The sequence below is a fragment of the Stegodyphus dumicola genome, chromosome 4, assembly GCF_044657685.1.
Source record: "Stegodyphus dumicola isolate Sdum_Otavi_A_Nest chromosome 4, ASM4465768v1".
Taxonomy (NCBI): Eukaryota; Metazoa; Arthropoda; class Arachnida; order Araneae; family Eresidae; genus Stegodyphus; species Stegodyphus dumicola.
The window spans coordinates 177556926-177678993 of NC_140771.1; the positions used below are offsets into that span (position 1 = coordinate 177556926).

The 122068-nt window shown below is 33.7% G+C and overlaps 1 protein-coding gene across 2 annotated transcripts; it reads right to left on the minus strand.

The window, feature by feature from the left end:
- Positions 1-1701: 1701 nt before the first annotated feature.
- LOC118195655 (neprilysin-2-like) lies at positions 1702-106628 on the minus strand. Of its 2 annotated transcripts, XM_035366982.2 has the most exons (21): positions 106529-106626; positions 104107-104181; positions 100647-100808; positions 93884-94045; positions 80695-80778; positions 76040-76263; positions 70602-70805; positions 65623-65709; positions 58739-58863; positions 53555-53777; positions 50115-50213; positions 42823-42900; positions 42620-42720; positions 32193-32257; positions 30923-30974; positions 30694-30761; positions 23523-23671; positions 18125-18190; positions 10926-11021; positions 6456-6532; positions 1702-1966 (listed from the first exon to the last, which is right to left on the minus strand). In XM_035366982.2, exons 1-21 carry the CDS (start codon positions 106572-106574, stop codon positions 1867-1869), a joined length of 2343 nt encoding a protein of 780 aa, XP_035222873.2. In that variant the 5' UTR covers positions 106575-106626; the 3' UTR covers positions 1702-1866. The 2 variants fall into 2 exon arrangements, with proteins under 2 accessions (XP_035222873.2, XP_085670411.1); XM_085814285.1 differs by lacking the exon at positions 100647-100808 and having other exon boundaries at positions 106529-106628.
- Positions 106629-122068: the final 15440 nt, after the last annotated feature.

The following is a 122068-nucleotide window of genomic DNA, read 5'->3' on the forward strand; positions in this document are numbered from 1 at the left end:
TTAATTCTTAACTAAATAAAAACTTTTCAGAAATTAATATTGGAAAAAGAATAAAATTTAACAAATTTAACTTTACAATAATTTCTGTTTGACATTTATCTGAAATCAGGTTGTATCTGAAAAGTATGTTGAGATGAGATTTATCTGCACATGTGATTGAAACTGCAAAATACAAAGTAGCTATATTTTTTGGTATGGTTCTCATTAATTCCTTTTGTTTTTAGGATAAGCAACATAATAAATATTCGAATGCCTCAGATTGCGATCAATTTCTTCTAATGAGTAGTGCATTAATTCATGCTTATATAGGTAGGTCTAAAATGCAATAAATACTTCTTTTAAACTTTTCTGTAAACTGTGAAAAATAAGAGAGCGATGCTAGTGTAGTTCACTTTAAAAGTGTCAAATTTTTAAATGATATTATTTCATGACTTTAAACATTTCTTAGAATTTGCAATTAAATTATACCGACAGATAATTAAAATTATTTAAATTATCTTGCAGTAGGTTCGACCAAGATGATTGGCAATGCATATGCTTTCTTAAATTTCGTCAAAGCCTGTGGTTACTATTCGTAGGATGATTTTAGCCAAACTAGCGTTAACTTTAGAGCAGTGCTCCGCAACCTTTCCTCACCTGCGACGCATAAAAAATCTTTCTGGAATTTCGTGGTACACCAAAGAGTTTCGAGTTATCAAGGAAGTGCCGAAAAAATTCAAATGCTGACACACAATCACACACACAACCATACAACAGTGAAATATATAAAAACATTTAAAATAGACATTATTAAAGAAAAAAATTGTCATTTTGTATTAAATACATGATAAAAAATTGCGAAATGTCAAATACATGTATTTGATTGCGGCACACCTATATCCTACTCATGGCACACCAGTGTGCCGCGGCACACCGGTTGCGGAGCACTGCTTTTTTAAGCACATTCTACGATATTTTACGAGTGACAAAATGCTTCAAATAAATTAGATCCAAAACACGAATGAAACTGAAGAGTTTGGCTAGAATTGAAGCTTGGAGGAAACTTAAGATAATTCAGTAATAATAAAGATTCGAATTTCTTCTGTATTTTTGCTGTAGATGTAGTGAGATCTAGAAGAGCGAGGAATTACATACCTTCTACGCAATTTAGTTCAGCTCAGAATTGACCAGTTTCTGTGACGGCTTATTCGTAGTTCATTTTTGTTTGCAATACTGTGTTCTTCTTCGTAAACATAATTCTCGATTCATAAGCAATAATATTCTTTTCTTAACAATGAAAGCTTTTAGAGTTATTGTTACTATTATTAACAGTATTTTCTTAAAATATGAAAGTTAGCAGACTTTTCGTTAGATGTGTTACCATTGGAAGTATTGAATTAAAATTTGTCTTTGTTGATCTAATTCAAAAATTCAGAGGAGTTCTCTGCGTTTCGTGTACTAAAGCTCTAATACCATAATAAAATATATTCATTTGTAAAGAATGTAAAAATTTTAGAAAATAACGCTGAAATAAAGAGATTTAAAGTAAAATTAGCCTGCAATGAAAGTTTAAAAATAATAATCAAATAAATTCAAAATTACGAAGCTTCGTAAATATAATATTAAACGAAAACAAAAAAATCAAATTTCATATATTGATAGTTTTCTCCTTGCTGCATAAAAATTATTAAAGCTAATAATTTATAGTTAAAAAAATGAATATTCTCAAGAGTAGATAAATATATTTTATTTCAGATGTAAGATTGCTCAGGCTGTAAATCAGCTGAGAAGTTCATATTATTTAATTCAAACCATCACCAGTAATAATGGTAAGATAACGTAATTAATATTACAATAAAATTTTATTTGAATTGTTTCTTTCGCTTTCTACCAAATTTTACATTTATTTTTCCGATTCATTGCCCTGTCTGATGAGCAGTTAAAATCTTGAACAAACTCTGGAAAGTTAGACATTGATCCTATCACTCTGAAACAGAAAGGAAAATATTTTAAATGTGTTAGTCATAGCATGATACTATTTCACAGAAATTCTTATTTTCATTCAAAAAATTTTAAAAAAATGCAATCTATTATTTTCACTAAAGATTAAATAATCAATGCAAAAAGGTATTTGAAACTATCTCTCCTCTACGTATAATAAAAGAAAGAGTCTGTCTGTGTGTCTTTCGTTCGTGCTGCGCGTAAGCTAATAGACCCCGACTATGTACCAAACGAAATTTGGTACACAGGTGCATCTAGACAAGAGCCAGTGCACCTCGAAGCGATTTTTTCGAAATTCGAATTAAAATTTTTTTTATTTTTTAATTTTATGTTTTGTGACGAAATCGCGTCATTTTGAGACATAATGGGCTATAGAAAAGCGAGATTTTACTCTACACACTCCATTTTCACATCGTCATGAAACGTAGCCACTTAGCTATTTTACGAACTTAAAATAAATTTCGTGTTTCAATAAATCGATTCAATACGAATTTATTTAAGGGAGCTTAACACCTTTTGAACAGGATATTTTCTAAAAAAGTTTATTTTTAAAAATGTACAGTTTATTTTTCTTTGATTTTTGGACACGTTAAACTTTCATCCTTGCGACTGCTTTTACAAAAAGAATTTTGGAAAAATGATAATATTTTGTATTTTTAAAAATTTTTTTAAATGAAGCTTCCGAATATACTTCTCACATCTGACATCTTTAAAAATGTGATTTTGGCAACAATTTTCCTGTCTTATTGTTGTTGATAGATTTTTCATGAAATCGCATCATTTTGAATGGTTTCATTCTTTTAGAAATATGGGTTTGGCAACAATTTTTCATCGTATTTCTTATGTCACTGTTTTTAAGAGATTGGCATATTTGATTTTCACTTATATATATATATAATATATTTTTATTGATTTTTTTAATAAAGTTGTTCTGCAAAGTAAAATTCTGCGCGGAATTTTATGTTTTTTGAGTTGCTTTCATGTTATTTCTTGCTTATTTCACTGTTTGTAAGATATTGAAAAGTTTTGCATGATTCTTTTTCTTCAACGGAAAGTTGGTTAATTTTTTTATTAGGATAATTAATATTTGTATTAAGGGATATAGCTTATTTCATTGTAATTTTTTCCTCTTGAAAATATAAGATAAAATATCATTATTTATACTTTGCTTTTCAGAATGTTTTGTTTTTTGCATTCTTTTATATTATTTATTGCTCATTTCACTGTTTTTAAGATATTGAAAAGTTTTGAGTGATTTTTTTAGGAAACAAAATTCTTAACCTCCTTTATACCATTTGAGTTCTTAAGATTTTGCAAAGGCAAGTTGGTTAATTTATTTATTAGGATCATTAATATTTGTATTAAGGGATACTGCTTATTTTATTGTAATTTTGTTGTACGTAATAACTTTTTTTTATGAAGTTGTTCTGCAGAGTAAAATTCTACATAGTTTTTAAATTTAACGTTTGGTGTTCCCTTCAGCCATTTTTCCGGTACATTTAAAAGCCAGACGAAGACTGGCAGCGAAGCTGCTAATATCAAATAAAATTTAACCTGTTTATATCAGAACCACAACAATTACGGCTCAAAATAATGCGAGACAACATGTCTACAGAAGTCATTCTTTCGATTTTATTTTCACATCCGTTAATCGCAAACATATACTTCCAGTTTTAAAAAATATTTTAAATGACGTAAATATTTTAGCATTCATATCTGCAAACATGTTACACCCGTAAGACAAAAGTTGACTAACATACGTAATTTTAAAATTTGCTTCTCTTGACATAATTTTAAGATTGCATTGAAGTGTTGGTTCACAAATAAATTAAAATGAATAGAGGTTACCTTTTACCTCTTAAATGTCAATGATATTCTTTCGTGATTTACTTGTACCTTTAAAATGTAATTTTGTTAGGCTCGGTAGGTCGAACGAATTTTCACGTAAGTAATTTATAAATTTTTTAGTTTGTACATTTACATATTATATTTATTTCAGATTATTATACATTTATTTCGCAGATCTATATCATATTTATTGCATAATTTATACACTTATATATTAATTTATAGACTGTTATTAATGAATTTTCAAGTAAGTCATTTATATATTTTAATATATATGTATTATTGTATATTTAGCATGTATGTAATCTAAAGATGTGTTATTAATATTCTCAGAAAGTTCCTTTACTTATAATACAGAAATTGTACAAAAATTATTAAGCTACAAATATTTTAAATTTTTAATTAATACAAATAATATTTGAGTTTTTAATGTGCAAAAACTAAAGCCTGCCAATGTTTCCCAGAAAAAGACTTAAAAAATTCTGTGAATAAGATCGCCATTTTGAAAAAAATTACACTGATCAATGTTTTTCACAATTTGCATTATAATATTTAGCATTTATTCTCTTAATATCAGAAAAAAATTTTTAAAACTGATAATTTGTTTAATAATAACATACAAATGAAAACACTTCATTGACGAATTTTTGCAGTGTCTCTGAAATATGATCTTCAATTTCAATGCCAAGTACCTTAACTAACTTTTGTCAGACGAGAGTTAAACTTTTTGTGTTCTTTTGTAACGAGAACAAATTTTTCCCAATAGATATATACACTCATGTCCATAAATTAAGGATAATTCTGAGTCACGCGGAAATCGAACTCTAAAATAAATATATCAGCTGTAAAATCACTACACACATCTTCAAGAATCATATGCAAATTTCAGAAAGTAACCAGATGACACCGATGGTACGTCACAATGACGAGAGTGTAAGAGAGTGATATATAAGGAATACAGGCAAAGAAGTAAAATTGTTCGCAGGCGCTTTATAAGCATTTCAGTGCAATAACCGAATAGTTATGACACAAAGGACGCATTTGAATGATTTTTTACGTGGTAGAATTATCGGCCGTCTGGAATGTGGGCGTACCCAACTGGAAGTATCAGACGAATTTTGAATTGCCCAGAGTGTCATCTCCAGGCTTTGGCAACGATTCCAAGATTATGGTAATGTGAGTAGACGTTACAGCACAGGTCGCCCCAGAGTTACAACGCCGAATGAGGGCCGGTATTTGGCAGTTACTGCCAAAAGAAACAGGCGGAGCACAGTCTCAGACCTGTCTCGTCAGCTTTCTTCAGCCACTGGTACGATAATCTCAAGGCAGACCGTGTACAAAGGCTTAGGGCAGATTGCTCTATATGCTCGTAAACCTGTCAGATGCGTTCCACTTACTGCAACTCACTGTCGTACGCGGTTAGCGTGGAGTAGAGAGCACGCATTGTGGACACCGCAGCAGTGGGCTTGTGTGATGTTTTCCGACGAATCCAGATTTAGCTTGTAGTCTAATTCTCGTTGGACGTTCATATGGAGAGCTCCAGATACCCGTTACCACGAAGAAAACATCATTGAACGACACCTTTACGGTGGTGCAGGAGTGCTCGTTTGGGGTGGAATTATTCTGGGTTCCAGAACTGACCTGCATGTTCAAATTGGAACCATGACAAGCCAAATCTATCGGGACATCATTCTGGAACAACATGTACGTTTGTTTCGGGGCGCCATGGGCGCACAATTCGTGTTTATGGATGACAACGTCCGTCCTCACCGTGCAAACATCGTAAGCGAATGCCTTCACTCGGAGGATATCACTCGTATGGACTGGCCAGCATTCTCACCGGACTTGAATCCAGTAGAGCACGTGTGGATCATGCTTGGCCGACGAGTTGCAGCCCGTCAACCTTCTCCTACATGTCTACCGGAACTTCGGAGAGCATCGCGTTTTGAGTGGTGTAATATCCCCCAAGATTAAATCGATAATTTGATACTCAGCATGCCTAGGCGTTGTTCGGACTGTATTGCATCGTCTGGGAGACATACAATGTATTAACAATCATAACAACCATGTAATATTGGTTTTTTGTAAATAGGTTTTTTTTTGTAATTTGCTCCAGGGAGAAAAATGTCTAATAAATGAGCTTTACAAATAAGCAAATTTGTTTTGCTTCTAACTCTTCCTTTGCCTGTTTTTGCATTATCCTTAATTTATGGACATGAGTGTATATATTTAATGGCCGGGCGTTTTATTTAATAGCCATTAACCTTGCGCCACTACAAGGGCCGGAAGTGGTGGTCATCTCAATACAGAAGCACCTAATAAGGCCACCGTTGCCTCCTATCAAGGGACAGGGACAACCATACCTTCTCCGGGATTCTAACCCGAGCCCGTCGCTACGAGGTCACTAGGTTCACTAACTAGTACACTGACTGAGCTGCATTTAATGTTTAGAGATATCAAAACATAAATATTTGTGTCATTTACAAAATTTCTGTACTTTGAATATCTATGACAATGGTTGCGAAAATAAAGGCCGGATAAGAACTTTGGTAGACATGTTGTTTTAATATAACTCAAATAAAGAAAGTTCCAGTTATTTAAGATTAATTATATTATATCTTACTTACCTAAATTGCTGCGGGATGTGTGAATTACAAGTATACCTGGTAGCATAGAATAGTCCATCTGCATTCTCGCATCTTGCCTGAAACAAGTTACTTATATAAATAGTTGTATTTGTAAAAATATGTGTAGAAAAACTAAATATATTTTGAATGGTTTCTTGCAAATAAACGGTTCCATTACAATAAAGGATTGAAATAATTTAGGCCTTAACGCCACAAAAGTCTACGCTATTTAATTGAAATTTATGAAATTCATACTCATATATAAGCTGCTTAAAATAAATTAGCAAGTAACTGATTAAAATAATTAGTACTTTGAAAGGTAAATTAGAACATTACTTTTTCTCCTGATTAGATTTATTCAAGCTACCATTATATCAAATATGTATTATATATATTGTATATTATATATTGTCTTTGGCTATCGCATACAAATGAAGCCAAAGAGAGTTCGGAATTCTTATGTTTCTAATGCAGATTTCTATAAGGTACGTTTCTAGATATGAAAAGTTTTAATTTAAGACACCTGTTACATATTAACATTTTAGCTAAGTCAAATTTCCAATATTTTTAATTTAAAAAATTCAAATATCTACGAACTTTAAATGGACTTTTTTCTGAGGTTAAAGATTGTTGTTTAATGATATAATTTCATAACGCATATTTTTAGTTTTGATTCTGCATGTAACTGATTTTCACAAAGTATATTCTGTTCAGTAAATTAAAGGACGACATGCTGATTTTAATTTTCTTTCAAGAGATTCCATATCAAATCTTAAACCCCATATGTATGTTCACTAAATTTTGCGTATGTATAATATTATTATGTTCAAAATACTTACAGCACTAATTCATTTGTTTAACGGCAGGTAAGACTTCACAAGGTACAATGACAACCAAAATATTTATTCACCATTAAACACATTACCAATCAGGAAGATGACTATAGGTGACCAAAGCTGGAAGCAAATTAAAACTTAAAAAATAGTTAAACGATTATTTTTGGTAGAAGTTTATTTATACAATGACTACCAATAAGTATTTGGACACCTGTGATAGAAAAGAAAAACTAACTTTATTCAAAATCAATAGTTGGTAGAGCCTCCACGAGAGGTAATTACATCGTGGACCCTCCGGGGCATACTTTCCACAAGTCTTTGTATGACAACTAGTGGTATTTTCTTCCACTCGGCTTGGAGAAGACATAGAAGTTCCTTCACCGATTTTGCACAGGTAGTGCACCCCTGAATTCGGGGATGCAACTCGTCCCAGAGGTTCTCGATAGTGTTCATGTCTGGACTCTGGGCAGGCAAGTCCATTCGATGAACTCCATTGGCACCATACCAAGCCTTGTTTAATGTCGAAGCATGACAACTGGCATTGTCGTCCTGAAAGTAACGGGTCCAACCCGTAAAACTGCCGCAACGTAGGAAGCGCATTGTCATCCAAAATAGTGCAGTAGGCATCGGAGTTGAGCTTACCATGAATGGGGACCAAGGGTCCCAGCCCATACCAGGAGAAACACCCCCAGACCATAATTCCACCTCCGCCGAACTTGACTGTTGGCACAATGCATTCTGGAAGGAGACGTTCTCCAGGTAGACACCAGACCCAGACCCTGCCATCCGAACGATAAAGGGTGAACCTTGATTCGCCACTCCAAAGAACCCCTTTCCACTGATCTACGGTCCAATTTCGATGTGCTTTGCACCACATTAACCGAGCAGCGTGGTTGGACTTTGTGATCAAAGGCTTATGGGCAGCAGCACAACCATGAAAACCAAGCAGATGTGCTTCCTTACGAATGGTATTTATTGAAACAATACTCCCGGATGCTTGTTGAAACTCCTTGCGGATGAGGGCCATCGGTTGGGTGCGGTTCTTCCGAGTTTCTTTGGACAGCACTCGTCGGTCTCTATCTCTCAGTTTCTTTGGTCTGCCGACTCGGGACACATTCCGACAATCACCGCTCACTTTGCACTTCTTAATTACATAGGCCACTGTCGAGTTTGGGTACTTCAGATCGTTAGATATGTGCCTTAAGGATCGGCCACATTTGTGGTACCCGATAATTATACCTTTCTCGAAATCAAAGAGCTCCGAACTGCGAGGCATCTTGCATGCGACTAAAGCCGATGCTGTTTCCTACACGATATATACCGGCGGAGTCCGTGACGTACCTTAGGATCGCAGATATTGTCATTTGCATAGGTGTCCAAATACTTATTGGTAGTCGGTGTATTCATAATGAAACGTGAAGTATTACTGCAAAATTGATTTTAAAAGCTTCAAATTAATATCTATTCTGCTTTAGTTTATTTGAAAACAGTAATAAAACTAAAAAATCTTAATTTATTTAAGTTGTTTAATTATAGATTTTACGTAAATCACAGGCAGCCTTAACGTACACGTTACGGCAAATTTTAATCATTGTCATCCATAAAAATTCCATTATTATTTGTGTACATGAAGTCCATGAATGGCTGCAAGTGGTCTCTACGTAGCTAAACATAACCATTTCCCGTCAATGATCGGTTTAGTTGGACCAGAGGACATAGGCCATGCCATGAAAAAATAGTAGCCCAGACCATTATGGAGCCATCGACAGCTTGCAGGTGCCCTGGGGACAACTTGGGTCCATGGCTTCGTTTGGTCTGCGCCACACTCGAATCCTACCATTAGCTCTTAGCAACTAAAATCGTGACTCACTGACCAAGCCATAGTTTTCCAGTTGTCGAGGATCCAGTCGTCTAGAGTGAAGCAGAACGAAACGTACATATATATTGTAATATCTGATAACTATTAAAATATCTGCCATTTTCAGAAAGAAGCCTGAAGGCACAAAATTTATGGTTCAGAAACTATGCTTATATATTGGTATATGACACGCACGAAGTAAAGAAAAGGACAGATGGGCCTAAAATAAAGTATAGCATTTGCTCAACGATATTGATCAGAGAGAATAATTAGTTCAGATAGATGGAAAGAATAATTTCGCCATGAAATTTCGACTTAATGATTGTTACATTGAATCCAATTAATGCATTTACTATTAGAAGTGGTGAAAACTTTCATAAGATTATGTAATATCAAGCATGTTAATTTCAATAATTTCCCAAAAAATCATTTCAATTTGTGTAACTTGCAGTTTTTGATAAGAAGGAAGATATCAGATGCCTATAAAAGCATTCTGTTACTATTAATTTTAGAGAGCAGAAATATCAAGTTCCAGCTCATTTGCCGGAACACGACATTCCACGAGACGAGACTTGTTCTTAATCCTTTGCACTCAAGACGATTTTTGCTTTGGCGAACCACCAAATCGAGACGATTTCCCGCATTTGGTGAATTTCTTACAGCTAACTTAAAATGATTTTAAAGAAATCTAGTGGTTATTTTATGCCTGAAGATACTTGCTGTCCTGCGGCTCTTTCTCCGGATACATAGGCTGTTCTTGGCGTATTTCATCGGATTCTGTGGACGTTATCCAATCTGAATTTTCTATCTCTTTGGCGGAATCACTGTCGTTCACATTTACTATCTATCAACCTGATTTTTCGCCTTCTCTTAAATTATCTCTATCTTCATCACTGCTTTCTCTGTCGTCAAGTAGTCGATGCATAGACCTAATTTCGTTCTTTGTCAGCAAGAAATCTAACTCATTTTCACTTAAACTGATTTTTTTCCTTGTATTGCATGCATAATGGGCTTCGTAACTTTGATAATAATATTCCTGTTGCCACGACTGTTGATTTCGAACTAACGTCAAAGACGCATATATAAAAAGGAATCTAAAAAAAAATGCTTTTAAGATTAAAGACTAGCAATTTTATTATATACGTATGTACTGTTGAACACACTCATGAAGCGATATTGCCCAAGCCAAACCCATATAAACCTCGTTACTGTTCGAATTTTCCAATCAAATCGAATGATGATCCAGAGTCTTCTCTCGAATTACCTCATCTAATCAAAATTGATCTAGAGTCAACTTTCGAGTGCAAAGGTTTAACACATTTTATAGCGTCTAACTTGAATTTTAGCTTGACTGTTGTTGATGTTGTAGGAACAGTTCCATTTCCCGGCTTTCTTTCTTTTCTGAGAATGGTTCCTCAGTAGTCTTGCGGGATATGAATCAGACTTCCACTCCAGTTTCGTAATTATCTATCTCTCTTCAATAAACGCTTATAAAACAACAATTATCATGTTAAAGGGGGTAAATATATATGACGGAGTGTCAGTCCTTCGCTTCTATTTCTCTTCATTTTCGGAGAGTTAGTTTTAGCATAACACATATATTCAAGGATAATGTGAAAATTAGTAGCGTAGTGGCTCTTGAACATAATTTACATCTGTTTTTGCTTTAAGAGAAAAAATAATTTTTATGAAAATTTAAGCATACTTTACAATACTTTCGGTTCAAATATCTTTACTGAAGTAACTTTAGAAATGTCTGGCATAAAACAAACTTACGTTAGCTGCACTTATCCAGAACAGTTGTTTTGGGGTGTATATCAGATCTGCTAGCTTCGGCTCATTTGTATTATTTTCCACCCGTGATTGATAGGCCTATAGTAAAATAAAGAATAAAAGATAAAAAAGTTTAAATGTATCTCATAATCAAAGTAGCAAAGATAATTTATATTATAATAGCAGCTAACTATCCGAATGCACTAAAAAACAAGGTATTTCAGTAAAATTGATGACAATTTTTCTATGTAAATGAAATTTATACAGTTTTTGAAAGAATAATTAGTTAAGTATACATTTTTAGTTATTTATGGTTGTTATTAGGAATAATAAATAAGACTAATACTGCAAAAATTTTCTCTGAAAGAATACGAGATGCTCCTAATGAAAGCGAATTTAAAATTAAATAAAATTCAGCAATATGTTGGCTTTGATTATAATTAATTATGCGCACTTATTTACTTATTCATTTGATTCCACATTCGAGACTCGTTGATATTGAAAATTGAAATACCACTTTTTTTTTCTATTTTTCCCTTTGTATTCATTCCTTTTTTATGCACATCTAGGATCAGCTACAGACTCACAAATTGTATTGCAAGTAATTACTTGCAATTTACGCCATAGGCAGCATGATTAATAGGTAGAATATGCACTGTGACATAAATCACCAACCATCTCCACACATGTATGTTTCTCTGATTTAAATCAGAAATGGCCAACAAGTTGATGGCGAAATGAATTTTGGTCGATCACACCCGACGGGGGGGGGGAGATTTCATGACGTGAATACAATTTAATTGAGTTTCATAGAAACCAGCGTGCCTGGTTCATTTAGTATCATATTTGACTTTGACAACTCAACCTTCCGAGCCAGCTGTTGAGATAGTGGATGTTGGAACTGCGAAGCTGTTGTTCTAGAGATCGGCTACATCGGGCAGTTCTTACCGTAACATAAGACAGTCCCTTTATTGGCATGAAGGGAATATCAATTCCTTGGTTCAAATCTCAAGGAATATTGCATGTAAGAAGGGAAATAGAGGCTCACTATCCTCTATAGATAGCAAAACATCTGATCCTCCTTGGAAAGTAAACAGTCTGTTGATCAGCAAAGCAGGAAAACTGCAGTGCAGAAGACAGGAAGGGAGTTGGTATTATCACCAGACGAGCAGCATTGGATCCGAAACTGGTAGCTCACAAAATGCGGCCTCATTAAAAAGGTAGAATGGAACTTATAAGGAATTAATAAAAAAATACCTTATAAGACATGCATTTCCCGTAAGCTATTCTAATGAAAATGTCCGTTAAAGGAAGAGAAGGCACACGATGTTGAAATTCAGGAGTTTTACAAATTTTTGGATTATGTGCCTGGGAGAAATACGACTGATTCATGCAGCATGGAAGTAAGGAAGATTAATTGGAAGAGCTTCGTTTTGCTTCGAAGTCAATAATTTTAATTGCTAACATGAATTTTTCAAAATTTTTATTAGCTTTTCTGTATTTATCAATAATTAGCAACAGATCCTTGTAGAAAGAGTGAGTGCTAGTATTCATAAGTTGCTTAAGAACATCATCCGTACAAGAAAGATTTTCCTTGGGACTTTTTCTGTATCTTAAATCTCTTTGGGTTCAGTCATAAAACTCGGGAAGTCCTCATGTCTTCATATATTCTCCTGGCACCTTAAATGTAAATTTTTTGTACTTTAAATTTCCTCTCTAATTTCTTGCTTTTAATAGATATTTCTCACATCCAGAGAAGTTCGCTGAATGGGAAAAAGAGCACTTCAAGCAGATGGGCATAACATCTTTTTTAAGTGCACAAATGTAATTTAAGTGTTTTTCTGAGAACTTTTAAGGGCCTTTGGCCTATTATAACATCCTAATTATCCGTTTACGAAACACTTTCCTCGGAAATACTGGAAGAGGAAGCATCTGGGCTGTTAACTTCGAATTCAATTGCAAGTAAGTTTCACGTAGGTTTTACAGCCTTCGTTTCGTGGCTTCGTTTCGTGGTTCGTTTCGCGTAATCCATTTTGCCTGGAGTCCACCAATGGCCAAGTAATGAAGTCGTTGAACACTGGTAGTTCTGTCCGAGGTTCAAATCCCGCTAACGGCCTGGCTGCATGAGCGTTTTCGTGGTTTTTCCCATATATAAACGTATATGAGCCAGTTTCTTTTAGAAAGTCCTCCATGAAGGTCTTTCTCCCCAGCAGTTCCGATTTTGCACATCCAACAGCTTGGTAAAGAAGAATGATTATTCAAACACTCGAAAATTTATTTCTCGAAGTTCCAGGTCCTCTACACAAGCTAACACGGTTATACAGGGTGCGGTAGGGAAACTACCTTGTTTTAAAAATGAATAACACAAATAGTATAAGGGATATCAGTTTAATTTTTTTGAGTTATAGAGAGACGCTTAAAGTTGTTTATATTATGGTTTAAAACTAATATCATTAAGGTGGCTTCCGTTCTGATCAATGGCACTGAAAGAGTCGAGTTTTAAAGTTTCTTTCCACTTTTACCAGCATATCAACTATATGCTGAAGGCTATGTAGATAGCAGCTTGAATATTGTTCTTCATTTCAGCCAGGGTCTTTAAATATCAGAGATTTCAGATAGTCCCACAAAAAGGAAACACACGGAGCTAAATCAGGCTAGCCCTCTGGCCATTGAAGATCGCTTCGTAAGGAGATAAGGTGTCCATGGAAATGTTCTCCAAAAAACCACGGTCCAATGATGCCTATTCTGGACAATGCACACCAAACAGTCACACGTTCTGTATGGAGGGGCTTCTCATAAAGTTCACGGAGATTCGTGCCACTCCAGTAGCGCATGTTTTTCGCTTATTTACGCAAACGGAAAGATGAAAATGAGCCCCATCGCTAAAGAACACAAGAGCATTATGAGGCATATGGTCAAGAATGGTATCGCATGCATTTTTTCGTGAAAGAAAATCGTGTGGATTAAGTTTTTGCACTACTGCCAATTTATATGTATAAAAATTCAGTACGTTGAAAAGTACGACTCCATGGCGAAGAGCGCGCTTCTCTCTCTCTCTCTTACGTCCACTACATGACATAAAACTTTAGACACCGCTCTTTTCATTGAGCGTCACCCCACTCTTCTCGGAATAAATGTCGCTAGATGGCGCGCGTTTCAAATAACGAAATTTCCCTGCCGCACTCTGTACATTAATAAGTGAAATGAAATTTTTATACCATCTACGAATACAGCACAATGCATTCCCTCAACAGCTGAGAGAAAGACGGGACTTCTAGATTGGTTACTTCTTGAACGCTTGTCGAAAGTATTCATTTCCCATAATAAACTCCTAATACATAATTTTATTTAATTCTCAGAATAATCCAATCCCGGAATCGTTCATTGTACTGATAAGAGATTTGATCTTTGGCAGACTAGGCACCGGGGGTATAAAAACTCAAATCTGGCGGTTTTAGTCACTTGTAGGAGAAGATTAAGAGACGGTACTTAAGATACAGTAGTTGGATTGTCGCACAGGTAGGATGGCGTAAAGTCCCGCGTAATAATGGCGGGAGCAATCTGAGGACCAATCAGATCTCCAGTTTCATCGGTCCACCTTACCGTGGTCTCTGTGCTCTGAAAGTGGTGACCCCGTCTCACCAGTTTAGGGTGTCGCATTAGACAGAATTTAAAAGTCCATTGTATCGGGAAAAGTGAGACCGAGGGCGCGGCAAGTTGAAAATTCCTTTACCTCTGAATGACGGTTTTTTGACTGGTCCCATCTCCCGCCTGATAGAAATGTTCTCAATTTGGTCCAGCCCGTGTAGTCCCTTATTAATGGCGGAGTATGTACAGAGATATTTATTTATTTCTCAGAATAAATTCCTAAATGTCGTCATCATTATGTACTATTTTCCGATCAAGTACTTTCTTCTCTCTTTCTTCATTTTTCTTTAAAGCTTCCACCCTCTTTTTCGCCTCATCTCGAGTTACCGGTATGCCATACTACGACACTAACTAGTCCATTATATAACCCCAAGAGATATACAAAGTATCGCTGAAAACCTTTTACTATAATATAAATATATGCTTGAAATCGCTGATTCCTCTTTACTTTCTAATAATGAACTACAGCGAATTTGACCCAAGTCCAGACAATTTCTGCTATTGTGGGAGCGCTCAGTTCCATCGAAGTTTCCTCAGTTGCATGCCTCATGTGTTTGCCATAAGAAAAACTTGTAAAGTCTTATGATTCATTTCACTGATTTTCTGAGATGAACTGATTTCTGAGAGATCTATTATTCTGAGATGAACATAATATTTTTTTTTCAGAGAAATCCCGTAACACTTAAAAAGTATTTCTCCTTATTGAGGATAAGCATTTTATAACTATTGCTTTAAAGTTTTCAGAAATTTCATTCATCAAAACTTTTATACAAATAACAAACTACGATCTTTCATTTCTGGTACTGACAATGGATATGAATCCGTATTCAATTTATGAATCATGGTATTATTTTTCCTTGGCACTCATAGTATACGTGGGCTCATAAAGATACCATGAATCTCATCACTCACCTTTCAAGAGAGACAAAATGGCTGAAGAAGAGTCACCGGAGCATTTATATTCAGTTATAGGTGAAAGCCATCGCAATAAAAAAACGAAGAGTCGTAAAAACTTCGTAATTTAAAAATAGTGTCTACTAAAATATCGCGGTAAAAATAGAGTACCTGCAAATTCTTGCATGAAGATAACATCGTAGATGTGCGTTTTCTGCCAAAAATGTTAGTAGGATTTTCGCTTACTGAATTGAGAGTTCAAGAGAAAATAAGTAATAGATTTACCTCTGTATTCCCTATTTTTGTATTAACTAATAAATTTTTTGCTGAAAAGTCAATTAGGAAATCAATATAATTTAGTTTTCTTTTTCTTATTTTTTTATCATGTTGTTTCATGAAAATCTGTTAAAAACGTCTTTATAAAAGTGGTTAATTAAGTAATCACTTTTATAAGCTAGTAGTATAAGTTTAAAATTCTATGAAGAGCCATACGTAGCATTATTTTTACCGATTTCCAGGTTTTGAATGCCTGCATTATTTATTGTTTTTTCAGTAAAATTTATTAATTACTTACTAACACGCATATGAAATGTTATTTATTATTAAAACATATATGAAATATAAAGGCAATAATGTTACTTTCTTTTTGTACTCACAAATCATTACGCGAAATTCACTAAAACTTTTTACAGTTGGTTATTGTGAGACATTTTCATCAGCGATATTTTGCTTCGATATTTCCGGTGAACAACCATATATCCTTATTAAAAGAGCGTGAAAAAAATTACGCAACTAGAAGGGAATGTGTTGTATGAATTGGACTTATTTATATTGTTACGAAATGTACAGACGCGGTGAGATAACTTCCCCGCAGAGCAGGTTTAGGGTTGCCATAAAACCCTAAAGCAAAGGAAGGCCGGATTACCACATTTGGCGAGAAATCGCCCGTTTGGCGACAAAATATGCCATGGACGGATGGAGTATTCTCTGGAACGAATTCTTACCGGTTTAGCCCAACATGTTCTCGAACACCAGTCAAAAGCTATATAAACCCTGCTGGTACGCGGAGAGTCAGTATCGAATTAGTGCCTCGTCTAGCGAGCTGATAGTCAATCATTGAGCGAGTGTCTCGAAGTCTAGCGCCGAGTTGGACGTCGAGTGCATTCAGAGAGTCTTTAGTGTATCGCGAGTTAGTGCATCTTCGAGTTTCGTCTTAGAATGTGCTGAGCTCTGGGAACGACGGAACCGAGTCGACAGCTGTACTCTTGTGTATCGTCGAGTGCACCGCGAGTTGGAGCGTGGAGAGTCTCGAGAGTACGTAGAGTTCCGAGAACGATCGAAGAGAGTCGGGAGCTGTACTCTATCTAGGGCTTTGCCTTGAAGCTGTCTTCACCGTGATAGCCTGAAGGCTGTGTCGCTGATTGTTCCAGCGTGTTCATAGTAGATCTTCGAAGACTGTAAAAAGGGATTTTGGAGCTGTCCTGATTAATATTGGCTAAATAAAGTGTGTTTTGGTACCTCATCAAGTGTTGTCGTTATTCACTCCAAATCTACGAACCCCATACGAACGTGAAGGAAGAAAATAACGTAACAATATTCTTACAGCAAAGTTTCGATTATCCGACCAAACTGGGCCGTGGCGTGGCGGGATGATTAAGAAGGTCGAATCACACGGAAAGTAACAAATATGACTTTTAAAGCTGACAAAATACATTCATTATTTCAAAAATTATATGCTAGTAACTTGAGCAAATTACAAATTTATACTGTACGTACCATACAGAATAATCTGCAAAGAACGATCAAATATGATGAAAAAAAGTGATAATTGGCTTTTGCTTGCCAGCTATTTGACGTTTCTACCAGCTAGATACCGCACTCTTCTGTAAAAATAAAACTTTAATTGATGAAGTTTCCTCTAGCTGCTCCGTGTACTTCAACTGTACTTCAATGGCTTTCTTCTGACATTTCACAGTCCTCATTTTCATTTTGAGAAAACCATTCATTGAAGTCCGCCACTTAATAGAATCTAGGTCAACAATGAAGCATGAACGCTGCTTATCTTTGTTTATGATGACTCCATTTCATGAAAGATGTGTTTCGGCATTTATATTTATTACCTGGGCAATGAAACCAATTTCTATGATTTGTTGCCTCTTACTCCGCTTCAGCTAATCGCTTGTTACATATTTCAGAATGTACAAAGAATTAAACGAAACCTTCTTGTAGCTGCTATGGGTTAAAAATCCGATTGCATTAATGAGCGGAAACCATCACTTCATATTAATGTATGCAGACGAAATTAGTAATTAAATCATACGTACAAGTCTTCTTTACTTTGAATGCATGTCTATTAAGTGATAATTTATATGTCTAATTACTCTTGTACACTGGATATACTGACATAAATTGAACCAATTTTACATTTTAATCTGACTGATTTAAATAAATATTCTGTGTTGATTAACCATATAGAAATTTAAAAAAGAACCCTTTTGACCGACAGTTAAAATCTGAATCGTTTCAGACTTTTATTTATTTTTTTTTTTAATTTTTCAGTTTGAAACCAATATTAAAATTACTCTACGCGGGTTTATTTACTTAAAAAATTCATTAATTCCTGAGTTCTTAAAAAAAGAAAGAGAGAAATAAATGCTTACCAAATATGCTGCTCTCAGACCTCCAGCATCAGCTATATTCTCATCAAGTGTCTCTGCGCCATTTATCTGCAAACGAGCATTATTTCATAATATAAATTGAAAAACACTGTACTCTTACAAGCAGTGGCTTAACGACAATTAGTATCAAGGAAGAATTTCTTTTTTTTCAAATTTTGTGTGTTGTGCCATTATATTAAGTTCTTAATCCTCTGCAAAAATTTTAGAAATCTCTTTAAGTGCCCTCACCCAATATTTTTTGTCTATGTCTCTGCTTATGCTGAATCGAAGAAGTTCCATAAAAAAAATAATAAATAAAAAAATAAATAAATAAATAAATAAAAAATAAAAATAAAAAAAAAATAAAAAAAATCTGAAATGTTTCAGATTTTAAATTACGTTCAAAGGGGCGTTTTTTAACATTTTGTGTGTTACCTTTCTTTATTAAATATCATGTTCCTCGCACTTAAACCATAAGATCCAGTGCAACAGCAATATCGCAAAATAGTTTTAAAACGAGCATATCTTTAGAATTTCCGATACAGAGACTCACGCGCTGGAGATAAAAATGTTTTTTCTGCACAACGTTGCCATTGCTCGCTTTGAAATCCTTGAGTTTGTTAATCAAAAATTCGTCAAAGTTTTAAAAAATAGGAAATCGATCATAAAACAAATTTCAAATTTCAAATTTGGTCTTCCACATGCTCATATTCGTTGGAGGATTACGTTATTCAAAATTCGATGACTCTATGTGCCCTTGTTTTATGACAATACGAGAAATATACATACATTTACGCAGATTTTCATTATTTAATTTCTTCAAATATAATGCAGGACTCTAACATTTTATGGCAACAGTTTGAAAAGTGAACCGACATTTATCCGTCCGACGCAAAATGCCAAAACGAAACTAATAGTCCTTCGGGATTCAAATCCCTTTGGACTAAAAAAAAAAGAAAGAAAGAAAAAAAGATATAATTAGAGAAATATATCAAACTCTAATTTAAGAGAATTATTTTTATGCTTCTGTTTGTATTTCATATCTCTGCTTTTCTTTGGGACTTCACAGAAATTCCAAACATTTCGTATTCTGATGGAAAAAATTTAATTAAGTAAGAAAAGTGTCTGTAATAAAAGACTGTTCTGTAATTTGAAAGCTGCAAAAGACTGAACGCTTCTGTATTATTTTACCTCATAGAGTATTTATTTATTTTATAAACCAGTTATTTTATGTTGATGACCTTTACTGTCTTTCTCACTTTCCGTTTTCCTGCCAGAATGCTAAATTTTGGCTCACGCTTATTCAAATGAGGTAGAAAAAGAGAGTATTTAAAGGAAGGCTTTTAAATGGTAGAATCAGAGTGTGCTGCTAATGAAGATCACGCTACTAATTGATTCTCTTGACAGCAGTTTATCTGCGGCGTTGCGAAATTCTCGCCATTAGGCTTGTCACGCCAGTATTAGGTTGAAACCAGCCTTGCGCGCATTTTGTCTGTATAGCCTTTGAGCTAACTTACAGTTTACTTTGTTCGTTTAAATTCGTCACTTTTGATTTACCCCATAAATGCTAGGTGTTTCTGTAAGCACAAGCTGTGCCTTCTATTAATTTATCTGAGTCAATAAAAGGGCCTTTTACATCCTATCCAAGTCTCTGTTGTAATTTTCAAGACACATCAGCCAGAAGTCGCTTAAGTCATTCATTTTATGTTGCCAAAGAGGCTGAGACTCTAGAATACTGAAGTTTAAAAATATTTAGTTTCACGTGTTTTTTTTTTTTTTTTAATTTTATTTTATTTTCATGAAAAGGCCTCATTGAACCGCTGGTGTTGCGTTGCCGCAACGGTCAAAATAAATGCGTATATAAATATAACTACCTAAGATATTTTATACCAGCAGATGATTTTGTGTAGGGAATATTATTAAGATTATCTTTGTAAAAAATATTTGCCTTCAACAATCATTTTGTTTGTAATAATTAATCTCATACTTTAAGCAAAATTTTCGACCGGGTATATTTGCTGAAAATATTTAACGAAAGAATCGCCGTCTTTATGAGTCATCATTAAGGGAAAACAGGTGTTGCGCTGACGCAACGTCGGCAGAAAACGGGTAATTAATCTCCTTTTTCACTCATCCCTTTCGATGTTCTGGTTGTTTAAAAATGCCTAGAACGAGGTATCTTACATTAGAAGAAGCCCTTCAAAGATTTTTTGATGAAGAAACAGATGATGATAATGTTAATAATGACCAGAATGAAACTGATATTGTTGTTGTTCCCCCAGAAATTGCAGAGGCTAGTGACGAAGAAGAAAGGAATAGCAATGGTTTAAATAATGACATGATATTTAACCTGACGATACTGCTGGGGAAGTTGAAATTCACGTAAGAAGTAAGTTTCAGCCTTCTAAAAGCATTTATAGTCATAATAAAAAGTTTAAAAAGTAGAAGCTTGAAATGGATAAAAAAGAACTGTTAGTTATGTCTCAGGAAGAACATGAAGAAAAAGATAAAGAGAAATTATAAAAGACAAAATACAAGGTAACACTAGTGCACAGATTTTCGATTTTCTTGTTGGTTTAAACATTTACTCTCTTCTCGTTGAACAGACAAATATATACGCTCAGTGAAAAAAAAAAAGAATGCCCAGAATTTATTGCACCTGAAGCCTATATCAGAAGATTTATTGAAATATTATTGCTTACAGGATATCATTCTTTACCTCAACAAAAAATATATTGGTCTTTTGATAAGGACATTTCTGTTTCTGTTGTACGAGAATCGATATCACGTTTGCAATACAGGAATATGAAGCAGAATTTGCATTTGACAATAGTCAAATTGACAAAACTGATAAATTATATGAGGTGAGACCATATCTAAAATTACTAAATATCACCACTTTTTTTCTGGAAATATAAAGTCTCTTTTAGATTTCAGACGCGAGAATGCATTATTCCTTTTGCAAACTCCTATTGAGAGTGTAGAATTAACCAGAAATAGATCAGCAACAGGAAGACCTAGTAAATTCAGCATTCAAAAACCATTGCATGAGATGGTAAACATTTTATCGTAAAGTCCGTTGATAACAAAAGATTTTGTTGTAAAGAGTACCACAGCCAGACTGTTTATAGATGCAAAGCATGTAATGTAGCTTTACATCATGATTGTAATCAAGCTTTTCATGCTTGAATCTTTCAATTGAAATAATCTGTATTTGTAAAAGAAATAAAATGTATATTTTAATATTAAATTAATTACAAGTAAAGTGATTTGTAGATTTATAAAACGTTATACAGCTAAAAAGTAATCCTGCGCTCCACTCAAAAAAAAAAAACATCACACGAGTGCAATCCTACTCACTAAACATCCGTAGTCTTATTCCGCTGACGTTGCGCGAACGCAACACTCGCTTTTTCCACAGGTAAGAGCATTTTTTTTTTAATTTTCAATGTAAATGTATGTTATAAATGCTTAATTTAATATTTGTTATTATTTTCATGAGAAAAGAAACATTCCTTGTAGTTTTGGCGGTTTAATAGGTTAAGCCTTTCAGACTTCTCATTCAATTTATGTTGCCAAAGACTCTGAGACTCTAGAACCTCATACTTAAATACTGGAGTTTAAATTATTTAGTTTCACGTGTTTTTTTTTTTTTCTTCTTTTTTTTTCATGAAAAGGCCTCATTGAAGAAATGCATTTTATTCGTACAGATCTTGTTGCATGTTTTTAGAAATTATGGCTTTAATTAAAAACATATCTTTACATCTCTCATAATACTTTCTTTCTAAGAGCTAAGAGATTCTTAGGTTATTCATTTAAGAGCTAAGATTAAAAAAAAATAAAAGTGGAATATTCTGTACAAAAAATGCATTATTTACTTTTATATTTTATTCTTAACTATTACAACTTTTGTATTTCATTCTTAAGTGTTATATTTCATTCCTTCGTCTTTCAGAGTTTTCTTACTAGTAAAAGCAGTAACAAACTTTGCTAAGTCATTTGCTTCTATACAGAGTTTCTTGCCATCCTATTTTGAATCCTTTCTTTACAGAGTATGTGTATTAGTTGTTCATGTAACAAATAAGTAAAGGAGATTGAATACAGAACACTGGCAGCTCATATGGAGTTTATGGCTTCTGATAACAGAACAATTTCGTAAGTTCTTGGCTTCTTGTTTTTTAGTGGCGTAAATGAAAATATTTAAAAATTCTTCCAGAGCACTTGGAAGATTTCTAAAGGTAAATATTTGAGAATTAACTATAAGGTATTTCTCCCGCTTACCTAGCGTGCCCTCGTGGTGTAGTGGTGGTCAGCCCACTGAGATGGTATTTCAGAGGTCCGTGGTTCGATTCCCCGGCGAAGGCCATTGCTAATTTTTCATCTCTCTGGCCTCAAAATAACCTAATGTCTCTATACACCTTTAAAATAATTCTCCAGGAGAATATCATTAATAACTACAGACTTTTAAAATCAATAATATCTACAGACTTTTAAAAGGTCGAAGCAACAAAAATTCCTTACTTTCTCCCCCATTTAAAGGATGACTAGAAAGCGTTATGAGATCCAATTCTCCAAATCAGTTACAGATGTGGTGCTCGCAGAAAACATCGTGAAGAAAACATCGTAAGAGAGAAGAAAGCAAGGAGAAAACATCGTAGTTCTAAAACATCGTGGTATAAAACGTCGTCGTCGAATATTAAGCGGTTCAAAAACTTCGCAGCTTTGAAACAGCGTCGTAGAAGATATCGTAGTAAAAAGTAAAGCATCTGTAAATCATTCCACAACGATAACTTCGCAGACATATGTTTCTAAAGTTTTAAATATGTAAATCCATATTTGCATAATGCAGATTTACTGAATGTGGCATTCCTTGACTTAATTATTTTATATTTTGATATACAGAAAACATTTTAAACAACTAATTTACACATTTCAAGTGTTAAAAATGCGTTAATGATTTTTACTTATAGATTTATTATTTTAGAATCATAATCTACTAATCATGCAAAAATTTCTTTGAACTGGAATTTTTCTACGTAAGTCATATTACTAATAAGCTGAGTGCCAGTACCGAAGAATGCCATTGTTTTCTGGGACACAAATTCTAAAAGATCCTGTGAATAAAGTGTACCTTTTGTAAAAGAATTTTCATTAATCAAACTTTTTTACGATAGGTTATTTATCAATGCTCTTCCTTTAATTTGAAAACAAAAAAAATTTTATTTTCAACTGTCACTCCAGTTTTTGTTCCAAGTAAATTTAAATGCTTCGCTCTCCATATCGCCCTATATCTGTTTACAAGTAATACACCTATATCTGTTTAGGAGTAAATGTTTACGAAAGAAAGGACACATTAAGATATTTGTGGGTACAATACAAAAATGTACATAATGTTCCTCACCAACATATAAGAATTATCTCCACCGCTTGTGTAATTCATTCGATACTTTGAATACTGTTGTATGAAACAGTCAGATTTCTGTTCGAAGTTTCTCTCCGTATAATCACTCCACCAATTGACACTGTTACCGTTTCCATCGAACTGTCGACCTATAAAATTACGACAAGTATTTAAAGCAATATTGGAAACGAAGTAAAAAAAATTATGATTCACTTAGAGCAGGCATTTCTGTCAAAAACTATTATTATATGCAGACATGTTCCTGGCGGATATACAACGAATGCCTCGCACGTAACTGCATAATTTAGGGCCGCCAAATTCGGTCGTTATCATGTAAAATGTAAGTCACCTGCGCAAGCGTAAATACATTATCCAATGATTTTTTTTCTGTCAAAAGGCGGTAAAGAAACAGTTTTGCCCAAAGGCCAAAATAAATTATGAAATTATATATTTAAATTTAGACTTAAAAAAATGGAAAGTAAGACTATAAATACGACTACTTCTTTTACTCCCATTCCTTCACCTCTTCATGTTTACTTATAATTATTTTAAAATTTTTCTTTAAAATTCGTTTTTAATTTCAGTTTATACATTTTAGAATTGGTACTTACATTGTTTACTTAATTGGAATTGGTGTTGACTTGAATTGAAATTGAATTGACTTGAGTGGAAATTGAGTTGAATTGAAATTCTTAGTTTTAGCTAAATGAGCACAAGAGTATTTTCCTTTCATTAATTTAAATTTAGACAGGAGTACAGGTGACAGGTGACGGAGAACGGGGGCACCTGTTGTCTACCAGAGGTAAGCAGGTGCTTACCGCTTCACCTCCATTATCCAGAGCTTATTGATGAATTTAAGGATTTAGGCGAGAAACATGGCCTTACAGGGGCTGTACGATAGATACAGCTTTAGGAACAGAGGGTGCAAGAACCATATTGTAATGCCAGCATATAAAACAGAGAACATAAAACATAAATGTAATACAATAACTAAGTAGTGCAATATTAAAGTATATAAGCAGTAAGTAAACATGGGTACACACACAGAAAAAAAAAATACTGTACGCAGGTGCTCGACCCCCAGGAACGAATCTGATTACAGTTTAAAATACATACGTTTAACCGTATAATTGTCTTTCGATTGTACCCAGTGAAAAAAACAACTTGGATAGCTTATAAACAAAATGAGAAAAATAAGTTTGACACATATATGCAAATTCCACAGAGCTTATGACTAATTTCACTCAAAACATATTTCTTAATTTTTTTTTTTTTTTTTACGAAATGAAATTAAAACTGCCAAGGGGTCCAGGTTCGAGTCCCAGCGAGGATATTGCCCATTTTCACATCTCCTGCTTCAAACTAACCTAATAAATCTACAGTACGTGGTGCCCGAATTAAAAGGTGGTAGACGTTAATTCATAATCGCCAGGATTTGGAGATTTGGTCTCCTAATCTCCAGTCACTTTTAAAAAAGGGGAGTATTTAAGGTATTTTCTCCCTTCTTTCAGCACGCCTTCGTGGTATAACGTTAGCACACTCGGCGTGTAGTCCAGTGGTCCAGATTCGAGTCCCGGCGAGGGTTATTGCACATTTCTCACGTCTCCTTCTTCGAAAGGACCTATTGACTCTACAATGGCACTCGAACTGAAAGGTGGTGGGCAATAATTCGTCACCACCAGGTTTTGGCGTATTGAGTACCCTAATCTGCAGTCACCCTTTAAAAAAGGAAAGCATATAAGGCATTTTCTCCCTCCATCCACCATGCTTTCGTGGTGTAATGACACTCGACAGGTATTCATGGCACTCAGCGCGTATTCCAGACATCCACGTTCGAGTCCCGACGAGAGCATTAAACATTTTTCACTTCTCCCTGTTTCAAAATAACGTAATGACTCTGCAGTACATAGATGGAAAGCCCACACACGTATGCATAAATGCAACAGATGCATATACCACACATAGGCAGAATAGAAGGTTACGTTTTATTCCATACAGAAGACATATATTAAAAGGTTACGTTCGCAAGTCTTTTTATAATGCTGTTCATTCGCATCCAAAAAGAGTAGATGCTCATCGTTTTGCTGATACCTGGTCGAACCTAGTTAGGAAACAGAATGTACTTCCGTAATTATTTCTACTGATAATTGAGAGAGTTGTTGACAAAGCTTTGAAAATTATGCTGAAACTCATACAAATTACCTGATTATTCAGACTATTATTATGTGCTAATTTAGGAAGCATCATTTAAGCTTATCTGAGGAAAATTTTGTAAATACAGGCAGCTTTGTAAAGTTATGCAATAACCTGAAAAAGAACGACAAAATGGCTAAAAATAATTAAAAGTCTTGAAATTTGAATGCAGAACGAATAAAAGCAAACTGCATTGTGTGGCATTATGCAAACGAGTAGCGCTGCCACCGCTTTACATAAATCGATACAGCTTAAAACCATCTGTTTAGGAGGGAGCTGCTGTTCAATGAATGAAGGCATGTTAAACAACTTGGAGATCGCCAAACTGTAAAAATGAGTTCGAATTACCAGCAAAATTACGTTTTAGAGCCGCAGGCCGACTAGGAGCAGGTCAACGACAGTCATGCGTTGCAAGATGGCTAAATGTCAGCCGTTTTGCGGTAAGCTAGCTGTGAAACCAATTTCTAATCACTGGTTTAGCCTCTCGAATACCTAACGAAAATAGTCCAAAAGTTATTACTTTTGCAGGTGACCGATATTTGCGACTTATGGTATATTGAAACAGGAATGCACTGTATCTCAGTGTAGATCCAAGCTTATTTATGCTACAAGAAGGACATTATCAGCCATGACAGTAAGCAGAAGGTTACATGAAAGAGAGGTATGTATGCTACTCCACCGAAATCATGTGTTCCGTTTGCATCCCGCCACCGGATAGAGCATTTGAGTTAGGCACGGAATCATCTAAACTGGACTGAAAAATAGGGAAGAATTATACTATTCACTGATGAGTCTCTCTTTGTTTTACAAAGTGATTTTCGATGAGTTTATATACGGAGAGCAGCTAACACTCGATATCTTTCGTCTAACGTACGGTAAAGAAATACCTGTGCAGGAGGTGAGGTTATTGTATGAAAAGGAGTAACTTTAGTTGAGTGCACAGACCTATATGTGGTGCCACATGGAACTCTGAGTGACCAGAGATACAGAGATGACATACTGGATCCTGCCGTTCATCTGTGTGCTGCCGCAAATGGTGACACATTCATTTTGCAAGCAGATAATACTCTCCACACACAGTTCGCTTTGTACTCCACTTTCTTGAAGAAGAAACTATAGTCTAAATTAAGTGGTCAGCATGCTCAGTGAGCATTGCTATCCATGCAGCTCATTGACATCATAAACAGCATGAGACATCGCTGTCAGACTTATGTTTCTGTTAGAGGTTACCAGACTCACTATTCAGAAAGCTTTTCGCATTTAATTTTCATGACCGAATTTAGGAGAAGGTATGCTCCTGATGATATCATAAACTATAAAATATTCTGTATAATATTTTCCTGTATTTACAGGCGGTGCAATAAATATATTCCCAAGTTTCATTTAATATGCTTGTAGAAACATTAGGTATTTTTGAAGCAGGAGTTCATGAAAAACGATCAGTACCCTCGCTGAGACTCAATCCTGGACCTCTCGAATACGTGCCGAGGCTGCTAACCATTAGACTACAAAGGCATGCCGGAAGGAAGGAGAAATGTGCCCTGTTATGACCATAATACCAACTTGTTTGGATTAGGGAACCCAATCGCCAAATCCTGGTGGTAAAAAATCAGCATCCACCACATTTTTAGTTCAGGCACTACTGTAGAGTCATTACGATATTTTGATGCTGGATACGTGGAAAGTGTGCAGTGCCCTCGCCGGGACTCGAATCTTGGACATATCGAATACGCGTCGAGTATGCTAACCGTTATACCACGAAGGCATTCCGGAAGGAGGGAAAAATAGCTTATGAGCTTGCATACTTTTTGAGCTATTGTCAGTTTTCTGCTTGTTGCTTAAATTTTGAAAATCAGTGTATTTGAGCACATTGACTAAGACCATTAAATGCAGATATCTGTTTGCAATCCACAGCTATACTTTGCTGAATCATAACATTATATATGTATGATTGTATATGTGTATATTTGTATATCTACCTTTAAAGATATAAAATTGGCTAAGTTTTTTAAGGAACTACTGAAAAAACGAAGCCAATAACATCAGCGGGCTCGTTTGTTTGTTCCTGATTATACCACGCTGAAGTTGCAATAGCCTTAATTTCTTTTGAATAGAATATTATTTTTAATCTAACAAGTAAGTGGGTTTTAATAGAACTATATGCACAATTTTCCGAAAGATCGCATCATAAACTTTTCTAACAGCAGTTGAAAGAATTGTTTCCCCTTTATTTGCGAAATTATTATTTACTAAGTGTAGCAGTTACATGTTTCTTTGTCTCCGATTGTCCTTTTACGATATGAAATACTAGTTGTTTACAGTAACATCTGTAGAAAGGTTTCACTAATTTGCATTATGATCTTTGAAGTTCTTTACTCAATCGATCTCATGCTAATTTGCCTGTCATCTACTTGATAGTCATTTTTTCAATGAGTTTTAAGAGATTCCAAAACTGTAGTGAGTTACTAAATAATGAGCAAATATTAATGATACAGTTGTTCTAATATACGAAAATCTGCTTGATTTTTACGAGGATTAGCGTTTCATTTAGAGAGCTCTGTGATATTTTAGTTATCGAAAGTCTCAGTGGTTGGTTTGGATGAAATTTTACGCTGTTAATGTAACAGTCTGTAACAAAACAAATCCATGAACAATATCTATCTACACTCACTGGCGGATCAAGCATTATACAACATTAAATAATATGAGAGGATTTGCGAAGGTTGCAAATGAGGAGAGAAAAGGTGAATAATTCCACATCAGTGATATTTACCTGGGAAGATTGTTTTGTTGTTTCTGAAAATTGAATAGCAATCGCGAAATCGTAATACCTTTACATCAGTAATAGATTTTGATGAAGTAATAGGAAAGAATTTATTTTTTATCTTCCCAATTATGTCTTTACACCTTTCAGCAATTTTACAGCAAACTGCGACAAGCAAATAACGGGATTGCGCATGCAATAGGCTTAATGAATCGTAATAAGAATGGAATGTAGTTGACTTTAATACCTCCAGTACAAGTGGAGCCATAATTGCAGGTCTTGCATAGTTTTTGTTAATCCTTGTTGAAACGGACGTTGTTTTATCGGAGTGCCGCGATCATGATAAGTTTAAAAATTTAGCAGCGCATTTATCTCCATTTCCTCGTGAAATTAAAAAAAAAAAAACTTCCGATTGAATGTTTCAATTTTTGACTAAGTGCTTGGCGATAACTGAGAAAATTAAGGATATTTCTGCGTTTGAGTATTTTGATGATGATAGGCAAGACGAACATTGACACAGAGACAATAAAAAAAAATGTTGCATAAGGATTTGCAAATGACGAAAGTTGGTGCAAAAATAGCGCATAAAAACCTCATACGTTAGCAAAAAGAGAATAGAAAAAACGTCTGCTCTGACATCACGGAACAATTTACAGCAGAGTCTGAACTCATAGAAAAAGTCTTGAGATGTGACGAAACATAGATTTTTTAATACAAATCTGAAGAAAAGTGTCAATCCATGCCCTGGAGGACCTCCTTCTTTGCCAAAGAGCAAAAAGCTCGAATAAGCAAGTAGAAAATGAATGTCATGTTCATCATTATATTTTCCCCCGGTATTAAGGATGTCATCGTGCTTGAGTGGGGACCTCAGGGCCAAACGGCAAACCAGATTAATTAATATCATGACCAAGCTGAGGGAAAGGAAAAGACAAATTTGTGGAAAAACTCATGGATGCGAACTCAGGACAACGCCGGCGCACATCTGTGAAACAATTCCTAGCGGGCAAGAGAATTACTGTGCTCGAATAACCGCTATATTCACAAGACCTAGCCTAATGTGAATTCTTTCTGTTTCGAAAAGAGAAAAGTGTATTAAAGGGAAAATATTTTCAGTCTGTAGGAGAGGTCATTGCAAAAACGGCAGATTTGCTGAAGTAACTGACACTCAAAAAACCTGCAGCATTACTTCGAACAATAGAAAAGACGTTAAGAGGTGTACAGGCAGGTAAAGGAAGTATGTTGAAGGGAATTAACAGCTATTTGTAATAAGTTTTCTATAAGGCATATTTTTTAGTCTAATCCCGTTATTTAATTGTCACGCTACGTATTTCAGTCACAGTCCAATAATAACGCAATGAAGTGCGCTGGGTCTACAAGACCTAAGAAATTAGATTTTTCATAAAAAAATTCTAGAAATTTTTAAATTTCTACTGTTGTGCAGAAAGCCCTTATTAATGAGATGCACCAGTTTCGTTGGAAGAGGAATTTTTTACAATTTACATTTAATTACAGACCTACTGCGGTAATACCGAAGACGAGATTCACGATTAAGATAAAAGTACGTTTAGAGCTAGGAAAGTTATAAAATATAGAAGAGAGTAATGATTAATATTTTAATAAACAGAAAAGTGTTATTCATAATTTGAGTTCAAACTCTAGTAAAAAAAGTTGATTCGAACATTTTTGTTTTTTATTTTATAATTTTTATGTATTATGGTTTACAGTCAAAATTGCTTACTGTTGTAGATAAAAGGAACTCTCAGAAACTGTGACATCATCTGCTGTAACGGCTGTTACAAGACGATGTTTTTCTTAACTTTTCGTATTTTTGCAGAGAAGAATTTTATTTTGCGCCCAATGTTTGCGAAAGTAATTTCTCTAAAGCTCTACGGTAAACAGATTTAGATTTTTTTTCACATGCCCGTTTAATTTGCAATCCAGTTAATACAACCGCGGTTAATCGAGAGATGACTGTACTTTTATATCCTTCAGACTCATTAGATCCAGTGTAGGTTTATGGAGTATCTTAAGACTTTATTATATAGTGTGCAAATATAAGGCAATGTTTTCCTAACTTATTACTTGTAAAATTGCCGTATTTTTAAAATGGTAGAAATTTTAGCTCTTTCTCCAACTTTCAAGGAGCTGTATATACGCAATATATTTAATACATATATATTCGCTGATGTTTCAGCTTAAGAAAAACTGCTTTACCTGTGCCAAGAAATGCATGTGTTAACTCATGACCAATCAAGGAGCCGAGAGCTCCAAAATTCAGGTAACTGAAATAAATATGTGAATAAAACATTTAAATTAAAGTATAAATGAAAGAAGTAAGATAATTTCAGCTAAAACTAAATTAAAAATATATTAACTAGTCTACTGATTAATAAACTTGTATATATATATATATCTAATAATAAATACTGTAATAAATTCTTACTTTGGTAGAGTTTTGTCGAAAAAAGGTTGGTGAAATAATCCTGCTCGTAAAACTGCAAAAAATAGATCTTTTGATGAATATTAAGAGGAAATAAATAAATAAAAAAATAAATCTCATTAATTTCCTTATTTTGAAATTAAATTCAAAACTATTCAGCGCCACGTTTATAAAAATATCTACCTTTTAATATATCAGAGATTTAACTGCAAATTGTATTACGAAACGATTTTTTTAGTTTTTATAGACAAATTAAGAATCGAAAAATTTAAATTATGAAAGAACACAAAAACAAAACAATTTCTATTTTTAACATCATAACAAGAGACTTGTATATGGCTAAATCTTATAAAATTTTCGTTTTATAAAATATTGCTGAAAATGGATAAATCGTTATGCAAAAGAGAAATAATCTGACAAAAACTCAAGACAAAAATTTTAATAAATACAGAAAAATTAAATATGTAAAAACATTTACAATATATTCGAAGAGAAATTTTGTCGTTTCAAAAAAAATTCTTCAGTTGTGTATTAGTGAAGCATATTGTATTCTAGGAAAAGATTCCTGAATCTAGAAATATATCGTTATTTGTAGGAAATCCTGATTTGTTTTTAATATTCATGTTAAGTCAGAGTATTATTCATTTCCCTCCTTGACTGAATGTTATGAAAACGATATTGAAAACAATAGTCTCTTAAGTATGGCTAATGGCCCTAATATCGTTTTATGGTTTGGTAGCTGAAAATAAATAGTCTTTATTTAATTACTTATTAATTTCTTGATACTTGAATCTAAAACAAATTATTATATTCATGTGATTTAAAATAAAATAAAATTTTAGTAAAAATTATGAAAATTGTTTTTTGTGAATATATCCAAAAGCAATCGCATAGTTAAAAGTAATAATGTTTACAATTATGAGCAGCTGTCACATAGAATGCTAATATATTATTCGTAAATTAAATAATTAATCTCTTTCTTTTTTTGAAAGAGAAATCACTATTTTCAAAAAGATATTTAGAGAATCTTAAGTAGCTTAACTCATATCAGTTTGAGGGGAAGAAAAGATAAAAGCATTTGTGCACTGAACAATGTTTTGAAAAAAATTAAATCTTTCTTTAAGAAACATATATTTTGACAAAAGTAACTAACATTTGACAGTCATTCCAGTTGTTGTTATTTTACTAAATGAAGTTACTAACGTTCGAAAATTATTATTATCGAGGTTAACAAGATTTAAAGTATGAATTAAGAACGAGAAAAAGAACTCACCAATGCTATTATCTTTATGATTATAAGTGGGATTCACAAGAATTTCCTTCGCATGCCTTTCCAGCCTGAAAATAATTACATAGCGAACAAATATAAAATTTATTTTTCTTCGCATCTATTTTCTCTTATAATAAACTTTCCTATCAGTTCATTGATGGATATAAAGTTTTTCAAATGAAAACCAAAAACACAGCAGAAAACAACGCTATTCACGTGCATTTTTATTTAAATTTTAAATGCAGAGAATTATGCGTTAAACCTTTAAATACATACAAACTTTTAAATACAAAAAATTATGTGTACCTTGACATAAAACACATGTATATACGCCGTTTCTACTAGAAGTGGCGCAACCTCTGCATTACTAACAAAATAAATTATACAAAATCGTAACAAAAAAAAAAAAGTATTTTTCAGGAAAGCTATTGAGTGTATCTCTGTCTTCGTTGAAACGGTATATTCATGAAGCAAGGTGTTTATATTAATCTTCTTTACGTTTTGGGAGAAAATAAGAAGCAATTTTTAGGGATGAAAAGAACTGAGATTACGATTCATATTTTAAAGTCCAGTGTAATTATGCAAAAACTGATTTTTGTTAAAAAATACAATCTTCATATTTTGAGATCGATTGTTGCAGAAACTGATTGAAAACTTAAACATTAAGAGTTTATTTTCAGTTTCATCAAGATAGAGGAAAGTTTGGGGGATATAACCGGCTAACAAACCAACTAATCTACTATTAATCTACAACTACTACTGTAGAGTCATTAGGTTAATCGGAAGCAGAAAAGTTAAAAATATGCAACCGCCTTCGCCGGGAATCGAACCACGAAACTCTGGAATACCGGCCCAGCGTGCTACCGTTACACCACGAAAGCACGCTAGGGGAGAAATATCTTATACTACAACAATCTACAACTGCTGTTAATCTATAACTACTACAACTAATCTACATTTCCAGACCTTTCAAAGAATAAGATTGTTGTTGCTGTACTTAACTGCACTTATCTTGGATCAGTTTCAAATCCTATCCATAAATTATATTAGTGGAAAGAATATCGTCTGTTGTTCGCCAAGGCCTTGTGTACTTTGAAATGACAATACGATTTTCTCTAATTTCATTCCAGGTTTAGTGAAGAACACTCCATTTTCCACTCTCTTCAAAGAACTCTCTTTCCCCACCACAACTTCTCAATGGAAGTTTTGGCCCAAAGGCTTTAAACACTCTCCATGACGTAAATATACTATACGCTTAAAAAGATCTCTGCCATCTTTGGGAATCGAGCCTGGGTCTAAAGCTATGGAAGACCTCACCATTAGCCCCTAAACGTATCAGGAAGACATTCAGAAATGAAAAGTTTTCTGCTTCTGAAAGAGAGGAACCTGTATCTGACTGTCGTTAAAATTTAAACATATCAGTTGCACACGTAAGACGGTGAACATCGCTCACTCTCATGCGACGTTGAATAAAGTTTCGCTTAATTTTGTGCTGGACGGCTTCTTTTAAATTAGACATGCCCCTCGAATTTTTTATATGTACTTGGATTTTAAATTAAACCAGACATGTACACGTGTGTAGTCGGAACGCTACAATCCAGCAAAAACTAAAATTTGATGGAGGTATTTATGTAACATATATTTCCATATATGGAACAGCACCATCTTGCATCAACATGAAGGATGGCGTCATCAAATATAGCCCATCACTGTTGTAACTATGGAATGAAGTCAACATTTTACAATAGCATCCATCTGTGACATTATACAGCTCTAAACTTCATAGATTCCCATAGAAGAAGTATGGCCAAAGATCTAAGGCGTCAGCTGTGATGCGGTATTGCACAAATACTCCCTCTTTCCCTATCGGCAGAGGCACCATCAAGGGAAAGTATACTATGACACATAATTCTTCAAATTCCCATTCCTAAATGTGCTTCATGAGCCAGCAGTATGCTCTATGGCCAACTATTATAACAGATATAGCACTTAAGGAATACGTTCGTTAAGACTTAATATGTGAAAAGCTGATTTTCCTCAGCCCCAAAGTGTGAATATTGTGAAACATAATGTGTAACTTCCGGACAGCATTTTAGAAAACATAGAGTTTGGAACACCGACAGCTTGAGAAGCTATCCATGTAGCTAGATTTCAATCTTCATTCATCCCGTTATTCACTAATGGAACGAGTTTGGGTTGGTCATTAAAATCATTATCGGTTACAAGTGGTGCTCGTAGCTTCTTCAGTTTTGTGCTCTGTTTTCACTTAAACAGAATACCAATCTCAAATAGAATTCGAATAAACTATTATTTGCATTCGAAAGATGCAATCTTCAGCGGCATTTGTATTGTCCTTGATTGTCTCACCATGATGTTTCGATAAAACTTTCACATTCCTCCGCATATAGTTACATGTGGCCTCCGTACAAGTAGCCGAGCAGTTAAGTTCTGCTGAATATTGGTTGTTCGGCCAGACTTCGAGGTCGAGGCAAACGAGCTGGCTACATAAATGGTTTACATGCTAGTCTTATTTCTTTATTAGTTTGCTCACGCTGATGTAGTCTAGAGTTCCAAGTGGCATTTCAAGTGTGTTTGTGGTTCCTTTCATTGCGCAGGTCACTGTGGTGCGAAATCGTAAATGCTGCTATTCGACATTTTTCGAAATCTTTTTACCGTAACTGTAGCTGGGCGCATTCTTAGCATTTGAGCCTATACTTTGCAGTCTGTTTACCTCGAATTTTATTTCAATTCTCTGAGCCGTCCGGTCGCTAGGGGCTCATATTATAAGGGTAGTTACATTACGATCACTCTTTATTGCTTCACTTCGCATCTGTGTTAATTGAAGTTTTAGCGTCAGATGATTAAATTTTATTTGCCATGAAGGCTAGTTGTTTTCTTTTAGATTTCTTTTAGATCTTTAAAATTATACGTTAAACAAATCCCCTTTATTCCCTTTAAAAATGCTGCAGTAAAAAATGTCTTCTTTAAAATCTCAAGCTTGATCCATTTTTAAATTCTTATTAATTTTTTTATAAAACATTATTTTATTTAGGTTCGAGGACACAAAAGAATCAAGTACCATGTTAAGAATAGCTCGGAGAATGCTTAGGAAAACATGTAAAATCATTATTAAATAAATTATTTTAAATAATAAATTGCGTATACTGACCATATTTAAGCTCTTCACAGTAATACAAAGTACTTTGTATTACTGTGAAGAGCATTATATCAGCTCTTCACAGTAATACAAACTGCAATAAGCAGTTACAGATCTACTAAGAACGTTAAACTCAATTCAACTCTTTTGAAGATTTCTTGGCAAATTTGACGATAGTAAGTAGTCGCTAAACCCATTATCAGCTTGGAGATATCTCGCCGAATTAGCGAGACAGCCATTTACGCGGTGCCTGCTGATAACATCGAGGCAAAAACATCACGAACGAAAACGTCGCGGAGAAAACAACGCAAGGCGAAAACGTCGTGCTACAAAACATCGTGGGAGAAAACATTGCAAAGAGAAAACATCGCAGTTCTAAAACATCGTGGTACAAAACATCGTCGTCGAAAATATCGTGGTAAAAAATAAAGTATCTACAAATCATCGCATGACGATAACATCGCAGACATGCTTTTTTCAGGTTTTAATAATCGTAAATGGATATTCCCATTATGATTTGTGAGTGCAAGATGTAAAGAAGGATAATTTTTACTTTCACATTTTTTTATTAACTAATAAATTTTTACTGAAAAAGTAAGAAGGAAACTTAAGCATAGAAAATTAAATGCAACTTATAGATTATACTTTTCATGAAAAATTACCAGTAAAACTTTATAAACTTTATAAAAATTATTTATTAATGGCCTTTGTTAGTTAACTATGTCGGTTTAAAATTCTATTAAGTGCTATAAGTTGCACTAATTTTCTATGCTTAAGTTTCCTTCTTATTTTCTCAGCAAAAATTTATTAGTTAGTAAAAAATATGGAAGTAAAAATTATCCTTCTTTCCATCTTGCGCTCACAAATCATTATGGGAATACCCATTTACAGTTATCAAAGCATGTCTGCGGAAAGCATGTCTGCGATGTTATCGTCATGTGATGATTTGGTAGATACTTTATTTTTTACCCCGATCTTTTCGATGACGATGTTTTTAAACTGCGAAGTTTTTGAACCGCTTTATTTTCGACGACGATGTTTTGTACCACGATGTTTTAGGACTGCGATGTTTTCTCTTTGCGATATTTTCTCCCACGATGTTTTGTAGCACGAAGTTTTCGCCTTGCGTTGTTTTCTCTGCGACGTTTCCGTCGGCGATGTTTTCGGCTGTAACCATTTACGCAGTGTTTCATACTTTTCCGACAAGCTTCGCTTCTTTACATTTTCATGCTAAATTATACAAAAAATGCAAACATTTAGCTTATAATTTCATTAAAATTGTTTATATATGTACAAAATTCATTACAATATTCGTTAGTTAAAATACTACCTTGTGTAAATGACTAACTTTTGGAATCTGGTTAAGCTATTTAGTGGCAGAATTTCTGCATATAGTAGTGAATCTCCGTGAAAAATAGTCCCACCACTGGCCGAACGGTTAAAGAGTGTTGACTACTGGTAGCTTGCGTTTGCTCTGAACCCAGATTGGCAGGCTGGCAGCATGGTTGGTTTTTTGTTGTGGTCTCAAAGTCTAACGTGAATACGAGCCATGTTCTATTAGAAAGTCGTCTCTCCACTTAAGCGGATAGGCCTCGTGTGCTTTTCCACTTTCAAATAACAGAAGTAACTGACCGTAAAAGATAAAATACGGCTGATAGGAATTCTTTAATTGCGCTAGCTTAGTGTAAGATCCCCTGTTGGATCTTACCACGGTAACCTCTGAATTCAATACTTGCCCACTTAAAGTTTAAGGGGGGAAAGATTAGTAAATCAGAACGGCTAAATTTCTTATTCATTCAAAGCTTACAACATTTTTTGAGGGGGGGGGCAGGCGTACTTTGCTTCTTCTGCAGGATCGATTTGTAAAAGTAAATCGATTCTTAAAAACGTTTCCTGATTAAAATGCACTTGAAAACTCTCGAACAAATAATACCTATTGCAACACAGTAGCATTCAACGAACTAGGGCATTTGAACATCACTGTAGTATCAGCTTAACAAGAAAGTTATTTCAACTAGTACATCAGATAATCCTAAGGTGCAGGAGAGTTTTAAATAGTCGGAACGAAGCTCATTAAAAAGAAGAAAAACATAGATTGTTTTGGATCTGAACTTTTAAATATTATACTAAAAGATGCGTTGCAAGCATAAAAATTACATTCTTAAGGTAATCCCCATTGACCCCATAGAACTGCTATTACTCTTGTTTGCTCTAGACCAGCGTTTCTCAACCTGTGATGCGCTTAGCCCCAGATATATGTAAATACGCGGAAAAAAAGACGTAATTATGTTCATTGATGGATTGATTGAACTTAAGAGAAAAGATAAAATGCTGTTGTAACAACTCCATTTCTAATCCAAATATTTCATTATAAAATCTAGAATAATTAATCCGAAATAATTTTAATTAAAAAAGTTATGAATGTTTTAAATTCCGTTTAGGTATATATTTTGTCTGCAAGGCAAGTACCTGTCGAGAGTGATAGAACAACCTCCCCGGACACACAATAGTAGGTACATTTCAAGAATCTTAGCACAAAGCAGGCAGGCAATTCGGCAGGCATTGTTTGTTTAAATAAAGTTTTATATCTGCGAAGAATCTGGAATAATACAACATCTGAATGGAGTGAAGGCAACCTTTTAAAACCATTTTCCCAAACATGGAATAGATGATCTATAGATTGCGTTCCTTTTCCGTGAAAAGTATTTCCAGGGTACATCTTCATCAGTCAGAGAAAACATTAAGTGATTCAACTGATAATAAAGGGTGTCCCAAAATTAACGCAAGATTTGAATTCAATATAAAAGAGAGTTTTTAGTCTTTAGATATTTATTTTTAAGTGAATCATAAAGTACATAGGTTAGGGTTATTTGTGGAACAACACATCGGGCAAATGGCCTCCACGGCTTTGCTGGCATATACGCACCCTTTCGTCGAAATTTTTCATGATCTCTCTGCATAATTGTGGCTGAATTTCGTTAATGCAGCGTTTAATTTCCTCTTGTAATGCACGTGTGGTTGTGAGATTGCTGACATAGACCTTTGACTTCAAATAACCCATAAGAAGAAATCTAATGGTGTTAAATCGCATGATCTAGGGGGCCAATTCTGATCACCGAAACGAGAGACTACACTATCACGAAATGTCTCATGCAGTAATTGAATTGTTTCATTGGCTGTGGCACCGTCTTGTTAAAACCACATATTGGTCACGTCAATATCATCCAATTTCGGCAGAAAGAACTGTGTTATCATGTCGCAATATCGAGCACCATTAACAAATGCTGCTTAACCAGCTTCATTCTCAAAAAAGCATGGTCCGATGATGCCTCCTGCCCAAAATCCGCACCAAACAGTAACACGTTGTGGGTGCATTTGTTTTTCGCTAATCACACGTGGGTTCTCCGAACCCCAAATATGACAATTTTGGCGATTAACAAAGCCATCGAGGTGAAAATGTGCTTCATCGCTTAGGATCATTTTGCTCTAAAAACCAGCATCCACTTTTTGATGATTAATAATCCATTCCACGAACTCTCTTCGCTATTCATAGGCTTCAGTATTTATGTTAATGGAATTTTGTAAGCATGAAGACACAGATCTTTTGTGAGTATACGCTGTAGAGAGCTTCTTGAAATTTTCAGTTCTTGTCCACGTCGCTGAATCGATGTTCCTGGATTTTCACCAACACGCTCACACACTGCTTCAATATTAACATTTGAACGGCTTGTTTTTGGAAGACCGGTGTGTTTAGCGTCTCCAACTCATCCAGTCTCTACGAATTTTTCAATTAAGTTTTTTACAGTTGACGAGGTTAAAACACTATTTTTACCATATTTTGTATAAAATTTTCGAACTGTGGCCGCTAAACTTTCATTATTTTAAAAATATTGTTCATTAATGAAGACACGTTGTTGTATAGTATAACGCTCCATTTTCACTAACCCTAAACTTTCGGCTTTCAAACTGTTCTTTTTTCACGGTTGCTAACAACTTAATGCAAAAATGGCGCCAAATTCAAATCTTGCGTTAATTTGGGACACCCTTTAGATTCTACACTTAAGGTCGAATTCAGCAAAAATCAGAAAAAGAAAAAAGAAAAGGAAAAAGAAAAACCTCATCTCATTCTGGTCTGACTTGAAAGATTATATCCTGAACTATTCAACAAGGTAATCATTATTTTGTTACCAATCATAAGCCCCGTATTAGGGTAGAGGGCTTTCTTGTCCAACACTTACCTAAAAATAAGTACAGGAACAGATTTTCCACCTTAAGTTCGGGCTTGAGATTGCATTTTTCATCGTCTGATCTGAATTTTAAATTACCGAGTGCTATCAAACAGCCTCAAGGTTCTCATTAAATGTGCTTATGTGCATTTTTTAATTTAATTAAATGCGTACAATTACCAATGCACATCATTTTTACATTGCGAAAATAAAAATGTCTGTATATTATAGTTATTATTAATATCACTGTACCCCGTAGATGTAGATGTTAGTAATTATACAAAATGTGGTTGGGGTGAGATACGTGGAGCAGCAATGATAGGTCAAGGGGTACGTGAGTAAAAGATAGTTTATAAACGCAACTGCAGACCTTTTCAACCTTTTTCTTGCACTGACCCCTTTTAAAAGAATAGTTTTCTTCATCAGCTTTCTTATATTTTGCTCTTATATATAAGATACAACATAATCATAATAGAAATAATTGTGCATAAGTAACTAAAAGATGACAATTAAACTAACAATATGAACAGAAGTTCTGAAAAAAATGGTTTGTAAGACTAATAGTTTATTACTTTTTTATTATTATTGTTTTTAATTTTACAAATATAAAAAAATTTTCAGAAACAAAATAACAGATTTCAACTGCACTAAAGTTCGATTGAAATTTATGAAATTGCTGCTCTTGTGTATTGATGCAATTGTTTTAATATTTGGTATAAAACTGCTTAACTCTTAAATCACCTATTTCAGAAATTGTCAACCTATTTATTCTTTTTAAGTAGTAAGTTACTGAGTTGACTAAAGGCTGTTTTCTCTCGGTAGGAAGAGGAAAAATTCAACAATGTTGATTCGGTAAGAACTTTTATTTGGGGGCATTTCTTTCAGATGACTTTTAAATTCCAGAATGTAACGTACCCGGGTGTTTTGAATAAGATTTATTTGTATCATAAAGCACTCAATAATTATTAACAAACAATGAATTATCAATTTTTCATACATTTTTTTTTTTTTTTTTTGTAAACATTGGGATCTTGAATATGCTGATTCACGATCGGCTATCGATCTCGTATCGACCCCTTGATCATCAAAGACCCCTTTAAACTTTCATCGACCCTAGGATTTCAGTACTGATTCCGTAGGGATTATCAACTAACAGCTACTTGCACTTACAGCTTGAAACGTTAAAACGTTAAACAATTGCGTAGATTCTGATCTTGACGATTGAAAAGTGAAATCGGAAATGGAAAAGGAAACATGTTGATAAGTCATGAAAAAAAAAAAAAAAAAAAGAATAAGAGATGGAAGATAATAGAAGATAAGGAATAATAGAAGGGAAAGAAGAGCAGAATAGGGTACTCATTGATATGCTTAAATTTGTTATTTAAACTAATTGTTGTTTAGTTATAGTGTTGCGAGGCCCCAACTTGTCAGCAACAGTAGTAGTGACTGCTATGAACTGTAAATTACACAAACTCGTAAGAAGGGTTTAAATCCCTTTTTATTCCAGTTTAGAAATAACAGCTGCGTTCACTTGACGCTCACAAACTACGCCGACCCTACGGTTTAACAAAACAGAAATGTGAAACTAAAAATAAATGACAGGATGAATAAATAACGAGATCACTACCTACGAGGCTCTAATATTGTAACTAATTGAACCGCGTTCTAAGATACAGCTGAGATTTAACAAGCTTACTGATTAAGCAGTTGAAGATTCAACGAACTGCCGAAATAGGCACACAGGCCGAAACGCGCGGTTCTTAAATTTCTACCTAGCAACCTTCACGCTCGCGATTCAAGAAGCACACTCACAATCTCGTTTCCCTTCTATTTAAACTCAACTTACTTCTGCTAAAATTTGAATATACAGCGCGTTCTACTACAATTTACATACTCTGGCATTGGAAATTCTAGGGAATGTAAAGGCTTGACAGGAAAGATAGCTTAAAATAAATGTTAGTTAAAATAAATATAAACCCTACATAGTAATCATTAACGTGAATTTCTATAGAAAAGGCCGCAGCGTATGGATATAATAATAATGACAATAAAAGTTTCTGGAATTCTATGTGACATAATATAATATTCCTTTTTCCTTAAATAGATATTAATATATTTTAAGCATTATATTGTCCCTTAAGGAACTATTAATAAATCCTAATTTTATGAGATATTAATATAAAAATAAATGTTAATTATTTTCTTCTTAAGATTATAAGGTCTTATTTTAACTGACCAATTAATTTTCATATATTAGTTTAAAATATAAATAAATATTAATTTTCAAAGTTTAAAACAGAGCGGTTAACAGCTTAGAGTGACATTTTGCTCTAACTTATGTTTCTGCTGTTTGTACTAGCTTGCCAAAGATTTATTTGCATTAATTCTCTGCATATAAGTAGTCAGAGAAATCCAAACTTTAGACAGGCTTTGTTTTGTAAATGCATTCAAATTTCTTTTAATTTGTTGAAGAAACTGGGTATTCTAAACGCTAGTTAGCAGAAACTCGGGTTGTCCTTATTCAAATTTGTGTAACTATCAGGTTGATGCATTAATATATATTTTATTTTTAGTTTCACTGTGAATTTTATGCTTCTACTTAAGATGTCAGATGGGATAAAATTCCATCCCACATTGTCTTTTGGTTACTGGATAATTATTTAGTATTTTGTATTTAATTATGTTATCGTGTAAGTTATATAGCGTGTTCAAATTAGTCAACAAATAATGCCTCTCGAATAGCTTGTTGATGATCCAGGGTTCTAGTTTCTGAAATGAATGGTATGAAAAAAAATAAACTCAACTTTTGTCACATGATAAATTATCCGAAATTTAGAATTTTTAACCGACCACACATAAAAACAGTGTCAATGAGAAAAAAAGATTTCCATAGCCTAATTTCTTAAATAAATTCTATGTAATCAAAATATTACTGAATATATATTTTTAGGTAATATAAAGATTTTGCATTGACATGTCTATCAATTTATATTAAAATCATAGAAGAAAATAAGTCATCAGTTATTGATAATTAAAGTATTACATACGCTTCCATTATCTCGGGTCTACGAAGCCGAGATAAGTCCATGTCAGTTGCCCATTTTCTAACTTTCAATGCATTGACAAAATAATTACCTGAAATATTTAGCTGAAAAAAGAATTAAATTACACTTGTAAATAATTTTAAAGAAGTCTTAAATTTCACAGGTAAAATTTCTGATAACACAATATTAATTATTACGGTACTTACATCTCTATATAGGTCAAAGATATAAGACACATTCAGAAGTTCTTCTTTATATGCAATATGATACGTTATAGTACGAGCCTATAAAATGATGTAATAAATTATTGTTATAAATTTAGAAAAATAAAATGTAATAAATTATACTGGAACACTTCTGGTGAAACTAGTAGAGAAATTTTCTATTTTAAAAGCATTTTTACGACTGAATATTCAAATTATACAAAAATATTCAAGAAAACGTTTTGAAGAACCACTCAGTGTAGTAACATGATACATGGTATTTCAGTAAGTCAGAACGAACGAATTCTACTAAATGTTTGGTCGTAGGCTCTTAAATTTCACTTTAAGAAATGGATGAAATAAAGTGGGGTCTTAATATATGGCAACTTTGATCACGGTACAAATTTTAGAAAATATATTTATAATTTTATATAATTTCTTTAAAAATCATTGATGTTTTATGACAAAAACCTCATTCACATTTGAAAACGAGTCACTTACAGATCTCATATTGTAAAGTTTAAATATCTTCTTTGAAATTATAAACTCCAACTAAACTTCAGGTAGACTGGCAGTAAATTATCGCTAAGTAACAATTGAAATTTAAGAAGAGTGTAAAAGACTCCTTATTTAAAACTAAATAAGAACAGAAAGCACAATTTATGCTTACAACTCAGGCGACCACTTGTGGTGAGATAACTTAAGAGTAACATTAAGTTCACATGTAAAACTTAAATTCAAACAAACTAATAGCTAACGGCTACACAGATTAGTTAACGCGAAGTTGGCGCAACCGGCGAGGATATTCAACTATCGGCAATCATCATGTATGGCCGAAGACTACAAATATTATCTTATCTAGCATCTTGATAACGTGGTCTCGAGGTGCAGAACACGCTTTGCCTTACAACCTAGAAATCTCACTATAAATACTTGCTAACTAATTTGTATTCTGGAGAAAGAAGTGAGATAAAAAATCAAAAACATAAAATTTCTCTTTAATTAACATAAAGGACCCTCATAATATAATATCAAACCTTCTTAACTGCAAAATAGACAATGATCTATTGCTGGAAATTATAATTTAAAATACCACAGATCTAAACTTAATTCAAATATTAATAAGAAGTACCTTTTGAAAAGATATCAATAGTCATAAACAAAATCTTTCCGAAGCACACGTCGCTGCTTTTAAAAGTTCTTTAATACGATAATTGATTATCATATTGCAATCCATTACCGTATTAAACAGTACTTGTTTAATACGATAACAGTATTAAACATCGATTATCTATGTTTAATACGATTATCGTAATCATATTAAACAAGTACATAAATAATCGAATTAAAATAAATGAAGCAAATAATTATTAAATTATTTCCTCATTTATTTGGTGTCAAGGTAAAGGCTCGAAATTTTACGGCTAAATGTGAAGATAACAGTTTGTTTTTTAAGGGAGTGCATTTTGCAAATCATAATATTGTGTACAAATCTATATGCATCCTCTATGTGGCATTTTGTATTGGACAACATGAAGTAGTTTCTTTTTTTAATCCAATAGAACTTAGAGTTTCTTTTATTTTACTTTGTTTAGACGAAATATCAAAAATGTTCTCAGAAAAAACTTAAAAAATTATAAAACTGCTCTAAAAATAAAATATTGGAGAATTACTGTGTCACTGGAAAAGAAATCAGATGCTTCATTAGATGTGTCAGATTTGATGACACTGTAGCAGAAAAATGTAAACTGGAACTGGTAATATAGTTTCAATGCGCGAGACTAATAAAATGCTTCTTTGCTTACTTGAATGTATCAAAGCACAGTTAGACTGTTTGCCGAATGTTAAGCTTTTTGGAGGACTTAAGGAAGACTTACTTGAATTTATCTTCACATGAAGGAAAGCACGAAAGCAACCATAACTGTCTATCGGAATTCAAGCCCAAATAAACTACCACTGCTCAATGTTCTTATTCTCTTGGAAACTTTTGTGAAATGCTTGTGAATTATTTTAAGAAATATTATATATCTAGTGAATATCTTATAATGGATGAGAAAATTCTGGATTTTTCAGTTTTGCTGTTTTTAAAATAATGCATCTCTCTCAAAAATAGTTTTAACAAAACAGCCAAATTTAGGCTCAAAGTTGTTTGCTATGATTGATGCAAAATATTTTAACAATCTATCTTGAACCTCACGATGTAAAGTAACCTGGAGGTGCCCATAATATAAGCAATTCAACGGTGGATAATTTTTATCGGACTAATGGAATTTATACAATAATTAACAAAAACAGAATGGCAGGTAATTAGTCTCCTAGTTTAAAATAGCTAATAAACTTTTGATTAAAAACTAATTTATGGCTGTATTATTAGCTCATATTGACCGGAATTAGGAAAAGAATTCCTATTAAAGAAGAATGGAAAAATCAATTCCTCAGTATTCAGTTTCATATTAATACCACATTAGTGGTACCAAGAAACAAAAGGGGTCAATTAATGCTACCAACATATTTCTTATCTTGAATCGACAATTCAACTAGTGATGAAATACAGCCTGAAATATCAAACTTTTATAATGTGGAAAAAATAGGAGGTGATTCTCTAAATCAATTAAGAGGTAACCAAGATAGACAAAAATTAATCTCCATGGGAGAAGATTCGGACAATAATTCTCTTTTACAGCATTTTAAAAATGTCTACTGTAAGAAGTTCGGTAACAATTTAGACCGAACAGTAAGGGCTTAAAATATAAAAGGACTTGATTTCACAGCACGTTAACCTGAAAACTTATAAAAACCCCAAAGCAACGTAACTGCAGCCCAAACTGCTTTTCAGTGAAATTAAAAAGGGGAAAGAATGCTTCGCTAGGATTCGGTAAAGCAAGATCGCATAACGAAACCGACAGAAAAAATGATGTAAAGAATATTGAAGAAAAGAAATAAATGCATTAAAAATATTGCCAAATATTTTGCAGTTGGGGCTGGTGAAAGAATTAAAAGAAATATTAACCTTATATATATATCAAGCTTTACCCTTTATAAGTACACACTTAACACCTTTTATGTACACTGACGAGCCGAAACATTATGATTATCCCCACATGTTTCAATGAACTCGTATTAATGACGTGAAGGGCACTTGATTAACTAGGAATTGTATTTAACTATTGCTGGAGAAGATAAAGAATCATCTGGAAATTGTTACCACTTGTGTCACCCTCCCTTCCTTCAACAGCATCTACTTTCGTGCAGTATACAATTCGCCTAAAAGCAAGCTCTCGTCTTAACTTCCGACATAACTCCAACTAGAGGACGCCCCCGTCATCGCTGCTAGCGACTTTAATGCTAGGCACACAGACTGGAAGTGCAGAAAAAGCAATGTTAACGGAAATACTCTACACGACTTTGTGCTGCACAACCCCATGGCTCCATGCGTCAGGGGAATATACTTACTGCCCAGGCAACCCCATTTATTCAGATATCTTGGATATATTAATTACAAGAACTTCCATTCCAAACTAAGCTTTGATCAAGTACCAATAATTACAGTACTAGGAGTCTCCAAACCTAAGTCGCGTGAGCTTAAAACAGTCATTGATTGGCCACTTTTCCAAAACTAACGGATTATTTCTCGGATAATCCTCTAGAAATTGAATGTTTAAAACTAAAAATGGTATTGACAATGCAGTTAACACTTTTTCTTTTTCAATACAGAACGCGCTTGAGGAAGCCTGAGAAGCTGTGTCAGTTTCTGAAAAAATTCTCAGACTTCCTGTGAACATCACGCACGCAATTCGAGAAAGAAACTAGTTTCGAAAAAAAAAAACATCCTGACATGGTACCCTGCCATCAAACGAAGCATCAACAAGCTTAACAAAGAAATTAAGAAGTTAATCAAAAGCCATAAGCAGTATCTCTGGGAACAGAGCATGGAAAGTTTAAGTGACACTGATGGATCCTTCTGGAGCACGATTAAAAAATCCAAACAAATATGTTCCTGCAATAGACTTACCTACAGTAATGATCGAATTTTCATCACTAATGAGAAAAATCTAAAGCTTTTGCAAAATATCTACAAGAGCAGTTCTCTAACAACTCCTGGCCTGCTGACAGCCAATCAGAATAAAACACACTCTTCAAGGTCTGTGATTGACTAAATGCTACTACTGCCTGTAACATCCCAACTCTGACATCGCCGACAGAAATTAAGGAATTAATCAAACACCTTAAAATTAGAAAAACTCCTGGTAAAGACAGAATCTCCAACTCAACTATCAAAAAATTTTTCACTCACACAATCACCAAGTTCTTCTCCATCATCAATGCTTGTCTCTTCCATTCTTATTTACCTAAGGCCTGGAAGCAAGCAAAAATAATCATGATTCCGAAACCTGGCAAAAATTACAGTAAAACTGAGGATTACCATCCTATCAGCCTTTTTCCTGGGCTAGGGAAAATCTTTAAAACAGTGATCCTGCATAGAATGCAGAAATATTTTCACTTACTTTTCGTCTGAGCAATTTGGATTCCGCTAGCAGCTATCGACATCCAAGCAGCTCAGAAGAATCACAGAATTTGCCAAGACTGCGCTTCACTCAAAGCTCAGTGTTTCACTCCTCATGCTTGATATGATCAAAGCTTTTGACCGCGTCTGGCATGAGGGGCTCATCTGTAAGCTGATTGACATGCAATTCGACCGAGAACTTATTCTGCTCCTGCACTCCTTTCTGTCGGATCGAATTTTTGATGTAGCAATTGCAACTTCAGGTGAATTTCTCAATTCCGATGGAATCCCGTAAGGTTCAATAGTTGGCTCAGTTTTGTATTTATATTCCGTGGTAGACTTCCCTAATCCTCCAAATAGTGCATACATGCTAGCGTGTTACGGTTTCCCACACAGCTTTAGCTCTCAAATCGGCCAACATTAATCACGCGATTCGTAAACTGCAAGAACAGATTCCTGTGATCGCAGATTGGCGCCGCTGCTAGAAGATTAGCCATTAATCCGCAAACATCTCAGCTTCTGATTATCAGAAGGAAAAATTAAAACGCTGCTCTCAAAAACAAACTGTTCTTTTTTTTTTTCGGACAGGGAGACGGGCAAAATATATCGGAGTTCTACTGAATAAACATCTCACATGGAGTGATCATATTAATTACGTTAGAAAAAAGCACTCTGCGCGATGAACTACCTGCATACAATCATTGGCAGAAAATCCAGATTAGATCTGGCTAAGAAGAAATTGATTTATACCTCTATCATCTGACCTAGCCTAACATATGCTTCTTCGGCCTGGGCGACAGCAACAGACAAGGATATACGTAAGCTATAAATTGTGCAGTCCAGATTTCTCAGAATAATGATAGATGCGCACTTTTATATGAGAAACGATCAACTTCATTCTAAGAATTGATCACATAGACAGATTCCTTAGAAAGAACAGCGAGCGGTTCTTCTCTAAATCCATGAACTGTGAAACTCTGAACTGTTTCGGTACCTTTCATTATGAGTTACTTAACGAAGACTGCTACCTTCGACCCTTTGCAGCTCATATGCTGAACCAGATATGGATACCACCTGATGTGGATACTCGTTGCTAACAGACTTTTTCTGAAACTTCAGAATTTTTTTTAAATAATGTTAATATTGTATATAGCTTATCTTTCTGTTACTTTGAAATTTCATGTATTTTGCTTTTAGCAACTCATTTCTATCAGATGACTTCTCCTCATCACGTGACAGTGCATACCAACCTGCGAGCCTCACGGACCAAGCAAATGAAATGCAAGAGAAATGCTGCTTATCACGTGACAATAGTCACGCACTCTTGCCTACGTTCGCCTCTACGCCCAGCCAGGGACCAATAGTTCGGAGCTTCTATCGTCATGTGTCGCATTGACATTACATCAGAGAGCTCGAACACGTCGTGTGTTTTCGCACTATAATCACGGCATGCAAGTAGAACAAGTAACAACGATAAAGAATCATTCTTGCACTTACTTTTGCGAGTGATCTGAGCCAATTTGATAGAGGGCAGATTGTAATGGCCCGAAGACTGGGAACGAATATCTCCGAAACTGCACGATTGGTATGTTGTTCACAATCTGCTGTTGTTAGTATTAACGCAAAGTGAATAAATGACGGTGAAACCAGAAGTAGACGTCAAGATGTTGAATGTCCAGACGTCATCAAAGAAATGTCGGAGACTGTCCCGCTTGGTACATCAAAATCGGCTCCAGATAGTAGCTCAGCTAACAGCCCAATAGAACACAGGTCCAATTGCAAGTGAATGTGTCGGAACACACAGTTCAGCGAGCACTGATTGATATGGGACTGCAGAGCAGACATCCCACTCGTGGGCCTCTGTTGACCAAGAATCATTGTCAACTACGTCTACAGTGGGCCTAGGAACACCGAAACTGGACCATGGATAAGTGGAAAACAGTTGCATGGTTGGATGAATCACGATTTCTCCTTCATCACGTCGATGATAGTGTCAGGGTACACCATCTTCGAGATGAAGAATTGTTCCTTGTGTACAACAGGTCATACACAAGTGGAGGTATTATGCTTTGGAGGATGTTCTCACGGACGGTTTTGATACCCTTAATTGTGATAGAACAGACGATGAAAGCTACAGACTATCTGAGCATAACTGCGGATCAGTTGCACCCTTACGTGGCGTCAGCACATTAAAAACTGTGGGGCTGCTGGCATGGGTGAATTTTGATTTTACAATTGTCAAGAAGTTTAAGTGAATTTTGTACTTGGTTGTTATGTACATGGGACAAGATTTTATATTGAGTCCCATACGACAAAGAGTGTTATCATAGTTAGATAAATTTAAAAAAAAACTATAAATATATAATAAAAAATGGTGTATTAATGCACTTTCCCCAACCACCTCTTGACAACACTCTGCTTGCCTACGGCAGGTATACCCGTTACTGAAAAGGAAAAAAGAATTTGAATCGATTAAGAGTTCATCATCTACTTTTGTAGATACAAAGTGAGTGCTGTTATCCACTGAAATTATTTAATTTCAAAATAAGATTACGTCATATAAGGTAAATGAGGCAGTCAGAAGGATTCTATAAGTATGAAAAGTATTGTAAGGAAATTTTTGCTGTATAAATTTAAGCCGTTAGAAGGGAATGTCTTCTTCGCCTCGATGTTTATTGCATTAGATTTGTTTATTTAATTAATACAGTATTTTGGAGAATGAATTTTCTTTTATATTATAAGATTATTTTTTAAACAGCGGAAAGAAGAAACGTAATAAATATATTAAAACCTTGACTAATGCCCTTTGCTTTGTTTCCTCATCCATCCAAGTTGCATTTGATAGCATATTTTCGAATGCTTCATGAATATTTTCAATCATACTTTGAGCCTAAAGTAAAAAAAAGAGGAGGTGCTGTCAATTATACATTACAATTAATATAATCAATTATTTACCTGCAAGTTCACACTGAAGTCTCACGTAATGCATTCAGTTCATAAATGATATAATAAATAAAAATAACATATTCTAAATAGCCTATAAAATTTTTATCTTTCATTTTTTCCTTTAAAACTCTTAATAGAAAAATCGTTAAGAAAATAAATCCACATGAATGAATACTATGAGAGCACAGATGAAGAGAGAAAACTAATTGTGAAATATAATATACTAGAAAGCCCGGCGGTTATACGAAATGACCGCTGTTCTAAATATTATAAATTGTAGTTAAAATTATTTGTGCAAAGGTGTCTGTTAATGCAAACTGAATTACCCAGGGCAGGCAACGAGGACGCGCCTTTGCTTACTGCCCCACGGGGTTTCCCCCCTCCTAGTTGCTTAATTACTTAAAGTAGAGTGCAATGAAGGAAACCACTGACGGTACATTTCTTAAGAGCCACCGCTAGCTCAATAAATAAAGGTGAGTTAAGTAATAAAATGTTAATTCACATGTCAAAGATCTCTTTGTAAGCAACATTTTTTGTGTAGATCTTTCCATCATTTTTAAGCTCGCCTTGCAGAGGACCAACAATTATTTTTAATTTTACGTCCGTTCTTTCACGAACTCTTGAACAGACAACATAAAGTTGGCCGTGCCCAAATGCAGGCTCAGGTAAAAAAATGCCAACACGCTTAAGCGTTTGGCACTGAGATTTATTGATGGTCATAGCAAAGGCAAGTTTTACAGGAAATTGTCTACGTCTCAATTGAAACGGCAACCTTGTGCCGTGGCAACTTCACCCCATTGGCTAGTACAGTTACGCAAGCAACCAATAAACTATCGGCGACAAACAGACATTTAAGCCGCATATAATAAAGATATTTATTTATTTCATTTTATTTGTCTTTATATCGTTGCATGTTTTTGCCGGTTGCATATTTCCGAATTTTATTATATATAGAGGTTAAATTTATTTATTAAGTGTTAAATGCTCATGCTCTTGTATTTTTATTTTTTCCGGCTTAGCTTTCTCATAATATTCGTCACGCGCTGCACTGCACGGGGAATAAAACAATTTACAGTTACGCAATACGCAAGCAACCAATAAACTATCGGCGACAAACACTTAAGTATACTTAAGTAAGCACGCATGTAGTATATAAGATGATATTAAACAACTTTTATAGGAGTTAAGACAGGAAAAATATATTTAACATTACAAATGTCTCTAACTTCAGTATTATTCTCTTAGTTTATTATTTTGTAACTTTACATGCAAAACACTGAGTGGCTTTTATTACTATAGCAGCGTCTGAATGCAAAGTTTGCAAGCGAAGGAGAAGAAAAAATATTTATGTAGCAAGTAAAATATTGAAAGCTATTGAAATACAGATCCAGCGCATTAAGAAATCAATATTGTTGTTTATTGCCAAGTTAAGAGTTTACACACTCAGAAGAGCTCCTGTAAGCAATTATATAAACATTTATAAAATCTTAATCCTATAATTCATAATTTATAACTTTTCTATTAAGCGGATTCTAAGAATTGTGCTTTTAGTGCAGCCATTCGAGAAAACGCCTCGGAAGGGGGGACGAAAATAAAAGGAGTATTATTTGGAATACACAGAGATAACAGCCAAGTGTATTGCTGAATAGTGTTTCAGTAGAAGCGTTTAGAAAGTGTTGTTCTTAAAACACGTTTTATGAACCCGTCTTCGTATTAAGAGGTTAATTTAAACGAAGTGGTGGATAATTAGATGATATGAAGAAGGAATTTAGATCTCCTTAAGTACTCCTGTCGCAACATGAACTGTTAAAAAGCGTAAACCTTTAAACATTATTTTCAGTGTCTTTGAGCTTGAATATAGCGAACTATTATAGTGGCTAAACACTCTTCAAGCTTTTGTTAAGGAGATCAAGCTTAGGTCGCGATCACAAACAGGCAGGGATGTAATTAGAAGATATGTTAGATGGCTGGTTTAACATTGCTTATATTTAAATGGAACTTCCAATCTGGCGAACTTGAGCTTGTCATCGATTAAGATTGAGCTTAAATACCAGTACTGTTGGAGCATACGTTCACGGTAAATAATATTCTTTAATTTGTTTTCTGGCAACACCATCGTCACCAAATTAAGCTATCCAAACGTTCAAATGTTCAAATACGAGTAAAATTTATGAAAACTAGCGACACATTTCAACAGAATAATTTAGTTAATTTTTGTAATGTTCAGCATGCAAAGACATAGCCACTCATAAGCACTCTGTCTTACTTTGAAAACCGGTGATCTTCACTTGAAAACCAACATTTATAATATAAATAACAGAAAAAAAAAAAAAAAAAAAAGAAAAAGAAAAAAAAAGGAAAGAAGACTGAGAAGATTCAGATTTTAAAGGTCACCCCAAAGGTTTGTTAAAATTTTTTAAGCTTTCAATGAGCTCGCAGTCTACCAGTCTGCATAGCAGTAAAAGATTAGAATTCCCAAGCGGTCAAGCGTTGGCATACATGTTTTTTCAATCTTTTCTCAGTTCATCAAATCAATGTTCAGTTTTCTAATTAAGATATGGCTTTACGAAACTTTTGTTTGCCTTCTTATTATTCACACTTTATGTGTTTACTTTATTTATTAAATATCATGTTCTTGGCGCTTAAGACATGTAAAATTCAATTCAACAGTAAAATCACAAAATATTTAAATACACCATATGTTTAGAATTTCCGATACACAGTCTCGTGCGATACAGGGAATAAATGGTTTTTTTTCTAGTGCGTGTTGCCACTGTTCGCTTTGAATTCCTTGAGTTTGTTAGTCCAAATACAAAATCTGAAATGTACAATAAAAAGAATCGAAATTCAATATTCTCGCTTCTAGGTGCTCCTGTTCAGCTGGAAGACTACATTATTCAGAATTTGATGGCTCTAACTACCGTTATTTTTTCATAACACGAGAAATATGCATACATCCATGGAGAATCTTTACTAATTTATTTAAATATAATACAGAGCGATGATTTTGGGTGGCAACAATTTGAAAAATGATACGCTGTTTATAGTTACTCAACGCAAAATGCCGTTTCGAGACTAATATCCCATTCGAGATTAACAGCCCATTTGGGCTAAAAATAAATGAGGTAATCAATAAATAATAAAAAAAATTATGAAACTGATAAGTAGTAAATTAACAAACAACTGTTTTTGTTTATTTAATCAAGCAAACTACGTGTCTTCCCAATAACAAATAATTTGCAAACTATATAAGGATGTTAGTTTACAAATAGGTATGTCACTTACGGCATTCAGGTATGTCTTTTCTAAATAGGTTAATATGTAATATGAACTGATGGCCATTCCCAAGTAATTATCCGTAATCGAGGAGATGCAATATCTCCATCGAATTTGAAGATCGAAGACAAGGGGATGCTCTATTGATCTGTGTTCTAACGTCCTCCAGTTCCTCGACAACAACGGTAATGACTGGTGGACGACTCTCCACACCATATAATTGGCCACCACTCTGAAAAGAAACGTAATTGAAACTCCGAAAATCTTTTTCCACTCTACTCTGAATCTTCAGTCTGAAACGAAACATTAATAAATTGTTGATTCAGTTTTAAGATAGCAGAAGATATACCCTTTTTTCAAGGCTTTGGCTTTTAGACACGAAATTTCCTAAAACTACCATGAGAAAGAGGTAGTTACTTGATTATGAATCCAAAATATACTGCTCTAATATTTTATACCTAAAGCCCATTTTTAATATGCAGTTTTATGTTCTTGGATATATTTCAATATGCACATATACATATACTTACTGAAATACGTTACAGAAAATATTCTAGGACGTTACATATACGATCTGCCGAATGGAAGACTAACCTTTAAGTTGACGCATTTACCTATGAGAAACTCTTTCACATTTGGATGAAATTTATAAGGCAATCTTTTCATTCGAGTATTATAATGCCACTTAATGTATCAATATTTTTTTTTCAATTTCTCTCCACAGTAGAAAGAATATTATACAGCTGACCATAAATTGTCATTTTTGTACTTGAGTTATTTGAGATATAACCCGCTTTTCCCTACGTAAATCTGCATCCTGTATCAAAATTATAAAAACGTTCTTTTTGTTTTAATCGGATGGAGTTTTATATATCTTAGTTTTATGTCATTTTTCTTGGCATTCCGTCGCTGTTCATATGTCAAAAATTAACTTGTTTAACTAAAGATCCATAATCTTGCCATATAATATTTTAACAATGATTTTATGTTATAATGAACCTAAACTTGATCTAAATAGTCTTTACAGTTTAAATAATGTAAGCACAATGCTTTTAATTAAGAAGATAATAATTATTATAATTTAATTTCAAGGAGAAACATATCGATTTAAAGAGTAAAATTAGGCAAAAAAAAAGTAAAAATATGTGACATCTATGGTATTCTAAGATTGGTTGTTACCTAATTTTACCTAATTTAATTAGAATGGTTTTATTAATCAAAATGACTCTGATGAAAGTGACTGTACAAATGAAAGATAAAATGAAGCCCATTTCGAACAGAACAGTTTAAATACAAATTTCGATAACTGTGGTTAAGAAGAAAAGTGGATGAAAAACTTGATCCTTAACTTAGAGACAGTGTGCTTTGCCTTAATCGAAATAATATTATCCTGTGTCTTGTGTCATTATATGTTTATTATGTTTGTATCTCAGTGCTTCACATTTGGTCTAGAGTTCGACGATCCGCTACGGAACTTAATTAAAAGAATCGATTCACTTTACTGAGTGAATTTACTCCGATACAGAAAACGAGCTGCAGCTCTTTTCTAGTTTACGGAGAGTTCTTGGGAGCATGCCAGGAATAAAGATCTGATTTGTGTTCAAGAACTCACTCACTTTATTGAGCGAGTCTGCGTCTAATTAGCGAGAAAAGAATGGAGCTCTTGTTGGAAGAGGTAAGTCCGATTTCCACTTTAGGGAAGAAAATAATATTTATCTTCCCACGGGTTAAAAGTGAGTTTAATTTTTATCATTTTCCAGCTTTTTCAAAAATATTTATTCTATGATTTTAATGTTACAGGTTTTGTCGAAAAAGGAACAACAGCTGAAAGAAATCTGTTCAAGGAATTAGAGTCTGATTGAGTGAATTCTTCCGCTTCCACCCCTCGTTCAATTCATTTCGTTCTTTTGTACTACCTCGTTAACCGGTCCAGATTCGACTGGTCGTTCAATTCTTTCCACTCTTCGCTGCATCCTTGCTAACCGCTCTTGCTTCATCAATCGTTCGGGACTTTTTCATCAAGGTTATTGTGAATGAGCGGTGAGCCATTAAAAAGAACCCATTCATTTTAGTCAGCGAACAATTTTGAACCGATCCCATAAAAGAGCGGTTGTGTCCATCTCTAATTTGATCACAATTCCACGCCAAAATAACATGATTTTTTATGTTCTGTTATTCTTAAATATATTAACTGTATTACATATATTGCTGTAAATTTCTATAAAAATTAAAATTCATTTGATTGCTTTACTGATATTGTCCACCGTAATATTTTTTATAGTTTTGTTTGATTATCTATTAATTTGTTGCATTTAGGGTTATATTCAACAAAATTTGTGGCAACATGTTTTGTATATAAGTGTTTATTTCTTATATAAAATTAGGGACTTCACGATTCTGAGTCTAGTAATGTTTAAATTGTATAAATATAACATAGGTAGATCGCAGAATATAGGAAAATAAGCTTCTGATGGGTCTCGGCGACAATTCTTGCCACAAAATTGGTGACTTTTCACAAATTTAGAGATTCTGAAACATTCGAAAAGCACATCTTCGAAGATTTAATATTTATTATTACATAAGACTCAGTTCTAATAGTAGAAGTTCAATAAAAATATGCTGAATTACATTTAAAACTCTTTCTGAGAGATTTTTAGGAATTAATGATATTTCTTGTGTACTACAGAGGAATTGCTTAATATGTTTATTTTGCTATATGTTCATAATTTTTTTGTAATACATTGTAAACATTTTCCTGCTCTTTCGGTAGAAACAGACGATTCGCTCCGAAACCGATTCAAAGAACGGATTTACTTTATTGAACAAATGATCAGCGCTTCGAAGAAAACGGAACGGCAGTTCTTTAACAGTTCACCGAGCGTTGCTGTTAGAAAGCATGCCAAAAATTTGATTTCTCTTAATGTAAACATTAGCATTATTTTCTTAATTATTTACCGGAAACGTCTCTGACCTATATTTTATGTATGTATCTGTGTTATGTATGTATATTTGCGTGCATTTGGTTTGCTTCTGTTTCATCTACTATTTAAAAAATAAAACATTAAATAAATCGACGCATCTCAGTGATACTGACCACCTATATTTGCAAACTGAGGTTTTTCCTCCCACCTGGCAGTGCGAAGATCTGTTTAAAGTAAGTAGATTACAGGAACTATTTCCTCGAATACCTAGCTGGTCAACGATCCGACACTCCCGCTCTAGTCGCAGATCTGGGTCTTTTAGAGTCGTGATTATTCGTTATTTTATCGCTCCTGCTGTTCCGCAAAACTGGCTCCTGCGGAGTCTTGATTATTTGCTCTTTTCGTTTCTCGCTCCTTAAGTTTCATTTCGATTCTTTGAATACTGTGTCATAGTATATTTATATATATTAAGTATTACGTTTTTATACAATATTATTGTAATATTTATGTAATAATAATAAATTATATTTTTATTTATTTACTTATTTTACTAACGTCTTGTAATCAAGAGCTGTGAATTTCTCTTTAATCTTCTTTAGAATTGGTATATATTTATAAAGATAAATTTTTTCATCTAATGTATTTTTTAAAGATTACAGAACAAATGCGAACCCTACCGAATAAAAGAACCTAGAGCGATATTTGGTATCACTTTGTCAAATTAGATGTATTAAAAAAAAGGAAAATGCCGATATTATCAGCAGATAATTTTCTGTTCTTTGAGATTTGCTTCTAATCTAAAATTTTATTTTTACACCGTGCTTTGTAGTAGCAACAAAATATCAATTATAGTTATAAAATAATGTAATCTTTAACAAAAATGAGTTTAGTTTCCATTATTTTTTAACTTTTAGCATTTTTTTATTCCAGAATTTTATTATTGCTCTATATAGAAAGATTTTTTCAGGAAATCTCAAAAGCACAGTTGAAAGCAATCAGTCCAGGTAGTGAACGGTTTGGTTGAAATGATTCCAGCGATGAAACTTCTTTTTCAATTCTTTCTGCTTTTCCCCCATTTTTGCACACCGCTCTTAATCTACGCTCGTTCCCAGCGCATTCATCAAGGTCATTGATAGTGAGCAGTGAATAGTTAAAAAGAACTGATTGACTTCAGTGAGCGAACGGTTCCGATCTATTCTCTTAAAGGAGCGGTTTTGCCCACCTCTATCTTTCTGTGTGATTATTCAAATAGACAACCACGAACCTATAACTTGCAACAATACATAGATATATAGATACATATAGATATAGATATAGAGAAAAAGGGCAGATGCAGAGATACACAGATAGAAAGACTGTCTGATAGACAAATAAATGTATATAAATATATATATGTGTGTGTGTGTGCGTGTGTATGCAAGATAAAAACTCAAAATTAGTAACTTTAATTTGGCTACGTTCCCTCCCTCAGATCTAAATTACGTCGCTCGACACACTAATCGCATTTTATCCTCTGCATTGTCATCATATCTTGTCCAATCGCTGGTTAGAATTTAAACAGAGGATTCTTCTCTTGTGTACGCCTTTGTTGAATTGAGTACTTCCTTTTCTACTCGCTATTGCCCTTCCAGAACTGCTTCGCTGTATTGGCTAATGTTTCAACATCTAATAAATGTGTATAAATTCATGGGTGCTTGTTGCACCCATAGGGACGTGAAAAGGAGGAAATGTGTCAGGAAATTATTCTTCAAGAAAATTAATTTATGTAATGAATATCCGGCTATTTGCGGTTTTTCTAAATTCCATCCGTCTATTATGCATCCTGTTTGTGTGCCAACAACACGTCTCCAATTATCTCGGCCATGATTAAGAAGTAATTCGTGTCATCATGTATAAAGCTATTTCATATATATGTATATACATTATATTTTAGGACGTTAAATTGCCATTTTTAGATACATAAAAAGTATATCACAAATTAGAAATGCCAGTAAACTGAATAAAACTTTCTTGGTTTACAGAGTGGATTTCGAAATTGCGTAAAATTTGAAGCAACAAAACTGTATAATTTCTTTAAGTTTCAGAAGATAATTTTTAAAGACCAGAAAAAATTTTAGAACCTGAATTCAGAATTATGTTTTTAACCAAAATAAAGTACCATTTTAAATTTAACTTTAAATGTTTTACGAAAATTGAGAAAAGAATGCTGTTTAAAGCCTGTAACTCCCCCCCCTAAAAAGTGCTAATCATTAGTCTAATATTTTTGTCTTACCTTGAGTTCGTCCTATTGATCAGTCCAATGATCTCTTCCAGGCAGTCTAGATTAAAAATGATCAAGGGTTCACTTGCATTGACTGGATCTACTAGGATTTTGTTGAGGAACCTAATCCAATTGATCTATTGAAATATAAAAGCAAATTATTTGAATTTTTTATTCACACATAAAAAAGTTCCCAACATAAGATATAAAAACCTTAAAACAGCTAAATAAAATTGCGAAAACGAGAATCTGAGAAGCCTTATTTAGATATCCTGATAACAATAAACTTAACACTGAAGCAATGATTCCGTCAGCAGTTTTAGATTTATTTCTTATAAAATGCGTTTCAATATTTCTCATTTTGTACACTTAAGTCTTGTAATGGTGGTATTTCCTGCCAATTCTAGAAAAGGATTTCCTTATTTTGTAGAGATGGGTATTGTATATATGAATTACTTGAGCAAACATTGCTTACAGGTTTTAAGGGAATTTATTATGCGTTTTAAGTTTTTAATTTTTTGTTTATTTTTTCTTTTTTATTAATAAACGATAAGGAAAAAATACTACTGTCAGAGAAAATGCAGTATCCTGAAATTTTGTTGTAAGGAATTTCAAGGATCAGTGCCAAAACGATACGAAAATAAATAACATTTCATAAGCGAGAGATTTTTGAGTAAGATTAAAATAGAAAACTGATCTGTTAGGCTAAATTTTTAAACTGATTGCCAGAATTATTTTCATTCTTGCTGTTGCTTTTTTATTCGGTAAAAACGAAGAATCAAAATGACGTCAAGATGCGATCTAGAATGTTTTCATCAAATTCCTAAGTACTATTATTACAATCCTAAGCCTATAATTGTTATATAGTTAGCTGTAGAGTAATCTATCACTGCTTTATAGTCCTGAAGAAAATAAATGCGATTCAAGCAACTATTATTTGAATTGAGAGAGAAAGCCTGGAAGATATAAATATGAATTGACATACTAGGAATGAAGCACAAACAGAAAGCAATCACGTGTGCATCCACGTATCCAAACAATCGTATTACTAATTTTAGTTAGAGCCTGGAATCCTTTTAGAGAAATATCTAAAAGCTGCATTTCGGAGAGCACACAAATTATGGACTAGATGGTACAAAATCGTGATGAGACACGTTTTCGAAAAGATATCCTGTAACTGAATCCTCATCGCGAATTTGTGCAATTCATTATCACTGCAAGAATATTAAATGTCATGGGACACATTCATCATAATTTTCTATTTCTAGTACATCAATTAAGCGTCTTCAGAAAACTTTGAAACTGGAATATTTATCACCATTATTGATTATCACATAATTCATTTTAAACCTTAAATCATTCTTAGAAAGGGTTAACATCTTCTTGATTATCAGTTATAAAATCTGTGGTAGCTATCATAAGGACAATGCAGGCAAGACATTAGCCAGTGCAGGCAGAGATTGTTTATTTACATTGCCTTGCTTAGAAAATCCTCCACGAAGGCATCCCTCTCCTTAGGCAGATAGCCCGAGTGTGCTTTGCCATAATTAAATACACCATACACCACACCATTACATTGCCTTGTGTGGGTAGAAGGTTAAATAGCAAAATATTAAGTAAAAACTACTGACAAGTTTGTAGAATCATTAGGAATTTTTTGAAGCAGGAGACGCGAAAAATGTGCAATGTCCTTGAACCCTCGGACTCGAACCCTGGATCTCTCGACCGCCGACAAGTATGCTTTCAATTACACCACGAAGCCATAGGGAAAGGAGAGAGAAAATACCTTGCAAGGTAATAAAAACGAGATGTACCAAGAGCAAACAGTAAACAAGAGAAAACAGAAGGAAAATTTTTGGGGGCAATGTTTATTCAGTATTTTATAGATCACTGGTAATATTAAAAGCATTACTTAACACTACGAGTGACAGCAGCATGGACAGTATGAGTAAAATAATGATACTGATGGTGATAAAGCAATGTAATAATAATAAATATAAAAATGTATGAGGACGCCATCGTACTTTGTTGAAATATTCACTATCCTGTAATTATGGCGCTGTATGTTTGTTAGTATGTTCAGCTGAACGTTCAGAGACTATCTTTCCTTCAGTGCGAGTGGTGAATCACCGGAAGAGCCGGTTCTCGAGAAACCTACCTCCCTCGAGAAATTAGTTCACTTCGAAAATATCACTCGAAAGTAAAATAGGGTGAGTAAGCATTATGAGATGCCAGTGGTGTTAACAGGATATCGAACTTAGATACCGTAACTAAAACGCAGGTGTCACTGAAATTCTCACGAACTTAAAGTCTGAAAATAAGTTGAACGAGCTGTGACAAGGTGAACAAAAAGTACATTTTAACAACAATAAAGGCAGTGCGAAAGATATAAAGGCACGCAACATAAATATAAACCAAGCGAAACTAGATACAGACTGCAGCACAAACTCTGAAAACATATCCCAAAAAATAAAAGACCGAATGCAGTATAATACTTGAAACCGACCTTCACTAGAAATACCAAAGCAACCGAAAATACACAAACAAATTAAACCGGGTATACGATAAATTTAGTAAACGTTTGATACAACCTAGACGAGAAAGTGAGATAAATTTATTTCGTTAGTGGGAGAATTCCCGCTAAAGATTTCCTCAAAAATATCAACCACTATGAATAATTTATATATGGGCTCTTGAATATTGATAATTTCATTCAGTGTCTCAGCGAATATGCTGAAAATATCCGTAATCGAAAACTGCGAATAAATAATAATAACTTATTTGAGTATTTTAACGAAATCGTTACTAGCACAAAAGATGCTTTTGAAGTTATTTTTAGGCTCAATTGTGTGTAGAGAATTCTGCTCAGCGAATTTCCAATTCGTTGAAATTTTCTGCTGGGATGGATTTTTAGAAAGCGGTTTCGAACTATTTTCTAAATTTTCCAAATTTTAGCATTTTTATTACATTGACTAATTCTAATCCCTGACAAAATGTTCCAGGGCACCTTTTGCAGTCTTCTAGCATGAGGCTCACCACATGATCGAGGAATGTCAGCTGATAACTCATTTTCCTTTTATAGAATTTTTTCTTGACATTAGCTGGATTTTTTGGGCATATCTTAAAATCCGTAGCACGTGACTGTTCGCAATTACAGCACCTAAGATTTATCCACGTGGCTTCACATTCAGGACTTTTGTAAGGTAAGAAGCACTTCACTCATCGAGGGGATAACTTACACTGTTCTGAAAAGTGGTAAAAATATTGGCAGCTGTGGCACTTGACCACACTGCCTTTAAATCTATAAGCATCCACAGAAATATCGAAAAACATTAATTGCGTAATCTCATAGATACGCGCGGATCCAGACTCATTAACAAGATGAACTTGAAAAAGAGGCTTGGGGGCTATAGTTTGAAATCGGTACACCGGACATACCTTAATCACATTAAAACCTTCTTCTAAGTTTCTTCTTAATTTCTTTGTATGGGCAGTCTGAAGAGAGGCCTCGAAAAACGACCATAATTTAAAAGTAGCACAATGCACTGTATAGTGTTGAATTCCATTTTCTTCAAAATATCTAGTCATTGGCCTATGATGATTACTATCCATAGGAAAAATCTTAAGAAATTCAACTGTAGTTCTTGCTGTGAATATATAGTTTCATACAATAGTTTCTTTACAAACTCATTATACTTAGCAGGATTACCATTATCGGTTTGCTTGTCGCTGGAGAAGGAGCACTTCAAGGATGAGTCATATTAACAACATTAGTACAATCAACATTAGCTAATACATCAACATCAGCCTCATCCTTTGTATTACTTATACAAAATATATTTTCCTTACTAATATCAAAATTATATTTCAACATTTTAATGGGGCGGGTAATTTTACTAGGAGAGACAAATCCGTCTTTGCTAACATTATCCTTAACTCTCTTTTTGGTCTTAATTGAGTTTTTTTTAGCAGAAGTTGAATGAGTACAAACAGCATACAAAAATCAACACCATTTCTGGCATTATTACATGAACTACTTCCGCTATCAACAGTTAAATCAGTCGCATTATTACTAGGATTTTCAAGAGGTTTAACAGAAACATTTTTACAAGAATTTATATAAGCATTATTACGTGCCTTAAATCTAGCGAACTTACCTAATTGCTAATTAGGTTTCTAATTCTATATTACAAGCCGGCAATCCGTCCTTCAAAAATCATACGGTGAGAAGTCCTATTCACTTGAGCGCTCTTTAAGAATGCTTCACTGGCCACCCGAATAAATCTATCTTATCGTCTGCGGTGTCGAAATAACGTTCTTCACATTGATAAGTTCTTTCTAGACGAAAACGTCTTTGTCTAACAAATTTTGTATTAACTCATCTTTCTCAACAAAGTCCAGTTCAAGAATATCATTGTCCGAATCACTATCCCAATTCATATCAGCTATGGGAATATCCTTCGGAGCCATAACAATATGCCCGCGATAATGCAAAAAACACAAACACTCCAGAGGCTATCTTTCTAAGTAAAGTGAGGCCTTCATAGTAGCAAGACTGTTTCAGGAAAACTGTCTCGTGTGAACATCCCAGCTGCAGCTTTTGCGCAAAGCCCAGCCTTGCACAGGCCATTACCTGGTGGGTTACGCGTCTCTTCAACGTGGAGCCATAGGTCTTTGAAATATAAGCAAGAAAATAGATAATAGATTATCAGCATTATATGTAGAAAGTACAGCGATGAGACGATGATACAGCGAACAGGTGCTGCAGCCTCTTGCATTACCACATGTTTTGCAAATGACAATAACAAATAGCATTTCCTCCAGCAGGATATCACATAGTAAGGAACGGATAAAGGAGAGAAAAAAAATTCTAAACTGTACAGGATACTTTGAAATGCTTTGGACAGCATAACTGCTGTGGACAGCAGGATTTCCAGAATCCTTCGACAATCGACAACCAGCAGCATATAACGCATCGCTGTTTGAACTAGGGATGTTTTTAGTATATTTCTTTGAGATTAAAACAACTTGTACTTGATACTTTTCCTATGTACTAAAAATGTGTCTCATTTATTATAGTATTGTATTTCCTTTGTACCTCAGAGGAAATGAAATGTTTGAATATGTTAAGAATATTTTTAATAAATGTAGTCTATATTTACATTGCATTGAACAAATATTTGTTGAACAACTATGAAGTTGTTTGATAACTAGGTAGTAGAATCTATTGATTATGACGAGTATTAGTTTAAACAAGTATAACAACAAAGTTTAATTCAACACTTCATAATAACTATTAACTTATATGATTAAAATTAAAGCTGAATCAAAATAATCCTTATGGGATTTAAATGCTTTAATGGTAGAAAATGCATTTTGATTACTCATTACCTATTTAATAACAGAACTTACTCGTTAGCCAAATGGATATCCCTTTGAAATTCTTTAGATATCAATTTATAGTTTTATCTACAAGCAGCTTATTTTTTGGAGTTTATAATGTTGTTAAATTTGCTTATACAGTTATATGTTTTAAAGCGTACATTTAAATATACTAAAGCTCGGTTAAATACCTATGAAATCCGTTATACATCATGCAAATTGCATAAGAATAGAAACTTCTATTACAATTATTTTATTTTGATGTAAATATTTAATTGAGTCAAATGGTGATAGATCCTGCGTATGCCAATGCGAAATAAAATCTATCGCTGGACTATAGTCAGAAAATAATTTTTTTGAAATTTGAAGAGCATTAAAATACTTATTCTACTTAATCAGTTTAAAGTTATAAATAATAGCATAAAACCTGTATTCTTTATTTGTTTGTTCTTCAAAATCTTGAATGTTTGGTAGTATATAATCTGGGTTGACTTAATTATTAACATCTGAATATCTAGCATTTCTCTTTCTCATTACTTTCTAGATTAGGCTTCTAACCAATAACATTTTCCAGAGGGTATTCATACCTTGAAGTCATAATTTAAAATTAGGCCCACCAGCGGCCGAGCGATAAAGTCGCTGAACACTGGTAGTTCGGTCCGAGGTTCGAATCCCGCGAACGGGCTGGCTGCATGGGTGTTTTCGTGGTTTTCCCCATGTGTAACGTGTATACGAGCCAGTTTCCCTTAGAAAGTTCTCCACGAAGGCATCTCTCCCCTTAGGCAGATAGTCCTAGTGTGCTTTGCCATAATTAAATACACCACACCGAATTGCATATAAGGTAAATAAAAGTATCTCTAATAAAAAAAAATATAAACATTTTAAGTATAAAAGCTCTGAAATAATTCAGAAGATAACATATTCTATTATTCGTACTCTGAGATGTAATATTAATTTTTCTAATTTGCATTGACTTAAAAAAAGCTCATAAAGTAGTGAAAGACATAACAGTATTTCATGGTAAAACGAAACTAACTAACGATTAAATTACTCATGAATAATCACGATGGCTTTCTAAAGTATAAAATACAGATCACTCTGCTGAATTATAGAACGCAGTTTATAGCTTGATAATCCACTAGGAAAATAAACTGAAACAGACAAAAAGTAAGTCCTCAAATGAAAGAAGATTTTTTCGCTTTGCCGGTCTCTGTTTATGCATATTATTCGGGAAAAGGTATTCTTAGAGTGATAAAGTATATTGTGTTACTTTTTTGACAATCAAATGAATAATATGTAAAACGCAATTAAGTACCTCAGATACCTGATGATACCTCATCAGATACCTGATGTAATGTTAATTAAGCATTATGATTTGAAAAGCAAAAATAAAATTGGGCATTTTTATTACATGCATGTTCTTTAATGCTTAGTTATTGTAAATGATTAGGAAGATTATTACTTTCTCGATTCTTAGTATCAAACAAGGTTTTACACATTAATGTATATGTTACCTGCGGCATCCTATTATTAAGATCTTGAACTGTGATCCTTTGATTCGACTGACGCCTGTATGGCAGGTACTCATATTTGGAAGAAATCTGTAAAAATCATTTAATAGGTTTAAAGAGATATACTTCAGAAAATTACTACATTTCAGTAAATGATGGGATGAAAAGAGTCCAAAACTTTAATTGTAAACAGATTACTTAAGCATTTACAAGATGTAGTATTAACTTGATAATCAAGTCACACGCATATTTTAAGGAGAAAATTTTTGGGTTCTTCTATGACTAGAATCTTGTCTCTGTGTGTTCTACAGACACTAATAGAATGAAGAGAGAGTTATCGCTTTAGTCTGAAAGAAATGACAAAGATCTGGGAAGGTTAAAATAACCTTTTTATTTAACGCTTAAATGAACACATGGCTCTATTAGTTATGCTACAGATGAATCCCAGCTACTTGAAGGTATTTAACATAAGATGAATCCATTTTAATGTAGGTAGCATTATCTTAAACTACACACAAAGTAGACTAAAGCTGGCTTAACACAATCAATGGTACGTATTTAAACATCTATCAAGATCCTAAAACCGAAATAACTTTGGCAGAGCTGGTAATAGTACATGACTTCAAGACGAGGCTGCCAGAAGCTGTCACTCTAAAACGTTCAAACCATTGGCTTAAATAACCAGAACTAATTTGCATTCTGGTGAGGACTAGGGAAAGAAGAACTTGAAGGTTCAGGCTCTAATAATTGGTTAATTAGAATAAAATCCTACAAATATCATACCAAAGAATGAAATTTCTGATTAATTAAAATCGTTTCTTGTTCTGGACACTCTTTCAAATCTCCTCATGACTTGTTTTTCGAAATGTTGTCTCGACTTATACTTATTAGCATATACTAATATAATCTTCTTTCTGGTAAGTTACTTTCAAGCAAACTTTTAATTTGTTCCTTGTCACATAGAAATAAGTTGTTTACATAAATTTTATGTGTTTGCTGCATTTACGTGCCATGCGTAAAACGAAGAATAGAATCAAATATATCCCAAAGAAAGTGGTGCTCATTGTGAGGTATGGATAAGGAAAGAAATGCTTTTATTTCATTAGATTATTCTAAAAAATGATTCAGCAAAAAATAAATAAATAAATATTAATTTTCTGCAAAAATATAAGATTTTTAGTTACTTAGTTACGATTTCATTAGTTTGTCTAATTACACGCCTGATTACTAAGCATATAATTCTTAAATGCCTAAGCATATAATTCTTAAATGCCATTACTGTTTTATTTTTTAAATCATTGGTAAAAAAGCATTAAGTTCCTGTTTAAGATTCAGTTCGAAATTCTTACAACTTCTATTATTCCCTGCTGTCTTGTTTTAAGATTTTTCTCTATTAATACTCTTCAGAAAACTTCTTTAACTGTTCACAGTATATGAAAAGCAGTTAAACAAATGAAATGTTGGAAAAATTTATACGGGCACATCCAATATTTTTTGGTAGTTTCAAAAGTAACAACAAAGTGAATCAACTGTTAAACAGTCTCTACTAAAAACATTAATTTCTCTCTCTCTCTTTCTTGTGTGTATCTCTTAGTTTGGAAAGCGATTCTTCAGTGAATAAATTCAGTTTAATTGAAGACGCCATACATTTCTCGGACTAACTTATATATAAATATAAAATTAAGTGTTAAATAAAATTAATAAATGAAGTGTATTTATTCCAAAAAAATATGCAGAACTTAATGTTAATCAGCGATTTTAAATCTCATATTTAAGCAAGCTGGGAAATTCTTAAGTAGATGTTGTCACATATAAACGCAAATGTTGGTATACATTCTAGTCCAAATTGCCCAATATTACTCAGATATGTAAATATATATAATAATCTGCAATATATTTCGTGCGTTTTATGATAAGTTTCCTATTATCGTAAGCTATTATGATTTTACTGAAGTAAAGTCTGACTCAAATTTCAATGACTCAAATTGAAAGTTAGAGTTAGAATGACCAATAGGTAACCGATGGTTAAAGAGGGATGTTAGTTAAATTTTCTTCTTTCTGGTAAGTTAAACTTTCAAGCAAACTTTTAATTTGTTCCTTGTCACATAGAAATAAGTTGTTTACATAAATTTTATGTGTTTGCTGCATTTACGTGCCATGCTTAAAACGAAGAATAGAATCAAATATATCCCAAAGAACGTGGTGCTTATTGTGCGGTATGGATGAGGAAAGAAATATAATGATGTGTATCTTCACATAACGGTGTCAGAATCATTAATTTGGAAATTATTCGACTGTGAAACGTCGAGCTCGCTACATTTCAAATGATTAAGCAATAAATCAATCGTTTCAATCAGTGAAATCACGATATTAAGATATCTTAGAATGGCCGTCACAGTTGCCATATATTAACCCAACAGAGCATCTGAGAAATGTTTCAAAGCGGAAGCTTTAACCACACATCACTATACCAGAAGAGTCCATTAAAATCGTGCTTAAATTAATATAGAATAATATCGTACGCTATATAAAGTTCCTAGTATATGGAGGAAAATTAAAGTATTAATTTGCGTATTTTTTTATTGTAAACTAATTTTGTCGCCCGAAAATCGACAGAGAAAATTATGCGAATAATTTAATTTCCAAGAAACGCGGTTGCAATAAGGACATAACAAATGAAAAATAATCATAATAAACTATAGGTAACTATCACAATGTTATTTCTTTAAAAGAAACCTACATTCTAATAAGAATATATAATATTAGCAATACATCTGATGGATTGCCAATATTTGACGGTAGATGGAACTACCTCATAAAGCCTCAGAAGCAAACCTCGCATGAATTAAGACTTAACTTTACTTCCCAAGAGGGACATTGGAGGAATGAAGGAGAAGAGGGTAAAAAAAAATCTAGTTTTCGAAAGATGGAATAAATCAGCAGTAGATAGGGCTAAAGTGGGTTGGAAGAAGTGATAGAAGTAAGGAATTTAAGAATGTTTGGAAACATTCTTAAATGTGAGAAGCTTAACGAAGATAACTTAACGAAGAATCTGCACCAAATACTTTTTGAATAATAAATGCAAAAAATAATAAAATAGATTAAATACAAATGCAAACTCAATACTCTGAATAAAAATTTAAATAATCAAGGAAATACAATTTACGAATAAACTAGTCATCAGAGGGAAAAAAACTATGCACTATACAGGAAGGGAAAGTTATGCGAATATTTTTTTAAAAATTTTCAAAAGTTCGAATAAAATACTCGAGGTAACACTACCAACGTTTAAAAGTTTGTTTCACCGCATATTAATGTAATCAATTAATATTTTCCTTATCAATAACTTGGTTTCTATATGCCACAAAATTGCTTCAAAATAAATGTTATTATAGAATGCCTAATGTATTAGAACAAAGCTTTGTTTTACTCCTTGTCACTAATTAATCGATTGTTATCGTAGTTAGATGCCCTTAGAACTCACACTTTTGTGAATGAATATTAGGAATTTTACACCATTATAGAACAACAATGAATAAAATTAAATTCTCTTGCAGCAAATTATTATAAAAAAATCTGATGCATACACCACATGACTTCCTTGTACTGGAATATTAAATTGGAATATTAACTTATACGCATTTTTTCTTGCATTTCATTTAAACTTATTGGATTGAATTAAATCTACTTCTCCAACAGCGCATACACCACAATAGAATAAATGCATTCTTTAAAATTCACTCTAGTAGTTGTTTACCATAGCGACACTCTGGCGCTAGATTCACTTAACAGTATTAATAATTATATAACAGTTAACTTATATAATAATTTTATAACGGAAACTAAGTTAACTGTTATATAATCCAATAATTATATAACAGCTAACTTATATATTTCGTTCCACAAAATTTATATCATTTAAAGAATAGAATTATCTAATCGCTGCCACATGTTCTATTTAAATACTATAATAAAGCTAGAATGATGCATAAAAGAAATTAAGAAAACAAAACAAAAAAGAAACAGTTTTTCACAGACGATTGAGTATTTCTCATTTAATTAATTCAGTTCTCACTTCGCGAGAAGTCAAAAATACATAAAAACTCAAAATATCTATATTAAAAATTACGAAGTAAATCTTAAACGTTTATTTCCTCGAAAAAATTCCAGAAAGGATTAAGCATGATTTAAAAAATAAATGAAGGCGTTATCTTTGTTGTAGCGAAGCTAAGTTTCTCTAGATTGGCAACAAATCCACTAGTCTCCTGTTTCAAATGTAAACAAGCAATGGCCGCCATCAAAAACATTATTAGGCTTAGCGGCAATTAAACAACTTTAAAATTGCTGATAATTCTAAAAATATTGCACACAGATTTACTAAAGGCATAAAATCCTTAACCGGAAGATAAAAACAACATAATTCAATCATTTTTAAAGTAAAAAATATTCAATTTACCAACATATAAGAGTAAAGAAACTGAGATCACTGTGCCGGGTAACAGAGTGCATATATATATAAATATATTTATATATGTTTGGTGCGGCCGATTGCAACCAAAATACGAGGTGCACATCTACATGTTATAGCAATCCTATATACAAAATTTCAACGTTCTGAGGCTACTCGTTTTTGAGTTATGCGAGATACGTACGTACGCACGTACGTACGTACGTACATACGTTCGTACAGACGCCACGATAAATTCTCTTCAGAATTAATTTTAAAGCAGTTTTATAATTTTTTTGAAGGAAAAGAGTATTTTATTCTGTCCTTACGTACAGATATCACGCAAGAACATCGTTAAATTGCATTCGATAGCGGTCAAAATGGATATTTTCGTTGAAATATGCTGCCTGAAACTTTTCACGATTACAATACTTCCTTTTTACTTCGTACAAGGAAGTAAAAAGTAGCGAAGACAGATAAGTGTTGCGTAAAATTTATAGATGAAAAGAAAAAATAGGAAATCTTCTGTACTTACATTCGCGAGCATGATTTCAAAATTCAGCGCATCTTCCATTTCTTTTTTTATGTTTTGTTTTACAGTAAACTGTATAGAGGAACCATTATTTAAATCCAACAAGTGAGCAGCTTTCATCATCAGTTCTAAATAAGAAGCTGTGGAGTTATCATTAATTCCATTTAGTAGAGATTGACGATCTATTCCAAATGATGGCTTGTCAAGCTAGAAAAGAACAAAAATTAGCAATTGTATTGGAATTAGAAAAGATAAAGTAAGTTTTGTCAACCAGTTCTTAAACAAGTTTTGGTTTGTTCCTTTGTTTGTTGTTGAGTCTATATTTCATAGAAGAATGGTTGCCAGAGACTCAAGAAGGTTCGACTTCCATCCCAATTTTGAGGAAAAGCAGGCCGGAGGGGGGGTCCGAGGTTCTTCCACCAATCTCCCTTACTACCAAACAACACGATAGGACTTTTGGCTCGTCATATATTTAAAGTGCTTTCATATCACATAAAGACTATGCATTTACAAACATGCATGCCTTCTCCAGTTCGAACCTGGATTCTTCAGTACTTCGGCTAAGTACTGAAGAATCCGGGCTCTATTTGCCCCAAAACTAGTCACTAACCACTGTTTCGTTGGAGCTGCAATAAGTGCCAGTACTTTAATGTTACAGCGGCACCATGAAAGAAAATCGCCTTTTCTGTGATTCATAGAAGGGGAGTTTACCTTTCTCCGAGTGACCTGCAGTGAGCCTCTTTGCTTAGAAGAGATCCCTGCTCTTGCTACGGCTTCTATTTATCTCTTCCCTTGCTACAGCGACACGACCTGAGTGAGAAGAGACTATTTATCCCTAGAACGAACCTGTAATCTGATAAATTGTTTATGCCAATCAGAGCGGATTGACAATTTGCCTCCGTTTATTTACAAAATGGATACCGACGTGGCAGTTGCAGTGCTTGAAGTTTGCGACCCTGTTTCCAACGAATTAATTTCGGTTCTCGAAAAAAAGAAGAGAAGAGATGGGTACGTGATTGGGTAGCTCTCCGTGATGAATTAGGAGCGTTAAATCAACTTTTAAATGAACTTCCGGGCGAGGGTAATTACAAAACCTTCATTAGAATGGGGTGAAGGATATTTTGAAACTTTATTGGAAATGGTCATTCCACTTATTCAGAAAATATATATATATATGTATATATATATATATATACATTCTTTCGAGATGCTCTGTCATCAAAGTTAAAAATGCAGATAGCTCTTCGGTTTTTTGGTGACGGGTAATGTCTACAGTTCTCTGAAATATTTATTTCGAGTGCCAAAATGTAAAATCAGCATTTTTATTTTAGAGGTGTGTGAGGCCATTTTCTGTGTATGAGGCTGAGCGAAAATTATTAATCGTTTTCTTGAACTCTCCAGCTCCAATACCTTCAAATTTTAACATGTTAATTATATCCTCATACTCCATCTATCGGCAATTTTTATCTTAATACTTCCGACTGATAGGTTATATTTTATTAGGTGTAATTGGCCATGAGTAAAAACTAGATTTTCGAAATTTATATCAACAAAATCAAATATTTGCCTTTTTATTTATTTTTTTAATGAAAACTGTATTTTATTGGGTACTTGAATAACATACAATTTAATTGTAAATAAAGTAAATAAGTTTCATATTTCATCTTAAATACTGCTCGATAATATTCTTTTGTTATTTACTAACGTGTATATAGCATTTCTAGCCCTAAAAGACCACTAGTCTAGAATCAAAATTTTGTGTTGTTTCAATTTTCATTCGAATCTGTTGCCATTCGAAAAATCATAACATATTTATCTTTCTCATTTAATCTGCCTGTTTTTAATTAACAAACTCAATTATTTAAAAGCAATAGATGTATATCTTAAAAATATTATCTTTGCAGTTTTAGTGGTATAGGCTCAAAGGCCTAATCTTTTTTTCGGTACATGCCCATTCCATTCTTAACCTAACACTCACTTATACAGCCATGCGCACAATTTGTAAATGGAAGGCTGCAACCCAACAGATTCATGTATGTCTGCGTGAACTCGGTCGATCCCTCTGTCCTGTCCGATAATGTAATCGACATTCAGTACCCCCTGCCCAAATTTAGTAATCGTCGCTTCGTCGTACAGAAAAACGATGAAATAAAATGTAGAGTTGTTTTCCTGAGACGCTTTTTTACACACGTTGAGTCATGGTCTCTTCTGTTGTAGACTCTTGATTCGCAAATATCGATACTATAGGACTCTGTAAAGCCAAATGGTATGACCATCAAGGTGTACAGATTCTACCTAGACACATCCAGTTCATCAACAAAGAATTCTTTAGACTAAAAACGGCATATCTACCGGCAACTTTCAGAAAGAAAAAAAAAATCATCGTTGAGAGCAACATTTTCTTCGACGTCTTCTATCGGTGACAGCAAATTAAAGCTGCAATCTCTCATAATATTAAGTTTCTTCTTCAAGTTCATAAATCTTAATTGTTTATGCATGGTCTGCTGCCATAATAGAGACAATTATCTAGATCCTTCGAAGAGCCAGTCATATTCATTTTTGCTAAAATGAAGCAAAACTGCAAGATCATTGAATCTGCAAATAAGTAATTTTTCAGACGCACCTGCTGTAAAATTTGATTCATATGTCTATTTTTAAGTCATCAACAATTCGCAATTTGGAAATCAGAACGTCGCCTTCTAATTTTTTACAGCACAAAATTCTTATCACGTATCTGATAAACATATATTTATTTATTATTCCACTCTTGAAAACAAAATACTTAGTGTTGAGAGCCACCGCAACGAGAGTAACTATTGATGATCAAAGTTTAATTATCTCACTAACGGATTGCTTAAATTAACTCTGATTATTTGCCATGATCTTGTAAGCAGATAAATACCTGTAGATCTGATGGATAAGAAATAAAGTTGATGTTTCACTACATGAAACTTTATAAGGTTATTTTTTTAATTAACCAGTTATTATTATTTCGAGCTTTACTATAACTTCCCCTTTCTGTATTCCTGCAAATTAGTTGTGAGCATTTAAGTTGAGGTTTTTGGATATTTAAAGAGAGAATGTGTTTACGTATACTGGTAGAAAAAAAAATGGGACAGTTCGATATCTCCCGTTCTACTGGGACGATTGACTAGCGTTTTTCATGTCTCGAAAGCGCGACTTAGGATATGTATTAGATTTATAGATAGCATTGTTCTAATATAGGTATTTTGACACAAAATCGGATTTTTTCTGATATGAAATGCCAATTTTTTTCCATATTTCGATTCTATGACTCTAATGAGGCCAAACTAATTACAAGATTATTATTATTGTATAGAAGGCACGAGTAGTTTTTGAAAAATTAGCTCTCAAAATTTTAGTTCTTCAGTGTTAATTGAATTTGGTATATATTTATTAATTTCTCTTTTTTTTTATTAAACTTATTTGATTCTTCCTTTCACATTTCGAAATTCAGGTTCATTCCAAATAAAGTTCGCCCATTTTTAAAATTTATTTTTAAAATTTGTATTTTTAAATAATTTTTATAATTTTTTCAAAAACTTTTGGAATTACAATCTATGAAATTTTTACCATCATCTTAAAGTAGATGTATTTCTAAGCATACCTGGAAAAAAAAAAAAAAAAAAAAAAAAAAAAAAAAAAAGCGGTTTTTTATTTAAAATTTCCGAAGATATACGCGAATTTATAAATTGGCGTGTTTTGAAATTTGGCATATCTGTTGAAAGCGATAAAATGTCAAATGTGATTTAGGCACTTCGCTAAAAATTATTTGAAATGTGGGAACGATGTGACTCATGCACAGTGGAAAAGGTAGGAACGAGGTGCCTTTTGTTCCCCTACGGCATAATGGAAAGGAAATTATTTCCCATATGATAAGAAGTTTGCCAAGTGAATTATTCTATGCGTAAACTGAAAAAATTGCGCCAAGAAAATGTTTTGAATTTCTCCGTAAATTTCGCACCAAATTTTACAAAATTTAATATCTAGGCATAATTTGAGCCTTAGAATCGAAATTAGGAAAAAAAATGGTATGTTATTTCAGAAAAGGTCCGATTTTGTGTCAAAACACCTATGTTAGAACAAAGCTATATATAAATCTAATACACATCTTAAGTCGCGCTCTTGAGACATCAAAAACGCAATTTGAATTTAGCAATCGGCCCACGAGAACGGGAGATATAGAACTGTCCTTTTTTTTTTTTTTTTTTTTTTTTTTTTTTTTTAGTCCAAAGGGACTTGAGTCCCGAAGGACTATTACTTTCGTTTTGGGATTTTGCTTCGGACGGATAAATGTCGGTTCACTTTTCAAACTGTTGCCATAAAATGTTAGAGTCCTGCATTATATTTGAAGAAATTAAATAATGAAAATCTGCGTAAATGTATGTATATTTCTCACATTGTCATAAAACAACGGTACATAGAGTATCGAATTTTGAATAACGTAATCCTCCAACGAATATGAGCATGCGGAAGACCAAATTTGAAATTTGAAATTTGTTTTATGATCGATTTCCTATTTTTTAAAACTTTGACGAATTTTTGATTAACAAACTCAAGGATTTCAAAGCGAGCAATGGCAACGTTGTGCAGAAAAAACATTTTTATCTCCAGCGCGTGAGTCTCTGTATCGGAAATTCTAAAGATATGCTCGTTTTAAAACTATTTTGCGATATTGCTGTTGCACTGGATCTTATGGTTTAAGTGCGAGGAACATGATATTTAATAAAGAAAGGTAACACACAAAATGTTAAAAAACGCCCCTTTGGACGTAATTTAAAATCTGAAACATTTCAGTTTTTTTTTTTTTTTTTTTTTTTTTCCCCGCAGTGTACATTTGTGTGCTATTTGTTTACCTCGTGCTAGCTCTAACAGTTATACCTATTCGGTGTTGCAGTCTTTCGTCACCGATACTTTAGTTCTGGCGAATCAGTAAATTTATTGAGCCACATTTCAGTTTCGCATTTAATTGCGTAGTTTTTTAGCTGCTGTTCAATGTTAATTTAAATTGTTAAATAAAATTAAACTGAACATAAAAGCGTGCCTTTATGTTCCAAGTTCTATTTAAATAAAAATACTGCTACAAACTTATTAAAACTTTGTCGTTTACCTCAGACACAGCGATAACTCGATCCCGTCTGTTACGGTTATAGGATTAAAGTAGCAGATTAAATGTAACCCTATAACCTTCTTTCGTAAGATATTATGTTCAAATAATCTTGAAAATTCCTTGTATTTTTGTTTCAGTGCAAGCTCATTAAGTATTTACAGAAACCTGATTTTAGAACCGTCGACAGAAAATTATTATTGCATTAACAATAATCGTCCTTTAATTGCCTTCTCCTGCAAAAATCCTTATTTGAAAAAAATCGCGCGTTTAGGTATACCAAACATCATTTCGTTAAGATTTGTATACTGACCTTTATGATGTTCAATGAAATGTTCGTAGGGTCCTTTATGACAGACACAGTAAAGAGAATGTTGTGGTTGTATCCCAGGTTGCGAAGTTTAAACAGAATGCGAGTCCAACTAGATTGTGAGTTTAGTGTGTGATTACTCCAGTAATCGCCTTCCACTATTGGCCACTGCACAATTTTTCTCAGAACCTTTACCAGAGGACGGTGTTGTTCCGTTTCGATTTTATCTAACGACATAAAATTTTAAGTGAACATAAAGACAAAGACTATCTACCATAAATACAAATAACAACACTCGTTTCTAATGTAAACTAAAATAGAAATATAAAACCGTACTGCATGAAACTGATTCTCTTCCATATATTATTTTACTTAAAACTGATAAAGTAGTGGTCAAGTTAGATTAGAACAGCAGTTGATTCCTAGTAATTCTGTAACTTTTGGATTTCCAAAAATGAAATCTCCGTTACATCATCTCATATGTTCTCAACTTATTAAAGATCGCTAATTCCTATTTTTAGAAATAACTCTTCCCAAGACTCATAAATGTATCTGAAGTGTGTTATTTTTTTTGGGGGGGGGTACTAACCATTTTAGGCCAATACTAAGGGCAGAAGTGGTGGTCATTATATTATGGAAGCCAAATAAGCGGCCACCGTTAATTCCTATGAACGGACAGACAATTTACAACCATTCCCTGTCCAGGATTCAAGGCGGCCTCTTCGATGCGGCACTCAGAGTCACAAACTACTTATCCGTCTGGGTGGTATGTATTTGAAGTAAATACCAAATTAGGTACTTGTGGTTCTAATTAATTTCTGATCAAAAACGATTCTGCTTTCGTTTGAAATTAGCTAAACTGAAAGATGAGAATCAAAGATACATATTTGTTTTGTTTATAATTTAGTGAGGTACATAATTATATGTTTGAACCCACAGCTTCTTACACAAATTAATAAAATATCTAGATCGCATACAATAAAATATTATTTTACTTGGCGAGAAATATATTTTCAAATGGTATAGGGACACCTCCTTAAGACAGCATTAAAAATGATGTCATCTTAGTTGTTTGCATAATGTTTCCTAAGATGGTTTTCAAAAGCATATACTACTTCTGCCTAGTCCTGTGGAAATTTTGTAAATATAACGCTGATTTTTTTTGTTTGTCTTCTGAATTACTACTTCTGCCTATTTACATATCTGCATTTCAATTAAAAAGGCCAGCGCCCCGGCAGGATTTCTGTTCACACATATACACTATGCAGTTACATGATGAATGTCAAAAACGAAAAGATACAAATTATTTCAGCAGAGATTTGTGTTCTGCACCAAGGTATGAATAATTGAGAAGATCTGGAGACAGTTGTAATGCATGATAGCGCATATTGTATTTCCCACCCTTGAATAAAAACAGAAAGACAGTGTGTGCCTCTGGTAACCTTGTAGAATCATTACAATTTTTGAAGCAGGAGTGCATAAAAAATGAGCAATACCCTCGCCGGGACTCGAACCTAACCTCTCAAATACGCGCTAAGTGTGCTAACCATTACACCACGAAGGCATGCAGTAAGGAGGGAGAAAGTACTTTATATGTTCTCCCTTTTAAAAGGCGACTGGGGATTAGGGGACTCAATCGCCGAATCTTTGTGGTGAAAAATCATCATTCACCACCTTTTATTTCAGGAGCCACTGTAGAGAAATTAGGCATTTTGAAGCAGGAAACCACGAAAAATGAGCAATGCCTTCGCCGGAATTTGATCCTAGATCTGTCGAATACGTGCCGAGTATAATACCCGTTACACCACGAAGGCATGCAGTAAAGAGGAAGAAAATACAATAAAAATATTCATATAGGCATTTAATAATATGGGCATCAATGATCTTTGAAATGAAGGTTCTTTAAATGTCCTCCTTCTGATCGGGTGAATAGGTCAAAGCTTCGGTTCATTGTTTGTCGGGATGCGACTTCTGTAATAGTCGTAATAGTCCGGTCCGGTGGAATAGCATGTATTTTAAACCTGGTGGTAGCGTTGAAGTTGTCAGTCTTCCCCAAATAATCCAAAAAGACTCGCATTTGATAATCGCAAAGCAAGTAGTTCGGGAACATCAAATCTGGGAAGCAGGATGATTAAGTTGAACAATCAGAGTGAGTCTTTGTCTCTCTTTGATGATTTGATGACTCTCTCGTATGAATTTGATAAATCTCTCGTATGAATTTGATGTCTCTCTCGTAGTACAGTCACATTTGTGGGTTTCATTCCACAGACCTTCTGGAATCAAGCTTTCCTCGCAACTATCTTGACACAATTCCCCCAATTTTTATTGTTCCGCAACAATTGATTTGTTTTAGTTGTTTATGGCAAACCATACTAGAGTTATTTCTGCCTCTAAGTGCCTCTAAGTGCAGGTTTTCTAGGGAAACTGGGTCGTAAACATGTTATACATGTGGAAAAAAACGAAAACGCCCATGCAGCCGGAACCGAACCCACGTCGAAACTACTAGTATTCAGTGACTTTACCGCTCGGCTGCTGGAACAACCGGTTTCCGCAGCAATACCTTCTGAACATCTGGTAATGCAATAACAAGCTGATTAAATAGCGTGTTTGATGCATTTAAATGGGTCTTGTTTGAAGAAACTGCTATTATGACAAATTATTCAGCCACCACTTGTAATCTCATTTCTTTGGAAATTGAACCGAATGAACATGCAAAATTACAGTGAATCGAGAAATTTTAATTTACCTATAGATGCAATGATGATATTAGTTTTATAAATAATGACATTCTAACGGAATCTAAAAATACTTGCCTTCAGTCCTAAAGCTCCATAAAACCGGTAAAATGTATTTGATACCAGATCATTATTGATTACTTGGATATCAGATCAGTAATTTTAAAACCATCAAATTATTTGATAAAAGACGATTTGTTTCAGTTTTAAAGCTATCAACTTCCTTCACTGGAATTCCAACATTTCTAGAATTTCACTGCTAACATTATTATCAGATCAGCGGGATTAAAAACGTATTCACAAAAAATTATGTATTTCAAATATATTTAACAATGCTAATACATATATTAAAATTGGAATAAATTGGAAATTGTTTTAGAAAAAGCCGGATTCAATTTGAGGAATTGGTGAACAAATATGCAGCTACTTCAAGATCGATTCAGTGAAAAGACGATTTCCGATACTTCACCGTGTAAGATGCATAGGTACTGCTGGAATTATAAGGACAAGTGTCTAAGCACTGACGACGAAAAATTGATGAATACGAAGAAATGTATACGAATTCAAATTTTCGAAGGTATGTGTGATAAGAATTGTTGGGAAGCTGTTAACTCAAATAGAATTACTTCTCCATTCACGGTTAGAGCGAAAATGATACTTCAAGAGGTCTGGAAAAGACGGCTGAACTGGGGTGAACCCCTATCAGCGGATTTGCGAAAACATATCAAAGTTATTGTGAAGAACTGCACTATTTGTCCGAAGTGACATCACCACTAAGAGCTAAAGGAAAATGAAGAACTAACTAACTGGCAACTTCATTGTTTTGTAGATGCAAGAAAAACAGTTTATGTAGCTGTAAGGTATATATGTTACAGCGATGTAGTTGGAAAATATAGTTCAGTTTTAGTAGCCTCAAAACCAAAAGTTGCACCGGTGGCATGATGCACAAGTGCACATCAGTATCTTCACTGAGGGAGGGGTTTCAAAAAATGGGCCAATGAGCTGTTGCACTGACTCCGAATTTTTGAGACTGCACACATGGGGTATAAATGCTGCTATCATTTATCTTGTAATGCTTTCATTTTATAAGTTTATTTTATCGTCAACATTTCACTTGTGATAATGCTACAGTGATAATGCTAGGACATTCTACAAGGCAAGCTGAGAACTAAATATGCTGTGAAAAATCATAATAGGGAAAGAAGTGCAAACTTTATTTTGGAAGTTATTTATCAAATGGAAATTTATCGTCGAAAGGCAGGCTTGGTGGAGTGGTTTCAGAAACACTTACAAGGTCGGTTAAGATGTCCCTGAGGAGAGTATTAGAAGAAGCATCAGTTTCATTTCAAAAACTGGAAGTTATATTGATAGAGAAAGAGGTAAATATCAACTCTAACTTTTGCTTTCAGTGATCCAAATGAACCAGAATACTGTGGTTTTGATAAGAGACGACAACGCGTGGAAAACCAAAACTGCATCCCTGCGACAAACTGCGTCCTGGACGTAGCGCATGCACTGTGAGACTTTCGAATGAAACTCTCATTCGGAGACCTGTGCAACTGTTGTGCCGTCTGGAATTCTCAATCAACTCTTAAAGAACTTTTTAGTATCCTGGTGAACTGTCGGCAAAGAAGGATGTTGCGGACTCTAGCCGAGAGATGGAGTTGATACGTTCTAACTGTTTTAATTCTAACTGTTTAAAGTCAATGTTTTGCAGTACAGCTAAGATGTGTTGTGTATCGTCAAGTGTGTAAAGTTATCCCTAATTATATTGTGCCAATAAAGGATTAATATCAAAACTAAGTTCAATTATTGTCTGAGAAGCTCAAGAACAAGGTTAAGAACTTTATTTGTACTGATTATCGACTGAACAATTTGATTTCTAATTAAATGATTAAAGCATATCTTTAAAACAATTCTTACCTTCATACATGCAGTTGTCAAATTGCGATTTTATCTTTTCAACAAAAGCTGCTTCATTTCCCGTTAAATCCCTATGCAGCATATCTGAAAATACAAACAAATGGTATATAAGTAACTGATATCGCACTTCTGTTTCATTCACGTATTTTTAATTTTAATAGTTTGAGGAATACCTAGCAAATACCAGATTATGTCACTAAGATATCAGTGCGAATTTCGATAAGTTGCACAATATAGTTGTATCTAGTTACTATAAAATTTTCGATAGTAGACACATTTGAATGAAAGGCATCTTTATTTAGTGAACAGATACGCTGTCCCATGCCCTTTACTGTAGGCATGCAATGTATTCTACTTCTGTTTATTGAACATTCTAAAAAAGGACACTTAGTTTAAGAATTATGTTTACTTTTATTAATTTCTTTTATGTTTGGCCTGAATACATGCACAACAAGGTGCCGCCGGGCACAATGGGCCGGAAAGGACTTTTTTTTTTTTTTTTTTTTTAGTGTTTTGATAACCATATCCCGGAAAGGTTGCTATCGCCCTAGCTAAGCAACATGAAAAAAAAAATTTTTTTTTTCGAATGAAATTGCACCTTTCGCTCGCCCATCGCACTCAAAGTTTGAAAAATGTTGAAATTTTTATGTGTTTCGATAATAACTCAGCAGAATGCTTTCCTTTCTCATCCTGATAATAGGATCCTTGCAATGATTGTGGATAAAAGAGGACATATTAGAGAACTAGGGCTCCCGTGATTGTTGAAACTTCGACCACTTTTCAGGGGAAAAACTATTCGAACTTCATCCCGCCAAAACTCAACTGCAAAGCAACATATTACGTCAACATGATTTCATGGGATAGTTGCATAATCTCTACTCCTCTCTAATTGAGGAACATTACAAAACAAAACATCAAAAATTAATTAAAGACTGACACATCACTGCAGTCGGATTTCCGAAGCTTTCCTTGTTACAGCCAGGCTGTAAAACGGTGTGTCAAACTTGCGATCGAAATATCTAAAAAGGTGACTAACGATGATCCGTTGATTAGAACGACCCTCCTTTGAAAGTGTATTATACAGCAATTCCCCCCCCCCAAAAAAAAAATCAACCAAGGTTATTTAATCAAAATTAAAAAATCATAAATGCATTCACTGTTTGTTTACTAAAAATGAAAATGTAAAACTATCACAAAATACGGAAATTCCGATTTCAGATGGGAGGAATTGTATTTTTAGAGTTTTTTTCGAAAGCAATAAATAATTTTAAATTACAAGTTTTAAGCTTTTTACCATGTTCCTCAATCCCCCAAATTCACATTAGGAACAACTGCATTTATATAGTAGTAAGTTTAGCAATTATAAAAGAACTGACGGAAAGCAGCAAAATTTCGGTATTTTTCAAAAATCGGAGTGAGATGTGTGAATGGAAGATCTATTTTTGTATAACTTTTTTTTTTTTCATTTTTCATAGCTACGCGAAAGACAGCTTTCCGCGATATAGCGATAGAAAATTTAGAAAAATAAAAACGTGATTTTTCCTCCCACCTAATGCACATTTCTTATTTACTCAAACAATTTTTTTGTTGTTTTTATTTTACATGAAACAAACAGGCATTTATACATTTTTAATAGTATGGAATCTATTTTTGTTCTTATTCCTGTTATCTCAAATCACCAGACCCTTTCATCTTAATGAACTTGCTGTGAATAGACAATTTCTATGGTCACTTAACCATTTCCTGACCGAGAACGTTGGCCAGGATGCACCATTTGGGCGACTACATTACATCTCTGAGAATGAGGAAGCACCGTCACAATTTGGAAGCAGAAAAGGCCAGGAAAATATATATGATTATCTTCTACACTTTTTCCGTGCCAAGAGCTTCTCGAGAGGCTTTCGTCTTGACAATGTCACAAAGACAATATATATTTTACGAAATTTGAACCCGAGTCCAGGGCCGGTTCGTGGGATCTAGTGTACCTTTCAGGCAATGAATATATATATATTTTTTCTCAGCTTCGTTCCCAACCTGGGGGAGTCGGTGAAACTTTAAAAGGATTCAGTGATGATCAAAAGTAATTCATCGGCATAAATAAAAATCCCATTGATTACGAGAATAAGTTATTCATAAAACTGATAACTAATTGCTTGTTTATAGAAAGCTATATCATGTATTAAGCAGATATCATATGAAATAAATGTAAGGAAAGAAATTCACAAATATTACTTAGCATATACTATCTTTTAAAATATGTAAATTTTTAATGCAATAAACGCACTACAAAAAAGTAAATTGCACAGATGTAAAGAAGCAGAACAAAACAAAAGAAAAAAAAAAAAAAAAAAAAAGAACGCAAGAGTAATGAAACACAGCAAAATCTACGCATACTCTTTCATTCATGCCCCCCATTGAAACTTGTCGGAAAGCCGCAGTAATAGACGATTTCTTTTTCTCAAAACCTCTCGAAACGTGCACATGAGAGAGATACATTTCACTATTTTGAAAGCATTTTGCTCCAGTATGACATTCGCCTGTCCAACATCATTACAGCTCGTTGTGAGGGTGCATTAAAAATAATTGGAAAGTATCGAGGATTTTTAGCATATGTCAAAAACAAGATGCCTAACATTTGGTCTGTCCATTTTTTTTTTTTTTTTTTTTCCAGAAATATTTAAAATATTTAGTTAAAAGTATGCAGGTAAAGCTTCATGCAGATTTAAAGTTACGCATGAAAGCAAGATAAACTGTTTAAAGATAAAGCTTCGAATGAAGCTTTTTGCATAAATGTGTGGCCAAAATAAGAATTTCACAAAAATTTGCTTCTCGGAGGTATACGTTGGCTTTTCAAGTCTAATTATTTGCAGCGTTTTATAGATAGTTAGATTGCCATGACAGAATTTTTTCCTTCAGATTTCAAGTTCTATGGCAATACAATAAGTAATAAAACTAAGGAAACATATTCTACTTAGTTGATCTATAACCCATGGTCATAAAAAAAACTTTCCAGTATATGAATTCCTAGTGGCCTTTTGGCTCAACCAATCGAAATGAAATTTCAGATATTGTTATTTGAACGTATGCACTCGAAATTGTAAGAATTTTTAACAACATAGCTCTCACGGCTATAGTCTCTCACATAGTAGTTACGGTTACATTATAAAATTTCAAAATTTTCGAATGGCAATGCCGACTTTTTTTCTGCGTAAACCGATCAGCGCTCTGAAAAACCAAAAATGGCGTCGGAACGATACGCCTATTATGAAAATTGTTGGCTTAAAATATTTGCAAATATAGCGTTGTAAAGGTCGGTTGACAACACAAGGGAGGAGAAGGGGAAAAAACTGTTATTGAAATTAAAAATATGCAACATGCACATCTTCGTAGACGATAATGCACTGCAGGAGGGAGATTTTTGACAATAATGACGAACGTAAGATTGCTTCTTTGCATAAGGAACCTGCAAAATTTTGTGTTTTATGGAAAGTGCAAAATTATGGAAGATGAATCCATCTCCAAAGTTCTGTTGCAGAACTTGCCAAACACACGTGGTGACGTGTGCAAGAGCATCATCTTGTATTCATACAATGTCATTAACGACTTTTCTCTGCGGCAATTTTGGAATTACGTAAGTCTGCAACATTGTTGTACGCCGAGTATTTGTGATGGCAAGTTTTTATACTTGTCGAAGTGTGGACTTCGACAAGTCGCAAGAAGTGGCAAGTTTTTATACTTCGAAGAAGCACGGGTGGAGAACGAAATGTGCTTGCGACACCGCACCATACAATCACTTTAACTTTGTGTAAAGGCGCTGGTGCCACATCATGAGCATTTTCGTTAGCCCAATAAACGCAATTCATGGAGTTTACGTTCCGAGTTAAGGAGAATTACGCCTCATTCATCAATAATATTCTCAGCGGCCACCTGCTATCTTCATCACATCTGCTGAAAAAATTCGCAAATTTGGTAATCAATGAGGAAACATCCGCAAAACAGTGGGCATGAGCTTGAGGACTGTGCTTTTTGGTACATCCAAAACTACAAGCAATACTTCTTTCAATAGACCTGCAATAATCTTTTTATGCACTTCCGCAACAACTTCCACAGGAACACATAGACGTCCGGATCGCGGTCTATCACATATGCATCCAGGTTCTTCAAATTTATTTACCAAATCTCATACAGTTTTTACAGAACTTGTCTTAGCTTAAGATTTCGCCAATAAACTCTCACTGCTTAGGCAGCATTTTAACGTTCAGATGAAACAGCTTTATCAATTCACCTCGTTGTTTCCTTGTAAGCGTCACCTTGTTAGCACGTTCTAACACCTGTTCGAAGAAACAATTTTCCCACTCTGCTTTTATTAAAGTTTTGGAATTTTGATTCCAAGGAAAATTGCCTTGTCAGCTTTTTCTCGTAAAAAAACTTTTTTTTCTCTTATTCTTGATACACTGCTCGTCATTGAAAATGCAACACCAAGAAGGGGTGGTCAGAAAGGGGTGAAATTCGGAAAAAAGACAGAGACAGCAAGCAGCAATAAGTGACCTTTATTTCAAAATGATAGTCAGAATACAGAGGGAGAACAGCGTCAGCTCAGTAGGATGTAGGACCACAGCGAACAGCGATGCACGAAGAAACACGTCTAGACATAGAGTCAATAACAGTGCGGATGGTGTCCTGAGGGACACCGTCGTCACACCATTTGCCACAGTTCGTCTTCTGAAAGAGGCAGGGGCAGAGTCTGCAAACGGCGTCCAATCCTACTGTCTACCCACTGTGAATTATGCAAAGTGAGTCACTGCATCTTTCCTTTGCTTTATCATTTGTCACTCACAATGCTCTTCTTTGCAGATGTTTTAAGTCGGAAATTTTCGCCATACGTATATCGTTCCAAAGTCATCTATGATTGTTCAATGCGCTGATCAGTTAGCGCAGGAAATAAAGTGGACGTTACCATTGGTAAACTCCGAAATTTTTTATTGTATCCGTAACCGTGAGAGCTTTACTATTTTAAATCATCGCAATCTCGAGTGCATACCTTAAAATAACAACATCCGAAATTTCATTTCGAATGGTTCAGCGGATAGGCCGTTGTGTGTTCATATATTAGAGAAGTATTTTTATGACCACCCTGTATTCATTTTCACCGCTACATGAAACAAATTGCTTAGTATAGAGGTCTTCAACCCGTGGCCCGCTGAAGGCATTTTAGTGGCCCGCATTTGAATTTGAAGAAAAATTGAAGAATTTTAAGGAATTTTGATTCCAAGGAAAATTGCCTTGTCAGCTTTTTCTCGTAAAAAAACTTTTTTTTCTCTTATTCTTGATACACTGCTCGTCATTGAAAATGCAACACCAAGAAGGGGTGGTCAGAAAGGGGTGAAATTCGGAAAAAAGACAGAGACAGCAAGCAGCAATAAGTGACCTTTATTTCAAAATGATAGTCAGAATACAGAGGGAGAACAGCGTCAGCTCAGTAGGATGTAGGACCACAGCGAACAGCGATGCACGAAGAAACACGTCTAGACATAGAGTCAATAACAGTGCGGATGGTGTCCTGAGGGACACCGTCGTCACACCATTTGCCACAGTTCGTCTTCTGAAAGAGGCAGGGGCAGAGTCTGCAAACGGCGTCCAATCACATCCCACACATGTTCGATTGGTGACAGGTGAGTAGCGTACGGTGGCCAGGAAAGCATCCGTATACCTTGCAGAGCATGTTGGCAGATGCGAGCACTGTGTGGTCGGGCGTTATCCTGCTGAAAAATTGTATTTGATAGCCCCCGAAGGTAGGAGATTGCCACCGGCTTCAGTACATTATCCAAGTATCGTTGGGCCGTCATACTGCCCTAAATACGATGAGTTGTACTTATGCTTATTATGAGCATGGAACACTTCACAGTCAATGGAAAGGCCATCTTGCAGCTCACAATAGTATCTTCCAGGCGGTGGCCTTAGCAATTGAAGCGGCAATACAGTACGCACACGACATAAAACTTGCACGAACAGAAATCTGCACAGACAGCATGTCAGTGCTGCAGGCATTAAAGAATCATCATCACACATCTCCCATAATCCTGCAAATCCAACAGACATTGCATAGCAACCAGCAATCTAACATCAAGCTAAAATGGGTAAGAGGCCACTCTGTGATCGCAGGCAATGAGATGGCAGATCAATTGGCCAATGAGGCAGCAACCAACAATAATGCACAGGCTGTCTCAGCACTAATCCCGGCGTCATTTTTAAAAAGACAACTAAGAGACATAGGGAATAAACAATGGCAACACGAATGGGAGAATGGAGATACCGGCAGAAGGACTTTCGAATTCTACCTTGTAGTATATAAAGAACGCTTAAAGGCCGTACCCCCTTTGGTAAACTATATCACGGGGCATGGCCCTTTTCCCACCTTCTTTTATAAGCGTGCTATCTCCATGACAGAAGCGTGTGTGTGCGGGGAAATTGGCTCCCCCGACCACTACGTGTTGAACTGTAGCCTCACGACGAGCCATCATCTACCATATCCCACTACGGATATAGTACCTTACAAGAGGTTCATCATCAAACACGCACCTGCGATAAGAAATATATGTAAAATTATACAGCAGCTGAGCGCCCTAGGGCAGGATGTCTGCCAACCAACATAGGAATAATAGCATACACAGCGCAAGAATTTTATGTCTCTATTGTAAATTAGCAGGTGTTATGTCTAAAATTGTAAATATGTAAGTGTATAAGTAAATGTGTAATGTAAGTAATAGTGTAATGTAAGTAATTTAATCAATGAGTGTAATACGTCGTACTATGTGTACTTTTAACATAACGTAATCGGTAATGTAGTCATTAGCGCGTGTAACGCGTGCCACATGTGTATTATTTTAAGTAACGCATATATGATAATAAGGCAAAGTATGTGTGCCTATCTTGTTATATAGCTTAATGTCATTTAAGAAGTAATAGCAATAATGTAAACTATAAGTAATCCAGTTATAAAGTAACTTAGCAAGTTCGCAATACAATTAGCTTAACGTAGTATACCGTCAGGTTATAACTCTAATAAGTGTAGATTGATGTCATGTATTATGTATGTGTAGTCTAATGTCTTGTGAAGTGTAAAGTATGTATGTACTAATGCATGCAAGTATTATGTATAAGTTTAATGTCATGTCATATATCATGTATGTAATGTCATGTTTCATGTATGCGTTATGGCCTATTAACACCCAGGTCAACCATTAACATAAGAATCTGTACAGAACCAATGTCAAATTGGAATAGCTCCTGTATGGCCATGTAAACTTTTTCATGAATGCTCAGGAACTCCCGGTGCGCCCTTGTGGGACCCCAGGGAGTTCTTGTATCTATATAGGGGAGGGCGGGGGACATATGCCTGTTTACCTCCGTTAAACACCAGGCGTCCGCGTCCTCCGTCACCTGTCACCTGCCCTAAATACGAAATAGAGGTGTCCTGTAATCGTAGGCAATAGCGCCCCAAACCATTATGCCACGCTGTCGCGCGGTGGGGCGTTCCACAGTTACTGCCGGATTAGTTTTGTCTCCACATCGACACCACACACGTATGCGGCAACTGTCACTGGATAAACAGAAGCGTGACTCATCTGAGAACACGACGTTTCGCTATTCTGCCATTCACATCGCTCCAGTCCCTGCACCATTCTAAACGTTGGCGTCTACGCTGTGGGGTCAATGACAGTCTTCTTAACGAACGCCGTGAGTGCAGGCCACGTTCAACCAATCCACAGGAAATGGTTCTGGTCGACACGGGAACATCCAGAGTACCTTGCACATGCTGCATAATCGCGGTACAAATGACTTGCGGGATCGCCAGAGCTTGTCGTCGGATGCGTCGATCCACTCGTGCTGACGTCACTTTGGCTGCACCTGCACCCCTCCTTCTTCCCACATTTCCTTGTTCCAACCAACTTCGCCAAAGCCGATGCACCGTGCTCGGATCCATGTAAGTATCAGCTGCGATTTGACGTAAGGACCAACCCGCCCTTCTCAGTCCGATCACCATACCCCTCGTAAAATCGTCTATCTGCTGGAAGTGCCTTCGTTGACGGCCACCTGTCATTCTCTGAAATTACGCGTATCCTTCTGGACAAAAACCAACTTTCTTCGATAATTCGTCTGGCAGAAATAACGATACGAATATTGCCCATTCTGCACTTTTCTTCCCTTATATCTTACTTCACATGCGTCGGAGAGCTGCGCATTTCCACATGATTCGCATAACTCAGTGAACTCAGTAACTCTAAAATTTGCATAAATTTCTGACCACTCCTTCTTGGTGTTGCATTTTCAATGTCGAGCAGTGTATTTAAAACATTTTATTGACATGCGTGATATTATTTGAGATAAAACTTTCTGAAAATGACGAATTTTAAGCAGTTTGTCTTATTTGAAACGACAGTGGTGTAGCTGTCATGGAAGAATACAACATTAAGAGACACTATGATACTAAGCACAGTGAGAAATATTCTGCATTCGAAGGTCATTCTCGAAGTGCTAAGTTGAGTGAATTAAAATCAAAACTAAATTTTCAGCAGTCTTTCTTTGGTCGCTATGGTGTCAGACTTTCAGCAGTCTGACACCACAGCGAATAAAGAATCTGAAAATAGTGTTCATGTTAGTTACGTTAGCAGAAAAAATTGTCAAGCGTGGAAAACCATTTACTTTCGGAGAATTTGCAAAAGAATTTATTCATAGAGGCGCATAGAGGATCTCGCAACAGATATATTCAGTAAATTAAAATCCAAATGCAAAAAGTTTGAGTTTTATTCTGTAGCGATGGATGAATCAACAGATGCAGCAGATACTCTACAAGTAGCCATTTTTATTAGTGACGTTGATAGAAACTTAACAATAGTAGAGGAATTAGCCAGTGTCGTTGCACTTAAAGGTACAATACGAGGAATGGGTTTGTATTCGAGTCTGACACAAACTTTGGATAAATGTAATGTTGACTTCAGTAATATATCTGCTATAACCACTGATGGTGCTAAATCTATAACTGGAGAGAAAATAGGAGTAAGAACATTACTCATATCTGATGTGAACGTAAGTGGAAGTAATACTATGATGACTTTCCACTACATCATCCACCAAGAAAATTTGTGCGAGACGTCTTTGACAAGTAGTCAAAACTTTTTTTCACCAGTGCAATAAATTTAAGCTTTCATTTCAAGTTTTCTAATTAGCCCAAATATTAACTTCCACTCACATTTTTCTAATTTCTATGTTGTTGTAAAGGTGGTTAATTTCATTCCTTTTAAAGGACTTAATCACAGGCAACTTGAACAGTTCTTGAGTGATTTGGCAGCTGAATATAGTGATGTTGTATATTACGTGGAAGTACGTTAGTTGAGCCGAGGAAAGATGCTTCAGCGTCTGTTTCCTTTGAAGAGCGAAATTCAACAATTCATGGAATCTAAAGGAAAATCTATTCACGAGTTTAGTGATGAGAAATGGTTGAGAGACTTTGCACTTCTTGCAGATATTACAGGTCATCTCAATGACTTGAACTAGTACTTACAGGGAAAAGATCTACTTGTTCATAATCTTTATTACTTTGTGAAAGCTTTTGAGACCAAACTAATCCTACGGGTATGCTAAATAAGAATTCCACTCACTTTTCTAAAACTGCGGGAGTGTGCGAAGAACTCTACAATATGGAATTCAAATAATTATGTACAGTGCATTTCAAATTTCAAAGAGGAATTCAAAAGCAGATTTTCCGATTATCGTGAAAATGAAATTTTTATTAAAATGTTCTTCTCGCCATTTTAAGTAGACGTAGTTTCAGTAGACTCGCCATTTTCAGTAGACGCCATTTTTAGTAGACGAATTCAAGTGTTCCACCTGAATTTCAATTAGAATTTATAGATTTACAGTGTGACTGCAGTAAAACGCAAGTTTCTTGAAAATCCTACATTAATTAATTTTTATTCGAATGCGTGACCTAAGAGAAGTATCCAGGAATTCGTAAACATGCACACTTCATGTCTTCTACCTTTAGCAGTACCTACATATGTGAACAGCTTTTTAGTAAAACGCAAATCCTAAAATCAAAAAAAAAAAGAACACGGCTGACAGACAGACATTTGGAGGAAACTTTACGAATTACAGCAACACAGATTAAACCGGATATTGAAGCTTTAATTAAGCAAAAACAATGCCAAATTTCACATTAAAACTAAAATAACTACCATATACCTCCAGTAATGTAAGTTTTTTTTTTCTTTTTTTTTATTGCAAATGCATTTTATGGCATCGTTCCGTACAATCATCTTTACGCTTTTTTTTTTCATAGTTCAAAAAAGTTGCAAAACATTTTAATTCGATTTCCATTTAACTTTTTGGAATCAATGTATATATATATAAACAAATCTGTAACACTATCTCTTAGCCTAGAATGAATTGTAGTCTTACAAAACAAACCTGCTTTTTTTTTAATAAATTTTCAGACAACACTATTTTTTTGACAGACATGTGGCCCGCGGATCTTTATGAATTTAATGATGTGGCTCTCAGGCGTGAAACGTTGAAGATCCAGACCCCAAGCTTAGTACATTCCAGAAGACCTAAACTTCAATCTCATTCAACAGAGACATCAATCTCAATGAAACTAGAAAGATTATTTTTGGTTTCCCGTCTAAACTGATTTATTTTATATCGGTAGTGAATGAAAGCGAATTGCATTACTATTTTAATTAAAATTATTGTCATTATTAAAAGATTGCATTTCCTCAGCAATATCGTTACATAAAATATTTTTATATAGAAGGAACTTGGTACATTTGAAAGAAGATTCTAATGCTTGTTTCTAAGACATTGAAAATTGAAATGAATCAGTATGGCTCATAGAATCGCTGAGCAGCATTCATATTATGATGCAAGGAAACTTGATTGTACTGACACGTCTTATTCAAAACACGTGGATACGCTAAGATTTGGGATTTGAATGTAATCCAAGATAAATATCCGAAAGTAAAAGCTGTTTGAAAACCGACATTATTGACTGTTTCCTCATCTTCTTTATTAGACCTAAACTTTAGTCAAGTCTATTTTACTACGGAAAACAAGAAAAAACGGTCTTCCAAAAGATTTTGTGATGGTTTTATTTTTGCGATCTCGCAGAGCTCGTAGTCTACCTGTCTGCTGTTACACTCACGCCTGACTCCTGCTAACCTTTTTTTTTTTAATTTTTGTCTTTTTACTTTTATTATTAAGCATTGTTTTCTTCGTACTTATGGCATATACAATTCAACAGCAAACTCATAGAAATTTTAAAAGCAACGTATCAACATATATTTAGAATTCCAGATGCAGTGTCAAGCGTGGGCATAACATTAAATTTTCTTTCCTCAATTTATCATATCAGTGCTCTATTTTCTTAGTATATTTATTTAGGCTTAAAACCTTTTTTTTTTTTTTAATTACTTACGTTCTTCGCACTTACGTCACATAAAATTCATTTCAACAGCAAAATCACAAAATATTTAGAAACAGCATATTTTTAGAATTTCCGATAGTCTTTTTAATAAATCAGGATTATTAAAGCTATATATTTTTCATCTTATTAACAAAAAATTTAATAAATATTGATACTGGCATTATTAGAATGAAGGAACTTCCACTTGAATTTCAGTAATCAGTTTTTATTTAAGTTAGTGATGGAAATCATTTCTCACGCAGATATATAGCAAACTGAATAATTATTTTAAAAGTATCATTGTACGATTCGCTATCTTTCGTTTTCACTGATAGTGAGGTGAAGAAATTAATCATATCTTCTGCTAGAAATTTCATTTTACGTTAGGTGTCATTCAAGTTTTAAATCAACTTTCTCTTTTAGTCTATGAAAATTGTTATTTCAATATCTTTTCTCAATTACTTGATTTCATATTTTGTTATTTCTGGAAATCTTGGAAGACAAGAGCTGCAAATTTCGAGAATCACTTGTGATTTGTGAACCACAGATTAAGAGACGCTGATCTAAGCCATAATCGTACCGAGGAGAAAGAACAGAAACCATTAAAATTTGAATATGATAAAAAATTGGAGAGTACATATTAAAATTAAAAAAGAAAGGCAAATTTGCAGAATTAAATCATGAACTTGAATGTTAAAATAGGGATTCAGTATTTAAATGAGAGAAAAATTTATTTTTATGTAGAACCAAGACGCAGTTACTAAAATTATTGTCGAGAGATGTATTCTTGTATGCTTGGTTTATGAAATTTATGAGTGAGTTTTTCTATATCAGAGAATCAACAAGTATAGGTTGGCCAGCTGTATTTCATTTATAAATATACAAATATTTATCATGTAATTTTCTTGATATTCAGATAAAAAAATTAAGAGTTTTAATAATATTTCCTCTCTGGGCATAAATTTAGATAAGTGTTTTCATAACTGGAAAAGAAACATCTCAGTATAAAAATAAAAATTCGGCAAGAAAATAGATTTAAGGTTTGAATAAAACTTAATCAATATATATCACGATTTGAAATAGGTCTTCCTTCTTGAAACGATGTGAATTCTTTATTAAGTACTTTCTAAAGTATACTCGCTTATACTTCCACCACTCATAAGAAAATAACTAAAACGCTCTTACAATCAGCCTACTTGCCAGGATACGAAACTGACCCGAACCACCAGTGTTCACACCCAGTGTTTTATCCATCTGGCCACTTACAGGCTATAAATGACTGACTTGATAGTAGTTGTACTGGAGAATGGTATTAAAATGCGATTTTTTTTCTCTTGTGTCTTAATATAGATGAATCCATTGATTTCGTCAGAGGTTAACTAGATTTTAAATGAATCGTGAGAATAACGGTTTAATTATTTATTCAGCGAAATTAAAAATATCAATATATTTGAGCGAATTCATTTGCTTATGTATATTTCCTATGTTACTAAATGTGAAATCAAATTATGCGTATTAAAAGTAAGGCACTAAAGGAAAATTGCAACTTTAAATTTCGGATCCTGAAATGGATTCGGCCATGTTAATTTGAATTGCCAGTTCTCGTGGATGTATTTAAATATCTGGAAAATATATAAACATACAATCCTCCTAGAACAATTATTTTTCTTATACAATACCAATACTTGAAATTAAAGTATTTATCAAAATTCAAAAGTGTTTACTTACTGTAGATTCTGAAGGGGATGAACTGCTGCTGCTCGTTTAAAACGGACACATAAAATGTGTTTTCAGGTAGAGCTGGTCTATTCTTCCAACCCTCACAAGCAAACTGGTTGGAAAAACCACAAGGATTCTCAATTTGCTGCACATAGGGCTGCATCTCCTCATCTAGAAAGTTAATGAAAAATAATCGGTTACATATGCATAATGTACATACATGTATGCATAATTAAATATGCATTACATTAAAGCATAGTTTAACAAAAAGAGGTGTATTGACGTTACTGAGCTTGTTGTTAACTGACTAATGCAAAGAAATTCGAAACCTATCTTAATTGAAGAAACGTCTTCGTGGAAGACATTAAAGGAAATTGGCTACTATTCACGTTACACATGGAAAAAATGTGAACGATTGAATCTTGACTCTTCATACAAATACCTTTAACACAAAGTCTTGGGCAGCCAGTTCACACGCCAGGACTAAAACCCAAGTCGAACTACTCGTGTTCAGTAATTTTATTGCTATTCCGTTGCTGGCCAGTTTAAATTATTGAACAGGATTACTAAAAAACAGAGAGAATAAATCTGACACCACAAGGAACCACAGAAAATTAATGATATGGTACAGTATATTCGAATTATATAAATATTTGTTTATATTATAAATTAAATATATCTTAGTTTTTATGAACTAAATATCTTATTATAAAATAACATAAAGATTTATATTTATGTTATTTTATAATAATATATTTAATTCATAAAAATTTAAGATAAATTAAAGATTAAAAAATAATTATTTTAATTTAGCAGTTAAAATTAAAAGGGTATGATCGGATCAGAATCTGATCCTCGACGTTTTGGTCTGTTTATTCGTCAGAGATATCCAAATAATTTTAACATCCTAAAATTGGAATTAAAAGTATAATATATGTTTCTTAAATTTTATTTTAATTTGTAAATCCTTTGTTTGTTCTTTTTTTCCAAATATTACCTGTTGCTTTTGCTTGGAGTAAATACTTCCAAATTATTTAATGATTAGTTATTTTTAAGAGAGAAAAGATCTCTAAAAAAACAATCACGTGAAAATTTCAGATAACAGTTTATACCTCGTAGAAGGGTTTAAAACTGAAAAATTTTAAAGTAAATACAGAAAATAATTTAAGCAATAGATAAAGCATACTGTAGCGCTTACACAGCATATGGTATTAGGACCATCTTTTATAGATTGCGACAAAAGTTCAAATTTTCATAAAAATTGGCATTTTGTTATATTTCAAGATAAATATGTTTTAATTGAAATGGCATCTTAAAAAATCTTAAAAAACTAAGGCACATCTTAAAAAAAGATATAAATTATTAAACAGTGCGTTCATTGTTTTTAATTTCCTACATTTTTATTCAGTGTTATATTAAAAATTTTACTTTTTGTCGTACAACATCTGAGAATTAGCTATGATGTAAAGGATATAATAGATACTTTAAAGACGTTTTGTTTCGAGCAATTGCAAAAATTGTGCTTAAATAAATAAAAAAACAAAACTGCAAATTTTTATAACTATTTTTGTTGTTTATGTTATAAATTAAATATATCTCAGTTTTTATGAGCTAAATATCTTATTATAAAATAACGTAAATATTTATAGTTATGTTATTTTATGATAACATATTTAATTCATAAAAATTTAAGATAAAATTAAATTAAAAATTTAAAAATATTTTTTTAAATTTAAAATTATAGGTTTGAGCTTGATAATAAATAATAGACTAATTAATTCAAAAATATACAGCAAAATTTTTGTGTTTTGACATTTTAAGAGTCTTTGCGCGATAGGGCATATGTAATAGAAACTAATTTTAAGGCAGTGACAACCAACTTCAATAGCTATTTCTGGATTCTTAGCCTTCATCTCTTCTGTCAGCTCCCGAAGCATGATCATGTCTAAGTTTTCTGTATTACAGAATCTGAATTTCATATATTAAAAGAAACAATTCATATCTTTTGAAGTATTATAAAATTATAGAGGAACAGCACTGATTCATATTTATTTTAGACATTGAGTCATTAAGTAGTGCTTAAGTCATTAAGTTATTTATTCATTAAGCAATAAGATGTTTACTGCATCAAAAAAAAAAAAAAAAAAGTGTAGCTAAAGGAAATGCGACTAAATTATCAAAGATAACACGGTTTTTCCTGGATCAAGCTCGAATCGTTTTTCTTTATGGTTTTACAATAGTCAGAGAGCATTGATAAAACACCACCGAAAGGGTTATTAGCGTGTTGTTTGCTGTCTGAATACATTTCTTCTGTACCGCCGCCAAATATTACACAAGGAAAGCTTTCCATTGCAATCTTTATTAAAGCTTAATTGCTCCTTTTTTATGTTGAAAATGGCTTGCACCTTTAGAACCATATGCGTGTAGCAGCAATATACGCATCTGTTAAAAGAATCTTTTTAAAAACGAATTTTATATTTAATGTTAAATTTCTAAGTTATAATAAATGAGATATTTTGCGCAGTAATTAGTCAGTAAATGCTAAAAATACCTTTCGAACGGAATCACTTTCAATAGCTTCTATAATGTGTATAAATATAAGACTAAGAAATATGGAAACCGCAAATATATAAATTCAATATATATTTGCCCTTAACTGGAGTTCAGATTGACGGATAATTTATAAAAGGGCATCCAACACATAATTACAGAATCATGTTTTTATAAAAATTGAAGATAAACTTTTTTATTGTAATATAAGAAATTAAAATTGGTTAGAGGTTCTCTGTTAACACATAAAATATACAAATAAGCAGAATACGAGCGATTGATGATCGAACCAATATCACGTTTAGCATAAATATTCTAACTCTATTACTAACTAATGATCACGTACTAGAACAGGAGCAGGCTATCGTAATCTTAGGCCCAGGTTTGCATCCTGGAGAAAGCCTGGATGTTTGTAAGTATAAAATGTCTCTGTAGCATGAGGACACTTAAAATACTCTCTAGCCAAAAGTCCTCTGGAGAAATCGTGGTGCATTCTGGACAACGCTGTCAGTGATGAAAGTGTTAAATGACCAACAGGTTTGGCCCTTCTTGAAGAATCTAAGTTGCAAATATCTAGCCATTAGGAACGACAAGAATATCATTGGTGATAAGCGTTTATTGGTCTGTAAGCTGGTTAGTCAAATTAAGTTGTCTGAAAAGTGCTTCCCTGCGGAAGTCGACCATGGAGGTAGGAAGTAAGTCCTTTCCTACCTCCATGGAGTCGACTGGAGGGGGAGGCATTCGCCAGCACTCTGGCTAGCACCTGTACTTAGATAAACTCGGCTCCTAGGGTACATAATAACTTTTTACAGTGAATAGAACCGTCGATCATTTGGTGGTAAGTTAAGGTTCGGCAAGATCCGTACTGAAACTAACTCTCTTCTCTCTTCCCCTTAGTTTTGAGAACGCTGCATGGTTAGATGTTATAAGGCTGTCCTCGGGGGCTTAGATCTCGTTGGTCAGCACTAGAGGACAGTCTTCCACTTAGTTTTTTCGTTTTCTTTGTATGACCCTTTGTTGGTGCTCGGTTACCTTTGACTTGCGTTTCATAAAATTGACTGTATGCATAATTATCTCCTGGGCTTGATCGCGGGGTGGGGCCCCCTTTGGATCGCCTCTAGGGTTTGAGGCATCAGTACCATAAGGGCTTCAAATAGTCCAGGTCTGTCAGTCTCTCATTCCTAGATAACTGTCCCACAAGTGCCAATTACAATACAAACCGTCCTCCCAGAAAAAGGATGGCTATTTCTTAACACAGGGAATGTTAGTCATCAGGAAATTCAATGATGTCGAGGTTAGTGTTGTATCCTAATGCTTCCATCTGTCTCTATCTGCCAAACGAAGTTATAGCTCAAAGGCCTCACCTTACATTGCAAAAATAAACAGGATTTCTGAGTACTGAAATGTAAAAGAAAATGGCCTGTACGCTAGCGGATGTCCAGGGGAAAATACCATAAAATTATAAAGCGGAATTAAAAAGCCTTTTTTTCCATTTATGGAGTATATATATTTCAGGCCAGAGACTTGAATAATGACAATTAACCATAAGCTTTAAGTTTATAGCCATCAAATTAAAAAAAAAAACATAAAATTATAATTGTTCTCTTCTTACGTAACATATTATTTTATACTGACTGTTACTCGAACCTTCTTTCTGTCCATACCTTTCAACAGAATATAACCCATTCAAGACGGCATAAATTTTTGGAGACCAACTCCAGAAGCCGATATTTGTTTTTGCTTTATATTGACCAATCTTAATAAAAAATACATGTTTGCAAAAGAAATCAATCACTTCGTATAAATAAGGTGATTGAAAATCATGTGTGTAATGCAAAATAAAATTAAAAGGCGTCATTAAACTGGAATAACATTTACTCCAAAAATAGTCAATCAGCAAGTTTAGTAATGAAGAAAAGAATAAAATACACAAATAATTTTTTTTTTTAAATTGTATGAATAGTTTAAGTAACTTTTGGAGACCCAGGAATTTTTTTTTTTTTAAATCACCGTCATCTGTCTATCTCTCCGTATCTTCACCAACTTCAGTTTCAAGCTGTTCAGTTTCATTTTCATTATAATCTTCCCAATCAGTTTCCTCAAAAATCTCATCAAGTGTATCATCTACAGATCTATATTCATATGCGTGTCTTCCTTATATTCCGGATCACAATGACTATCCTTAATTACAACAACATTTCTGTTCTTTCTTCTATTTTCTGCAATTTCATTTCTTCTATTTCACCAAATTATCATTTTCACAATCATTGCTCGTTTTCAGCATTTCTGATGGTTCTGGTTTGGGGGGTCACTCATTTTAGGGACTAACCTGAAGCCAATTTCAAATGTTATGCTTGTACACTTCTAAGAATTTTTTTTTTTTTTAAACCAATCTTATCCCGACGGCTGCTTCTTCCATACTGACTGATAATTTCAATTCAATATTATTGCACACACGATGTGCCACCCGAAGTTTTGGCTCGCAAATGCATTTTCCATATGGTGTGAAGTCTGTCTCAAAAGGGTTAAGCTTAGATAACTTTCGGAAGCAATATTTTGTGCAGGACATTCCATAATGTGATAGTTAACTAATCTGCAGAGCTGTGCCGTTGCGAGCGGCCATTTGGTAGATATTGGTGAATTACCTTGCATTTTGTTAACGTTTAGATTTAGTTGGAGGAAACTAGTTGGAGCCAGTCCTTATTAGGATAATTTACATTGTACTGTTGTTACTTGTATACTTCATTAATTTGAAAATCGCACAAAACTGCCGCGAATAATGTTGTTAATTTAACATTTTATCTGCCAGCAGTACTAATAAAATTTTTAATAACGATTTGTGTTTATTGAAGTTCAGTTAGACAGCGATTGGTTGAAAGGAAGAGAATTTATATGAGCGGGATAATTTGAAATAAATTTAAAGATATTAGCCTAAAGTATAATAGTTTTATTTTTTTCCCATATGTGACTGAATTTAGTGAATTCATTGCATATTGTGTGGATTGATTGATATTTTGCAGCATCTAAATAGTGAATGAGATTGTTGTGGGCGTACATACTCGTAATAGATTGAATGTACATAGGTCCGATGATATCTTGATAAAATTTATTTTATCAAAGGAACTGTACACAGTTCTGGAACTTTCCACAAAAATAGTCATACAGCTCTTCACAGTATCACAGTGTGCAGTCAGTAGTTATATTTCAATGTACTAAGAAGGTTAAACACAAGGCAATGAAAAGTGCATCTAAACAGCATAACACAGAGATATCTCAGTACTCCAAACACACGCTGAACTAACAATTATCAATAAGAACTGAGAGCAGATGTTCTGTCTGGCTTGTATAGTTTTCACTCGGCCTCCGAGAAAGGTCTATTACGTCCCGAATTATTGGAAGACATATGAGGCAGGGTACAGTTACAGTTGCATCTGAAATCAATCACAGTTATTCTGTTACAATACCTATTACGGTGATACAAGGACAGGACCAAATGGTTGCCGAGTTTGGCGAATTTTGGTGATAAAAATTAGTTACCAAAATCGTTGCCAGATTGGCAATATATCTCCCGATATTAGCGAAATAGCTCTCATGTTAAATAGACTTGTCCTTGCTGTCTTATTTTTCTGGCAATTTCCACTATCTACATTTTCATATTATATTATTCATTGAAAAATATGACAATTTCGCATATAGTTGCATTAACATCATCTATCTATGTACAGAATTCGTAACAATATCATAAGGTATTTAAGTTTTTCTGATTTCTTAGCATATGTGAGTCTATTGAGTCCATTACAGATTATCTAGATTTTAAGATTGACCAATTTAAATCGCTTTTGTAAATCGCAAGGCTATCGATTTCGGAACCATTCTTAATGGAATCTTGAAAACACCAATTTTGGGGGAAATTCTGAGTGGAATTGTTTTAAGTATTTTTTTAAAGAATTTTATAAAGGATAAATTTAAATTGCGATTACAGAGTTGTGTTACTAAAAGTCTTTATCTACATTAAAACACTGTCATTAAAGAGAAATGACAACTTTAAATTTAAACTCAGGATTCTAAAAGGAATTCAAATTTTTAACTCCCAACTTTCGAGGATACGTCTCAAACGCTTCGGAAACATATAATTTATTCATTCAATCAGAAATCTCTCTTTTTGTTTAACGCTGTGATTGAGATTAAATGTCTTATCAAAATCTTAAAATTCTTTACTTACAAAGATATGCTGATATGACCGAATCTACAAGTTTGGAGAAGACAGAAGTATAAAAGTCGTTCTTAAAAATGATGTTTTTTCTCATCCATCCACCACACGCGAACTGGTAGAAATCATCACAAGGATCCACAGACGTATCCAAATAGGACTTAATACTTTCAGCTAGAAGAATGATAAAGTCTCATTAATTATAAAAAAAATATTTTCACTCTTAAATGTTAATAGGCTTTTGAATACTTAAATCTTTGGGTTTCAAAACGTGTTCTGCGGAACTCTGAGGTCCACATATTTCCTGTAGAGTTTCCTCGAGTCTAAACCGAAATATCGGAGAATTTTCAAATGCCATATTCTCAAAACTAAATATCTAAACTGAAAAATTAAATAATATTTTTCATTTTATTGTTACAGTTACCTTATGTAATATGAAGTTGATCTCTTCTATGCGTAAAATGATAGTGAAATAATTATCTTCTTTTCAATCTCTTATAAAAGCAGTCAACATATTTTCAATAATATTTGGAATCACTGGCGTTTATGAGAAAGGTATCTTTACAGCAAAAGAAAATTGTAGTTTTATTGGTTTCTTAAATTAAATAAAACAAAAAAATAAAACAAAATTTTGAAACCAATAGGTTAAGCTAATAAGAGGAAGCAGGCTGAATTATCGAACGGTGTTAATAGCAAATAAAGACGAACACTAGCTAAAGAAAAGCAGGTAATTTAACGATATGATGCAAGGATCCTCGAATATTAGCGAATTTTACTCGAAGAAATTTCATCAAATATTAACCTTGTATATTTAAAATAAGGCTTTTTCTACATATTTCTTTATAATAGACGACATAACTTTTAACAAACATGAAGATGGGATTCAAAGTCTAAAACTTGTTGCTTTAAATTAATTTTAGTTTTTAAATTATTTTGGCCACTATTTTTCAAATATTACAAGTTGTATTTATTTGAAATTATTTCTTTAAAATGATGTAGTCAATTCAACAAATTTCAGGAAAACAAAATCATTGTTAAGTAAAAAGCAATTGGAAAAAAAAACATACGTTGCAATTTATAACTCGGGGAGGAATTTGTTGCTAAAAATTTCAAAGTATTAACAAAGTATACAGATTCTTTATGAAAACGTAAAGCATTATTTTGGAAAGATGAATTGCTGATCCAGGATTTTTCAAATGGCGACTTTTTAAAAATCATTTCACTAAGCATCTCGCTAAAGAAGATATAGCCCCATTTTGCTTTGCCTAAGAATAGTATGTAAGGCATTTTCTCCCTCCTGATTCTGTGCCTTCATGGTGTAATTGGAAGCGCGTCCTGTGAGTTTCTCCCTCTTAACTTTGTGACTTTATGTACAATTGGAAGTATTGGAAGTTCAAATCACAGCAAGGACTTAGCAAATGTTTTATGTTTCTTGCTTCGAAAATTTAAATGACTCTACAAGTTAACTTGGTACTGTTAAAGACAGTTTCTTCTACAATTTCTTGAAGAGGATATGCAACCCTGGTCGCTAGAATAAACCTTCTGTGTTAAGCTTCTTATCAGAGACTACAGCGAAGACTTCAAAATACTCTCTAGCATATGTTTCTGGAGAGCCTCCTTTTTCTATAGCATTCTGCATTTAATGCCACGTATAGAGATCTTCCTCAAATGTTGTGGATTTTGGAAGGGATTTTTAGTACTTCTTCCCGATGGTGATACTTGTAGACTTAAATTTGTGCTATAATTTGGATAGCAACATTCGAAATAATACGTGTCTTTAGACGCACAGTCCAAAGCCTGCTGGCTATTCACCATCTGAGTTCATTCTCAAAAAATTGTAAATGCTCATTTTAATTGAGCATTTCACAGATCTTTTTATGTATGTAATGTATCTTTTTTAATCTTACAACGATCACAACATGCTTACATTACATTTACAGCTCAAATTGCGTATAACATCAATGTTTTTTAAATACAAGTAGAAGCTACCTTAAATTATTGCAAAGCATTATGTTTCTAACTTTAATTCTGGAGACCAGCAGCAATGAAATAACCAATCACTCCCAGATTTAAGGCCGAGAACGACTTTTAGATGGGTCATTCTTAAAGCTATAATACCATATATCTAATTTAGAATAAATTAATTCATAATAATTAAGTAATATGTTAGCCTTAGAAAGGCGATTTTCGATTCTGGTGTTTACTTATGTTGTAAGAAATGCTGTTCACTTTAGGAAATAGTTGTTTTGGAGAGGTGAACATCAAGAAATATTTTACTGTATTTAATTATCATTGTTTTTATCCTATACAGTAATTTATGCTGGAATATATAGTTTGATTTAGTGTCATTAATAGGATGGATAAAGAAGAAATCCTTATTAAATACTTAAAAAAGCGTTTTTTTTTTTTTTTTTTTTTTTTTTTTCAAGTATAACATTTAGAAAGAATAAAATACTTTTATTCCTCAGTAAATAAAATTCTATCGATAATATCTGTTATAATTTATTTTACTTCAAAGTCATAAAAGCATCGCATGAGCTTTGCATGATTGTGCTAGATCCCCTCCGTTACGAAATGTTCCAATCTAAAACTCTATTGTTAGCATTTTGAAAGTTTCGGAATGGACCACTTTAACGAGCAGCACAGCTTCAAGATCTTTCTCATTTCTAGATACTGAAAAACAGCAATTTCTACAAGCATCTTCAGAGATCTTATAACTATTAGTTTGGAATGTTTGCTCATGGTTGTCTCAATATCAGTTAGAAGCAGGATATCCGTGAATATTGCGCCACCATCTTTTCATTTGACTAACAAGACTTTATATTTAGTAATGAAAGGCAATTTTGTTCGATCACGAAGGGCCAGGCGTTTGCCAACTTGACGTTGCTTTTATCACTCTGAAATAAAATGAATAACAAAAGAGACATCAGCAATATAATTCTTCCACTTTTTAGGGGATTGCAATATTTTTTATCTCATACAAATGCTCTATTTTTTATAAAAGTTATTAACAATATTTAATATAAAAATCCTTCTGTTGATATTATGCAAATCAACATTCCCTATAATTTACATTTTAATTTTTATATTTTTTAGTAATTTTATATGCAAAGCTTTGTAAGAAGGATTGGGGATTTATACACATATGTTGTAATTTATTTGTACTGACTCCCACTGAGAATGTCATAGGTTTATAAGTTTCTAAATATTTAAAATTTTATCATTTTTATTCAAACTGACATTGAAAAGTATTCTGCATGTTTCGTTTTGCAACAAAGTACTTCTGCTAGGCTTCAGCTGCACTTATATATTTCTATACGTTTTATGCGGACTTACGTATAGTTAATTAGCTTCTTGGATACTGGTATTAATATTGGAAATATGACAATTTAAATAGTCTGTCGAAAAGAAACAAGGTGTCCTTATCTGAACTATCAAGAAAACCAAACATATGTGAAAATTAAAATATTACCTGCTTTGTAACAATCGTTTGTCACGCAGGAATAGGATACTGGGTTTGCATTACCATCAGTCGTCATGCATATACCTGTAAATAAATATTTCTCACGCTTATTAATGATTTATTTGCACATATATATGCCTAATTATAATAATAGTAATAATAATAATACAGATGAATATCCATTATCAGTCAGTCTGTTTGGATTCGTTGTGAAGAATGATGAAAAACTCCCTTTGCAATGTCGTCAGATATGGACAGCCGGTAAAGGAGATCCTTTTCTATCGTAGTGCTTTGTAGTGTACAGATAAAGGTTAAAAATTAAATCTGATTACATTACAGCTCCCTAGCTTGATTACTAATATGTATGGTTCAAAATTTCATATTTAAAGTAAATCTAAAATAGTCTCTAGCAACGATAAAACAAACTTAAAACGCTATTTATTTTTCTAGATCTTCAACTTAATTTAACAGAAAATATGGTACTGTATGCATTGCAGCAGTTAACAGATGAATGCGAAAATGCAATATCCTGTCTAATTTTACAATTTTTATTTTTTTCAGGCATCGCGTAATTAAAATAATAACTTTCAGTTAAAAAACCAAAGTTTAAATAAATTTAAAATGCAATTCATATACGAGAACGAATAGTTAAAAGAAGAGAAGAGATCACATACGCTACTGAATGATGTTAAATAAAATGTGTTATGTCTGTTAAAATTTCAAACTTTGCTTTTTAAAAAAATGAACAAAACGACAAATTAGTGTTAGCAATATTAACTATAAATGTTTTAATATTGATTATAAATGTTTCAGAGAGTATATTATAATTAATTCATGTATTAAAATTGTTTTGAACGTGTTTCACAAAAAAAAAAAAAAAAAAAAAAGTAAAGAAACGTTCTACTCTCATTTTATGAGATTTTTTTTTGGGGGGGGGGCAATCTTTCTGGCCAGATAAATTTTAAATAAAAGCTTGTAACTCATATTTGCACAATAGCACTAGTTTATATAATAGCACCAACTGAAAAGCACTGTTTTTTAATATATATATATATGTGTGTGTGTGTGTGTGTGTGTGTGTATTGAAATTCAGTAATAAAATTTTTAAGAAATTTGAAATGACCATTTATACAGTTTATATTCTTTAAACTGCGTTTTCACAGTTTGCATTTTTTCGATAAATCCTTTTACTTAAACTCCTAAAACATATACTACAGGTATGGACTAAATTGTTTAATATTTTTACTGCTCGTTTAAAATTATATACTTAATGGAAACAAGGATGGATTTTACAAAACACTAAAAAAAAAAATTATTGGTAGTGAAAATGTGATTGAGATCATATTTCTTTCAAAATTTTTCTCAAAAAAGTGGTTTTATTTTTGTCAGAAATTATTCCATTGATTGAAAAATTGATCCTTAGAGTTATTAAGAACACTGTAATGAATACAATAAAAAATTTTGGGCAAAAACATTGAAAACTGTAGAGAAGAAAGACATTTCAATTGTTAAATTCTTCTTCAAAAAATTTATATTGAAAAAACAAACTACTGCAAAAACTTTTCAATAAAAAACCATTTAATAAAAAGTAGATGAAAGTTCTTAAATAAGAAAAATCATTCACAAGGTACTGAGTCCCCTTAAACACTTTAAGAAAAGTATGACATATTCATCGTTTCTGTGGATACATATTTTTTTCAGCTTATTTTAAAATATTGTTACCGCACATATTAGTTATATAGTTGAAAAGTAAATTGTAATCGGAATTTCTATATGTACTGCACAATATCCGATTTGGATAACCGATCTCCGTTTTTGATTGTCCATATCTTGGGGTAGTCGTGTTGGAGTAATGAGAACTGGTCACTGAATTAAAGGAACATATAGGGGTACAACTGTACACATCAAAGGAATTTAAAAATTATTGCTCATAATAAGTAACAAATATTAAGTAAACCGAAATTTATTAAGCAAAATAATAAAAACGAAAGATTAAATATTATTTTTTATACATAAGAAGTTGCCTACAAAAAATTTAGTCTTTTTTTTCCCCCCTTTATATATTTATGCACGCATGCATCTATCTATTTCTGCCGCCTTGATCGTTATCTCGCTGCTCAGTGTTCCAGCTCTAACTATGAGATTTAACTCACTACACTAATGCATCTGACGTGTCACACATTAACGGACTTATTTCAGAGCATATGGCGAGATATTTGTTTCCTTTTTCCAGCCCAAAATATAACCTATAATACGTTGAGGTTTTGTAACTGGTAATTTCAAGCAGTACATACTTTCTGCTTACTGCTTTTGTATGTCAACAACCAGGGATAATTAACGGCCGTATCACTTTATACTGATTATTTTAAGTCAAAACAATTTTATTAATTACCTTTTTCATTGTATTTCAATACTAAAAAATTTCACTTACAATGGAAAAGCAACAGCCAGCAACAGACGTTCCTTAAGAAATTCATTCTCAAACAGCTCCTTCTTCTTAATATTATGAGTTTTCAGGAAAAGGATTTTATTATATATTACAAAATGAACTCTTCCTATGACGTATGTTTAGGTCACGTGTACATTTATACCATACATAATGCAATGACTTTGAGTGACATCTTTGTAAGTCACATCTGTGTTTGACAGAGCTCTTGCAATGGTAATTGAACAATACTTAACCTGAATTTTGGATCACTCTAAACATGAAAAAATGATATTCAGAAGCGATACCATCTGCTAAAGAATTTTTTTAGAAACATTGTAAACCTCACGTTAAGTTTTGCAAAATTAAAAAAAAGAAAAAAAGTTGCCAACTTAACACAAATTGGATAATGTCTTTGTTGAGAGGGTAGCATTATTCTTTTGTTCCGGCGATTTTTCTTAATCTACCATTAGATTAATTCAAATTGAAAGAAAAAAATTGATTAGACAATCAACAAAAGTAAAATAATTTAAATCAAACTCATCCAAAACTAGCTCTATCCTTAAACGTCTAATTAGCACAAACATCTGGTAAAATACAATATTGAAAAATAAATGTGAAATGTGAAGATAAAGTTCGACGTGTACAACTGCCTGCATTTAAGCATGTAATTTGAGCACAATAAATGAACTTTATAGTATTTTATCCCTTTCTTTGCTTGTTGAGGGAAATAAGCGAGATCGTAGTTGAAAAGAAATTTGTGAATAACTATTTTTCTATAACTGTGAAGAAGTGAATTGCGTTGGGAAAGAGTAATACATTGGTTAAACAGTACAAAAAATGATACTTTCAAGTTCTTAGTGATTGAAAACATGTAGTATGGGGCTGAATAAAACGAGTAACAGAATCCCATTTAATTTAAAACGGACGGCCAAAATATGGGCTGAGTGGAGTTTAGATATATTACTAGGTAATACTAAATAAACCAAGTTGTAGAATTTTTTAACTTATTAAAAAGTTTCAATTAATGATAAAAAAACCATTTGTTATTTGGGTCTGATTACCATCATAATCGTGATCAAGAATTAAGGCAGTTGAACTGTTAAAACTTCTAATACTCTGGAAAAATATTTCTTTGCAATCTTTGCAAGGATGTCTGCAGATGTTTAATTATAAGCTGCTTATAGAGGCATATATTTCTAATAAAAGATATGTAATCACTTATTTGTCGAAATGTTACATTTTGCTTATATTAAATCGACATAACCTTACATAGTATATTATCAGGCTGGGCTGGTCTAGATGCTATGGGTTGCAAAATTGTTTTATAGTTATGTGGCTTAATCTACAAAAACAATGGAAGTTTGAACAATTAAAAGATTACTACTCTAAACTAAAAATTAATATATACCATTTTACTTACTGATGTTTAATTAATGAAAGTATTGCTTCGGTTGCTTTAATATTGCATCAAAATGTTTAATCATTTGCTTACAGATGTCTACATACAGTGTGTCACTTTCTTCCTATGTAATTTTTCGTAATCTAAAAACACCTAAAAAGTCCATAATTTAATGTCACACATGAAATGCGAAACCCGAATATCTCTGAAATGGAATCAAACTAGAATATTCTTACTATGACCTGTAATTCAGTGATAACACGCCTAATTACATTGGTTAAAGTTTCCCAGAGTAAACTTTCTTGTTGAATATTGATTATTAAAGTGAAATGTTTTATTATGTACTTTTGCTCTGTCAGATAAAAAACGTAAAGAAATTAAATAGAAGTTATAAAATAAGATAACAATTACATTATTTGAATTAATTATCAATAACGTAAACGTATAAAATGCAGACGCTTTCAACTGATTATTGTTTCTTCTCGGGATTTAGTAGCGTCAAAGAGCTGTACATTTTATGAAAAGTTCTCATAGCTATACTCTCACAGAATAATAATTTATATATAAGATACAAACAGATAGCTGAAGATCTCATTGTTTCTTAGCACACAATAGGATTTTCTGTCACACGAATGTGGAAGCGATAAGTGAAAAAAAATCATTTTCTCTCATATTATCTAAAGTACGATATCGCTTTGTCGACTGACAACAATGCAGTTGTAGTCATTTATTCGCGTGAGAGCATTAGGTGAGAGAGGACGAATCAGTCAAATCTCTCTTTTGAATTTCAGTTTTTTCTTTACTGAAGTGAATGACCCATTTATGGACTTTGTATAACAAACATCTGTGTTATTTTTTCAATTAAATATTGATTTAAAGAATTAGACACTAGAATTGAATTGAATTAGATGGCACACGTATGTGTTCCAACATTTGCAGACATCTGGATGAATAAAAATGTCACTTAATCCTTCACTGACAGTACGATAAATCTACAGTCAGTATAACATAATGCATTTAATGCAAATCTCATTTTTTTTTACATGCTGAGGTTCCAAACGTGCGGCATTTGCAGTATAAACGTTTCGAGCTTGAATCTGCTTTAACTTTCACCCAGGTTTTATTCTGCTTTCTGACTGTCTGTTACTCGTAGATTATGATAAGAAGATATAGATTAGAGTTAAGCAATTGCTTTTAACTACGGGCCGAAAAAGGTTTTATTTTACTGCCCCATATGGGTTGAGGCGATTTCTTGTAGAACCCGATAGGAGGAGGGAAATAGCGCTTCCCGTTAGAGAGTTTTTAAAAAATGGCAATTTAAAAAAATTACAATTACGTCAGAAATGGAATCTATTCCTATTGGTCATCAAATGATTGGCCAATATACGCTTCATTTCAAATCAAACTTTAGAGGTGAAACATTCTTTCCTTAGGCTCTCTTTTCTCATTAGTTATTTTATAACCACATTATTCATATGTCATTTTTTAATTTCTAAATTAAAGTTGTAAGAATGATAGGACTATATTCTTCGGTGGATGTGTATGTTATCTAGTAGACCTAGTGTTCTCAGTTTTGGTTAATCGCTGGTTAGTCATGCGTATATATATATGGGCATATACGCTGTAACAATAGATGAGAAATCGTGCTGCTGATTTCGGTAGTTTGTGTACAAAATCGGGTGGAAAAAAGATGGAAATATTAAGCAATCGAAAGGCAAGACGCGGCCCACAGCTTTTGTCCAACCTTGGGCTAAATTAGGGGTCTTCAACCCGTAGCCCGCGGGCCACGAGTGGCCCGCTGAAGGCATTTTAATGTCCGCCCATTTGAATTTGAAGAAAAATTGAAGAATTTTAATAAATTTTGATTTCAAGAAAAATTGCCTTGTCAGCTTTTCCTCGAAAAAAAAAAAAAAAAAAAAAAAAAAAACATTTTCTCTTATTCTTGATATTTAAAACATTTTTATTGACATGCGTGATATTATTTATGATAACATTTTCTGAAAATGACGAATTTTAGGCAGTTTGCTTTATTTGCAACGGCAGTGTAGCTGTGGTGGAGGAATACAACATTAAGAGACATTATGATACTAAGCACAGTGAGAAATATTCTGCACTGGAAGGTCATTTTCGAAGTGAATTAAAATCAAAACTAAATTTTCAGCAGTCTTTCTTTGGTCGCTATGGTGTCAGACTTTCAGCAGCCTGACACCACAGCGAATAAAGAATCTAAAAATAGTGTTCGTGTTAGTTACGTGATAGCAGAAAAAATTGCTAAGCGTGGATAACCATTTACTTAAGGAGAATTTGCAAAAGAATGTCTTCAGAGTGCAGTTGATGTGCTTTGCTTATCATAGGCTCAAGTCATATCAAATATTAGCTTGTCTGGTGGGACAGTAGCGGGGCGCATAGAGGATCTCGCAACAGATATATTCAATAAATTAAAATCCAAATGCAAAAAATTTTAGTTTTATTCTGTAGCGATGGGTGAATCAACAGATACTCCACAAGTAGCCATTTTTATTCGTGGCGTTGATAGAGACTTCACAATAGTAGAGGAATTAGCGAGTGTCGTTGCACTTAAAGGTACAATACGAGGAATGGATCTGTATTCGAATCTGACACAAACTTTGGATAAATGTAATGTTGACTTCAGTAATATATCTGCTATAACCACGGATGGTGCTAAGTCTATGACTGGAGAGAAAATAGGAGTAAGAACATTACTCATATCTGATGTGAAGGCAAGTGAAAGTAATACTGTGATGACTTTCCACTGCATCAGCCACCAAAAAAATTTGTGCAGAAGTCATTCTCAAACTTTGAACATGTGATGAATGTTGTTGTAAAGGTGGCTAATTTCATTCCGTCTAAGGACTTAATTCCAGGCAATTTCAACAGTTCTTGAGTGATTTGGAAGCTGAATTTGGTGATGTTGTGTATTACGTAGAAGTACGTTAGTTGAGCTGAGGAAAGATGCTTCAGGGTCTGTTTCCTTTGAAGAGGGAAATTCAACAATTCATGAAATCTAAAGGAAAATCTATTCATGAGTTTGGTGATGAGAAATGGTTGAGACACTTTGCATTTCTTGCAGATATTACAGGTCATATCAATGATTTGAACTACCACTTACAGGGAAAAGATCTACTTGTTCATAATCTTTATTACTTTGTTAAAGCTTTTGAGACAAAATTAATCCCGTGGGAAAATCAGTTGCTAAATAAGAATTCCACTCACTTTTCTAAAACTAATGGAGTGTGCGAAGAACTCTATAATATTGGAATTCAAATAATTATGTATAATGCCCTTCAAATTTCAAAGAGGATTTCAAAACCAGATTTTCCGATTTTTGCGAAAATGAAATTTTTATTAGAATGTTCTTCTCGCCATTTTCTGTAGACGTTGGAAGTGTTCCACATGAACTACAATTAGAATTTATAGATTTACAGTGTGACTGCAGTAAAACGCAAGTTTCTTGAAAATCCTACATTAATTAATTTTTATTCGAAGTGCGTGACCGAAGACAAGTATCCAGGAATTCGTAAACATGCACTCTTAATGTCTTCTATCTTTCGCAGTACCTACATATGTGAACAGTTTTTTTATTAAAATGAAAATCCTAAATTCAAAAACAAGAACACGGCTGACAGACAGACATTTGGAGGAAACTTTACGAATTGCAGCAACACAGATTAAACAGGGTATTAAAGCTTTAATCAAGCAAAAACAATGTCAAATTTCACATTAAAACTAAAGTAACTACCATGTCCAGCCAGTCATGTAAGTTTTTTTTCTTTTATTGTAAATGCATTTTGTAACAAACATCGTTCCGTATAATCACCTTTACGCTTTTATTTTTATAGTTAAAAAAATTTGCAGAACATTTTTGTTCGATTTCCATTTGACGTTTTGGACCCAACGTATATATATATATATATACAAATTTGTAACACTGTCTCTTCGCTTAGAATCAATTGCAATCTTATAAAACAAGCCTCCTCTTTTGTTTTATAAATTTTCAGATTACTCTTTATTTTTTTTGACAGATATGTGGCCCGCGGATCTTTATGAATTTATTGATGTGGCTCTCAGGCATGAAACGATGAAGACCCCTAGTCTAAATTAATATATTACAATATATATCTCTGAAGCATTTAGCCAAATAAAAACTATTGCAACAGGCTACATGGACATCGGAAACGCCCCCGACCATATCAGGCATGAATCAATAATATATCAAATGGTTATGATGGGATTTCAGGCATTTTTCGGCATGGGATTTCAGTTATTTAAGCAACAGGTCATTCCGAAAATGTATTGACTCTAATTTGTTTTATTCGAAATTAATAAATCCAAGACTGTAGCATAACTCTATTTTAGAGCAACTGACTCTCATCAATGATCTTTCGAATTCACTAAATAGTAAAATTGCTATACATGAAGACGGTGCAGTAATCCTGACTAAATGTCTTGGACAAATTTCATCTTGCCACTAACACTGCATATAAATCGTGTATAATGTGGTAAATGAAAATCATTACATCTTAATGCTGAACAATCTCTTACGAAAGTCACAAGAGCAATTCATCTATTAATAATCGAATTTCAATCATATTCATTTCCAGTAGGAAGCTAAATATTTATGTAATTCTTAACAACAAATTAACACTTAAACTGCATACTAAATACTTTACACGTAAAGCAATGAGTACATTTATGAGTACTTATGCCTCGCACGGAAAGAAATCAAATCTGACAAGTGAAATTAAAAGGCAACTTTATCAAACAATGATTCTCTCTCTTCTTGTTGCAGCCGTTAATCACAGAATGAAGATTCAAGTTGTTCAGAACAAGATTCCGAAATTGGTGCTAACTACAAAGTGAAGAAGTTCTTAATTTTTCTCAATAATTGTGACAAAGACTATATGTAATGAAGTAATAATGGTGATCGATGGATACATATATCATGAATTCTTGTGTTAACATGACAAAATTTTCCAAATCTCACAAAGTTTCCATTGTTAGAACTATATTTTACAGATGGAGGACAAAATAATGATAACACCTGTGAAAAAGTATGATGTATTTCACACCTGCAGTACAGCCGCGCCACCTGCAACAGAAGTCTGCCACTTAGTGAGCGTGAAGAGGAAGGTATCAGTCTCTCAACAGCAGTCACCTGCGTTGCATGTTTCGATCGAACTGTCTGGGAGGAGTTGAAATGTCAGACCTGTCGGAGTTCCAAAGAGGAATGATAGTTTGAGCGCGTTTAAGTGGAGCATCGGTTACGAAAACATCAAACCTTGTGGGTGTGCAAGCCGTTGTGACAGCGTACACGAAAGAGGGTAAGACGACGTCTTCAAAGCACAACAGTGGCTGATAGGTATAGATGGATCTTGAAGCGCATAGTAGCCCGAAAGCCCAAGCAATCGTTATCCGAGATAACATCCGAAATGAAGAGTCATCTCCAGGATCCCCCTTTTCAGCAAAAACTGTCAAAAGGGAACTTCATGTTGCGAATATTTATGGCAGAGTGGGAATTCGTAAACACGTGGTGAAAGCAACTAATGCTTTCAAGCGACGTCAATGGTGCAGGGATCACAAAAGCTGATCCCCACAGCAGTGGCAACAGGTAATATGGTCAGATGAATAGCCATTCATCCTATTTCAGATGACCGGACGCGTTTATGTCCAGAGAACGCCCAAAGAAGCGTTTCATCCTGACTGCCTCTTGCCGACTGCGAAGCATGAGGGGGGCGCCATTGTGGTATGGGGTGCGATATCTTGGCGCGGTCTTGAACCACTTGTTATTCTGCATGAGAGGATCACATCCAATCACTATCTAAGCATTCTAAGGGATCATGTCCAGACTGTAATCCCTGCGAAGCAACCGCTTTTTCAAGACAACCGCTTTTTTTGACAACGCCCCTATGTACACTGCTAGGTGTGTTCAAGAATGGTTCGAAGAGCATGGCAATGCAATTGAACATCTCGCTTGGTCTCTCAGTCTCCGGAGTTGAATATTATTGAACATTTATGGACATATTTGGAGTACAAACTTCGTTCCGATTTCCACCTCCATCCGGACTTGCGGAATTAGAGACCGCTCTGCAGGAGAAATGGCTTAATATTCCTTTAAATATTGTCCATGACGTTTATGCATCTTTCCCACGTCGCATTCAATCTGTACTTCAGTCAAAGGGTGATCCAACCCCCTATTAATAAAGATTTTGCATTATTTCACAGGTGTTCCTATTATTTTGTCCTCTATCTGTCTATACCACTTATATATAATTAAAAATTTCTCAACTAAGAATTTCATTTCTCTTTCTTTACATGATAACAATCTCATGCGGTGTTTTACTTTAATAGGAGGATTTGGAATTATTATTTGAACAAAAAATATTAACTTTATCATTTATTCTGTCAGCGGATGTTTTTTAATTTTTTAAAGCAATTCATAAAAGTGCATTACTAATTCATTGAAATTATATACGAAAAACCAATATATATATATAGTTTAATTCTATGCTCCTCCAACATCCAATTGCCAACTCAAAGCACTCATAAAACATTACTTTGATTTAGTACTTACATTTGATGGCAGAAATATGGTAGGCAATACAAAGATTACTCAGGAACTACCACTGAGAACAATAGATCTAAGTAAACTGGTTATATAAAAAGCCTCTTTCATTCCCACAAATTTTATCGCTAGAGAATCTCACCTGACTTAACCCGGCTTCTACCTCTAAAAATAATGGATAAATATAGAAAGCAGATTGTAGAAGCAGACATTGGGAAGTACTGCCGTTGCGCCACGATATATAAATTTCTTCACGTTGAGATTTTCTATAAAACAACATTACTTAAAATCTGACTATTACCTGATCTAGCATCGGTAAATTTGAAAAACACTGACAGTTCAAATCAATTTCAAATCCTGATAAGCGGATTGGTTGCATGGGAGTTTTTGTGGCTTTTCCCATGTGTAACAATGAAGCGAGGAATTTTTCTTATCCTCTATAAAAGCATCGCTCCCCAGACTAACAGCTCTTCAATCCTTTGTTAAGTAATACAATCCTAACTTAAAGTATAATTATGATCTTATCAGAACTAAACTCAGTAATTTAAAAAACTTAAAATTGTAATTACAAAAATAAGAATAACTTGCTCACTGATTATACCAATTAAATTACCAAAGTACAGAATGATTTGCTTAAAACATGAGTGATCATACTTCCGTTCAGTGTTTATAGTGTAATAGTTATATTGAATAGAGCAAAAGTTGCAGAGCAGAACATAAAGCATCTTTTTAAGTTTACACTTGGCACACAATTAATCATGTAAACCAAATTTCTAATTTTAGCTGACAACAGTCCCTATTATTCTTCATTTTAATTTGGGTATATCCTCTTTATTTTCTAAACTATTAACTATTTATAACGCATCAATCTAAACTGCGTCATTTCAGAATTAATCCGCATAATACGATTTTACTAACACGGCAATGCAGATAATTTTTTACCTCTGACTAAGATTTCAGTTGAGAACCGGAACTTCTCGCCCGTTTCTTCTGAATGCGTCGTACACTTTTTTGCTTGCCTGCATCAAAGTAACACATCATTGCTCACTAATTTCATCCACTGCATGTCTTAGGTTGTAAGCTTCGAAAACCTGTGGAGTGCATATTGCGCCCATAATGATGTGTGGATCCAGATTAGACATCTAAAGAATTCTATTCCCCTTTCGCAGCAGCGTCATCAGGGGTTGGTATTACGAAAATATTCATAAAACTTAAAATAATTTCAGAAAAACTTAAAAGAAATCTGTCTTTATGAGTCCAACACATACAGGCCGACGGACTGTATTATCACATTGTCTGTTGCCCAGTCACATTGTTTCCCCCTTCTTACGTCACACGACGAGTGGGAGAGCGTTGAAGGACACAGAGGGGAATTACAACCCTTTTTCAGCTTTGCTGTACGATAGAGATGACTGCATAGCCACAGGTCTGTTTTTTATGTTTCTTTTACAATAAAAAATTTTCTTGGTCTTAGCAAGACCCGCTGTGTTTGTTTTCATTTAAATTTAATTTCAGATTTCTAAAATTTATAAAGGTTTAATTCTTTAAGCTTGCAGGTCCAGCCCGTACGTTATTGTATATTTTGACTAATAGCAGACCGCTATTTATTTTTATTTTTATTTTAATTATTGCTGTACATCGGAGTTGCATTTACATTTTTTACACCTTAATTTGTCATTTTGTGCGGACGCGTCGGGATATTGGAACAGAGAATTGAGACTAAAAAAATTTTTAGGACAATTCATCTAATTAAAAAATTGCGTAACGCAAAAGTTTCAATTGTCTGTTTCGGCGAAACGCGTAATGGAGTTAGCTTGGTTCGACGTTTAACCAGAAATTTCCCTTGAAAAGCCAGTTTGGACCTAGAATTGAGCTAATTTACCATTTTCCGCTTTATTATTTTTATAATTTTTTATATGTTTTTATTTGTTTTAATTTGCTCCATCGATTGGTTTTTATATGTTTTAACTTTTCACTTATCACATCGATAGGTATTTTACAGTATTTTTTGCCTTTAACTTGTTTCCAACGATTAGTATTTTACTGTGTTTTATATTTTACATTTTATTTCGCGTGTAGCCTAATTTTTCACCCTTCAATGTCATTTTTTTTTTTTTTTTTTTTTTTTTTTTAAACTGTGTTGAACTTTTCTTGGAGCCACAGCTCCTGGTAACTTTTTGGCGAGCTAACTACAATTTCTCTTCTCATTTCCTTAATTTTGCAGCATATTGCGAAAAAAAGTTTTAGACTAAATTGGTTTTTTTGTATTGTACTTACTACCTAGCTTATTAATTATATATATATATATATATATAATTTATGTCCTAAACAATATTGATTAATTGATTATTTTATCTCCTAAGTTTAATTAAAGTAGAATTATTTTAAAAGAGTGAATCCATACTGGTAAGTTATATTTTGAAAGATGTTTTGAAGTAACTTGAAAGTAAAATGTTAATAATGTTTTAACGCGGACTAGAACTAAATCATCATGAAGAACAAAATTTCAATTGTAAAAGGAAAAAACATGTAATCATTGTCATTGATCGGAAATTAGTTGACTTTTCAAGGGGAACAAACCAACTCCCGTTCAATGAACAATAATTAATAAAAATACATAAATACGAAGGTGTTTCGTCTTTACTCGAGTTATAAGGTAAAGCTAAACCAGCAATTCTAGTCAAGCCAAATATTTCCGCGAATAGAAGAGATTACGAACCAATGCTGATACTCAAAGAACTTATTCTTATGAAGCATTTTAGCCAATTCAATTTGGAGTAAAAAGCAATATATATATATAAGGCTATTTTAATTTGAGTATTTAAAATAATTAATAAACTATTAAAAAGTAATAAATTTCAGAAATAATTATAATGAAAATAATACTTTTACCGCCCCCCAATAAAATATTGCTTTTGTATGTTATACATATATACATATGCTATGTAAAATATTTATAAAACAAAATCTTTTCAGATGATCATACACTTAAATAGCCGAGTCATGGTATAGTAATTTGGAATCAAATTTATTATAATTATATCGCTGTAAATAAATATTGCACCTATACCTAAAATTTCATACTTGGTTAGATACTATAGCAAGTCTTATTTAACCTCCTCGGTACGAATCGGAAAATAATTTTTCATCGTGTAACCCAATGGTCTCAAATTGGTGGTCCCCAAAGATATTTTATGTAGCCCTTGAACTTATTTCAATTATTTATTTGTTGCAAATACGGTGTAATAAAGATTTGTCAGATTTCGGTAATTTTGAACTCTGAGTTCGCATTATTTTCATCACCATTAAAAACAAGCCCAAAAATCTATAAATGAAGCTAAATATTTCACACTGTGATATACGATTTATTCGAATATTTTGAAGATGCATATTTTATTAACTTTTACTCGTACTTATCCTCCCCAGAAAAAAACAGTTGAATTGCAAATTTTTGCCGTAAGAATAATCGCTTTGTTTAGAAGAATACATTTATATGCTAATAGCTTTTCTTACAGTTGAAAATTAATAAGAAAAGAATCCGATTGACCGATTATTTTTTTCAATAACATTATCAGAATAACATTATCAGAAGCTATAAACATTATCAGAAGCTATAAACATTATCAGAATCGAAATGATATCAAATATAAAGCTGCAATAAGAAAAAGTAGTGGCATTATTACATCTAACGACTCGTGAGGCTAAGAGAAACGTCTCCGAGAAATGATTTCGTTTCCCCGAGAACGCAGTTTTCCAAGGAACGTTTCCGAGAAATGATTTCTCCTATTTCTAACGTTGCAGAGTTCCTAGCAAAGTTTGCTAAACTTCCAAAGCATACCTCGCTAGAGCCTATGTCCCGTGTCCCGTGTAGCTATGCAGGACATCATTACAATCGAGATGAAAATTTGTCGCTTATACTCGTGTTCCTCGTAGCTTTTCTCCAAAGAAATCGTTTTCACATAAATCAGCCAATCAGATAAATTGAAAGAATTTCCAAGAATGCGCTGTTGAGGATAGCTTGATACCGGTTTTAGTAGTAGCAAGATGCTATTATCAGAAGCTCTCACTTGTCTGACGTAGTCAGCCCAAGCCCGCGAAACTCCTCATAGCAAGGAGCGCTAGATTATGCCTGCCGTTGGCAACAGCCTTGAGCACCATTCAGGAGACAGAGCGATTGAGCTCAGCTCCACCCCCAAATTTAATGGAGAGCATTCCGGAATGGGGAACAGTTCCGAGGGTTTCCCACCCCTCTTCCCTTCCACCAAACCACACGAGAGGACTTTCGGCTCGCCGCATATTTAGAGTGCCACCATGCCGCACAAACACTATTCATATACAAACACCCATGCCTTCTTCGGGATTCGAACCCGAGGCCTTCGGCACAGCAGTCAGCGACGCTAACCACTATATACCGGTCAGCGACGCTAACACCTATACCGGTTGGGCGGCTACCCTCAGCTTAAATATCCATAACAACGAATTCGTATTCTGATGAGAAGAGGAGGTACGGAAAGGAAAAGATACAGTAAAGGCTTATATCATAACAATTCATTAATTAAAAAAATATCTTTTAAATACAACAATGATTTTACTTTTGCTTGCGCTTCGGAACTGGAACTTCCTATCCGTTTCCATCCTTCTTCTTGAAATAGCTACCGATGCACAAATAGCCCATTCAAACGGTGGTCTATAACTGTTGCTCTAACTGTAAAACCAAAATTTTACTATGTGCAAGGTCGTAAATGAGAACTCAAAAGTATTCTTAATACATGATCGGAAAAGAAATAAAAAACGCATGTTTTATTTGCCAAAAAAATATTTTAAATTTCTTTTACCAAGCAGCGTTCCCAGTATTAGAACTTTTTATGTTGTCCATCTTTACTCTTTCTCTCAAAACTGTTCCTGAGCTCTAACTCATTTCTCAAAATTTTTCATACCATAAAACTCATGAAACTACAGTATATTTTTTAAATCTCCAACACAACTGTAAAGAGCACACAGATTTGGAAACTAATTTGGCTCTTGTGAATTGGCAACAGCTGGACAGATTTTTTCTTTACAGCGCAATAGTTGCTTTCTTCGCATAATAAATGATTAATTGTGTTTAATAAGTGTTTTCATACATAGTATAAGAATTAGACTTTTGACCGAAAGACCTTTCTGCCCATATAACATTTTAAATAAAAGGATCTTGCCGCCATATATTATCGCCATGTTTTACTTTTAAAGAAATAACAGAGTGAATAAAAAATTGCATGGCAACACTTGACATCATCGGGAATTCTAAAGACATGCTGCTTTTAAAAATTTTGCGATTCTGTTGTTAAGTTTTGTAAGGCGTTAATGCCAAGAAAGTGATATTTAATAAATAAAGTAAAGAAAAAAAAAAATAAACAGGAAGTTACCAACAGCAAGTGAAAGAAAGCTGTATAAGTCATCTTATTAAAAAAAAAAGAATTGAACATTGATTTCATGAACTGAGAAAAAATGAAATAAAAAATCTGAAAGCTTTCAGTTCTTACATTAACGGGCGTTTTCTTAACGTTTTCCGAACGTTTTCTTAACTTTTAACGCGAGGATCATGATGATCCTCGCACTTAAACCTTAAAATTCGATTCAACAGCAATATCGTAAAATAATTTTAAAATGAGCCTATCTTTAGAATTTCCGATAAACAGTCTCGCGCGAAAGAGATAAAATCCCCCCCCCATACAGTGTTGCCCTTGCTCGCTTTGAAATCGTTGAGTTTGTTTATTAAAAATTCGTTAAAGTGTTGTCAAATATGAAAGCGATAATAAAACAAATTCCAAATTAGTCTTCCAGATGACGATATTCGGTAGAGGATTTCGTTATTCAAAATTTGATGGCTCTAGGTATCGTTGTTTTACTACAGGGGGATAATATTTGCTGGCAACAATTTGAAAAGTGAAACGGACATTTAAAGTCATCAGCACAAAATGCCAAAGCGAAATTAATAGGCCTTTGGTCTAAAAATGAATGGCAACACTGTATCGGGAATTCTCAACATATTCTTTCAAAAATTTTGTGACTTTGCTGTTGAGTTTTATATGATGTAAGTGTAAAGAAAGTGATGTTTAAAATTAAAAACAATAAGAATAACCATTAAAAACAAATCCGAAAGAGTTCAATTTTAACGATGGTCCAAAAGGATTTGTTAAATTTTTTTACGAGCTTGTTGTCTACTAATCTGTTGTTGCACTCACTCTTGCTAGCTTTATTATTAAGCACCATATGCTTCGCTATTACGCCATATAACATTCAACAGCAAAGTTACAAAACATTTAAAAGCAGCATACGTGCAGAATTCCCGATGCAGTGTTAAGTCTTGGCATGCGTTTTTCCACTCTTTTTTTAGGGGGGGGGGAAGGGGTCTTCTTTCAGTACCTCATATCAATGTTCAGTTTTCTTAGTCAAATACAAGTAGCTTGCAAAAAAAAAAAATTTCTGTTTCTATTATTAAAGTTTTGTGTGTTCATTTTATTTATCAAGTATCATGCTCTTCGCAATTACGCCACGTAAAATTCAGCTGAACAACAAAATCACAAAATATTTTTAAATACCATATCTTTAGAATATCAACAGAGTCTCTCGCGCTGAAGATAAAAATACTTTATTCCGTGCAGTGTTGCCATTGCTCACTTTCAAATCCCTGAGTTTGTTCATCCAAAATTCATTACAGTTTTACAAAGTATAATTCAGAATTCAAGTTTCGGGTTTCCAGGTGCACATGTGCGGGTGGAGGACAACGTTATTCAAGATTGAAGGGACCATTGTCTTTTAACAGTCCAACGAACATACACACATACAGGCAGCTTCTTCATTATTTAATATCATTAAAGATAATACAGAGCGATAATATTTTATATATACAGAGCGATTTATCTTTTCAAGTGAATTTGAAAAGATATTCGCCGTTTAAAATGGGCGATGCAAAATCCCGTTTCTAGAATAATAGCCCATTCGGCCTGAGCCCTTTTGGGCTACAAATTTACGTAAGTCATCTTATTAAGAAAACTCAAGATTAATGTCATAAACTGGGAAAATATTTAAAAAAAAAAAATTAAAATTGTATAGCAACATTGTAATTCTAAAAATAAGCTGCTTTTAAAAATTTTGTGATTTTGCTGTTGAGTTTTATGTGGTGTAAGCGTAACGAAAGCGATTTTTAATTGTAAAGTTAAAAAGGCAAAAGGTTGTGTTAGAAGGAGTAAGTCCAAGAACAGATTGTTAAACTGCCAGCTTATACCTCAAAAAATCCGCTGGTGTGACGTTAAAATCTAAATTCTTTCAGTTGCAACAATTTTGTTAACTTATGTTCACTTATAAAACAATTGTTATAAGCATTAGTGAACTGATAAGTATCAGCGATTTTACGAACTCGTGGAATGCAAAAAATATCCATAAAATCAAAAGTTGAAGGACTCTAATAAGAGCAAGACTTCAATAAATGTATAAACCTATTAGGACTAAGTTCGTAAATTGCATGTACAATAAAAGCGAATGGGAACTGTATATTTATAACTGACAAAGTCTAAGTTTG

Excerpts from the sequence above, each read along its gene's own strand:
- LOC118195655 (XM_035366982.2), bottom strand. The coding sequence starts at position 106,574 with ATGAATTTCTTAAGGAACGTCTGTTGCTGGCTGTTGCTTTTCCATT. Across the intron at positions 32,258-42,619 it reads AGACCCGAGATAATGGAAGC|GCTGGAAAGGCATGCGAAGG; the intron begins GTATGTAATACT and ends AATTATTTTCAG. Across the intron at positions 6,533-10,925 it reads TCTGGATAAGTGCAGCTAAC|GCAAGATGCGAGAATGCAGA; the intron begins GTAAGTTTGTTT and ends AACTTGTTTCAG.